We start from the raw sequence: 144,179 nt of genomic DNA, 5'->3' as shown, positions 1-144,179 counted from the left end.
ACCTGACACTGTTTGGAAGCTAGGTTATGCTTTCGGTTTTCAGCTGCTTCCTCCTCCAAAGTGGACGGCCCACCCCTTCTTTGTAGTCTGTTCTTCGTCTGGATGCTCCGCTGGCACCTGCTCACTTTGGGTGACCCTGCTGGCATTTGAAATACCAGTGACCTAGCTTCCAGCATCACAGCAACACACAGCGCACCCTAGTCCGACAAACGATCGACAAGTGGTGGGGGTCAAGTGGAGGGGCAGTGACACAGAGGAAGGTCCTCAGCAAGATGGATTAGCAGTGGCTGCAACAATGGGCTGCAGCAGCAGAACAATCGGGAGGACGGCGCAGGACCGGGCAGGGTTTTGTTCTGTTGTACACAGGGTCACTCTGAGTCGGAACCTAACAGCAACAGCCTTACTCGCTTTCCAGATTGGATTTGATATGCGCAGCCAATCAGAGGGAGGAGCGTTTCCTTTGTGGGTGTGGCCTGCCTGCAGGATATAAATGGTACTTCTGGTAAAAGGGTTCTCTCTCTCTCTCTTTAATCACTTTAGTAGGGGCTCATACAACTCTTATCACAATCCATACATACATTAATTGTATAAAGTGGTGGAGTGGGCGGGGGAAAATTGTGTAAACTACATTTGTAGATTCATTGCCCTCATCATTCTCAAAACATTTGCTTTCTGTTTGAGCCCCTGGCATCAGCTCCTCATTTTCCCCTCCCCATGCCCCCTTCCCTCATGAACTCTTGATAATTTGTAAATTATTATTTTGTCATATATTGCACTGTCTGACGTCTCCCTTCACCCACTTTTCTGTTGTCTGTCCCCCAGGGAGGAGGTTATATGTAGATCATTGTAATCGGTTCCCCTTTCCAAACCACTCTCCCTCTACCCTCCCAGTATCGCCACTCTCACCACTGGTCCTGAGGGGTTCATCTGCTCTGGATTCCCTGTGTTTCCAGTTCCTATCTGTACCAATGTACATCCTCTGGTCTAGCCAGATTGGTAAGATAGAATTGGGATCATGATAGCGAGTGGGGAGAAAACATTGAGGAACTAGAAGAAAGTTGTATGTTTCATCAATGCTACACTGCACCCTGACTGGCTCGTCTTCTTTCCACGACCCTTCTGTAAGGGGGTGGCCAATTGCTTACAAATGGGCTTTGGGTCTCCACCTCACACCCCTCCCTCATTCACAATGATATTATTTTTTTTTCTTTGATGCCTGATACCTGATCCCTTCAGCACCTCGTGATCACACATGCTGGTTTGCTTTTTTCATGTGGGCTTTGTTGCTTCTGAGCTAGATGGCCACTTGTTTACCTTTAAGCCTTTAAGACCCCAGACACTATATCTTTTGATAGCTGGGCACCATCAGCTTACTTCACCACATTTGCTTAGCACCCGCTTTGTCTTCAGCGATTGTGTCGGGAAAGTGAGCATCATGGAATGCCAGTTTAATAGAATAAAGTGTCCTTGCATTGAAGGAGTACTTGAGTGGAGGCCCAATGTCCTTCTGCTACCTTAATACTAAACCTATAAATATATGCACATAGATCTATTTCCACATCCTCATATATAAATATATTTACATATGTACATGCCTTTATTTAGACCTCTCTATATGCCCTTTGCTTGCGCAGCCAGTCAGAGGAAGGAGCGTTTCCTTTGTGGGTGTGGCCTGCCTCCAGGATAAAAATGGTGCTTCTGAATGTGGTGAAGAAAGCTGATGGTGCCCGGCTATCAAAAGAGATAGTGTCTGAGGGAGGGGGGAAAGGGGAGGGAGGGGAAAAAAAAAAGAGGACCTGATGCGAGGGGCTTAAGTGGAGAGCAAATGCCTTGAGAATGATTGGGGCAGGGAATGTATGGATGTGCTTTATACAATACAATTGATGTATGTATATGTATGGATGGTGATAAGAGTTGTATGAGTCCCTAATAAAATGTAAAAAAAAGAAAAGAGGAGAAAAAAATGATTAGGGCAAAGACTGTACAGAAGTGCTTTATACAATTGATGTATGTATATGTATGAACTATGATAAGAATTGTATGAGCCCCAATAAATTGTTAAAAATAAATTAAAAAAAAAAGAGATAGTGTCTGGGGTCTTAAAGGCTTGAAGGTGAACAAGCGGCCATCTAGCTCAGAAGCAAAAAAGCCCACATGGAAGAAGCACACCGGCCAGTGCGATCATGAGGTGCCAAAGGGACCAGGTTTAAGGCATCATGCAAAAAAGAGAAATATGTGTGTATATGTATATATATATGTTTATGTATATGTGTATATGTATGTATGTATTGGATGAAGGGGGAAGTGCAGAGTGGAGACCCAAGGCCCAAGTGTCAGCCACTGGAGATCCCCTCATAGAGGGGTTTAGGAGAGGAGATGGGTCAGTCAGGGTGTGATGTAGTACCGATGAAGAACACAGCTTTCCCCCAGATCCTGGATGCTTCCTTCCCCCAACTACCATCATCCGAATTCTACCTTGCAGGGCTGGATAGGGCAGAGGCTGTACACTGGTGCATATGGGGGCTGGAGGCACAGGGAATCCAGGGTGGATGATACCTTCAGGACCAAGGGTGTGAGGGATGATACTGGGAGAGTGGAGGGTGAGTGGGTTGGAAAGGGGGAACTGATTACAAGGATCCACATGTGACCTCCTCCCTGGGAGATGGACGGCAGGGAAGGGAGGGAAGGGAGACTCCGGATAGGGCAAGATATGACAAAATAACGATGTATAAATTACCAAGGGCACATGAGGGAGGGGGGAGCGGGGAGGGAGGGAAAAAAAAAGAGGACCTGATGCAAAGGGCTTAAGTGGAGAGCAAATGCTTTGAGAATGATTGGGGCAGGGAATGTATGGATGTGCTTTATACAATTGATGTATGTATATGTATGGATTGTGATAAGATTTGTATGAGCCCCTAATAAAATGTAAAAAAAAAAAATGGTGCTTCTGGCAAAAGGGTTCTGTATTTCAACCCTGCGCTCCTTTGTTGCAGGATGTAAGCCTGCAGAACCCCCTGGCTGCCATCTCACGTGTAGATAAAAAAACAAACAAAACATTTTATTGACAGTTCATTCACATGTTTCACCTGCAGATTTTGGATCCACCAGTCCCTGAAACCATGGGATCCAACAGAGGGCTTCATTCAGTCTGACTTATAATCTGACTTGGGAGTTGCCAGCGCCCCAAATTGTGGGCACCATTTCTCCTCACTTGTGTGAGCCTCTTCCTTCGAGTAACTGTCTCTGCTCCACTAGAGAACCCAAGCTGGTGCCAAAATTTGTGCGACCTGGGGGACTCTTCCAACGAACGTAAAACGTCCCCTGTTAAACCCTTTTCAAACCAACGAATTCAATGGCACTTAGTACACTCACAAGGTTGCATATTCGCCGCCTTTATCTACTTATAAAACTTTCTCAACCTTCAAAGGAGAGCCGGAGCCTTTAGCAGTGACTCCCAATCGCTCTTCTCCCACTCTCTGGCTACTACTACCTTTTCTGTTCCAATGGCTGTGCCTCTCTCTTTTTTCACATACATATGAGTGCAAATTGATTTGTGTGTGCGTGTGTGTGTTGATATTTATCCCATCCTCTCTGCCTTTCCCTTTTCTTCCTTGAATTTCTGCTTGTGGTTTGGGGCTTTAGGCATTCTACTTACGCATTAGGAGCAGGATGGGGGGAGAGTGAAGTCCCCCCCTTCTGCTCTCTGGGGACCTGGGAACAACCCGGAAGCTGCTAAAGATTGATAATGAGGCCCCTCTCCCTTAATGACTCTGGGGGCCACGGGGATGCCGCAGGCCATCTCTGCCCTAATTAACTACAATACTTCCCACAGAGGCTGTAGCCTGGATAGCTCTGCTCTGGCTCCTCTGATGCTCACAGGAGGCCCCACCTCACAACCAGGGCAGGTGTCTGCACAGCCTGGGGTTGCTGGGGCTGAGAGCTAGAGCCTCTGGTCGGAGTGGACCCCAGCTGTCCTAAAGCTTGAGTTCAAATCCTGGTCCCAGTCCTTGTTCAGAAGGTGGCCTGCAACTTAATCGTGTAGAGTCCTTTCTACATCTTTCAATAGGAATGAAGAGCCTTTCCTTTGTGGAATGAAAGAGAGCTTTGTGGGGCCTGGATGAGGGTGAGGTACTTGTCTCAGGAGCAAGATGTAAGCAGGAGCCAAAAAACTTGGCAAATAAATTAAGTAATATCTCAATGCCAAGGGTGTTTTTTAAAAAATCACACTAAATGCAAAAAGTCCATACTGAACAAAATTTACAGTTGGACTCCGTAACAACAGTGTTATATGTGGTCATGTGGGAGTCTGGGCAACAGGAAAAACTAGGAATTTGAGCATTTCCTTCATTTACCATTGTGATATTTGTTCACTATGGGTTTTTTACATTAATTTTTTTATTTTAAAAATATTGCTTAGGAATATTGTGTCTTCATTGCTGTGATTGTTGACGCCTCCTTCCATTGGAAAAAAAATGAGGTAAAATTAACATTACCTAAAACCAACCATTTAAAAGTATATAATGACCAGGTATTTAGTGTATTCACCATGTTGTTCAACCACTGCCTCTGTCTACTTCCAGAACATTCTTATCACTCGCCAAAGGAATCTCGGCACTTACTAGCGGAGTGTCCCACTCCTTGTCACACTCAGTCCCTGGCAGCCACTAATCTGCTTTCTAGTTCTAGGGATTTGAGTATTCTTGACACGTCCCATGAATGGAACCCTGCCCTCGGTCTGGTTTCTTTCATGGAGTATCATGTTTACGGTGTTCATCTGACTGCAGCACACATTCAAGACTGCCTCCTTCATTCCTCCCCTGACCCCAGACCTGACTTGGAAAATCCCAGCACCTAACTCTTCTTTGCTTTCTTTTCCTTTTTTCTCCATAGTGGCAAATATATACGAAACAGAACATTTTCCATGTCACCATTCTCTATCTGTAAAATTCAATGGCCTTTATTTCATGCATCAGACTGTGCAGCCATCATCACCACCTGTTTGCAAAGGTTTCCCCAGACCTCCCAACAGACACTCGGTACCTCTTAGAAAATGACTTCTTCCCGAACCCACCACCCCTGGTAATCCCTAATAAAATTAAGTCTGTGCACACGTCCCTATTCTAGATGTTGCATCCAAATGAAATCAGACAATATTTGAGAGAGAGAGAGAGAGAGAGAGAGAGAGAGAGAGAGAGAGAGAGAGAGAGAGAGAGAGAGAAAGTGTGAGTCTGACTTACATTTTGGAGGCTCACTCACATCGTAGCATGAATCAAGGATGCCCCCTGTGATCCTGAGGTGAATGCCTCACTCACCCCACCCTGGTCCTGACCCTGGAACATGAGAGCAGTGAGCTTTTATCAAGGCTTTCCTTGGCGCCTCATTTAATCCTTGCTACAACTCGATGTCCCTGCTTGCCTGTCAGTTTGTCACACCGTGGTGACTTGTGTGTTGATGTGATCCTGGAAGCCACACCACCAGCATTTCGATAGCAACAGGGTTACCCAGAGTGGATAGGTTTCAGAGGAGCTTCCGTGTGAGACCACAGAGAAAGGCCTAGAAAAGATTTTTCTGAGATCCAGCCAGGGGAAACCGTGTATCACAACAGAACCTTGTCTTGCTTACTTGTTTTGAACATGTTATTAGGAGGGATAAATTGTTAGAAGAATTTGTGTTTGGTCAAGTGGGGGGCGGGGGGGGGGTGCTCAGAGAGCAAGGGAATAAGCAAACAAATTAAAAAAAAACAAAACCTTCACTGCCATTGAATCGATGCTGCTGTCCTGTAGTCACCCTATAGGACAGGGTACAACTGCCCACTGTGAGTTTCAGACTGTCACTCTTTGCTGGAGTAGAAAGCCCAGTCTTTCTTCTTCAGAGCAGCTAGTGGTTTTGAACTGCTGGTCTTGCGGATAACCGCCCAACACATAACCACTACACCACCCGAGCTTCTCTGGGAGGACTCCTGGTCATGTATTTGGTGGGATGTCATTCTATTGGAGTTTGTTGCTTTCCTCATGGTTAGCCTGGGGTGACAGGGTCATGATTTTAAGAGTGCGAAGGGTCCTTAGGCCCAACAGTTGGAGGACCACTCACATTTTCTTTGCTTATTATTTTGCGTAGCAGAGCAAGGGGTGCTTTGCCTGTTTCCCTGCGGAACCCCTCGCAGCTATCTAAGCCTAACGCACAATGGAAGCAGGATAAATACGTGTGAAGTGACTGATTCTAAGTGCCAGGAGCTGAGCACAACTCTAGACCCAGAGCTTCATGTGCAGCTGATGACGGGTGCGGGGAGAACAGGGTGACCACAGGGTCGAGTTGCAGCGGAACATAGAGGATCCTGGCATCGCAGGTAGGAATGCTGCTCTGGTTACACAATGGAATCAAGTATTGGGGAATGTCTGCCATGTGTGATCTAGAGCTTGGCTGTTTGTACCCCGCCCCCGGGGCTTCCTGGCAGAAAGACCTTAAAAATGAATCAAGAAAGCCCTGGGGAGTATACTCTGGAACAAGTGAGTTCACCGTGGGCTGGAATCCACTTGATGGCAGTGAGTTTGATCTTGGGGGTGGGGGTAGTGTTGCCGGGGTGGGGGGGTCGGGGGAGAGAAGGGGGCGTCGAGGATGCCTGGCCCCACCCCCAGAGATGCTGCTGTGATCCATCTACATTTAACCTGCACATCCAACTTGTCACAGCTCTCCCTCTCTCCCTGCCTCCCTACCCCACCTGCAGTGATGCTAAGGTACAGGTAAGTTTGAAAACCACCTGTCTAGAGTATTCACAAGGTGCAGTGTCAGGGCTGTGTGCAGATTGGGGAAAGAGCTTGGAATTGGAATTGGGCAGCTCCCTGGCTGTGTGACCTCGGGCCAGTTAGTTAACTTCTCTGAGTACCGATCATCCGTTGTCCTCTCATTATGATCCTGCACGTTGCTGTCGCTCATTGATGTCGAGACGATTCTGACCCTGAGGGGCGTGAAGAGCCAAACTGTGCTCTGCAGGGTTTGCTCAGCGTTAGTCTTTGGGAAGCACATCACCAAGACTGTTTCCTGAAGCTCCATGGATGGGTTCCAACCACCAAGTTGCTGACGGTAGCCAACTGCCAAACCGTTTGTGTCACCCAGGGACCCTCTCTACAGCATCGGGCGAGCCGATGATAGTTGAGTAGACAAAACTCCGCGAGGTTGACATCAAAGATCGTTCACTGACAACAACATCCGTCTTTATAACAAACAGGCTAGTCAAGGCAGCCGTTCAAAAGCACCAGCTTCTCTGCCACAGGGGTAGGTGTACCCTGTCCTGGAGGCTCCCTGTGAGCTGGAGTTTTGAGTATTGAGGTTTTTAACATGTGAGGTTCGATGCTGACTCTCCAAAGACAGCGGGGTCCTGGAAGAAACCAAGTCAGTGGCATCTGAGAAGGAAAGGGGGTCCGGCTTGCATGGTGAGGCCGGCAGGCAGTACAGAATACTGTGATGGTGGCATTGCCGTCATCAGAGTTGTGATATTTGTTCAGACCCGTGGCTGTCACACGTGCGGGGTTTCTTGGTTATAATCTTCCTGGAAGCGGCTCGCCAGGGCTTGCTCTCTCTGCAGCCTTTTGGTTAGCAGCCGAGCGCTAAACCGTGTGCGCCGCGAGGGCTCCATTTAATTGCAATAGCGACAGCAATCGTTAGCTTTCACGGGCGCCGTGCTTTCAGCGGCTGCATTTTCTGGGTGCACTCAGTCGCTTGGTTCACATGCGGAGGCCGGGCTCCGGGAGGTGTCCCCCAAGGGAGCAGCTGGGCAGCGGAGCCGCTGGCCTGGGGACGCCCATGCCCAGTCCAGGCCTCCGCGGGGAACGCGGTGCCCGGGCCGGGTCCCCTGCGGCCTGGGGCTGGGGCCGCGGTGGCATAGGCGGGGGCGGAGCGGGTGAACAGGAGGCGGGGCCACGAGCTGGGGAAGGGGGCTGGATGCGAGCGAGGCCCCCCCCCCGCTCCTCCGCCCCCCTCATCCTCCCACCTAGCATTACCCCCTCCCCTCCCCTCTTCTCCCCTCCCCTCCCCACCTCTGCTGCCTGTTCCTGGGAGCCGCAGCTGGGCCCCGGGTGGGCGCGAGGGAGGAGGGGGTGGATGGGGGGGCGCAGCCCGCAGTCCAGTCCCCTCCCCGGCCCCCCTTCCCTGGCCGCCGGGCCCCCGCGCCCACGTGAGCGCCGCGTCTGCCCCGCCGCCGTTGCCTGCACAGCGCGCCCAGCTCCGCGCAGGTGCCTGCGCCCTCTGCTCCCGGCGCCAGCGCTGCGCATCCCGGGCCGTCCCTGCGGCCCCCGCCCGGCGCTTCGCCGGCAGCGGCGGCTCCTCCGCAGGCCGAGGCGCGGGCAACCGCCCCTCGCTCCGCACGCCGGTGAGTGGGGGACCGCGTCCGGGCGCCGGGGTTCGGGGCAAGCGGGTTGGGGGAGCCCGAGAGTCACGGCCCCCCGTCCACCCTCGGGGCGCCCTAGCGAGTTTCTTCTGCCCTCGATGACCCCCGGGGCCCTGGATGATGCCGGTCCTTTGCACTGGATTATCCGCGGCACGCACCTCGGCACTCTGCTGGAGGAAGACCTGCTTCCTTAAAGGCTCCAAGCCAGGAAACCCTATGGAGCAGGTCTACTCCGCAACACGTGGGGTCACCACCAGTCCCAATCCTGACTCCATGGCAACGGGCTGGCTTTCTAGAATTTTGGGGTCTCCCCGGGCAGTCCTAACCTCCCTATGCTGTCCCTCTGTCCCTGTCCTGCCGATGTTCCAGCCCCCCCCCCCCCCCCCGTGCCTGATGCCTCTCCCATGTCCAGACCCCAGAACCTTGCCTGGTGTGTGTAGTAGGGGTGTAAATGTTAGTCTCCCAATTCCGGGAAGACTTGGTCGTGGCTGCCTCTTCTGTCCCCACTGCAGGAAGTCTGAAGTTGTGTGACTTGGTGGTGATGGGTGTGTGTCCTCTGATCCCATATGTGGGATTGCCAGAGAAGTGTGGGCCGACTCTTTTAAGTGGGCAATGCATTCGAGCGCCTCGATATTTGCGTTGCATGCCCCAAGTGGTGTGTGTGTTGTGTGTGTGGTGTGTGTGTGTGTGGTGTGTGTGTGTTGTGTGTGGTGTGTGTGTGTGTGGTGTGTGTGTGTGGTGAGTGTGTGTGTGTGTTGTGTGTGTGGTGTGTGTGTGTGTGGTGTGTGTGTGTGGTGTGTGTGTGGTGTGTGTGTGTAGTGTGTGTGTGTGGTGTGTGTGTTGTGTGTGTGTAGCAATTGTATGGCCTACACTGTGTGCAGTGTCGGACTCTCCACCATTCTGGGTTTACCAATCTGTAGAACAATGTATATTGTCATCTACAGAACAGAAAATAAGCATAAGCAAACCCATGCTAATCTTGCTTACTGGGTAACCCACTGTGGCTGAGTGCGTGGAGTTGTGTTTCTGAAGGCGTGGGCTATGTGTGGGGTCTGTGTTTGAGAGTTCTCTCGGTGTGACAGTGTGCCTCTGTGTGGCTGTGTGTGACTGGGTGTCTTTGTGTGACTGTGTATTGTGGGTTGTATGTCTGTGTGGGGTTATGTACCCAAAAGTGCATACAGTTGTTCGATGTCTGCACATGCGATGTGCAGGTAGTTGTGTGCTTAGTGTGTGTAGGAGTGTCTGGTCTAGGGAATTGTCTTCTTGTCTTTGTCTACCTTAACTTCTGCTTGCAGGAGGTTGAGGTGGGAGGCCTAGAAAGCATCATTTTTGTTGTTGCTTAGCTCACTGTTGTTTTCATCATTTTAAAGAAACAACTCCGCTGCCTTGGGGTCATGCTGACTCGTGGCGACCCCAGGTGTGTCGCAGGAGGACTGGGCTTCATAGGGTTCTCCATGGCTGCTCTTAAGCCCACAGATCTCCAGGGTTTCCTCCCCTAGGTGCCTCTGGGTAGACTTGATTTCCAATCTTTGGGTGAGCAATCCAGCGTGTTCATGTTATTATTTTTTACAGTATTTATTTTACTCTTATTAGGTCTCAAGTCCTTTTGAGATGCTGATCAAAGTAGTTGAAAACACACACACACACACACACACACACACACACACACACACACACACACACTGTATTTGATATATCATTTAAAGGAGATTCGTTAGGTCAGAATCTCTGCCGGAAAAGCTCATCCTGTCTGTGGGTCTCTGTATTACTCCAGACTAGAGAGAGGCCTGATCTACAAAGGGCGGCATCAAGGATGGAGGGCGGGGAAAAAAAATATCCAGGACGCGGCTGCTCTGTGGATGTAACTGGCATGGACTGGGTGTGGTGACTGGTGAAAGTGCTGTACCCAGGCACACCTAGGTTAGAACCTGGGGCCACCAGAAGGGTCATTTTTAGAGCAGTAAGTTTAATAAATTGGCCCAAGGAATGACCCAGAACGAGGAGGGACAAGAAAAGGGAGAGCCGTATCAAGGGGAGACACCCCTGGGGTCCAAGAGACTTAAGGCCAGCCCAAGTAGGGGGTGGGGCCCTGGAAACCATTTTAGTTAAGCATCGTTTGATAAGCATTGAATACAGGTTTGAGAAAGGTTTTAAGAGACCAACACACACACACACACACACACACACACACACACACACACTTTAGCATTCTTGTCTGCCCTTGACTGTGTGAGTGCTGGGTTTCTGCTTCTTCCATTGTGTGCTCCCCGGGAGCTGATCCACATGCTTCAGGGTCTCTCTCAGGTCATAAAAGATAGTTGATTTAAAAAATATATTTACTGCCGACAATATAAGATAAGATAAAGCAATAATTTATGAATTATTAAGGGTTCATGGGGGAGGGGGGAGCGGGGATGGAGGGGGAGGTAAAAAAGGAAAACAAGCTGATTCCAGGAACCCAAGTGGAAGGCGAATTTTGAGAATGATGAGGGCAACGAATGCATAAGGGTGCTTTACTCAATTGATGTATGTATGGATTGTGATAAAAGTTGTATGAGCCCCAAATAAAATGATTTATAAAAAAGAATCGCTATATATATATATATATATATTTACTAAAAAAAAAGCACTCACAGGGCCCCTCTGGAGCAAGCCTCTCTCCAAGAATGTGGTCCCTTGCTGAAAGTTGGAGTTAGGGGCTTACCCTAGTTTCCGAGCGCTGCCGTTAATACCACAGCAGGCGATTTTAAAGAAGCGAAATTTATTTTCTCACAGTCCTGAAGTCCAAATCCAGCCCTTTACCTTATTGGTGTGTGTGTCTGGCTTGCCTTAGTTCCCTGGTGATCTTCACAGGGCATCTCTCGTCGCCCGTGTGTGTGCATGCATATGTGTGTGTACCTATACTGTTCAAAAGTGAAGATATTTACACTGGTGTGACCTCAATTGATGGACTATATACTTCTCATCCCTTATTAACGCTCTTGTTATCTGACATTTCATGTGTACGACAATACTAAAAACTCTATATCTGACTATTTTGCATATTAATGGTGTACACTGGCCATAAGAAACTGCAAGGTGCAAAGAGAGAAGAGTGCTGGCTGGGATGGGGATGCTTATGTGTCAACTTGGCTGATCCTCAGTGGTTTGGCAGTTATGAAATGATGTCATTCTCCATTTTGTGATCTGATGTACTCATCCTCCATTTCCCCACAATACCAACCTTGACATAACTTGGTCTTTGGAACCTTACCCACAGTAAGTATGATTACATGTGCTTGAATCATGGGAGGTGATGGCATAACACTTGGGCATTACATTAGCTTAGAGTTTATTCACAGGTACAAGGGTTATGATTCCAAGATACTTTTGAGGAGGGGCAGGCACAGAATCAATTATAGATATGAAATGAATCTATAAATGTTCTTTTAGGCCCAAGGGTGATTATTTATTTATTTTGTAACAGGCCAGAAAGTAAATGTTTTCAGCTTTTCAGGCCATCCATAAAAAGTCTTTCCCAAGTCAATTCTGTTGTTGTTGGGCCAAGGCATCCATAGACCATTTTAATAATGACCATGGCCACGTGCCAGTAAAACTTTATTTGTAGAACCTGGCAGTGTGCCAGATTTGGCCTATGAGCGGTGCTTTAGCCTGTACTGTGTCTTGTCATTTCGCAGTGGAAAAGAAAATTAAAAAAGGCCCTGGAAGCCAATGTGATTAGATTAGAGCTCAGTCTAACACTCCCTTGAGATCCACAGGCAACTTTGGGCCACCAAACAGGAACTACCCTACACACACATTCCTGAAGAGAGAGCGAGAGAACAGCGCTGTGTTTCCTCTGTAGTCTATGCTCCGGTGTCTAGAAGCTAACCACTTTGTGTGAAGTCCATCAAGTCTACTCAGAAGCATGGTGACCCCATGTGGGTCAGAGTAGAACTGTGCTCTTTAGGGGTTACAATTGTTAACGTTTTAGAAGTAGATCCCCTGACTTTTCTTCCAAGGTGCTTCTGGGTAGACTCGAGCGGCCAACCTTTTAGTTGAGCTTATTAACTGTTTACACCACTCAGACTGAAGATGGCTTAGGGAGAGGAACCTGGCAATTGAGTTCTGAAGGTAAGTCGGTGAAAAGTGTATGGCTCACATGCTCCAATCCACAATGGATCATGGGGGTGATGCAGGACCAGGCAGCCTGTTCTCCTGTGGTACAACTGGGTGGCCACTAGCAAGAAAGATCAACAGGTGGTGCAGCACGTGACACGGGCACCAGTGGGGAGCTATCCTCATTCCTAGGCTGAAGTGGAAGGGGAGGGAGCAAGTACTAGGACCTGGGAAGCTGGCTGTAGCCAAGGAGGGTTCTACAGGCAGGATGGGCTGAGGTGGGAGAATCAGGTCTGGGCAGTGGGAAACTGGCGTAAACACTACATTTCCCTTTCCCTCCACCAGCCATTGTCCTTCTGCTATAATCCATGCGGAAAGGGAAGACAGTGAGTAAGACAGCCCGAGCAATGCGCCAACATTGCTACCAGTGCTACCACGAGCTTATTGTGTACGCAATGCGGGTAAAGCTGGCTTATCCAGTGAGGCGCAGCCAGGAACACAGTGTTCTTAGGGACTCCAGGAAATATTTTCCTTCATTTTTTTTACTCAAAAGGAAAAACATAAATGTGTAGGTCAAAGAATGTTATTTTATAACTGTGTTGAAAATGTACACGGCAAAACATACCAACTCCACAATTTCCACATGTGTAATTCAATGACATCGATTCTGTGCTTCATGTGGAGCAACTGTTCTCGCTGCCCTTTTCCAAATTAGACTCCAACATTAGCATAAACTCAGTGCCCCTGAAGGAAACAAACAAAAAACAAACAGCAACAAACTTCCTTTTCATCTCCTCCCTTTTACTCCTGGTAACCACTATCAATTATGGGGTTCTAAATATTTGCTTCTAAGGAGCCCTGGTGAGACAAGGGTTAAGTGCCCAGCTGTTAACTGAAAGGCTGCTGGCTTGGATCCATCATCCACTCAATGGGTGGAAAGATATGGAAGTCTGTTCCCATAAAGCTTACAGCCTTGGAAACTCATGGGACATTTTCCCTGCCCTAAAGGAACCCTGTGAGTCAGAATCAAGCAACAGACACCAGTAGATTTTATGGATAGGGGCCAAGGAGTTCGTTCCAGTTCACAGAGACCATAGTACAAGCGAAACACTGCCCAGTCCTGCACCATCCTCACAATTGTCGCTCTGTTGCAGCCCATAGTTGCAGCCACTGCGACACTCCGTCTCAGAGATGGTCTTCCTATTTTTCACCAACGTTCTGTTTTACAAAACATGATCTCTTTCTCTCAGGACCGGTTTCTCCTGAAAATCTGTGCAAAATACTTGAGACTGAAATCTCGCCATCCTTGCTTCTAAGGAGAATTCTGGCTCTTACTTCTTTTAAGAAATATCTGTTTGTTCTTCTGGCAGCCCATGGGGTACTTTCAGTAGTCTTTTCCAACACCATAATTCAAAAGCATCCATTCTTTCTCAGTTTCCCTTGTTCATTGTCCAACTTTTACATGCATAGGAGGCAATTGAAGATGTCAAAGCCTGGAGCATGCACACTCGTCCTTAAAGTGGCATCTTTGCTCATTAACGCATTTTAAAGGGCATTAGGTAGTAGGGTAACATATTTGTTTGTTTCATATAAGTGATATCACGCAGTATGTGGCCTTTTGTGAGGGATGCAGATCACTCACCATGGTGTTTTCAGGGATCCACCCTTATCGTGATACGCTTCAGGACTTCATGTCTTTTCGTGGCTGAGTAGTGAAATGTGTAAAGATCTAGAATTAGAAAACCAAGAAGGAAGAACATGCATGGCATATCTTAAAATTAAAAGAACTAAAGAAAAAAAATCCAAGCCCCGAGTTGCATTAGAATCTTGGAAGATTCTTTGGTCAAAATATTGAAGAGTGCAAGAAACATCCATAGAAGATGGAAAGAATACACAGATCCACTATCCCCAAACGAACTAGATGACATTCAACCATTTCAAGAAGTAGCTTATGAGCAAACACCTTCAGGCTACTGAAGGAAGATGTTCAAGCTGCATTGAAAGCATTAGCCAACAACAAGGGCCCAGGAATCGATAGGATCCGAATGGAAATGTTTCAACAAATGGAGGCACCACTGGAAGCACCCACACATCTATGCCAGGAAATTTGGAAGACAGTTATTTGGACAACTGAAGAGATCTGTTCGTATCTGCACCCATGCCAAAGAAAGGTGACCCAACAGAATGCTCAAATTATAGAACAATATCAGTGATATCACATGCAAGTAAAATGTTGCGGAAGATCCCCCAACACTGGTTGCAGGGATGTCATTGCTGATGTGAGCTGGATCTTGGCTCAAGGCGTAGAATACCAGAAAGAGGTTTACTTGTGTTTTATTGACTCTGCTAAGGCATTCAACTGTGTGGAAAGATAACCATAACAAACTATGGATGGACTTGAGAAGAATGGGAATTTCAGAACACTACATTGTGTGCATGCAGAACCTGAACCTGCATAAAGAGGCAGATGTGTGAACAGACCAAGGGCACACTGCATGGTTTAAAATTAAGAAAGGTTTTCATCATGGTTGCACCCTCTCAGCATACTTATTCAATCTCTATGCTGAGCAAATAATCAGAGAAGCCGGATTATATGAAGAAGAATGCTGCATTGGGATTGAAAGAAAGCTTACTAACAAACTGAAATATGCAGATGACAAAATTTTTTAATTTAATTAATTTTTTTTACTGAAAGTATGGAGGGCTTGACACACTTGCTGATGAAGATCAAGGATTGCAGCCTTCAGTATAGATTACAACTCAATATTAAAAAAAAAATCCGCACAACCAGAGCAGTATGTGATAAATGGAGAAAAGAGTAAAAATATCAAGGATGTCTTTTTGCTTGGATGCACAATCAATGCTCATGGAAGCAGTAGTCAAGAGATCAATGGATTGCATTAGGTAAATCTGCTGTACAAGATCTCTTTAAGGTGTTGATGTTAGTCACTTTGAGGACTAAGGTTTGTCCCACCCAAGTCATGGTATTTTCAATCACCTCCTATGCATGTGTAAGTTGGGCATTGAATAAGGAAGACCCAAGAACAATCGATGTATTTGAATCATTGACAATGAATATTGAAAGTACCCTGCACTGCCAAAAGAACAAACCAATCTGTCTTGGAAGAAATACAGCCAGAATGCTCCTTGGAGGCAAGGATAGTGAGACTCTATCTCAAGTACTTTGGACATGTCAGGGGAGACCAGTCCCTGAAGAAGGACATCATGCTTGGTAAAGCAGAGGAGCAGCTAAGAAGAGGATAGGCCTGCAAGGGGATGGATTGACCCAGGGACTGCATCAATGGGCTCACACAGAAGAACATTTGCGAGAATGACACAGGACTGAGCAGTGTTTTGTTCTGTTGTATATAAGGTCACTATGAGTCGGAACCGACTCAATGACCACTAACAAATGTCCCAATTTGTAAGATGTACCAAACTTTTTTTTCAGCCACTTGTCATTTGTGTTCACCTCTTGTCTATTGTGTAAAGTGCTGTCACAAATACTGGTGTGAAGCCTTCTCTTTGTGCCTTTGCTTTCGCTTCTTCTGGGTCTATGTCTAGGATGGAGATTACTGGGAACGTGGTAATTCCGTGTCCAGCTTTTGGAAGCACCACTGAACAGTTTTCAGAAGTGGCTGCCAAGGAACATGTTTTCATGTAGCATTCTACTATGTTTGCCTTTATACCAACAACACTGTAATATATAGCTTAAGAAATTTTTTTTTAATGGAAAACGAGGCCATGGAAGGCAAAAGACCTTTGGGTCCATGGAAGTCACAGTGTCACTATAGAGGGACACTCAAAGCATAGTAATTTCCAAGCTACCTATAAGGGCTACTTGGAGGCATAATGATTATGCATTGGGCTGCTATCTGAAAAGGTCAGACGTTCTAAACACCAGCCGCTTCCAAACTACCAGTCTCCCCACAGTGGAAAGATGGGGCTTTCTACTCCCATAAAGAGTTACAGTCTCAGAAACTCATAGGATGGCTTTGAGTTGGTAACAATTCAATGGCAGTGACTTTGACTATAGGGGCATTTAAGGTGTTCAGTTGGTATGCAGGTGGGAAATGGGGTTTTAGTTTCTAAGTATTTTGTTATTTTTAGGGAAGAGTATAGGTTCTATTTGGAACTATAATAAGAGCAATGTCCACATTCATTCCGTAACCAAGGGCGAAGCCTCATTTTTAGCCCAAGTTTTTGTGCTTGGGAGTAACGGTTAAAATCAGTTCAAGCATTGTTCCTGCGGTTAACAGTATGACAACAATTGTAGCATCCCTAAAGAGGCTCACGACCACATATCCCAAGGAGATGCGACTCATGCATTTCCTGCCCGAGTGACACCCCGCTCATTTGGACCTTCTCACAGAGCAGCTGCTCGCACATTGGGCACCTCTGCTTGATAGGAACCTGCCAACTGTGTGTCTTTATCAACAGCTGGTGGAGCGTCCCCCTAAGCTGGACACCAAACTAATCGGTGGCTGGTCCCAAGGTGCCATGTCTAGGGTTGGCTACACAGTGGGTGGTCAGTAAAGGCCTGTTACTTTGGTTTAAGAACTGGGGCAGTTCGGGAGGGTGGAGGGAAGGTGACAGAGAAAGAGCGAACAGATTACAAGGATCTTCATATAACCTCCTCCCTGGGGAATGGACAGTGGAGAAGTGTGTGAAGGGTGACGTCGAACTGTGTAAGATATAACAAAATAATAATAATTTATAAATTATCATGGGCTCATGGAGAAGTGGGGAGTGGGAAGGGAGGGATAAAAATGAAGAGCTGATATCAAGGGCTCAAGTAGAAAGCAAATGTTTTGAGAAAGATGAGGGACACAAATGTACAAAAGTGCTTGACACAATGGATGGATGAATGGATGGATTGTGATAAGAGTTGTACGAGCCCCCAATACAATGATTGACAAACAAAACAGAACTGGGGCCGTCCTCAGTTTTCATGACGACTTCAACGAACTAGAAGACAGTTGCCCCTGGAGCTGCCCTGAGCTGGCTGTGCAGCGCGCCTACCCCAGCCCCTGTCCAGACCCCCGCCAGGCCTGGCCCCCCCTGCCATGGTCTCCCCCACAGGTAGACGATGGGCAGCCACGCCAACAGCCTGTTTCTGCGGGAGAGCGGCCAGCGGTTGGGCCGAGTGGGTTGCCTGCAGCAGCTGCACGAGAGCTTGCAGCAGAGAGCGCTCCGGACGCGCCTGCGCCTGCAGACCATGACCCTGGAGCACGTGCTGCGTTTCCTCCGCCGCAATGCCTTCATCCTGTTGACGGTCAGCGCCGTGATCATTGGTGAGTCAGCTCCCAGAGAAGGGGACCTAACCCTTTCCGGGGGCGGGGGGTTAGGGGGCAGGGACTTCCAGAAACATCCCCGCTACCCTCACACACATGCCTCTTCACCCCAACCCACCCTACTCAATCTCACCTGTGTTTTATGGGTGCTCATTTCTACACAAGTCATCAGCCACAACATCTCACCCTCTCTAATAAGTGCACGTTCACACCTATTCGTGCACACAATTTCACGCTGCCATAGATGGATGAGCCAGGAGATGGGTTGAGAAATCTCTGGGTAGCGCTAGTAGCATCTAGTTGCCTAGTGGACCGCACCTAGAGGAACCTCAGGAGACAGAGTGGCAGCCTGCTTTCAAAAGGCACACATCCCCCCCCCCCCCCCCGTGTGTGGAGACAGTAACACATATGCACACAAGTCGCTCCTAGAGCTCACCTTGAAAACCCTAGGGAGCGTTGGCGGTACACTTCACACATAGGGTGGCCGGGAATTGGTGTCACCTTGGGGCCAACTAACAACGACATAGTTCGATAATAGCTGGCTAGCTAGATGATGGATAGATGGCCTCAACCGCAACTCATGGAACGCTGCCTGGTTCTGCATCATCGTCACAAGTCACTGACATATTTGAGCCCCGGTTTCAGCTACTGTGCCAATCCTTTCACCAAAGGTCTCCCTGCCCTTGCCGACTGCCTCCGCCATCAGGCGGGATATCCTCTCTGAGTGACTGCTCCCCTCCAGTGATGTGAATGCACAATATCGGGTTTTCATTGACTGGTTCTGGGAAAGTAGATTGCCAGGCCTTTCTTGTTAGTCTGTCTTAGTCTAGAAGCTGCATCGAAACCCGCCCATCCCTGGTGATCTTGCTCTTATTTAAAATACTGCTGACTAAGGTTCCAGCTTCACAGAAACATACAAACCACCTCTCAAAAACAACAAACTTTCACTACTGCTGAGTTTATTCCAACTCAGAACGACCGAATAGGGCCGAGTGGAACTGCCTCTTTGATTTTCTGAGACTTTAAATCTTTACGTAGCAAATTGGGGTTGCTACTTGGGCTCAAACTGCTGACCTTGTGGTCAGCAGGGCTACACCAACATGGCTTCTCACAAGTCACCGCAGTACAACAAACAAGTGGTGGATACATATGTGTGCAGACACACTGGTGAGTACACTATACAAACACACGTTTTACATGTGAACTCACACTAAGATGTTTGTAATTCTTGTGCATTACTTACAGATGCAATCACATAAGCTCACACATGTACACACATATACTAGAATTTACGAGTGCATTGGTAAATTTATTTTGTGATTAAATGTGATAAATGCACATTTACCCCTTTGCACATCCCCACTCACACGCTTAAGAGCTTAAACTCACAGACACGCACTGAGACGCACGTCTGCATATGGTTGAAGACAGCTGCACATATGCAGCCAAGCCACTCCTTTAATACATATGCACACAAATCATGCCTATATCCACACAGGATACACACATGTGCATATGTGTATGGACCCACACATAAGGCACATGTAGCTGCTTGGAAACAAATGCATATTATCACTCCCACACCTACCAATTAGGTCACATGCATACAAGGGACGCACCTAGCAAGGCATGCCCAAACACATACATAGAGTGCTCCTGTCTTTCTCTCGCCCCTACTGCTTAGATTTATAGTATACCAGAAGTACAGGTGTGCGAGCTTCAAGAAAAGAACGTAGACGCGAGGCTGAAGGCCCAGTCAGGCTCTCTTCCATGTTGGCCTGTCTTTGTTGGCAGACCCTGAAATGCCTGTCTTGCTCCGTGACGTGTAGCCAATCCTCGTGTAGTTTCCTTTCCGTCTGCTCCCCACTGGGTGTGGGTATCTTAATGTCAAATGTACTGGCTCTTTCTTTTGTCATCTCTCCCATTGCTGTCAAATCGATTCTGCATCAAAGCTAGCCCACGGGACAGAGTGGAACTGTCCTATGGATTTCCAAGGCTGGAATCGCTGTAGAAGCAGGCTGCTTCACGGTCTCCCTCTGCATGTCTGCTAGGTTTGAACCGCTGGCCTTTCGGTTGGCAGCCGAACACTTTAACCACTGTATCTCCCAGGCACCATTCTCATAACCCAGAAAAGGTTACATTTAGATCTACTTGAGTATGAAACAATTGACATAACAAAGAGAGCCCTGTTTCTGGACAGGCCCCCATCTATAGGTGTACGGGTGAGGATGCCAACCTATCATTTGGGGGACAACATGTTATTCACATGAGCTAAATATCCACACAATGCCAACATGCCCGCACAGACACAATTCTTTGTTTGAAAACACCAATACAAGGGAACTTCGGAAAGTTTGTGGAAAAATTTAACTAAAAGATAAGGGAATTTTCCCACAAATGCCCTGAAGCCCCCTCATACATATACGCAAAGCTACACCTGTGCACACAGGTGAAAACAGATAGACATACGCCTGTGAACCCACAAGTAAAAGGCGCTTGTACATGTTCACAAATGAACACACACCATCGCACGTGCACCCTGTGTATACACATACATGTAGACACACATTTGGACAGATATCAATATCGTCACACATGCAGCCTTGCGGGTATCAAAGGCACACAAATACAAACATCCTAGACTGTTTCTCTTCCGCCAACTCCCACTCACCTTCACTCCCTGGGGTGGATGAACCCTACTTGGAACTGAGGGGGTGGGGTGGGGGTACAGGTTGACCCAAACTCTACCCTCCAACCCTTTTTTTGACCCTAGGGGTTGGCCTGGCCTTTGCCCTGCGTCCATATCAACTCACCTACCGCCAGATCAAATACTTCTCGTTCCCTGGAGAGTTGCTCATGAGGATGCTACAGATGTTGGTGCTGCCTCTCATCGTCTCCAGCCTGGTCACAGGTGAGAGAGTCCCCGGCTGGTGTTGGCTTCCTGGACCCCTCGCAGAGTTTAGTACTGAACGGAAACCCAGAATCACCACAAGCACGGGCTGTCCTTCCCAGCTCAGAACCTCTTCCCTAGAGGTCACACCAGGCCAGACTCCTTGACCCAAGCCTGGGCTCCAATCACTGAGGTTTCAACTCTCTATGACCTGCACCTCTTATCGTAATAGCTGCCCTGCACCTTCTTTGTAGGTAAAACAGTAAGTAGCCGGCAGAGCTGCCGTTTCATCCAGAGGTGAAAATATTTAAAATGATAAAAAAGAAAGGGTGCTGTAGCCAGGGGTGGAAGCTCAGAGTTGGTCTGAATTGTCAGTAGGGTGGGATGTGGATAGTGGTGTGGGAAGTGAGTAAGATTGAGGCGATGGCTGGTGGGTGGAGCGTGGGATGGACGTTCGGATGGATGGCAGCAAAGGCCGGCTACTACGTGTTTTCAGCTTCGAGGGCCATATGGTCTCTGATGTGACCACCCTTCTCGGCACCACAGCAGCCACTGACGGGCGATATGTAGATCATTGAGCACGGCCGTCTTCCACAGCAGCATTGTCTACAAAACCAGGACGCAGTTTGGATTGGGCCTGTCGACTGTAGCTTGCTAATTCCCCTCCTATGGGACTAGTGATGGAGGCAGGGCCGTGAAAGGATCTTTCAATAGGTTGGGTTTCCTAGAAGCAGAAATGGGCATGGGGGTATTTGCACAGGTGGTTTACTGAGGGGGTACAGGAGGGGGCCTCTCAACACAATCTGTGAAGAAGTGAGGGAAGCAGACCAGGGGAGGGAAAGAAGCTAAGTGAAGATGCAGGTTGACAAGGGGGCTAGTCTGTTGGCTTGATCCCATGGGGAGCCCGTGGGAGGGGGGCCTCCAGCCTGAACCAAGAGGGGCTCAGGCATGTGAACAGCACCAAAGAGGAGGAGGACTTTCCAGCTGAGCTAATGGGGGGCTCTGGATATAAACAAAACCATAAAACTGTACCGCCACGAGCCGGTCTTTTGTCACCCTTTTGTATAAGTCAGTCACTGGCCACAGGCCTGCTCTGAGAGGAAGGAAGAGTCTCCCAGCCATTCCTGGTGTAACAGCTCCTGCCTTGCTGAGGACAAGTCTCTGGAAAAGGGGGCAGCACGAGCCATTTACAACCAACACTACCAGCGGCGGGAGGACACATGTGTGGGTCCAAGGCAGCCCGCTGGACATCAGTGAGCTGGGGAGATGGACGTGCGGTGCTCGGGTGGACAGAGGGAAGAAGAGTGGAAGGGAACTGAGGCTGTAGTTTAAAGGGAGTACGTGGAAGACGGGCTTGGTTAATAAGGTTCACTTTGTGTGGTCGGAAAGGAGTGTGGCTAGCGGAATAGGGCTTGGGGTCCAGATAAGGCAAAAGATGGAATGGGATGTGCTGGGACACTCGGCAAACAGACGGGAGTGGAGGATGCCGCTATACATAGACGATGGTGGATCACGGTGGGTACATGCGTCCTGGTTTGGTGCTTAGGTGGGCCTGTTGACGCGGGCGCTTGCTGTCAGACCCTTGAGCTGGCGGTGTGGGGGAAAGAAGCAGGTGGTTTGTTCAATGGGGACTGGGGTGTGGAGCGATTGTGCAGGGCCCCACTCTCTGTGCCCTAGGCATGGCGTCTCTGGACAACAAAGCAACGGGGCGAATGGGGATGCGAGCAGCCGTGTACTACATGGTAACCACAGTCATCGCTGTCTTCATTGGCATCCTGATGGTCACCATTATTCACCCTGGCAAGGGCTCCAAGGAAGGGCTGCACCGAGAAGGCCGGGTTGAGCCTGTCCCCACAGCGGATGCCTTCATGGACCTGGTCAGGTGATGTTCTTTCGGTTTCTGTTGGGATGCCCAGCCCTGTGTGCAATCACCCCTAGAGATTCGGGGACTGGTGACCCAGGGTGAGAATGGCAACACCCAAGCGGAGCCTAGTTGTACAAACTAGCCAGCCTTCTACCCTAGCCCCTAACTTGTGAGCTGCTAGAGCTGAAGGAGTTCTGGGTCATCCTGAGGCCTTTTGAGGGGTCTCTCTGATGGTATAAGGTCCCGGTAAGGTGCTCAGATAGCTCCACCCTTTAGCAATTGTGTGGCTTTAATGATAGAATGTCTCTGTGTTTGTATATATATGTAAAATAGGGGTGGTGGTGTTCACCTATGTATGTAAGATGGGGGTGTGGCACTCACCTTTCTCAAATTCACTATCATTGAGTCCATTCCAACTCACCTTAAGGGTTGTTGACGTCGATAATATAGAGAAGACACTGAGCTGAGTGGCTGACCTACCGTAAGCTTCAAGTGTTGTCTGCCATTAATATGATTACCATCGATGTCATTATTGTAATGGTGACACTCTCTTCCAACGTCTAACAATTTTCCCTTATTGATATTTTTCTACAGAAATATGTTTCCACCCAACCTTGTGGAAGCCTGCTTCAAACAGGTCAGGGGGAGATGTAGTTCCATCAAGGAGATCTGGAGGGTGGGGGGAGCTTGCCATGACACGGCCGAACCCATGCAGGGTGGAAGGGAGGAGGAAGGGCCTGGCAGAGCCATGGAGAAGAGTCGCTGAATGGGTCTGGGAGAAAGGCAGATATTTCTCTTGTGTTTGATGATCTAGGGAAGGTTCCAGAGAAGGGCTCAGGCTGAGGGGACCTGGAGCAGGCACCAAACTGGGGTTAAGAGTCCAGGCCTTATGATCGTGGGACACCCACACATGAGTTCACAGAGAGGCCCCTAAATTGGGACTGGGCATCACCTAGGACCAGGGGAGAATGCAGATTCTGGGGCCCCATGGGCTTTATTCTGGGGACCAGGAATTCTTGTTCCAAACACATTTCTCCAGGTGATTCTGGCACATCCGAAGAACCAAGTGTGGGGCCAATGTTTCTTTCTTTCAGTTCAAGACACAATACAGCACAAGAACAGTAACCAGGACCATTGTGAGGACAGAGAATGGATCTGAGCTGAGTGCCTCCATGTCTCCTCCATCCTCAGAGGAGAATGGAACCAGCCTCCTAGAAAATGTCACACGGGCTCTGGGCACCCTGCACCAGGTGCTGAGCTTCGAGGAGACTGTGCCAGTGCCTGGCTCAGCCAACGGCATCAACGCACTGGGTCTCGTGGTCTTCTCTGTGGCCTTTGGGCTGGTCATTGGTGGCATGAAGCATAAAGGCCGAGTCCTGCGGGACTTCTTCGACAGCCTCAATGAGGCTATTATGCGGCTGGTGGGAATCATTATCTGGTGAGTGTCGGGCTGTGCCAGGGAAGACAGGGACAGCACCTAGCAAGGGTGAAGTCAGGGCTGGGAGGTAGGCTTCTTGGGGCAGGCGGACACAGATACTCATTACACATTCACCCACTCACTCATTCATCCCCTTCCTTATTCCGTGCAGTGTTCTATTTACCCCCGTCTTCCCTGACGCATCTGTTTAGTCACTCATCCATGTACGCACTCATAAATAGACATGTTTATTCCTCCGTGCATCGATTCACTCTCTCTCTCTCTCTTTTATGCATCGGCTAATTTGCTCATTCAGATATTCGTCCTTCCCTAAGTTTCTTCACGAACAAAAAAGTGTATCCGTGAATTCACCTATGTTGTAACTGAAGTATTGATTGAGTCATTTATTTATCGACTCATTCACTGACCTACTTGTTCGGCTTTCATTCACTCACTCAAAAGTTCACCCACTCACTCATTTATTCATCTATACATTCAATTAGGCACTCATTCATTCCCATGTCTCCTTTGCGTGCGCGTGTATCACTCTTTATTCTTAAATGGATACACTCATTTGCTTCTTTAAATGCATTCACTGCCTCACCAATTTCTCTCTTTTCAAAAATCATTTTATTGGGGGCTTGTACAACTCTTATCACAATCCATCCATCCACCCACCCACTGTATCAAGCACATTTGTACATTTGTTGCCATCATCATTTTCAAAATGTTTTCGTTCTACTCGAGCCCTTGGTGTCAGCTTGCCTCACCAATTTCTTCCCACATTCAGCAGATCTACCCTCAAACTGTGTCTCTAATCGTGGAATATAGATTTCATTGAGTTCTGGTCCTCGGGCAGCTTGTAAAGTTTTGCAGGAGACAGACAGATACAGACTAGATAAATATAATATAAGATGGTAGAATACAAGACAGAGGCAGACTAGATAAATATAATATAAGACGGTAGAATATAAGACAGAGGCAGACTAGATAAATATAATATAAGATGGTAGAATATAAGACAGAGGCAGACTAGATAAATATAATATAAGATGGTAGAATACAAGACAGAGGCAGACTAGATAAATAAAATATAAGATGGTAGAATATAAGACAGAGGCAGACTAGATAAATAGAATATAAGATGTTAGGTTATATAGTAAAGGGGAGTCAAAAAAGTATTCTGTGACCCATGCTTGCAATTTAAGGAGGAAATGGTTAAAGAAGGAGATCCCTTAATTGGGGCATAAAAGGTGAGTAGGACTCCAACAGGACCATCAGAGGAGAAACAAACTTTAAGCAGACGAAAGAAAAGATGCAAATCTTGAAAGAAGCGGAGTTATTTGCAAAGTGGTGGGGTGTTGGGGAGACAGGAGCCTAGGATAAGTTGGGGGTTGATGTGGGAAGCAAGCAAGGATGGCTGGTCCCCAATTAGGGAAAAGTATGTATAATATCCAAAATGGTTTGCAAATTATTTAAGGGCCTGGAGGCTAAAATGAGAGCTTAGAAAAGCACACGAGGAGAATGAAAGGGGGAGGTTATCAGAGGCAAGGGAAAGACGAGGAGCTATCGAAAGCTCCACTGAAGTAGGAAACGATAAATGTATAGTGGCCATCAGCATAGTTGGGTAAATCTCGAGATGTGCTAAGAAGTCGTCGAAAATGGATCCAGGGCTGAGGACTTGTGCAGAGAAGGGAGTGGAAGGATGAAGGCAAGGGAGTTGAGCGCAGATCCACAGAGGGACATAAAGGCCAGTCTAGACATGTTGACTTGGAGATGCCTAACATGTCAACCAATCCTTAGGGATTACTCTGAGCCCAGCTTAAGGTACTCAGTTGTGTCTAGAGCAGTCTTCCTCATGATTATTCCCACCACCTTATATTGAGTCTTATCATTTCTGAACCAAGCTAGCACACCAGCTCCCCCAAACCTCCCCACCACAAACATAACTGAGCTTAGATTTCAGTTTCTAAAAGGGACAGGGAAACAATGAAAGTCTGAGTGGTGAGAGAATTGGGGAGCTGCTTATTGAAACTCACAAGACCAAGGGACAGACTGGTTTGTGGGAACACAGGTGAACCTCATGTAACTAGCTTCTTTCATTCCCGCAACTCTCTTTTCCTCGCACGACTCCAACTTTCCAAGTTTACACTCATCCCTTGTCTACTTTGCCTGCAATGCTTTCTCCCACATAGACATGGTTTCTTCCCATCATTCCTGTCTAAGCTCCTGCGTCTCCTCTTCCAGGAAGTTTAGCCATTCTAAAACCCTACCATCCGCTCCCACTACCTTTACCACAGTTAACACCAGATGAAATTCTTGACGATGTGTTTCTTCGTGCTCTGTCTGTGTCTTCTATTAGAATGTAAGCTCCATGAGAGCAGGGACCAAATGCCTGGAACATAGTAGCGACTCAATAAATATCTGTTGAATGAATGAATAAGTGATTCTGATTTAGGACAGGTTGTTTGAGAAGCTAGTGAGACATGCAAATAAAATAGGTCGGGGGTGGTGTCTACGAGGGGCATATGAGTTTATAGGAGAGAAGAGGGGCATAGAGGTTACAATTGTGGGGCAAAGTGTGTAAGGGAAATTAGAATGCCAGAGATGAATGTCTGGGAAGAATCTAGCAAGGGCAATGTATAAAAGAGCGGTTTGTGTGTGTGAGGGCGGGCAGGGGTGGGGGTTTGAGTGGAGGAGGAAAGCGGGGAGAGACCCACAACCCATCAGCGCTCCAGGAACTTTCCTGCTCTCTAGGGGGAGCTGTGGTTGGAGGGAGATGGTATTCATTTGTGAATTCCAGCCCCAGTGTGTTAATTTGTTGGAATGGCCGGGGTGAAGTAAGTAGAAGTCTGGTTTCTGGGACACTGCCTGACTCTAGAGCGCCATGTGGGCAAGGGTGCTGCACAACGTTGGGGCTGGCACCTCCTCCTGTGGGAGGAGAGTGTCATGCAGGATCGCTAATCGGTGTCTGGCTTGGTCCAGGTATGCACCTGTGGGCATCCTCTTCCTGATTGCTGGGAAGATCCTGGAGATGGAAGACATGGCCGTCCTGGGGGGTCAACTGGGCATGTACACCCTGACAGTCATCGTAGGCTTGTTCCTCCATGCTGGTGGTGTGCTCCCCCTCATCTACTTCCTCATCACCCACCGGAATCCTTTCCCCTTCATCGGGGGCTTGCTGCAGGCCCTCATCACCGCCATGGGCACGTCATCCAGGTATGGTCCTGTTCACCACCAGTGGTGGGTGACCTCCATGGGTTACTTCTGGTCTTTCCCAGGTTCTCCTGGGAGTCCCACCGTATCCCCACCAGAGACACCTCCTCTGAGATGTGTGATAATGCCAGGGGCTCTTGACAGTCTACAAATGGCTGGCCTGGAGCTGGTTCTCCGGGGCCTGCTTTTTCTTCCTTTTTTCCTGTTTTATATGGAGAATGAGGTACAGGATTTGAGAGTAGAACAAGATTCCGCAACATCCGATGTTCTCAATTTCTAGTCCCTTAGTCCTCCTTTTTCTTTGAGATGATGTCTGGAGTATCCCTGTCTTTCTCTCCCCGCCACCCCCCTCCCTCTTTCCTCTTTACTGTTGTTGCAATGCTATGCAGTAAATAAAGACATGCATTTCTCCTTCCAAATTAAAAACTGATGGAGAGGATCACAATGGTTAATCATATGGAAAACTATATATATATATATCCTCTACCTATCATGCTGCTTGGAGAACTTGCCTTTTGATCTGTGACCATGTGAGCTTGCTCGCTCTGCACCCCAGAATCAAAGGTGCCTGGTTCCTGCCGAGCTGGGTGCACCAAGATCTCCTCCGTGGGTCTGGTCATCTTACTGCATGACCAGAACAAAAGTCTGGTGGAACAGCTGGCTCAGAAGGAGATGTCTTCTCCTTGGACTGAACTCATAGATCAATTAGGTCCCTCCACTTCCCCAGGAAAGTAGTGGGGTTGGAGGCCAAGAGGGTTAATGTAGCAAAGGGTGCCCTTAGGACAACATCAGAAATGGTGAGTAGGGATATTCCATATCACGCTTCTTTTAGCCCCCAAAGGTGAGAGATTAGGAGACTCTTGGTCTTCTTTTTCTGGGAGCAGAGTGTCAGAGTGAAATACTGGCCCAAACTAGTTTCTAGTCATTGGATCAAGAGACCTCCAACCTAAGGGCGCCCCCCCATTATTGCGTGTGCCATCTCATGAAGAATCCCTCTTCCTTACAACCCTCCCCAATCACAGAACATGATCCCCTTGCCCGCCTTGCCTTGTCTTAGCTCCCACCAGCCCCTGTGTGTCAGATAAAGCACTTCTTTAACCCATGACTGCCCTAGCCATTCCTAGGCATCCTTGGTCTGACTCCTGGGGCTCTCTCCCCCAGCTCTGCAACCCTGCCTATCACTTTCCGCTGTCTGGAGGAGGGCTTGGGTGTGGACCGGCGCATCACCAGATTTGTGTTGCCTGTGGGGGCCACAGTGAACATGGACGGCACGGCCCTCTACGAGGCCTTGGCTGCTATCTTCATTGCCCAGGTCAACAACTACGAGCTCAACCTTGGCCAGATCACAACCATCAGGTAAGGCGGCTATAGGTGGGGAACAGCCTTGCGGGCAGGTGAGGGAGGGAGAAGCTCAGCTGGAGGGAGGAGGGAGTCACTGCTAAAGGCCAAGGGAAGTGCTAGTTGTTGAAGAGAAATCCATGTTGGAAGAGTGCCCGATGCCAGATTTGTCCAGGGCTTTCCAAAGCACGGTGCTTACGAAAAGAATCTCCTTCGAACATGTGACCCCCGGGCCCCATCAACTAGACCTTCAGATTTAAGCATTAAAATAATAGCAAGCATTTCAGGCCCTTCCGGTCTTTTCCTCAACACACATCTTCCCGGATTTTTACGCACACGGCATTCCCTTGTTCTGTTTGAATGAATGCCTCTTGGTCCTGCAGTTCCATAAGGGCACAGTGAAGTCTTGGAGAAGTACCATTCCTGGCAGTATCATCAGGCGTTTCTTAGGATCCACGTTGCCTTTGCTCCGTCAGTAAAACACAAGTAAACGTCTTTCTGGTATTCTCCGCTTTCAGCCAAGATCTGTCCGACACCAGCAATGCTGTCCCTCGTGTCCCTCCTCTTGTAAATCTGGTTGAATTTCTGGCATTGCCTATCAATGTTTGGCTGCAGCCATGTTTGAATTATCTTTAGCAAAAGTTTACTTGCATGTGACATTAAAAATGTTTTTCGGTAATTTCCACATTCTTCTGGGTCCCCTTTCCTTGGCATGAGCAAAAACATGAATCTCTTCTAGTCGGTCAGCAGGCAGCTGCCTTCTAATCCTTGGAATAGACTAATGTATGCTTCCAGCGCATCCTGAGCTTGTGGGAATATTTCATTTGGTGTCCCATCAGTTCCTGGGTCCTTGGTTTGGCTAATGCCTTCAGTGCAGTTTAGAAGTCCTCCTTCGCCATTATTAGTTCTTGGTCACATGCCACCTCTTGAAATGGTTGAATGTCAACTCATTCTGCTCGTGACAGTGACTGTGCATTCATTTTGTCTTCTTCTCATGCTTCCCGCCTAAGTCGATGCAGTATCTCACCCACAGTGTCCTTCCTATTTCAACTTGAGGCTTGACTTCTTTCTTCAATTTGTCCAGCTTGAGATACGCTTAGTGTGTTCTCTCTTTTGGGCTTTTAACTCTAGGTTTCTGCACATTTTGTTATAATATTATGCTTTGTCTTTTCTAACTGCCTGTTACATTTTTCTGTTCAGCTCTTACTTCAATATGTCTTCCATTCGATTTAGCTCTCCTATATTCAAGAGTGAGTTTCAGAATCTCTTCTGACATCTAGTTTGATCTTTTCTTGTCTTTTAAACGACATTTTGCTTTCTTGAAATATGTTTTGTTTTTTAAAATAGTTTTATTGGCATATACTTCATATATTATACAATTTAATCACTCAAACATCTTAGGAAGATATGTGCAGTCATCACCACAATGCGAGCACATTTTTTCCCCCTATTACTCAGTGTTAGCTCCTCATTTCCCCATTCTCCTTCCCTGTTTTACCCAGAGGCAATTATCAGACCAGTTACATTTTCTACAGATCTAGCTATCCTGAATTTCATACATTAAAACATCATACAAAATACAAACAGCAAGCATACAAACATAAACCAACAACCATGATTAGATAAAACATTGAAAAAACCTCAATCAAAAAGAAAGCATAAAATACTAAAAACGAAAACGATGTTTTTTTCCTAACAGCTTTAATGGCATACGGTTCACAGAGCATACAATTCAATAGTTCAATCACATCAAGAAGAGTTGTACAGTCACCACTACACTCAGTTTTAGAACATTTTCTTCAGTCTTGTCCTCATCGTTATTACTCCCGATTCCCCCAAACCGCCCCTGACATTCCTCTAAGGAACCAGTAATCTAGCTACTGTCTCGATAGACTTACCTACCCTGGGCTTCATACACAGAAAAACATTAAGAACCAAATAAACAGCAGCAAAAAGCTAACAAGAATAACAAAGTAAAAATAGATTAAAACTTCAATTGAAAAGAAAGCAGAAATATTAACAAGTAGAACAAACTTAAGTGGAACTTTAGGATATCAAATAACAGGCTGCTAGGTTTTTACTGCGCCTGCAGCAATCTACTTTCCAATACATTATGTGTGATAGCCAGGATATTCACATCCCTGGGCCATGGTCAGAGGGAATTTACTAGGTGCTTAATCCACATGTATTTCCTCTTGGTTTTGTTGTTGTTGTTTGTTTGTTTTTAAACTGAGACAGTGTTAAATTGGGTCAACGGGGAGATCAAATGATAAAGTATTACATTTTGACCTATCTACACCTGCTATAATTGACTTTACAAAGCTCTCTGCCTGGTAAGAGTTATTCATAGTCCTCAACTGTGACTGGAGGGGATTCCCCAGAGAGTTAATCCATGCATGGACCCTGCTCATGGATTTTGGGCTTCCACTGTGGTCCACAACCTTCTGTAAACCACGTGTTCACAATTTAAGTTCTGATGCAAAATCTTCTTTAGATTTGGAATATATATATTTATTTATTTACAATTCTTGGATCATACAGGTTGGTGTTCCTCTTCCATGTGAATTTAGATGACACCTCACTTAGATAGATGCTTGTTTGAAAACAAACTTTTTAAGATTCCAGATATTATTATTTCTAATAGCCAAGACCATCTGGTTTTTTCACCACACTTTGCTATAGCACCCATGTGTTCAGTGATCTCTTCATGAGGGTGAGCATCCACCAGGGCCATGTTATAAGAACTAATTGTTTTTCAATAAGGGCTAGAATTAAATGCATGCCCAAAATCTATTCATGCTTCTATAGTTTATAGACGTCCCTAGTTCACCGTAGAGACATCATTGTCATTGAATGTTAGAGAACATCATCAATCATCCGTCTGGGACATTATTTCCACCGCCATCAAGTCAATGCTGACATACAGCGACCCTGTAGGACAGGGTAGAACTGCCCCTGTGAGTCTCTGAGCCTGCAAATCTTCAAAGAAGTCAAAAGCCTCATCCTTCCCTGGAGGGGAAACAACTTTAAATAGGTTCAAAGGGATATCAGACGTTAAGATATTACATTTTAACCTACCCATATCTGCCAGAGGAGCCCTGGTAATGTAATGATTATGAGTTGGGCTGCAATCCACATGGTTGGCAGTTTGAAACCACCAGCAGCTCCGAGGGAGAAAGACTGGTCTTTCTACTCCCATAAACAGTTATGATCTCAGAAACTGACTGGAGGTGGTGGTGGTGATGATGGTTACTGTGAGTCATCACTGACTCGATGGCAGTGAGTTAAGTTTTGGTTTGGATATCTGCCATAATTGACTTTACAATAGCAAGGCTATCCACACCCCTCAGTTATGGCCAAAGAGGATTCAAAAGAGGCTTAATCCATGTGGGAACCCTCCAAATGTATTTGGGGTTCCACTCTCATCCATAGCTGGTGTTCACAATTTAAGCTCTGATACCATTCCCTCTTTCAAATTTGGATTTTATTATTTACAATCATTGGATCACATAGGTTGGTGTGCTTCTTCCATGTGAACTTAGTTGACACCTCACTTAGGTCGCTGCTGTTTTAAAGCAAGTCTTTAAGACCCCAGATGTTATCCATTCTTATAACCAGGCACCATCTGGTTTCTTCACCATATTTTGCTATAGGACCATATCTTCATCGATCTCTGAATGAGGGTGAGCACGGAGCAGGGATATGTATATATGCTGCTTTTAATGTTATCTCACAACCCACCAGGTCATTAGTGTTCAAGGCATCAAATCTTTCTTGACATATTCTATAGTTCAGGTGGAATATACCCAAGATTGTATTTGAACTCTCCTAGACTTGTTTAAATTTTCTTTAGTTTCAACCTGAACTTGCATATGCCCAATTGAGTCTGTTTCACATTTCCCTCCGGCTTGAATTTGGTTGGTGATACTGATCGTTTCCATCATCTCTTTCCACAAATACAGCAAACTTGATTCCTGTATATTCCATCTGGTTAGGTTCACGTGTACAGTTACCACTTGCATTGTGAAAGAAAGGTGTCAACAACAAAATCGCTATTCTTGCTAAATTTCATCATGCAGTCTCCATGATGTTTCTGAGGCTGTGTTTTCCAACTATGGGTTCTTCTTTATTTCCATTTTTCATATTTCAACTGCCAATGAAACTTGGTCGCGTGCTTGTTCAATTTAAGACGGAAACAGTTTGCAGAATTCTTCAATTTTTTCATTAGCATTAGTGGTTGATGCATAGATTTGAATAATAATTATATTAACTGGAATTCTTTGTAGCTATATTGTTTCATCCTATTGTATTTCAAAATGATTTTGAAACATTCCTTTTGACCTTGAAAGAAACCCCATTCATTTTGGACATGTCGTTCCAGGCACAGTCCACCATAATTGTCTGACCCAAAATGGTCAGAACCAGTCCATTTCAGCTCACCCATGGCCAGGGCAGCAATCTTTTTGCATTCCGTTTCATTGTAATGACTTCTAACCTTCCTAGATTCATGATCTGTACAAAGTTTCCAGGGGGAACTTTGACATTATTAAAAGGAGCCTTGGTGGAGCAGTGGGTTAAGCATTAGGTTGCTAACCACTAGACTGCAAGTTCATTTACGTCATTGGCTTCAGAATGAGGGGCTGTGAGTGATAGTCTACCCCACCCTGATCCTATCTAACGCTCTACATAATCGTGGCCATCTTTTTCCCTCCGACCATATTTTCTGACATTTCAGTTTTCAAAACCAGTATTATTTCATTCTCTCAGCACCCTAGGTAGTTTATCTTTTTGACTCTAAACTTAATCTACCTTTTAGAGTGCCATAAGTGGGCTTGATTTGTACCAACCTACCTCCTAGTAGCTTAGTCACACAGGGGAGGCTCATTCTCCTGGTTCGCAAGTGATATTTTTCCACGTGTCCCTAGAAGCAGCTGATTAAACACCTACCATGTAACTAGGAGTTGTGCACACCTATTATTTATTTACCAAAAAATATTAAAAGATCATTTTATTGGGAGCTCCCTCGCTGATGACCCCTTGAAAAATTATGAATTATTATTTTATTATCTTACACCGACTACTGTCTCCCTTCCCTCGTGGTTTCTGTTATTCATCCCCCTGGGGTGGTGGTGGTGATGTGTTGATCATTGTAATCAGTTCCCATTTCCTCCCCATGCCACTCCCCTCTTTCCCCTACCATGCTGGTATCGCTACTCCCATTCATGTTCCTGGATTCGCTGTGTTGTGAGCTGTTGTCTGTACCAGTGCAGATGCTCTGGTCTAGCCAGAACTGAAAGGCAGGCCTGGGGTCATGATAGTGGGGGGGGGGGTGAGGAAGCCTCAAAAAACCAGACAAATATTGTTTCATTGGTGCTATAATGTGCCCGTTTTGACTCATCTCTTCCTTGTGCCTCTTCTGGGATGGGACGTTCCATTGTCTGCAGATGGGGTTTGGATCTCTGCTCCGACCTCCCTCGTTCTCAGCAATATGGTTTTTGTTTGTTTGTTCTGGGTCTTCTGATGCCTGTTACCCCATCCCGTTGGCACCTCATGAGTGCGCAGGCTGGTGTGCTTCTTTCATGTGGGCTTGTTGCTTTTCTGCTAGATGGCCGCTTGTTTTTCTTAAAGCTTTTAAGACTCCAGATGTTGGCGCCATCTGCTTTCTTCGCCACATTTGCTCATGCACCCATTTGGTCTTCAGCGATCGTGCTGGGAGGGTGAGCATCACAGAACGCCAGGTTGTTAGAACGAAGTGTTCTTGTGTAAACCTATTGTAGAAAATACTTACAACCACATCCCAGTGAAGTATGAGAGGTTCTACCTGCATTGACCTTTAATGAGAGTTGTTTGGGGCTAGATTTTTATTGGGGGGAATTAATAGGACTGATCCTTCCCCGTTATCCTTTTCCCACTCATTTTCCCTTCCTTCCCTTCCTCCGTCTCCCCATGTCCTGTCTCCTCCTGCAGTATCACAGCTACAGCTGCCAGTGTTGGGGCTGCTGGCATCCCACAGGCTGGCCTAGTCACCATGGTGATTGTGCTGACATCAGTTGGCCTGCCCACTGAAGACATCACTCTTATCATAGCTGTGGACTGGTTTCTGTAAGTGCTGTCTCCCCTCCCCCTTCAGCCTTCACACTCCCCCTGAGGAGCCCCAAAGTGTGAGTTCTCAACAAGGAAAGTCCTTGAATTTTAAAGCAAAAAGGGGCCTAGGAGGATATTCAAAGCCATGTCCTTTAGATAGGTGTCCAGGTGGCACAGTGGGTTATACACTGGGCTGCCAACCACAAGGTCAGTAGTTCAAAACCACTAGCTACTCCATGGGAGAAAGATGAGGCTTTCTGATCCCATAAAGACTGACAGCCTCTGAAACCTACAGGGAAGTTCTACCCTGTCTTATGGGGTCCCCATGAATCCAAATCAACTTGATGGCAACCTTAACTGGCTATGGCTGCCAGGAACTAGTGGTGATCCACGGGAGAGATGTGCCCTGCAATGAAAAAAACCCATACTTCTCAACCCTTAAAAGCATGATACCTTACAAAACAACAGAAACTGGATTTCTTTATTCTGGGAAGTAGAACCCTAGTTCCCACATAACAGTTCGCTAGTAGGACCAAAGTTCCACGGGGGCACAATATTTGGAGGGGCTTCCGCATGTACAGGTGAATAACTCTCTTGGCCTGGTCTACTTATGGGGGTACCTCCCTGGATCTTACATGCCTTTCATTTTATAATCCCCAACTGACTGCATCAGATGTCCATGTAAGATGTCTCATAAAAATGTGCAGAACTCAGAACAAGTGTGAATATCTGAGCACCAATCTTACCTTCTTATATTGGAGGAAGAGAAACCTGTTTGCAATCATGTGGTTATGGACTGGGCTGGAACCCAGACAGCAAGTTCAAGCACAGGGAGTCCCCTCTGCCTCTCCCCCGTCCTCCACCAGTTTTCCACAAGCCCCTGTTAATAGCAGCTCTCCTCTTCTCTTCCTCCCTACCAGTGACCGGCTGCGGACAATGACCAACGTCTTAGGGGACTCGATTGGAGCAGCTGTTATTGAGCATTTGTCTCAGCAGGAGCTGGAGCTTCAGGAAGCAGAGCTCACACTCCCCAGTCTGGGGAAGCCCTACAAGTCCCTACAGGAGAAGGGGGTGTCCAGGAGCCGGGGAGGCAACGAGAGTGCCATGTGAAAAGTCCCCAGTTCTGCTGCCAGGAGCAAAGGGAGGGTGGCTGGGGGTGGCATCCTGGGGACTATCCACTGCCTGGTGAACCATGCACTGAGCGCACAGGTTCAGTACAACTTTTTTTTGGGGGGTGGGAAATAGATAAAAGAGCAGGAATGAAAGTTGTTCATGTTCTCCATTTCTTTTTGAACATACTGAGGACTTGAGGGAGAGCAGTGAGCCAGGAAGGCAAGGAAATGCTTCCCGGAACTGGGGGATCAAGAGCAGGTCTTCATGTTCCTTATTTTCTCAGGGGGGATGAGTCTGAGGGTAAAGAAAAACCACCATTGCTCACAATAAAGTCATACCCTGTGTGGACAGTTCCCAAGATGATTTGCTATGGACTCAACAGAACTCTGAAAGCAGCTAGACTCATCATGAGGTTTATTGCAGTGAAAAGATACAGATTAAAATCAGAAAAAGCCGAAGGCTCCGAAAGCAGAGTTCAGGAGTAAATGGGCATTAGGGGAACCCAGGTGTCCTCTTGCAGTGATGCTGGACACCACACCTGATTCTTTCAGCAACCATGTGTGACCACAGACAATACTGCCAACCAGGAAAACTCATGCAGGTCATGGCATCTATGGATTTTATTGAGGATTAATGTTACTGACGTTATTCAGTCACCGACCACTTCAGAGGTCAGAGTGATACAGTGTGGCCCAGAGCTTCAGGTCAACAGCAGATGTTCACGATCCATCACATGATTAACATAAGCTAGCAGCTATTCAGAAGGCTCCATTTATACAAAGTTACTCTTATTAGGCAGGGTGTTCCAAAGGCTTAGAGGTACCCCCCAAGAGTAGGTGTGTTATGCTGGGTTGTCGAAAGAAACAAAGCCTGTGGCTCTCATGTGTGTGTCAGAAAGAACTTTATATCAACTAGGCATCCCAGCCCATCGCACCTCAAAGCTATGGGGCTGATGCTAGTTGGAGCCCTCTTCAGGCTCAGGTAGCCCAAGGCCAATGATGCAAAAAGGTGAAGCGGGGTGCAGGAAGGTCACAGGTTGGTAGATACGGAGTTGTATGGACCCAAGGTTGGTGGAAACATGGCAGGGCGCCGGAAGCTCCCAGGTTGGCTTCTGCAGTCAACAGCCCACATGGGAGTGCCCCTAGAAATAGGTACAGAATTCTATCAAGCATGGAGGGGAAAGGGGCAGAGACCTACTTATAGAAACCCCCAAGGAGGCATCATCAGAATGTGATCTGATTGATAGGTTGGACTCCACTCCGACCTCCACACAGGTGCCACAAGCAACGCCTTGTCAACTTTTCACCTGTCCACAACTCTAACCATACGTGAGCTCCAAGCAAAGCCAATACAATCCTATTTCGCTGAACAGGAAACAACTCAAATGCCTGGGGGTGGGGTGGTGTTGTCCAAAAGCCGATTTTCTTCCCTGAGCTTCACTCTTAACATCCATTAAGTCCTTACATGCCATTTCTGGCAGGGATAATGAAAGACGGTTTTGTTTGTTTGATTGTTTATTTGTTTTGGACAGTTTCTAAGAATCAAGTTTCACTTCTCATGCCCTTTCCAGAAACCATGTGAGCAAACTGCTTGGCCATATCTGTCCTCCTCTGGCCATCCAAAGGAGAAGGAAAATCCAACTCCACCCAATTGCCATAACACAGAGGTTAGACTAGCTTCCACTCTCCATCATCATGATGGGTTTCTACCAAGGCACCAACTTGTGTTAGGCTGGGTTATCTAGAGAAACAAAACCAGTTATACTCATATATGTACAAGAACAAACTGTACACTAAGAAGTAATTTTATATCAAGACATCCCAGCCCAATTCATCTCATGTCTATGGGGGCAATGCTAGTCGGAGCCCTCTTGAGACTCACATAGCTAAAGCTGATGACACAGGAAGGTGAAGACCAGTGGGTGCAGAGTCACATGGATCCAAGGTCGGTGGTAACATCGTAGGGTGCCGACAGCTCCCAAGTTGGCTTCTACAGTAGCAACCCACATAGAGCCACCCCTGAAGCAGGCACCCAGAAAGCAGGGAGGGTGGAGGGACAGAAAAAGAAGTTCTCAGTGTCTCTCTTATTGAAAGACCACATCCCAGGGAGGGATCATCAGGATGTGAGCTGATTGATAGGTTGGACACCACTCCTACCACCACATAGGTGCATGCTGACATAAAATCTAACCACCACAATAGATCAAGGGCCAGTCTTTTATTTGGGATGGGTGGGTGTTAGGAACCACAAGCCCCCTGAGTTAGAATGCTCCCAGGATACTGGTGGCTAGATATTATAAACCTAGATATTACTCTGGAGGACAACTGATTCTGCGACCCCTGTGATGACCTCAGGGGCCACTGCATGTCTTTATTACACAAGGTGTGTATAGACCTCCGCACTTTGTAAAGCAGTGGTTCTCAACCTGTGAATCATGACCCCTTTCAGTGTCGAACGATCCTTTCACAGGGGTCACCTGATTCATAACAGTAGCAAATTAGTTATGAAGTAGCAACGAAAATAATGTTATGGTTGGGGGCGGGGGGTTACCATACATGAGGAACTGTATTTAAGGGTCACAGCATTAGGAAGGTTGAGAACCACTGGTTTAAAGCCTAATAAACCAGGTAGAATACATATGAAGACTATCAAAATGTTGGGGGAAATAAAGCAAAGAGTAATTGTACCCTCCATATCATGGATAGAACCCAACTCCCTTTGGTCCAAGAAACATGACACTGCGATTCCAAATCAAATTAAACATCAGTTGAGCACCTGTCATCAAGATGAAAGAGAAATCCCAGTTCAGGTATGATTTTAGGACCCATACCCATGTACTTCCGGATCCTGAGAACTCTGGGAGATAAGCAATGGAGGGAAACGGGGGAAAAGGCCCAAGGCAATTTTGAATCTTCTTGTTGTCAGCACTCGAACATTAATGATCAGAACTTGAAACTGTCTATGGAAGGCAGGAGACTCTTCTGCTAATAAAACCTACTCCACACATGACCACAGTGACTGTACAGAAGCCTGTTCTCTAACTAGTCTCATTCCACATCAGCAGAGGTCTGCATCAAAGACCCCTTGGTCCATGACTGCATGGCTTCCAACTCTTGGAATCCACCTCCAGGTCTCATTGTAAGTCAGGATTTGAAAGCATAAGGGATTTTATTCTCTGGGAGCAAAGACAAAATGAATCATTTGGGGAAACTTGTGGATTGGATTAGATAATGCTCTTTCATTATTTTAAATCCCCTTCTAGAGTCAGACCAGCACAGAAATTAATCCTTATCTATGGACTCTCTGGCCACACAGGTCTTCTCCCATAAAACAAAAGACTTAGTTTTGGGGTTCATTATGAAACAGAAGATGAATGTAAAATGAAGGAGAATAAAGACAGGCAGGAAGACAGAGCAAAAAAAGTGGAATGTTAGTCCATTAGCCTAAAACCCATGTGTAATTGTGCTGCTGCAACTATGGGATCCAGAACAAGAGCAACTGTGAGGGCGGCACGGGACCAGGCAGTGCTTCATTCTGTTGCACAGGCTTGCTATGAGTCAGAGCCAATTCATGGCACCGAACATTTCCGTTGCCTCTAACCTTGGCGAGGAAGATATCCTGCAGAGTCCAAAGGCCATTGTCATTGAGCTAAACACACACACACACCGGGCCCAGGAATGAAGAGGCTGATAATGATACAGGGGAGAGTAGAACAGTGGCGGGTCCAACGACTTCTGCTTAACATGGTGGATCAGCAGATCAACAGGAAGAACATGAGTAACCAACTGGCTCCTGCTCCATGTCCATCTGGAAACCTCTCAAGTATTTTCTGCATGGCCTACGTTAATTTTTTAGGGCTGTTATAACAAATGGGTGCAAACTTAGTGACTTACAACAGGATATTCTGAGGTCAAACGTCCAAGATCAAGGCGACAGCAGGACTGTGCTCACTCCAGAGGCTCTAGGAAAGGATCTTTCCTTGTCTCTTCCAGCTCCTGGTTGCGTTAGGTGTTCCTGAGCCCCAATCTTCCTGTTTCCACTTGGCTTTCTCTTTTGCTACCCTTTGCAAACACTTGCCATTAGATTTAGGGACTAATGAAAGATACATAATCTCATCTTGCGATTCTTAGATCTATAAATGCCCTTTCCCCCCTAAATTAGGCCACATTAATAAACTCCAGGTGCACTAAGTTTGAGGAGATACCAATCAACTCCACTCTAACCTGAAACACAACAAGAAAGTGAATGTTGGGAATGTATTTCAGCCTAACGTAGGGAAACATTTTAAAGGTCTCAGGAAACATGGTTGGATAGTGGGGGTGGGATACAAGGATGGGCAGGCAGTCGATAAAAGGTGTGTCATCAAGCCTGTCACCACCATGGACAAATACGGTGCCTACTGGGAAATGATGGAAGCCAGTGCAATAGATGCTTCAGTTATCTCACTCAGTGAGCAAGGGAGCCGGGGTATTCATACACCAACTTGTGTGAGTTTTTGGTTAAAGTATTATTCTTGGGACATCAACTCTCTGTGCCTGCAGAGCAGAATGCCAGCCCAGAAAAATCTTTCTGATAAAATAATACAGATACAACAACCTAAAGCCAGTCGGCATGTACTAAAAAGGAGTTACCCCCCAAAAGATCTCATTTACCTTGTTCCATCCGACCTTTCAAGAATGTAGCTGTGTTGTCCTCACTGGCCTTCTCCTTTTCTGTTTTAATATCCATTGCAATGGCTACACAGAACTCACATGCAAGTTTCATGGTTAAAGGACTTATTAAGGGAGTTGACATGTTGTAATGAAAGTGGAAAACAGGACAGAGTTGTTCATCAGGACACATAATAAAATTCTTTGTGGGCTGCCAATAGATGCCCACAGGGCATACCACTCCACAGTGAGCCTCAACGCAAAGCCATTCAACTCAAGTTCTGTGGGGTGGTCAACACAGCTTCCTGAATTAAGTACCCAGAGGCACCCCACTCTAGCAAGTCTCAGCCCAAAGGCACGCAGCTCCACTTCTGTGGGTCAGCAACCCCGGGTTTACCCCCAATTAAGTGCCCAGGGACACCCCACTGTACAAGTCAGCCTCCTAAACAAAAACACTCAGCTTGACTTGCCCCGAGGGCTGGGAAATCGACCACTGTTTCATGCTGTGGTTCCTCATTCCACTGATGCTCCAATGTCACAGCTCTCTTCTGGATCCAGGAGGCCCACTGTGCAGGGATCTTGGGTTCAGAGGAAGTGCTCCACTCCTGGATCTCGCTGGTAGTGAAATTCCCCTTTCCGGCTCCTCAGAGGGCTCCTTTCACACGCAGCAAGATGGCATTCCAGTGAACCCAGTTTACAATTACTAACAGGTGAATCCTCTAAGGACCTTCCCTCACCGTCTTAGCGGACCCATGCAGGAAAAAGTCATTGGGTTGGCGTTAGAGACTTTGACTAGAGGAGGTACACTAACTAATTTACTGCCCGTGCAGGAGTAATAATGTCAGGGGGAAAAGACGCCATTTTGTGCCTATAAGGGCAATAGCCACAGGCTAATTTGGTAAAGCAGAAAAGTACAGCTATCCTATGTCCTGAGCTGCATAGTTCTACACTTCGTGTTTCATGAAAAGGTGCGGGGGGGGGGGGAGTGGAGTGTGTGTGTGTGGGGAGATTTGTTTGTTTAACAACTATAGTTTGTTTTTCATTGTGTGCAGCCAATTGCAAGTTTTAATCGATATAGAAGAAATTTGCCGGCTACTTTACTTAACTGAGGGTCTCCACAGGACTTCCCTGAGGAGTAGACTTGATAAGAGGCAGCATTCTTCCAAGGCTGTGCTGTCTGGGAGGACTTTAGGAAGTGTTTCATTACTAAATGTCAAAAATCACAAACACTTGAATTGAGGTTCTTGTGGCAGGAACTAAGTATAATTTAAATACTTTCAAATGGAAGTAGCTCCATCTGTTGTGATTTCAATTATGCCCCTCAAAAAGATATGTGAATTCAACCCCTACACCTGTGAAAGGGAAGAGAAAGATTTTTCTACTCCCCTAAAATTGCCAGTCTTAGAAACCCGCAGGGTCCCTGACTTGAAATGGGCTCAATAGCAGTGAGTTGGGTTTTGGTTTCTGGTACCTGTGAATGGAATGTGGTTTGGAAATCGTTTTTAATTTTTATGTTACACAGTGTCCTAGTAGAGTAGGGTGGGTCCTAAACCAAGTCTCCTCGGAGCAGTGTCTTACAAAATGGAAGAACAGACATGGGGAAATGCCATGAACAGATTCTCCTCCGAGCAGTAAAGGAATACCAGGAATTACTGGCAGACACCAGAACATTAAACAGTGACTCTCTCAGAATCCTCTGAATGAGCACAGCAGTGGCCCACCTCCCAACTGTGAGACAGTAAAACTTGGTTATTGAGACCCTTTGTTAGAGGAGCATCATGGATAAGAATCAATATAAATAAGATCCCAGGAATGTGAGGAGTAATCAAATCCTCACTTTCTCATTTCTTCATTATCTGCCTACAAGACACTTTTTCTCCTGGCTTGCAGCCCACGCAGACCTTAAGCAGCTCTAGAAAATGAAAGAAAATCACTCATCAGATACCAACTAGACAGAAGCTAGACAAATGTTTGGGGAGTCCACATAATATCCCCGGTTCTGACCTGCTGGCCACATTTTAGGGATGCCAGCCTGTACTCCCTTGCATTCACCAGCCGGCTTCATTGTGTTTGAATTGAGCTATTCCTTCACTGGAAGAACTCACAGAAAGGATAATACTCATTATTACAGGTTTGTTATAGCAAAAATATACAAATCAGGACCATCATATGGGAGAGATGCATGGGCAGAGTCTGGAAGGCTTCCAATGCAGAACTTCCAAAGAAGGGGTATCACTCGCCCTTCTCCAACCAGGAAGTTCTATTAGCATCGGTGTCCAGGGGTTCTGTCACATTTCTTTGATTGAGTCTTGACTGCATAAGCTTAGTTGATATCAGCTACCAGATGAATCTTCCCTGGCTTGGGAAGCCCCTACTTATTAGCACACAGCTTCGGGTATTATCAAGAGGTTTCATATAAACACACTTCAATTACTACAAGAGTCACTTCACAAAAAAACAAGGACAAGACCCCACACTGTTTTCTATTACCACATAGATGACCCTCTGGTCTTTGGATATGGTTTTCCTTAAATGCCTAACATTTGGAGAACGCTTAACCTCATCTCACACATTGCACTATCAACACTAGTATTCAACAACGTCAGTGTTGTATACCATAGACGAAAAAAGACAGCAACATACTACTACACTCTTCAATACACAATTAACTATTTATATTAATCCATCATATCATATGGCCCCCAAATCTTTCCATTCTGCTTGCTTGCAAGTCTTCGATATGATCTTATCGAATTCCAAAAGCAGCTCTCTCACACGACGCCCCTCACTAAACCATAGCGCTGTGCTGGACAACACTGGAGACACAGTGCAGAAATAGTGCACAGTCTGACCCGATCATGCTGGGGTGAAACACTAAGGGCATGAAACAGCAGTAAGAGGAGCAAAGTGATGAGATCCCTGGGGAGTACCAAAAATAGACTGGAGACAGAGCGTGGCACCCCATCAGACTTGACTGGAAAACACTCCTAATGGCCAACAAACAGACCTTGAACTATTTTATAGACTTTTCCATTTTTGTCGGTGGCTTTCTGTTGTTGTTTTGTTACTGTTTTGTTGGTCTTGATTTCCTTTGTTATTTTGCTTGGCTTTGCCTGGTTGGGCACTTACTAATGTTTCTGCATGTCTATCTAGATAAGATAGGTGGGATAAACAATTAGGAGATGAAAAGAACAGGACCTGTGGTTCCAGGAGGATATGGGAGGAGGGGAGGTGGAAGAGAGGAAGGGGGGTGGGGAAAAACTAACCCAAGGACAAGGGAACAACAAGTGAACTAAAGTCAATGGAGAGGAGGGTGTAGGATGCCTAGTGGGACTTAATCAAGGGCAATGTAGCAGCGAGGAATTACTAAACCCAAATGAAGGCTAAGCATAATGGTGGAACAAGAGGAAAATAAAAGGAAAAAGAGGAAAGAACCAGGAGGCAAAGGAAATTTATAGAGATCTAAATACGGGAATGTACATATGTAAATATATTTATACATAACGAGAGAATAGAATCATGTACTTTAAAAAAACATTTTATTAGGGGCTCATGCAACTCTTATCACAATCCATCCATACATCAATTGTGTATATGTAAGAATTAAGGTTGCAGATGGACATTGGGCCTCTACTCATGTACTCTCTCAACACAAGAACACTTTGTTCTAATAATCTGGCATCCTGTAATGCTCACCTTCCGGACATGATCACTGAAGACAAATGGGTGCATAAGCAAATGTGGTGAAGAAAGCTAATGGTGTCCTTACCAAAGACATGGTGTCTGGCATCTTAAAGGCTCAAAAGATAAACAAGCGGCTATCTAGCTGAGGAGCAACCAAGCACACATGGAAGGACCACACCAGCCTGTGTGATCCTGAGGTGTTATCAGGCATTTAAGACCCAAAACAAAATCATACCCAATGTGAATGGCAGGGGCAGAGGAGGGGTGGGATGTGGTGGAGACCCAATGCCCAACAGTAGACAATTGGACATCCCCTCAGAGGGGTCATAGGGAAGAGGTAAGCCAGTCAGGGTGCAGTATAGCACTGATGAAACACACAACTTTCCTCTAGTTCTTTGGTGCTTCCTTCACCCCACTATCATGACCTCAATTCTACCTTACAAATTGGATTAGACCAGAACATGTACACTGCTACAGACAAGAGCCCGAAACACAGGGAATCCAGGATAGATAAACCCCTTAGGGTCAGCAATGAGAATAGAGATACCAGGAGGATTATTGAAGGGTGGGGGGAGAAAGGGGAATCAAACACAAGAGTCAACCTATAACCCCTCCCAGGGGGATGAACAGCGGAAAAGGGGCAACAGAGGAGCATGTAAGATATGAAAATAGTAATCTATAACTTATCAAGGTCTCATGAGGGAGGGTGGGTGGGGGAGGGATGGGGAAGAAATGGGGAACTATCAGTGGTTCAAGTGGGAAGAGAATGCTTTGAAAATGATGATGGCGGCATATGTGCAAAAATGCTTGACACAATGGATGAATGTATGGATTGTGATACAAGATGTAAGAGCACCCAATAAAAGTAATAATAAAAAATAAAAAGCAGTTCTCTCGACTTCACTTTCAGGCATCTTATGTAATTGATCAGAAAGACTATATTTTTCTTGCTCTGAATCTCTGTATAGGTTATAACATATTAGACTTCCCTCACTGAATAACTCATTTATTTATTTATTTATTTATTCCAGTACCCAACTAATCACTACACTAGTCTAGTAAGCACCTTTCCCTCTATTGACTCATACAGTTTTTGGTTTGTTTTTGGCCTTGGAATATCATTCCTGCTTTCATTACACACAGCTGCAACCTTGGTCCTGGGGACCATCACAGCATTCAGCAGGGAAAAGGAAACATTGGGACGTTGTAAGGAAAAGAATAAACTTAAAACCCTGGGAAGAACTGAGCTGCAGTCTTCCATGTTCTCTTACCAGACTCACCAGAAAGCAAAAGAACTGATCCAAGCGAGATCCTCCTTCTTCTCCACTGTCATGTGAGCAAACCTTGTGAAGGTGTTAAAGCCAGCCCTACAAGCTTGTACTGCCTTCTGTTTCAGACAACCAACATTTCAATTGCCTGCTTCAATTCTTTATCAGATCAGTACTCTGAAAATGCTTCTGAGTTGAAGAAATGTGACTCAACAGTACAGATTGTTTAAGAATCTTCTCTTCTGGTTATTAAAAAACTTGTTTAAATTGTAAATTATGTGTGGGTCTACACTTCGGACCATCAAGGCTTCAATCAACAGTTAAAATCACTCATCAAACCCCACTCTATCCCATTCCCCTTCCCTGATTTTTCTTCTCCCTCTATGGATTTCCAATCGCCCTTTCACTCAAGTCAGTACCTGACAATATTCTAGTCTGTTGCTTCATCTTCCCATCTTTGCCCTCCCTCCCTTGGGAATCTTCAAAGTCTGTTCCCTTTGATAGCCAAGTTCTTGTCTTGGCTTTTATCCTCATAGTGTGGTCTCATATATTTGTCCCTTTGTAATTGACTAACTTCACTCAGCATGATGTTCCCCAGGTCCATTCATGTCATAAGGAGCGTGTGGTTTCATCGTGGTTTTTTAGTGGTGTGTAGTATTCCATTGTCAACAAACTCAAATTCAATGCTATGGAACCAATGCCCCTATAAGACAGGGTAGAACTGTCCCTGTGGTTTCCAAGACTGAAATTGTTTATAGGAGTATAACGTTTCCTCTTTCCCTCATGGAGCTGCTGGTGGTTTTGAACAGATGACCTTGAGGTTATCAGACCAATGCATAACCAATATGAAGATAGGCCTGGCAAAACTGGACTTCTGTAAGCAGAAGAATGAAACAGAGCCTATATCTCATTCTATAAACAAAAAATGAACTCAAAATGGATTAGAAACATAAATGTAAACTGTGTAACTAAAGTTCATTAATTTAAAAAGGACATATTTAGGGGTCCTAATACATGGCATACCCACACTATCAAACAGAATGCAAAGTAGACGCACAACAGAAAACAAAATAGGGAATTTGGACCTCTTAAACATCAGGTGCTCATATACGTTAAGAGATCCCACCAAAAGAGTAAAGCAACACTCACCAACAGGAAAAAAATTTGATAATCTCATAACACAGAAGACTATAGAAAACTTCAACACTTCAATAAGAACATGAAAAATGGACAAATTGAAAAATGGACATGAACAGATAGTTTACGAAAGAAGACATCGAGGCAGCCAACAAATACATGAAGAAACGCCTGCATGATCACTAGGCATCCTGGCGATGTAACTTAAAACAATGCGGAATTACTACTTCACCCAAGCATCAATAACAAAGTTTAAAAATAAATAAATAGAATACTGGAGGCAATGTGGATATTTGAACCCTCAAATACTGCTGATGTGACTATAAAGTAGTACAACCACTGTGAAAAAAAGGTGTATGGTGTGTCCTCAACAATTGGGACTAGAAATATCACATGCCCCAGCAATTGCACTATTTGGTATATACCCTACAGAAATGAAGAACACAGCACAAACAGATATGAGCACACCAATGCATAATATGCAGCACTATGCATCATAACACGATAGGCACAAGCTATCTTGGGGGTGGGGTGGAGTGGAGGGAGAAAATGGGAAAAATAAAATGCCCACGCATTACTCAGAATAAGGACCATGTGTGAAACACTCCATGACATGGATGGATTTGGAGAACATTATGTTGTGTGGTTAGTCCGTTCCAAAAGGACAAATATGTCATGAGAGCAGTTATTGTAAAATTAAGTAAAGGTTTCTATAACATAGGGATCAAACTTTATGGTTACTGGGCGTAAGACACGGAGTATGGAAGAGGAGAAGGGGTAATAGTAGACTAGAGGGTAGATAGATACTAACTGGGTGCAAAGGAAGACAATATGCTAAAGAGGAAGATGAACAAAAAGGTGGTGGGTCCTGGAAGATACTGGGATGTTTGACAAGGTATTTAGGTTGTTTAAAGCAAAGATGATGATCTAATCCTGCATATTCCTAACAAGGAATAAAAATTAAAAATGGTGGAAAGGGGGCAAAAGAAAAAAAAATTTTCATTCCTTTTTTCCATGAAGTTTTTGATGCCCCTTCACATGATTAGTAATTCACGGGGGGGGGGGGATGCCAACAAAACTTTCTTTAAAAAAAAGACTAAGTGCTTTCAGTGCAGGAACAGTGAATTATTTGATGTAGCGCTTCTAGAGAAAGTCTAATTCCCACCAAATGACCTTTCCCTTCAAGGGTCTGGTAAAATGGGGGAACACACTGATAGGAGTCACCTATGAATAATTGTAAACAGGATTCCCTGAAGTGGCAGCCCAAGTGTAAGATACACCCTCTGAGAAGCAGGAGAAAGGATCTCATTATGAACAAGAGCCAGGAGAGAGCATCCTCTGGACCTGAGATCCCTGTGCAGTGAACCTCCTTGACTCAGATGATACCATCAGCAGCTGAAGCAGGAATGAGAGCACAGAACTGAGTGATGGATTTCCTAACCCATGGAGCAAGTGAAGTGCAGGCTTGAAGAATGGGGTGCCCCTGGGCACTTAATTAGGGAAGTTAGACTTGCAGACCCACAGAAGTGGCGCTGAGTGCCTCTGAGCTGAGATTTACTACAGTGGGGTTCCTCTGGACAATTAACTGGGGAAGCTGGACTTGGTAACCCACAGAAGTGGAGGTGCCTTCAGGCTGAGGCTTACTATAGTGGGGTACCTGTTGGCAATTAAGGAAGTTGAGCTTGCTGCCCCACAGAGCTTGAGCTGAATGCCTTTGAGTTGAGGCTGACAGCAGAGAGGCATGCCCCTTGGGGCATTTATTAGTAGACCTGGAACTTTGTAGCATGTTCTGGTAAACAACTACCCTGAGTATTTCTCACTGCCATTACAATTTGTTACCATTTAGTTGTTGATTCTTACTTGTTACCATTTATTTACTAGTTCCCATTACGTGGTTAGGCATTAATTTTGTCCATAAGTTTCTGTGTAGCCATCATTAGAATGCATATAAGAACCTAGAAATAAATTACAGAACATTAATTAAGGCAACACATACAGCTTTTTACTTTGCTTCTCCAGAAAAACAGCTAGAGAGATTTTTTTTCACCCAATCCCTGAAAAGCTACTTTGACCCTAGTTTTTTTTTAAACCCCCTGATAAAATATTATAGGTTTATTTAAAACTTAATTCTCACCTTAGTATGAAAAATACAAACTCCACAATATATATTACATTATAGCTTACAAATATGCAAAACAGAAGTTTTCTTAAATTTATACTACATATTTATTAAGACAAGGAGCTATATAGAAAACTCATTTTCTCTGCTTACGGTATACATGGGAATAAACCATTGTACAAATTAGTGCACATCTGAATATCGCATATAAGACTGTCCACATAAAAAATATTAACCTAGGCGTATTTACCTGACTTCAGTCATAAATGCAGATCAGAAAGCAACAGTAATAGGCTTTCCTTGTCAACGTAGGCAGCAGTTTTGAGAGCTCTGGCTTCCTCATTGAGTATCTTCAGAACCAAGATTCACAAAGAATCATCATTAAGACACATCCCACACCCGAATCTCCCTTTTTCATCTAGTAATGGCTTTTAGAAGGCAAATACAAGGTGATCTTTATGTTTACGTTGCATGGAACACAAACACAATTTAAAGGGAGTGCTTCCATTCTCCCTACCAATTCACAGATCTAATTTATACCTAGATAGTGACAGTGCTTGGCATTTTTCTAAGTCTAGGAATATCCAACTTGGATTCAGATCAGAACGATAGATCTGCCACAGATCACAGATTGGTTTTTATCTTTTTGTCTTTTTGTTTCCCTTCACACTTCCACACTATCCAGTGGTTGAGTCTGCTGGGACTTCGCCATGATTATAGTGCTTTGCAGGATTTCTTTCCCTCGTTGGGAAGACAACGTAAAAGGTAAAAATACTGAATTGTCCTCTGGCCGTGAGGGCCATATCCACTGTTTGGGATTTGAAAGTGTTTCTTCATGTGTAAGGTGAGGTCCAACCTGGAAAAGGCCCAGCACACTCTGGCACTGGAAAGGGTGGTGCCTGATGTGTGTGCAGTAGTGCCACGTCAGTTCAGCTGAGGGGGCAAATTTCCACATGCAGTCGTCCCAGGCACGGTGGCAAGGTTTCTCTTCTGTATGGATTTGTAGATGTGCCTTGATATTATTTTACTGGGGCCATGACCTTCTTCCTCTCTTTGGCTTGGGCTCCTCTGGCATGCAGGAGCCTGGTGGTACAAGCTCTTAGTAATAGAGTGTGGGACCGGTGTCTGCAGTGGATCTGGCAGAAGAGTGGGTAGTTCGGCTCAGGGTGGTGATAGAAGCTACCAGGGAGCATCCTGGCAAAGCAGCAGTCCCTGCTGCTCAGCAGTCACTTGGCACTCAGGGTCAGGAAAGTCCTGTTGGAGAGCTGCCACTTTGGGGCAAGTTGTGTGGGGGTGGCCAATTGCCATCACTGAGCAGGGGTCAACGCCCAGGTGAATCTGCAGGGGCCAGTTGACAGGGGCACATGAATGGAGAGGTCTACTGTAGAGTGACAACACCACTAAGTTGCTGCAACACCACTAAGTTGCTGCCATCTTGACTGCCTTTAACACTGATAACTGACTGTGTTGCTACCAGGGGCCCTGAGCCATGACTTCAACACGAACCTGTCCAACAGCCTGCTGGCAGGATTGTTGCAGTAGCAAGTACACCAGGTCCAATTCAGGTCTTAGGAGCTCAGCCACAAAGCTGCCCAAACAGCTTACATGTCAGATGTCTCTGGGAGGATACAGAGACTCCTGGCCATAGGAAACTAACACTCTCCTTACCTGATGCCACTCACTGATATATATCCCCAGGTGGCAGCTAAAGCTGCAGGTAGAAAGTGCACTGGCTGGCCCATGGCTTAGCTTGAAGGACAAGGATAAGGCTCAAGCTAAACAGGATACGCTGGCAGTCAGACTCAATAGTCAGGGCACCTCCGAGAGTGCTTTCTCCCTACCCACTGGGCCATATGTGAATGTGGAGAGCGACAGAAGTAAAGTGTTGCTGATAGTCTTGTCAGAGACACGTCATTAATGTAGAGGCTCAGAAGGTCCTCAGGAGCCTGAACTCCAAAGTCAACAAAGAGGAAAAACAGGCTTAGAACTCCAAGCTGCCCCATAGCCTTCTTCTTTGAATTAAAACAGAGACCTTTTTAAAGATGTTCTTTTGTATACCAAAATTCTTAGAAAACATGTAAATTCATAAAAATAATAAGGTAAGTCTGTCTGGTGGCTAGGCTACACACTTCTTGGCTCAGTAGTGTTCTCCTTGGCCGTCTCAGTCACCGCATCTATCACTGTGGGCCCAGGGGCCATGGCCAGTGTTGGCAAGGAGGCAGTACCACCAGGTATGACTCCAGTGGCAGAGAGCTGAAAACTGGGTGGTAGTATAGGACAAAAGTCCAGGGCTCTGCTCAGGTGAGAGTGGTCACAGGCATTGGCTGAGAGCATGTGAATAGGTAGGAATAGGATGAGGTGGGGAGGGGCACTCAGCGACTCCCTGTGACTGCCACTCTCCACCACCTCTGCTAACTACACCAGCAGCCATGCTCATTCTCTTGGGCTAGGGGACTGCACATCCCTAGTTTTGTATCACAGTTTGTTGCTTTTATCCATGTTGACTGGTAGCAGTGAGAGGGAGGGTGAACAGTGGAGAGCTGAAAGGCAGAGGAATCTATAAGGATGAGAGGAGGTAAGTATGACCGTAGGATGACTGTTGCAAAGACACTAAGAGGAGGCCTGCACAGCAAGAGGGGCCAGGCACAACAGGGAGAAGGGCTTGGCTGCTTGCATGATCAAGAGAAAATGAGACAGCTGCGCTGAACTGAATAATGAACACATGTGGTCTCTACTTCAGGTACACCTTCCAGATCTTGTCTGCTTGTTTCCTGATTCTGGGTTGTGCCCCATTACTTCCATAATAAAAGATTTAACAATAAATATGGACTGTGTGTTTGTGTATATGTTGCAATGATATATATATAGATATAGATATATCTGAGTGGGAGGAAGGTCTGGAGTCAGAATTAGTTAAAAGTTTGGAGAGTGGGTGTTGCCTTGATGCCCTACCTTATGGGAATCAGTATTGTGCAGATGGAGGTATTCTCTCCTTTTGTAGTTAGAAGATTTTAGACACTATAAGAATCGTATCACTGGGAACAAGACAAGACAACTACTCTAATCTCAATGGAAGTCCTATGTAGAGAAATAAGGCAAGGAGCAGAAGTTAAAAGATACTCTAATTGAGAAGGAAGTATAACCAAATATATTTCCCATACACCATTTCAAAGAATCCTCAGGAATCTTCTGGAGCTGATAGAAAAAAATCAGTAAAAGTTGGTGTACAAGGTCAACATGTAAAAATTGCCCAGGTTTGTATGTATATGTGTGTGTGTGTGTATATATGTATAATTTGAAAAGATAATTAAATAACTTATAATACTATGTAAAATAAGTCTTTAATAATGGAATTGGGTCTTCTAGCTATTCTGAGTCAGTAACCAGTGTATGGACAATGGTAGAGAAAGAAGGAATGCTCCCTTTTGTTCCTATATTCTCCACATTTGTTCTCCAGTACTGGGGTCATGCATGGCGTGCTACCTGGAAATTACAATCTATCTCCAGGTATTAGTTTGAGCAGTAGTGACATAGGCTGGAAACCACTGGATATTGAGGCTATTGCCTAATCCAAATGCTATAACCTATATGCTCTCTTCAGCAAATAAGATGAGCTAAACATCTAAATGTATCCCCTGAAACCAGTGATAGAAGTGTACTAACTCCAAAGGGAAGCCTCTGCATATCCAAGCAACAAATGTTATTACTGGTTGACCTATGAAACGGCCTGCATCTTTTGAAAACTGATTTATAGTCTTTTAATAGTAAAACTACAACTACCACATGACATAGATATCTAACGCCTATATACAAGAAAATTGAAATATGTTCACATAAAAAACTGTTTTATACATTGAAAAAAGAAATAACAGAAATAGCCTTCTAGTGTGCTTACACAAAGTGCGATGTGTATGCAATGAAATACTATGCAGCTATCAAAAGAGATAAGTAACATATTCATTAATACAGATCAATTTGAAACCCATAATGCAAAATGAAAGAAACTAGAATCTAAATCCACATGCTGAATGAATAGTGTTGAAGCAATTGCCAATGAATACTGGTGAGAAATTTAATGAACACATAAAAAGGAGGGAACAATACTTTGGAGGCAAAAACGATTTTGTACGTCTCCAGTGGTAATAGTTGCATAATTTTGTGTCCTTCAATGAATCTCTTTCTACTGTAAGATCTTTGATGTAAGCTCTTTAGTGAGTTGTTAAAAACTCACTAAAAAGACTTTCTTGTATTCATAAGGACTCATTACACTAAGTTCTTAGATATCTAATGAGGGTTAATTAGTCACTAAAGCCTTTATCACATTCATTGTGTTCACAAGGCCTCTCTGTTATGTGTTCTTAAATGTCTACTGAAACTTGAGATGCAGCTTAAGTGTTTCTCTTTATTCTTTACATTCACAATACCTCTATTTGAGGTCCTATTATGAATCTTGAGTTGAAGACCAACTAAAACCTTTTCTACATTCCTTAAATTCACAAGGCCTCTGTCCGCCATGAGTTCTAATATGGAGCTTAAGGTGTGAAGACCGACTAAAGGCTTTCCCACATCCCGTACATTCATAGGGCCTCTCTCCACTGTGAGTTCTAATATGGATCTTGAGGTGTGAAGAGCGACTAAAGGCTTTCCCACATTCTTTACATTCATAAGGCCTCTCTCCACTGTGCGTTCTTAAATGTTTAGTGAGGGTTGAGGAATCATAAAAGGCTTTCCCACATTCCTTACATTCATAAGGCCTCTCTCCACTGTGAGTTCTTAGATGTGTAGTGAGGCATGAGGAATTAATAAAGGCTTTCCCACACTGCTTACATTCATAAGGCCTCTCTCCATTGTGAGTTCTTAAATGTCTAGTCAGCCTAGAAATGTGACTGAAGACTTTGCCACATTCTTTACATTCATAAGGCCTCTCTTCAATGTGAGTTCTAATATGGATTATGAGGTGTGAGGACTGACTAAAGGCTTTCCCACATTCCTTACATTCATAAGGCCTCTCTCCACTGTGAGTTCTAATGTGGATCTTAAGGTTTGAAAACCGACTAAAGGCTTTTCCACATTCCTGACAATTATAAGGCCTCTCTCCACTGTGAGTTTTAATGTGACCTCTAAGGTATGAAGAACGACTGAAAGCTTTCCCACATTCTTTACATTCATAAGGTCTTTCTCCGCTGTGAGTTCGTAGATGGTTAGTGAGGGTTGAGGATTCACAAAATGATTTCCCACATTCCTTACATTCATAAGGCTTTTCTCCACTGTGAACTCTAAGATGCCTAGTGAGAGTTGATGAATCAATAAAGGCTTTCCCACATTCCTTACAGTCATAAGGCCTCTCGCCACTGTGCGTTCTTAAATGTGTGCTGAGCTCTGAAACATACCTAAAGTCTTTCCCACATTCCTTACATTCAAAGGGCTTCTCTCTTCTGTGAGTTCTTAGATGTCTACTGACGGCTGATGAATCATTAAAGGCTCTCCCACATTTCTTACTGTTGAACAGCCTCTCCGCACTGTGATTTCTCAACTGTGTATTAAACTTTGAAACATACCTACATTTTTTACATTCACAACATTTCTTTCTGCTGTGAGTTTTTAAATGTTTTGTGAGGGATGAGGAGCAACTACAGAGTTCCCCACAATTCTTACATTCCCAAAGTTGCTCACCAGTAAGCGTTCTTGAATGAAGTTTTATGTAAGAGGGACAATGACCAGTTTTTCCACATTTCTTATATCGGTCAGGTTTGCATCCATTATGAGATGTGCATTGATTCTTAAATGATGAATGGTCCATGAAGGCTTTTCCAGACTCCTTGCACTCAGAAGGAGTTACTCCAATAGAAGTTCTTTTGAGTCTAGTAAATTCTGCAATCCAACTGAGAGTTTTGCCACACTGATTATGTTCTTTATATGCCTTTTCTCTATCTTCTTCAGTTGCATTGAGGCTCTCTAACGTATTTTTTCTGTTAAAAATAGCATATTGTCAGGATTCTGTGTTACCATTTCAAAACTATAATTACATTGAATATGCCTTCTTTGCTGTGAGTTATCTCATGTTGCACACATTCAGTCATCTCAGAGAAGGTTTATCATTACCGTCTTTCTAAATAATGGGGCTATCTGATAACTATATACAAGTGCAATATATTTAAAATACTCAAAATATTATTTAAATTTATAGAAACATTGTATTATGAAAATTATGTGATCATATCATTTTAGTACTAGTTGTACACACATTCATACACCCACACACAAACTTAATACTTGAATACACTTTCTTGAGGCATTGCTTGCTTTCATGTAAATAATAGCCTCATCACAAACCTTTCCTGTTTGTTCTGGTGATAGTCACTGTCATGTATTTCGCATATTATTCCCAACATGGAGAACCAGGAGTCATTCTTCAGAGACAAATTTTGCCCATTATTATCCTGTTGAAAAACTAATCCAACAATTTTAAACAGTGTTTCAGGACAAGAAAAAAAAGAATGAAAGACATTTTATAAGGGATAGAGCATATATGAAGAAAAATATATTAGGGTTTTAGAATAGTCACCAACATATGAAATGATGATTTAGAGAGATGATGATATGAGTAGATTGAAACTAGCAGACCAACATGTAAAGATAATATAAACAATGAATGTGATCAAAGGTACTATTAAGAGAGCAAAAGTAAAAAAAAAAGAGAGCAAAAGTAATTTTTTAAATGATAAGAGGCTTTTTCTTTCATAAACATAAAAATCATGAAAAAATTAATGAAAAATTAAAGTCAGCAAAAGTATCTGCAGAGGTTTAGCCTACATAACCAGAGACATTTACAATTTGATTCCTCTAAATATAATTCAATTCCAGCAGGGCTGATCTCAATTGTGCAGCTCTCAAGGACAGCAGCTCGACTTTCCTAAATATCTCTCTCTGGCAGATTAGGTACAAAAGTTAGCACGTTGAACATGAGGTGTTCATGAGGAAGAGCAGATCAGGTTGGGAAGAAAGAGAATCACATTTTCCTGAAATTGTGATAATACTTTGCTATCTGTGATTTCTAAGGATGGACGCGTATAAGTTCATTTACATCAATATGATTACACCACATTTATAATGAACACAGTAAAGCTTAACTATACCCTAAACTACAAATCCCTCTTTAACTTAAAGTGACCCATGAAATCAATACTTACACAACACTTCAAGAGCATCAAGTCCTTTAACATCAACAGAAATAAAGTGTTGATTTAATAACAGATTTTCCCTTTGATGGGAATGCCACTAGACTCAAAGGTCAATGAGGGTAGTGATAATGCCTGTTATGTTCACCAATTTATATCAATTCCTCAACCTAAATATTGTAAGATGTGAACGAATACAACATGTTGACCCACACAAGAAATAGATGAGAAAAATGAAGCTATTCTTACCTGAGCACAGGTTCTGAAAGGTTTCCATCATCACATCTGTGTACAGTTTCTTCTGAGAAAAATCCAACAAAGCCCACTCATCCTGGCTAAAATCCAGAGCCACATCCTCAAATAATATTGTGTTCTAAAACATCACAAATGCCTGAATTAGCAAAGTACCTTATTCTCAAACACATTCGAAAGGAGTGAAGAAGATAACCGAGTAACTGTGACTTTATCAATTACTGTGAATTCCTAAGACGATCAGATCATTCCCTTCACTGTTTGCATGGGTATATGTACTAGGCAAGGGTGAGGAATAGCTCCCAACATTTGGCATCATATTTCACAAATTTAACAACAGTACTGAGATTAAAAAAAATTGGCTATGATTAATCCCAGTCTTATTCCTCTTGATACTTATGGTCCCTAAAAGCCAGATCATTTATTAAAAGGTTGTTAACTGAATTTTGCGCCCCACCCCCAAATGCACTGTAAATCCTAATCACTATTACCTATAGTTATCCTATTTGGGAAATGGTTTTCCTTGGTATGATATTGAGGCAGTAATAATCTAATGATGTAGGGTGAGTATTAACTCACTGTTATAAGTCATAAAAGAAAAAATTATGAAAGCAAGTACAAATGAAGAGGAAGATACATGTGACATGATCCATGAGAAATATAAATGAAAAATTATAAGTATGTTTCCCCAGAGCAGAAAAATTAACTGAAAAACAGAGAAACTTCCCCTTGACCCAGCATCCTGAATTCAGACTTCTAGCCTCCTAAACTATGAAGGAAAAAAAAATCTGTTCACTAAAGCTACCCATTTATGGTATTTTTAGTATAGCAACACTATAGAACTAAAAAATTCTACGAATGAAAAATCTATTTCAAATTCATACCATAATTTCTTCATGGTAAAAAAACAATTTCACCTTCTTCCATAAGACTCTTAGTAATATTCGACAAAACAAAAAATACATGGCAAAAGCAGAAGAGAGTCATGACATGAAGACAATGAAAGACTGGCTATTTGTTCCTTTGCTTGAAAAGGTAAAGCAGCATGAGAAATAATTGGAGGTCGGCAGTTCAAACCCACCAGCTGCTTCCCCAGAAAGAAGAGTGGAATGTCTGCTCCCATAAAGATTTAGCCTCAGAAACATTATATAGGGTCACTGTGAGTCAGAATTGACTCAATGGAAGTAGGTTATAATTTGCACAATAATGTTACTGATAGGAAATTTAAGCCACATGTAAGAACAGATGCATAACATGAGCAAGACAAGATTATAAGTAAAAGCTAAAGAAAATAAATAAAACACTGACAATAATGAATAATGTCTTTAATGGGATCAGGAATAGATTTGTCATGGCCAAGGAAATAAACAGAGCTTTAAGATAAGTCAATAACAACACCCAAAATTGAAAATTAAAACAGAAGAAAGGCACAAAACTGGGTAGTAAAACAGAATAACCAAAAAATTGTGTAACAAAAGATCTACTATATGTGTAATAAGAATAACAAAGAAGGAAAAAGAAACTTTGAAATCCTGGAAGCAATAACAAATGAGAATATTATAAAACTAGTGACAAAGAACCACAGATCCAAAAGTTTAGATAACACCTACCAGGATAAGCACAATCTACTCACACCAAAATGTATCACATTTAAGAGACAAAGAAAGAAAACCCTCAAAAAAGTCAAAATAGAAAATCCATCAAGTAAAATAGACTTGATTTCAAATGTTATGAAATAAAACAGAGTGGAATATTCATAAGTATGGAAAGAGATTCCAGCAAGATCGTGTCCTAGGCAAACTAACAGCACAAACCCTCTACAAAAAAGACATGAAAAAAAGGCTAATGAAGAAAAATTTGGGACTCTGAATCTCAGAAAGAAAAAAAATTAAGTGAAGCAAAACCCAACTGAATAAAGTGAGGAACCTCAAAACAGATTGCAAACAAACTAGGAAATTTCCCCCTAGCCAGCTGAACAATTCCTCCGACAGCATCAAGAAATCTGTAGAGCCTTGAGGTGGGCAAGGAGGGACCCCCTCAACCTCTCAATAGCCTCCTGGTGAGCAGAGGTGTGACAGAGGTAGGCTCTGGTGAACACAGTGGACATCAGTGCCACGGCTGCACATGCCTGAGCTACAGGTTCTGCCTCACGGAGCAGGTGGCAATTGTATGGGAAACTGAACAATCTTCAGTTCCCAGTGGATCCCAAGTGCAGAGAAAGATTAGCGGTCCATAGTTAATGTGTTTGGCATAGACTGTTGATGCCTTGGTTTGCTTTGTTATTATTATTACTACTTTTTAAACCAGTGCCAGAAGAATGGGAAGCACACAAATTCTCATATTCTGTCATGATGGTCAGTGATAGGGTATGCAAGAATCTAGGTGGGTGTTTAATTTTTGCTAATGGGGGGGTGCTCCATAGGGGAGCATACCACACAGTCTCACAATCTGCAGCAGTTACCAGGGCCGAGGTCTGCAAGAATTAATGTAGAGATTAAAAAAAAAATTATGTCAATAGGGGAGCAGAATCAGAGTGGTGGGGCCCACACACACCTGTGCACTAAATGTAGTGACTTTTTTAAAAAAATCAGTAGAGCAGCATTAGACATAACTACCTAGTGTCAAAAAAAAAAAAAATCATCCACCCTCATCCTTACACACCAGTGGTTGAACTCCCCCGGTGTGCACAACAAGATCTTAATATGCACACAATGTTGTTGTTGCTGGGTATGGTCTAGTTGCTTCCAACTCATTTTGGCACTATGTACAACAGAACAAAATACTGCTGATCCCATGCCATTCTCACAATTGTTATGTTTAGTATTTTCTGTTCTTCTCCAGTATAATTCAAATTCATCAATTTTTCTTCTGTCTTCCTTATTTAATATGTAACTTTCACATGGATATGAGGCAAATGAAAATGCCGTGGCTTAGGTCAGATGTACCGTATATACTCGAGTATAAACTATTTTTAAGCACATTTTGAATGCAGTTTTTATGGTAAAAGTAGGTGCCTCGGTGGATATTCGGGTTGCCTTCCACTCGAGTATATAAGTTACCTTAATCCTTAATGTAACTCCCTTGCTTTTCAACACTTTAAAGCAGTCTTGTGCAGCATATTTACCCAATACAATGCACAGTTCTTCAACTAATGCAGCTTCTCTGATTATTTGCTAAGCATACAGATTAAATAAGTATGATGAGAGGATGCAATCTTGACACACACCTTTCCTGATTTTAAAACAAGCAACATGTTCTTGTTCCACGTCCTTTTCTGAATCCATCCAGAACCCCTGGTTGTGCTTTATATACTGCTGCAATGGTTGTTGGAGGGTATTAAGCAAAATTTACATGCATGTGATATCAATGACACTAGAATTTGAGCATTCTGCTGGGTCACCTTACTTTACAATGGGTACAAATATGGATCTCACCTAGACAGTTGGCCAACTTTAGCTGTCTTCCAAATTTCCTAGCATAGATGAGTGAGTGCTTCCAGTACTTCATCAGTCTATGGAAACATTTCAATTGCTTCTCTGGAGCATTGTTTTTGGCTAATGCTGTCAGTGCAGTCAGCTTGAACTTCTTCCTTCAGCACCATTGGTTCTTGCTCATATACTACCTCCCGAAATGGTGGAAGGTCAAGTAGTTCATTTTGGTGCAGTTATTCTGTGTATTCTATCTTGTTTTTTATCCTTCCTGCATCATTCAATATGCTGCCCATGTTGTTATCTTGTTAAGTATTGTCCAGTCATTTCTGACTCATGGGAACCCTGTGTGCAACAGAGCAAAGCATAGTTAGGCTCTGTGCCATCTTCACAATTGTTCTTATGTTTGAATCCATTTATGTACCTTACTCCTCGAAGTAACATGCTTGCCTTTTTAACACTCTAAAGAGGTCTTGTGCAGCAGTTAACCTAATGCAATTCATCTTTTGATCTCTTGACTGCTGCTTCCATGAGCATTAGTTGTGGCTCCAAATAAGATAAAACTCTGGACAACTTCAACCATTTCCCCACTAATCAGGCTGTTACCTATTCATCCAGTTGTGAGAATTTTGGTCTTCTTTACATTTAGTCATAAGCCATACTTAAGGTTATACTCCTTGATTTTAATTAGCAAGTGTTTCAAGTTCTCTTCATATTCAGTAAGCAAGGTTGTGTCATCTACATAACGCAACGTTGTTAATAAGCCTTCATCCAATCCTAATGCAGCTTTCTTCTTCATATAAGCAGCTTCTCTGATGATTTGCTCAGCATACAGATTGAATAAGTATGGGGATAGGATAGAACCCTGAGGCACACCTTTCCTGATTAAAAAAATCATTTTATTACAACGCTTATAACAATCCATACATACATCAATTGTGTAAAGCACATTTGTACATTCATTTCCCTCATCATTCTCAAAACATTTGCTCTCCACCTAAGCTCCTGGCATCAGCTCATTTCCCCCCTCCATCTCCACTCCTCCCTACCTCATGAACCCTTGATAATTTATAAGTTATTATTTTGTCATATCTTGCACTGTCCGACATCTCCCTTCACCCACTTTTCTGTTATCCATCTCCCAGGGAAGAAGTTATATGTAGATCCTTGTAATTGGTTCCTCCTTTCCACCCCACCTTCCCTCCAACATCCCAGTATCACCACTCGTACCACTGGTCCTGAAAGGATCATCCTCCCTGGATTTCCTGTGCTTCCAGTTCCTATTTGTTTTTTGTTTTTTGCATCACTCCCAGTCTTTTAATTTATTAAGCCAGGTACATTTAAAATATTTTCTGCATATAAATCCAGTTCCTATTTGTACCACTATACATCCTCTGGTCTAGCCAGATTTGTAAGGTAGAATTGGGATCATGATAGTGGGGGGAGGAAGCATTTAGGAACAAGAGCAAAGTTGTATGTTTCATTGTTGCTACATTGCACCCTGACTGGCTCGTCCCCTCCCCATGACCCTTCCATAAGGGGATGTCCAGTTGCCTACAGATGGGCTTTGCACTCTGCACACCCCCTCATTCACAATCATATGATTTTTTATTCTGATGATGCCTGATACCTGATCCCTTCAGCACTTCTTGTTCGCACAGACTGGTGTACTTCTTCCATATGGGCTTTGTTGCTTCTGAGCTAGATGGCCGCTTGTTTACCTTCAAGTTTTTATATCTTTATATCTTTTGATAGCTGGGCACCATCAGCTTTCTTTACCACACTTGCTTATTCGTCCGCTTTGTCTTCAGCAATTGTGTCGGGAAGGTGAGCATCGTAGAATGCCACTTTAATAAAACAAAGTGTTCTTGCATTGAGGGAGTACTTGAGTGGAGGCCCAATGTCCATCGGCTACCTTAGTACTAAACCTATAAATATATGCACATAGATCTATTTCCCCATCCTCCAATATAAATATATTTACCTATGTACATGCCTTTAGCTAAAACTCTATAAATGCCCTTTGTCTTTCCTCTTGTTCCACTATCATGCTCAGTCTTCATTTGGGTTTTAGTAGTTCCTCTTGGTTACATCACCCTTGATCCTGCTCTACCAGGCCTCTTACACACTCCTCACCACCAATTTGGATTACTTGTTGTTCCCTTTTCTCTGGGTTTAACACCACTACCTTTTCCCACACCTTCTCCTCTCCCACGTCCCCCCAGAACTGTCAGTCCCATTTTTTTCTCCTCCAGATTGTTCAGCCAGCCTATCTTATTTAGACAGACCTGCGGAGATAGTAACATGCACACAAACAAGACAGAGCAAAACCAAGCAACAAAATAAAACAAAACACCACCACCAACAAACCAATGACAAAAAAACACAAAAGAAAAACTTGTAGTTAGTTCAAGGACTTTTTGTTGGCCTTCAGGAGTGTCTTCCAGTGCAGTCTGTTGGGGCACCACGCTTTGGCCCCACAGTCTCTACCTTTCCTGATTTTAAAGCATACGGTATTCCCTTATTCTGTTCACACAATTGCGTCTTGATCTACATACAAGTTGCACATGAGCACAATGAAGTGTTATGGGGTTCCCATTCTTCTCAACGCCATTTGTAGTTTATCATGGTCCATACAGTGGATGGCTTTGCAGAGTTAGCGGAACACAAGTGCACATCCCTTTGGTCTTCACAGCTTTGAGCCACATGTCTGCTGATACCTCTAATAGCAGCAATATCACTTTCCCATGTCCTCTTCTGAATCCAGGCTGAACCTGTGGCAGTTCCCTATTAACATACTGCTGCAGCCATTGTTGGATGATCTTCAGCAATACCACACCTGCATATGACATCAATAATATTATACATACCTAGCAAGCATTCTAGAGGTGACAGTGGTTATTCAGTGGGCTGTGACCCACAAAGGCAGCAGCTTAAAACTACCAAATACTCCAAAGGAGAAAGATGGGGCTTTCTACTTCCATTACCAGTTAGTCTTGGAAACTCACAGGGGGTAATTCTACCCTGTCGCTATAAGGGGTATGTTGCTATGTTCACTATGAAGCAGCATCCACCACAGTGAGTTTGTTTTTATGTATCTAGCAGAGGGTTTATTGGTTTCGTTGTTTGAGAAAGTGCTACCATTTTCCATAATGGTCATTGTTTTAGAGTCTTAACAACTGTGTATGAGAGTTTGAATCTCTCTGCACCCTCCCCAGCATTTGTTACATTTTAATTTTGTTTTCTTTTTAACTGCTATCAATGTCGATGTAATCTGGTCTCTCATCTTTGTTTTGATTTGAATTTCTCAATTGGCTACTGATTGCCAGCATTTCTTCCTATTTCTTGGCCACCTGAATATCTTCTTTGGAGAACTGTCCATAGTCTCTGCCCAGTTTTGAACTGGATTATTGTTTTTGTTTTGATGAGGTGTTGCAGCTTTCAGTAGATTTTAGAGATCAGTCCCTTGTGCATTATTTCACTGCCAAGATATTTCCCCCAGCTTGTGGGACTCTTTTACTCTTTAGATGAAGTCTTCTGATGCACACAAGTGTCATATTTTGTGACACAAGTGTCCCAGCATTCTATTTCTTCTTCTGCTGTTTGTTATGATCCACACAGGTCACTGCTTTTGCCTAGTCAATGAAATACAAGCAAACATCTTGCTAGTATTCTGGTTTTAGCTGTTTGAGATAGTTTATTGTTCCAGCCTGGCTGATAAACACAAGTGGGATTAATTGAAGGGCGGAGAGATAAGTGGCTCGTGAGCCTCACCTTTCTTGTCTCTCGCTCTTTAATCATCAGACCAGTGTGCAGCTGCCTTGCTTGTTCTGTGCCTCACTTTAAAGGGCACACTACCTGTGGGAGGCCTAGCCTGTGGACTGTGTCGCTGTAAGTTGAGGTCCCTTTAAGACCACATGAATGAAATTTACGTCTCCGGAGCTGAGGACTGACATTTGGTGACCTGGCTGACAGTTGGTGACCTGCCTTGCTGTTTGCTGCCTGTGCTGGGATAGCCTAGCTCTCTCTCTCTACAGAGGACTACCTGGTGGCCCTCAAGACTTGAAGGACTGCCAGTGTCTCACAACTGTCACAGGAGTGAGTCGCACTGAGCCATTTGTACTGCTTTATAACTTAACTGTTCATTTCTTGTATTATATATATATATCGATCTGTTTATAACTTAACTGTTCATTTCTTGTGTTATATATCTATCTTTATAAGTATATATATATATATATAAAATTATCAGCAACCTAATTTTAACTCTCTAGAGAACCCCATCTAACACACGGTTGATAATAAGTTTCTTCAACAACTCTTCCCACAGATATAATCAATTTGATTTCTGTGCATTCCATCCACGTGTGTAGTCGGCCTTTGGTGTTTTTGGAAAAAGGTATTTGTGGGGGGGGGGAGGGAAAGTCGTTTGTCTTGCAAAACTCAGTCGTGTGATCTCCAACTTCATTTCTATCACCCTTTCCAATTACTATTCCTTTCTCTTTGTTTCCAACTTTTCATTCCAATTGCCCAGCAATTTCAATGCACCTTGACTGCATGTTTGATAAATTTCAGACTGAAGGTGTTGGTAGAATTCATTTTCTGCATAAGTAGTTTTAGTGATTGGTATGTAAATTTGAATGTTTTTGAATAACAGCTGAATTGGTTGGATTTCCTTGTACGCAGATAGTTATTATCCTGTCACAAACAGCTTTGTACTTCAAGCTAGAGCTTGAAATGTGCTTTTGATGATGACTGTAATGCCATTCCTCCTGAATCTGTCATTCCCGGCATATTAAATCATATGATTTTTTCTGATTCAAAATGCCAATACCGGTTCATTTCAGCTCACTAATGTCTAGAATCTTTATGTGTTCCATTTCATATTTGACAATTTCCCACTTTTCAAGATGCATACGCTGTATATTCTAAGTTAAATTATTAATTAACGTTTGCAGCTGTTTCTTCTAATTTTGAGTCTTGCCCATCAAGAAATGAAGGTCCTCATGGCTTTGCTACATCTATGACATGATAATTCACTCTACTTTGAGAAGGTAGCTCTTCCTCAGGCATATTTTGACTGTTAGTTAAAGCCGCATACTTGTGGTATTTCTATTACCACTGTGCTAGATAACTAAGGCAGAGATTGGTACTGAGTAGTGAGTGAAAAAACACCAATTGTGGAAGTTTAGGCATGGTGTAATGAGTGGAGGTGGAAGTAGTAGTAAAAGCCTAGATATAGTCTTCAAAAGACTGTTTGTAGAATTATGATCTTGAAAGGCAATTCTAGTGTTGTTGGAAATATGGGCGTGGAATGTGTTTCGGGTGAAACTTTAGAAGAAAATTATACACATGTGATGGACAATGGAGGAAGATGAGGTATTTTTATGTCGAGGCAAAGATCTTGTATGTTTGGTAGAAGGTAGGACATGAAATAATGAACTGGGATATTTGGTTGAGCAGATACCTAATGGAGAACTTACAGGGGCGTGTAGTTTCTCCTGGTAGCTTATAGTAAATATATGTTGAAGGCCATGGACTTGGAACATAAAAATTTAAACATTAGCACTGTTCTACCGCACAAACTACGACTGCTAGAACTCCCAAGGATGTGGCTACACAATCTCTTGTGAAACAGATTAGAAATGTGACTGATTAATCTAATGAACCACCACGATAGCACAAACCCAGAAGCTTTGCCTGATCCCAAAGCCAAACCAAATGCCTTCCAGTTGGTTCTGAATCATAGAGTCCATATTGTATAGAGCAGACGTGCTCCCCAGGGTTTCTGAAATGAAATCTTTTTGGAGAAAAAGAAAATCTCATCTTTCTTGGATAGAGTAGCTGGTTGGTTTGAACCAGTGACATTTTGGTCATCAGCCCAAAGCCTAACTCACTGTGTCACCGGGGCTCATTGGATTAGATTGAAGGGGTGAGAAAAAGAACAAAAGGCAGATTGCTGTCTGCCTCTTAGAATTCTGCAAGCAATACACAAGTTCCATCTCTTGTCCTCCAAATAAAGAAAAAATGGACAATCCTTGGAGCAACTTCAAGAATCAGAAGAACGTTTGGGATCACAGGAAGAAGGAGTAACTCAATTTTAGAGGATGGAACAAAGGGCCACAGCTATCTAGTCCCGCTGAAACCTACATCCCACATGTAGATGGACTGAGCAGAAATTTATTCTTGGTTGCAAACCACGATGAGCATAATCAATGATACTGAAGTTTACAAGCAGAAGTCGTGGAAGTGGAGAACGTTCTGTTGTGTATATGTTTGCCACAATTAGAAAAAAATTACTGTATATAATCATGTATCAGGCGAGTTTTCCAGCACATTATTAATGCAGTTTTGTGGTAAAATCAGGATCCTTGGCTGATATTCGGGTTGGCTATCCTCGAGTATATACGGTACATGAGTAACAAGGACTACAAGGAAGAAGAAAATGTCAGTGAATCCAGTATGGTGACAATTATATAATCTTCTTGATATGCTAAATTATTGAATTGTATGAGCTGTGGATGAAGTGCTAGTAAAACTGTCAAAAGTTAAATTAAATTTAAAAATAATAATAAGATAAAATATAAAAAGGAAAAAAAATTCCTCTCACAGTTTAGAAGAAAAGAAATCCAAATTCAGAGTACTAGAACTATGGGAAGGTTTAATCTCTATCTCAGAGGTAGTTGTTGGGCAGAAACAGGAAAGACTGAATGATTTCAAATAAGTTGTGGCTGGGGATGCATCTTTTCACCATCAGTATTCAATCTGTATGCTGAGCAAATATGCCAAGAAGCTTGGCTACATGAAGAAAACCCTGGTATCAGAATTAAAGGAAGATTCATTAACCAAATATCATATAGCGATGACACTATCTGACACGCTGAACATAAAGGACTTGAAGAACTTACTGCAAAAACAAAACAAAAACTATGGCCTTCAATGTGGATCACACCTCAACCAAAGGAAACAAAAATCCGTACCCAAGGGCCAGTAAGCAACACAATCAATGGCCAAAAAGACTGAAATTGTCAAGAATTTTATTTCACTTGGATTCACAGTCCATGGAAGCAACAGTTAGGAAATCAAACAACATATTGTATTAGACAAATCTGCTGGGAAAAGATGTCTTTAAAGTGTTAAAAAAGCAAAACTGCCACTCTGATGAGTAAGGTGTACCTGACCCAAGCCATTGTATTCTAAATTACTTTATATGCATGGGAAAGCTGGAGAATGACTAGGGAAGGTCAAAAAGACCTGATGAATTTAGTTGATGGCAAAGAATATTGAATAAACCATGGACTTCCAGAAGAACCAACCAATTTCTGTTGAAATGATCATGCCAGAATGTTCCTTAGAACCAAGGGTGACAGGACTTCGTCTTGCGTACTTTGGGAATGTCATCAGGAGAGACCAGCCCCTGGAAAAGACAGTCTGCTTGGTAAAACGTAATAGAGGGCCAGTGAAAAAGGGAAAGATCCTGAACTAGATGACTGACTAACAAGAGGAGCAGAAATGGGCTCAAATATGGGAATCACTGCGAAAGCGGCAGAGGACCAGACAGTGTTCTTTCCTGCTGCACACAGGTTCACTAGGAGGAGCCAACAATGGTACCTAACATTAATGACACCACAGCAAGCTATGCCACGGCACATAGCTGGAAACTCTCCAAGTGCCATTCATGGTGATGAGTTTGCAAATAGAAACAAAACGAAGACAAGCCACCAAGTACAGTATTATGGAATATTCTATAACTTTAAACTCAACACTATCTATGAAGAGGTCTGTGGGTCATTTTTTAACTGAAAAAAAGTATGAATTCCAAATTTTTTTAGTAACAAAGGAGAAAATAAACATGTCAAATTCTATTCTCTTGAATTTGTATCAAGAAATTCTGACAAGAAGCTTATGAAAGATTACAACGAAGCTCATTATCTAAAGGTAACAGTTGGAAGAAGTTTAGATCATAGGTTTCTAAACTGATTTTAGAAAAATTATTACTCAGTGTCCTCCTGGCAGTGAACACTTCATATGATAGCCCATAATCCAGGATAAAGTGAAGGTATCTGCTTTTTCAGTGCCCCCCCACATCTTTCTATCACCCCCAGGGTGATGTTGTCCCTGGGGAAACATTGTTCTACATGAAAACAAGAGTAGGAATAAGTCTTCATAAAATATTTATTTTAAATTGACACTGAATTTTTAAATGTGAAGGGATTATTTACTGGATAAACAAATTGATTTTAAAACTATTATAAAGCAATAGTGATATTTAATATGTGTTCTAAAAATTTCCCAGTCATAAATATATAACCATTTGAAATTCAATCACATAAGATCTCTTTTTTTAATTATGAAATATATTTGCACAAATCAAAGAAAACCAAACCAGACCTCTCTGTTTAAGGTAGAGACATCAGTCTATGCCATCTACTATATCTCAGTCAGGAGTGTTTCCAAAATGGCTAGAAGATTTAGCACATTAGGAATTTTGACACAATTTAATAGTCAATTTAATAATAGTCAAGATTCTTCTAAATACTTAAGTAAGCTTTAGAATATAGATTCCCAAACTTATTTGGCCTACTGCCCTCTTTTCAGGGGTGGTGGTGGTGGGAATTACCCAGCACTGCCCTGACAAAGAAGACCTGCTGTACTATAGCCACTTACATAAGTTAAAATGGTCATTTTCCAGCACTTGAAAAGTTTACATACAATAAAACATTAAATTCTCAGTACAAATGTAACAAATGCATCCTGAAATTTGCTTCCTGTGATCCTGATACCTTAAATACACCCACATCATAGGCTATGTTTCTCTGCTTAAATAAATAAATAGATAGATAGATTAATTAATTAATCTAAGACTGTGGGAAGCAGTCAGAAATGTTAGACATGTGATAACAGCTAGAGGTCCAGACACACTCTGAACACAGTTAACGTGGAGCGGTTCTCATACACCTGAAAGTCTCAAGCACATTTTACTGGGGGAAAAAATGCTCTTCGGATCTATCCGTTATCTAGCTAGACGCACTCTCCTGCCCCATTCCTTCACGAGGCTGAGAGTATGACCCAGCCCGCTAAGTACTCAATAGAGTCAACAGTCTTTTGATAACTCTCTCTTGCTTTCTTTGCCGCATCACACCACCACGAAAGGTGGAGCTGTGGTTTTATAACAGCACTGAAAAGACTCCCGTAGTAACAAGCCAAGGGCAGGCCAAGAAGACTGAAGTGATATGACAAGGGAGCAGCCGGCAAGGACTAGGGTTCAGCCTCCTCAAGCAAAGATTCAGGCTATGGACAAGAGTCTCTCAAGGAACACAGAAAACCAAGGCTCAGGGTGTTGGAAAACCGTTCACTGTGACTACCTTGGGTCTCATGTGCCAGCTCGGACAGTCACCTAAGAAAATGACACCAGCATTCAAGATGCCAAAAACGGCATATATTTACAAAGGGCTCAGTGACGGCGGAGCAATGATTTAGGGTGCCTCTAAGGATTTCACCCCATGGCTTCAATGCCACCTTTTCCATCAAAGGAAAAAAACCAGAAACAGAGTGCACGCTGGTACCCAACAATTTATATCTAGCCTCATCCTGTTATAATAAGAATTGACCATTTCTCTGTGGTACTCACCATTTCCTGGCTCCAGTTACTTCAAGCCTATGTGAAATGTCCTTTCTGAGCCCAAGAAGCCGCTTAGGTATGTGGGATCGGAGTGGACACAGGAGCACTGGGCAGTCTGGAAGGAGAGTAATGTTTGGTCCAAGCAGCCAGTCAAAGTATTTGAAATGCTTCTTTGTGATTGCATGAGTGTGCAAATGGGTCATTGACGGGCCCCAGCAGCCTCCTCTGGGTTCGTTTTCTCTGTTGGATGCTTGAGGCCTGAGATGGGAGAAGGAAGATGGAGGAGACTTTAATGAATGAAGAGTGATAGGCCTTCCCCTTCAGCTCTTGCCCTAGGCAGGGAGGGCTTCCTATTTAGCAGGGGGTTGGGTCACCCGCACCCATTCTCACCCAGTTCCTTGCTGTGGGAATCTTTGAGATCTCAGAAACACTGGCGGTGTGACCTCTATCAACTGCACAGATTAAAATGGGTCAGCTATATCACACTGAGGAACTAGGGTTACCCACATGATTTCCCACACAATCCTGATGAGAATATCTGTCTCGCAGTAAAAAAAAAAATCCTCAAATGTGCCTCTTACTAAATACTTTATTATACCCGTATTCGTTTCATCTCACGAGCCTTAATTCTTCATCTGGGTTGCAGGTCTCTAGCAATTAAACAAATAAACTCCGGGCCACCAAGTGGATTCAGAATCCGGGCGAGTCTACAGATGGGTCCCTAGGCTGTCCTCTTTAAGGGAGTACCACATCAGCAGGGCGCCCTGTCACAATTCACAGCTCAAGGCAAGGGGGTCTATTCCTGAGCAGTCTGTCTACGTCTCTGACCTGCACGATTTAGGAAGCACAGAAAACAAGGGGGCGCTGCGGATGGACGGACGGAGGAGGTGGGCGCAGGGCGCCAAGCATCAGGCTCCAGGCCAGGGGCTCAGTCGGGCCCGGGGCGGCACGTCTCCCAAGCCCGCAGGTGAAGTGGGCGCTGCAGGTCTGAGAAACACACTTATGCTTAAAGAAGATCCACACGAGCTTGCACGTGAATGCGCCGAGCCACCCCTGCGGGGTCTCTCCCGCCCCCCCCCACAAATGCCGGACCCCCACCGGGCACGGGCAAGGGCGGGAGACCGGGGACCCCGCGGCTGCGGGAAGCGGCGCGGCTCGGGAGCGGCCGGGAGGGCGGGGAAGCCAGGATCGCCGGGCGGGGGCGAGGGTGGGGGGGGAGGCCAGGGCCGCGCGGGAGCGGGGGCGGGGGCGGGGGCGGGGCGGCACCGGAGCCCCCAGCGCAGCTCCTGCAAGACGGTCAAGGAAAACCCACCTGGCGCCGCAGTAGGGACGGACCAGACCGGGCTGCCAATCCAGGGAAGGAACACTTCCGCTTCCGGTTTCTGGGCCTGTCAGTCAAACGAAAAGGGCGGGGTTCCGGGCACTGACTTACAGGTCCAGAGCCTTCCCCTGAAATTTGGCATCTGTCCGGAGTCGTGGCAACAGAACAAGAGAAGGCTGCATGGTTTGAAATAGGGAAAAGTGTGTGTCCGGGCTGGATCCTCCCACCATCCTTATTTAATCGGTGCATGCTAAGCAAATATTCAGAGAAACTGAATGAAGAAGATTCTGGCATCAGGATTGGATGAAGGCCTATTGACAACCCGAGGTGTGCAGGTGACACAACCTTGCTAGGTGGACAAGGGAGGGGGACTGGAAGGGCATGCTGATGAAGATCTGGAATTGCAGCCGTCAGGATGGACTACAACTCAGTGCAAACAATACCAATGCCTCGCAACTGGACTAATAGATAAATGGTGGGAAAAATTCAAGGTGTCAAGGATTTCATCTTGCGTGGATCCACAATCAATGCTCATGGAAGCAGTAGTCAAGAGATCAGACAACGCATTGCATTCGGTTAATCTGCTGCACAAGACCTCTTCAGTGTATCGAAGAGCAAAGATGTTACTTTGTGGACTAAGGTGTACCTGCCACAAACCATGGTATTTTCAATTGCCTCATCTGGATGTGCAACTTGGACATTGAAGATGGTAGACTGAAGAAAAATGGATGCATTTGCATAATGGTCCTTGTGAAGAATATTGAAAGTACCAACTCTGTCTGGAAAAAGTGCTCCCAGGATGCTCTTTGGAGGCAGAGATAACAAGATTTGGTCTCATATATTTGCTTGCTTGACTTGTCAGGAGAGGCAGTCCCCAGAGCACATAATGCTTGTCAAATGTAGGGGCAGTGAAACAGAGGACGGCTCTCAGGAGATGGATTGACATGGTTGATGCAGCAATGGGCTCGGGTGATAGGAAAAAGTGAACAGTTGGGACGATGGCGTGGGACCGGCAGTGTTTTGTTCTGTTGTGTGTAGGGTTGCTACGGGTCTGAACTGGGTTATCCATGGCACCTTTCCTCTATAGAAAAGTCACTGTCTTTAAAGTAGCATCCTTGCTCTTTCAGCACTTTGGAGAAGTCTTGTGCAGCAGATTTTAACTCAATGTAAAGAAGACCCAAATCCTTACAATAGGTAACATCATGATAAAGGTAGGAGAGGTTGAAGCTGTGAAGGACTTCGGCTTGCTTGGATTCACAATTAATGTTCAAGAAAGCAGCACTCCGGAGATCAAAAGACCTGTTGCATTAAGTAAATCATAGAGCAGATGTGTGTGAAACAATAATAGAGGGCATTCACGGATATAATAATGAGGCATCCGATCTGACCCCAACACACTGAGGCAAAACACTAAGGGCGTGCAACAGAACAGCAAGGGGAAGAGAGCAAGGAAGTCCCCAGGGAACACCAAAAATAGACTTTGGGGCCAGAGCTTGGCATCCTATCAGACTCGATGGGAAAACACTCCTAAAGGGCAAAAACAGTTCTTGAACTAACTACAAACTTTTCTTTTTTGGTTGTTATTGTGTTGTGGGTTTTTGTTTTGTCATTGGCTTTTTGTTGTGGTTGTTGTATTTTTGTTTCCTTTACTTGCTTGGTTTTGTTCTGTCTTGTTTTTGTGTGTGTAATTATCTCCGCAGACTGGATGAACAATTTGGAGGAGAAATCAACAGGGCCAACAGTTCAGGGGGGCACGGGAGAGGGGAAGGTGGGGCGAAAGGAAGTGGTGTTAACATACCCAGGGACAAGGGAACAACAAGTGATCCAAATCAGTGGTGAGGAGGGTGTGGGAGGCCTGTTAGGGCATGATCAAGCGTAATGTAACTGAGAGGAATTACTGTAAGCCAAATGAAGGCTGAGCATGATAGTGGGACAAGAGAAAAGTCAAATGAAATAGAGGAAAGAGCTAGGAGGCAAAGGGCATTTATAGAGGTTTAAATAAGGGCATGAACATATGTAAATATATTTATATATGAGGATGGAGAAATAGATTTATGTGCATATATTTATAGGTTTAGTATTAAGGTAGTAGATGGACATTGGGGCTCCACTCAAGGACTCCCTCAATATAAGAATACTTTGTTCTATTAAACTGGATTTCCATGATGCTCACCTTCCCGACACAATCGCTGAAGACAAAGCGGGTGCATAAGCAGATGTGGTGAAGAAAGCTGATGGAGCCCAGCTATCAAAAGATATAGCATCAAGGGTCTTAAAGACTTGAAGATAAAGAAAGGGCATCTAGCTCAGAAGCAACAAAACCCACATGGAAGAAGCACACCAGCCTGTGTGATCATGCGGTGTCGAAGGGATGAGGTACCAGGCATCAAAGAACAAAAAAAACCATATCATTGTGAATGAGGGGGAGTGTGGAGTGGGGACCCAAAGCCCATCTGTAGGCAACTGAAAATCCCCTTATAGTAGGGTCGCGGGGAGGAGACGAGCCAGTCAGGGTGCAGTGTAGCAACGATGAAACATACATTTTTCCTCTAGTTCCTAAATGCTTCCTCCCACCCACTATCATGATTCCAATTCTACCTTACAAATCTGGCTAGACCAGAGGATGTACAATGGTACATATAGAAACTGGAAACACAGGGAATCCAGGACAGATGATCCTTTCAGGACCAGTGGTGACAGTGGAGATACTGGTAGGGTGGAGGGAGGGTCGGGTAGAGAGGGCGAACTGATTCCAAGGATATACATATAACCTCCTCCCTGGGGGGCATACAACAGAAAAGTGGGTGAACGGAGACATCAGACAGTGTAAGCTATGACAAAATAATAATTTATAAATTATCAAGGGTTTATGAGGGAAGTGGGAGAGGGCAGGGAGAAGGAAAAATGAGGAGCTGATGCCAGGGGCTTAGGTGGAGAGCAAATGTTTTGAGAATGATGAGGGTAATGCATGTATAAATGTGCTTTATACAATTGATGTATGTATGGTTTGTGATAAGAGTTGTATGAGCCCCCAATAAAATGATTAAAAAAAAGAATGAGGTATCTTAGAAGAAATAATGGAGAATTCACAGGACTATCAAGGAAGAAGAGTGACCTGTAGGCATTTTCAAAATCACTGCTTGAAGTAGAGGCAGGATAGGCCATGTTACACGGAGACCAGAGGCAGAAGCAAGGAGTCTGTGAGGCAGCATGAGGAGTATGAATCTGTAAGGCAACAAAGAAAGAAGCCAAGAGGTCATGTGAGTGATAGATCAAGGACCAGAGAGAGTATGAGCTACTTGATAAGGAAAGGGACTGTTGTGGCCCAATGACTGGTTTGTAGTAACTTAACTTCTCTAGTAAGCACTGATAATTGGGAGTGCATCTGTGGGTTCTCTATGGCTATTGAAACAAATTATTGAAACTAGTAGAAAAGCCATGAGGTGCAGGCATGTCTGGTGCCTTCCTTTGGAGTAATCTCACCTCAACTTAGGGAGTACATGGAGTTGAATTGCCCTCTTCTCTCTCTTTATTGTTTGTTTGAAATGTGTGTTGCTGAAGACTCTAGTCCACTTCAGTTTTATTTTTCCTCCTTTTTGGCCTCCTAGATCAATATTTAGATCTGAGCGGTAAGGAATCTGGAGGGTCCTCTCCCCTATGCAGCAATATTTTAGTTTTCTGTTAAAACCTCCATTGTTTTGTTCCCCCTCTCCTGATCCTCCCCTTTCCCTGTCCCCACTCCTCCATCGCTGGCCTCCTGTGGTCAACCACCTCTTGCCTTTTGGTGTAAATCTGTTTTGAATGTCTTTCTAACAAAATTGTTATGATTTCATAAAACAAGTAACTTCTGTGAGAAACAAATTAGGTTTTAGCACTATATTATGCATGTTCCACCTTGTTCCAAAAGATATTTAATGTTATTTTTCCATTTCCAAATTTTATTTATTTTATTGTCGAGAATATACACAGCAAAACATGTATCAATTTAACAGTTTTGGTTTTGAATGTCTTGTACCCACAACAAACAATGTTTTGAAGTTACCCCCTTACTACTTCACTGATACCTTTATCATTCCTGGGACAGTCTGCTGATTAAAAAAAATAGCATTCCATTTGTGTTTATTTCCCTTGCCAAAAAGATTTTTTTTAACACTGCTTGTGGCAGCCAGGGAAATGCTCCAAAACACTATCAAATCCCTTGAAGCATTGAGGACCCCTCTAGACACCCCTGCCCCTGAGTGACTCCTGGCTTCCTTCCATCAGCCAAACATCCCTGGTGTGGTTTGGAGCTGTCGCTAATTCTGTGTTGGTTGTAAAGGATTTCTATTGAGATGGTTTTTGATACTCAGCAGATTGTCTTCCACTTATTGTATCTTTTTATGTTGCATGTTGCTTTTGGTATCAGCCTCTTTGCCCAGTATAATAATTCTGCTGATGTTTTATTATTAGTGAACATATCTTCATTATGAGATTTTGGAAAGCTCATCCAACCTAATGAGTAAGTTTCTTCATAACCCATTTGGAATTATTCCTAATAAAATGATAAACTATGTGATTGTGTGCGTTATTTTTGAGTCTTGCAGATACTTGAAATGGATTTTTTAACAAAGTTGGTTTGCATATTTTACATACTGTGAACAATACAGATCCCAGTGGGTTTACTAACTGTTTAAATTAGACGTAAATTATGGGTTGTTATGTGTATAACAGTGGGGAGCAACTTCAAAATTTTCTTTTTTGATAAAATACAATTTTGATGCTGTAAATTTCTAAAGTCAAATCAAGAAAAGCTGTAATAAAATAAATTGCCCAAAAAGCATTGCTTATAACAATGGTGATAGTAAATATTTATCTTTGTAAGACTGACTGAGTTTGCTAAGTACAATGATCTCTAATTTTATCTATGTCTTGCAGTGTTTAAGAGAATTATCACTGTTTTTTCTGTATGTATAAAATGCTATAATATGAATGCACTACAGCTTGTTTATCCATTCCTCTCTAGTTGGGGTTTTTGGTTGTTTCCATGGATTTGCTATTGTGGAAATTGCTGCGATGCAAGATATAGAAAGCATTAATTATTTATTTAAAACATGTTCATTTCTGATAGTGAATTATTATTGATCAGCTAAAAACAGTTTACTAGTTAGGTTGAGAAGCAAAACCAGTGATGCTTATATATGTATGTAAAGCGAGAAATTTAAGTTCAAAAAAATGGCTCACACAGTTGTAGAAATAGGAAAGTCCAGTCTGGTCCAAGTAAGGCTGAAGGCTCTAGTGACTTGTGTACCTGTGAGGGTTGATGAATCAGGAAGTGCGAATATGAAAGTAGGAAGATGAATCCCAAAGATCACTGGCTGGTGGATGTACAGGTGGTTGAATCCAAGTCAGCAGGTAATGTGGGAGGCTGCTGACAGTTTCCAGGGTTGGAAATATGGTGGCCATATGGTGGGCCACTGACCAAGCAGGCAATATGGTGGACACTGACCCAAGTTCAAGGAACCAAAGACTGAGCCAGACGCAGTGTCTACTTATGTGAAGTAGGCCATATGCATCAGTGCTATAGCATGAATAAGGATTCGCCTCACACCCTAATCTTCCCACAACTGCTCGGCTGCTCACAGTCGATCCCATAATGGAATCAATTATATTGTTAGGTCACATCTTGGAGGCCTCAGCTACAAAACTACTGAGAATCTTGATCCAATAAATTTGATACACATAAAAAAAACCCCAATTAACACACTTCAAGTAAGCCATGAGTATAGGGGACCCCCCCCCAAACCTCACTGCTATTGAATTGATGCTGACCCTATAGGACAAGGTAGAACTATCTCCATGAGTTTCTAACACTGTCACTCTTTACAGGAATAGCAAGCCCCATATTGCTCCTGTGGAGAAGCTAGTGGTTTTGAGTTTCTGAACTTGTGCTAAGCAGTCCAATGTGTAGCCACTACACCACCAGGGCTCCATGAGTACAGGAAAATGGTATATCAAGTAGAACAAAATCAGTGTCTCCTCTCTAGGAGAGAAGCCCTGACATTTGTAGGCTTCTCTAGTTTGGTTTATCTGAATAATTAATGATTTATAACACTGTCATCATAAAGTTATACACTATTTTGGACCTTGTATTTCATTCAATTATGCACAATTCCCTCTCCTATTGTAGACTAAAGCAGCCCTGGTGGCATAGTGGTTATTTGCCAATAGCTCTGAGGTAGAAAGATGAGGCTTTCTGTGCCTGCAAAGATTTGTAGTCTCAAAAATAAACAGGGGCAGTTCTACTCTGCACTATCGAGTCACTATGAGTCAGTACTGACTCAATGGCATGAGACTGTTCACTAAAGTTTTCCTTGGCAAATTCATTTATTGACAGATATTGTGGTGAGTTTCTGAATTATCTTTCTTCTATAGCTATTCTTAATGCATACAATTAAGGTACCCAATTATTTCCATATGATGATTATGAGATAATTGCATGAACATTGGGAATTCTGTGGGAAATATTCTGGGCCACAGGCACATTTTCCTAGGCCATTTACTTGGGTGATGAAGGAAGCTATCAATTTAACATGAAATGGCTGCTCTGAATAAGCCTCCAGGACCTTTTGAAAATACATGCCCCATTGGAGCAGCATCCACCAATGCAGCCCAGGCAAGGAGTTGAATCTTCAACTCCTGATGAAAACATAGAAACACCAAAAGTGAGCCATGTCTCAAAACACAAGCTTTGGGTCTTGGAAAAATAGAAGCTACATTCTCATAAGATAGGCTGTTGATATTAGTGAGCCCCCAAGTGACATTTTCCCTTGAAACCCCCTTTTTAAAGGGGCACCTATTTTCTTCAATAAATGGGAATCATAATAGTTTTGGAGGATAAATGAAAGAAACAAAGCACACACAAAAAAGTCTGAAGAGCCCCACCTATAAATAATCCAGATCCTTTAAGAAAATCCTGCTTTGCATACAAAGAAGACTAAAAGCAAAAAAAAAAAAAAAAGTTTAAGGAATACTGATAGGATTTTCCTCATAATCGTTTATTAAAATAAAATTTTCTCTAACAAGCACACCCTATATTAGAATGTGTAGTATAAAATCTTTTTTAAAACACACACTTCAAGATACTCATGGATCGATGCGCTTTTGACATAACTTGTCTATGACAGAAGCAAAGTAACACCTTGACATTTATCCATAGCCATGGGCTGCAACTGAATTGGTACCCTGACTATAAAGAATCTCTGTGAGGTTTCACAGGGATTGTGAGAAGGGACACTAAAGGTTTTCCTCATCTTTTACATCCATAGATCTATACTGTAATGTATGACATGCTCTGTAAGAATTCCATAAAGTTTGTACATATTTACATGCTCTTCATTATTATATAATTTTAATCATATCTGGCTCCTCACAGTTCAGTGGAGGTAATCTGTGAAGACTTTCCAATACCTGTGAGTCCTCACAACTCCAAAAGTTTGGAGGGAAAAGAAAAAACTTTCTTGTACCATCATCTTTCTACTACATGCTGATGTCCCATATACTTTCTTTGTATTTTTTTAAAAGATGAGGCGTGTCTAATACTTTTCTGTATCATTTATTACACATAAATTATTTTTCTTCACTAAAATTTCTCAAATGTTTTCAAAAGCCTGAGAACTATCTAAGGAGTTTCCCAGATTCCTTACACTCAGCAGTCCTCTCTCCCCTGGGAGTTTTTCCATGTCCAATGAGGCATGAGGAACAACTAACAATTTTCTTCCAGTCCTTAGATTTCACCAAGACTTTTTATGTGTTCCTCAAGGTAATAACAAATATTAGTCTTTCCCATACATTTTAATATGATCTCTCTCCTCTGTGAGTTTTTATGTGTCTGTTGAGGGCTGAAACCTGACTAAAGGCTTTCTCACATTGTTTACATCCATAAGGCTTCTCTCCACTGTGAATTCTTAAATGTTTAATGAGAGTTGATGGGTCACTAAAGGCTTTTCCACATTCCTTACAGGCATAAGGCCTCTCTCCACTGTGAATTCTTAGATGTCTAGTGAGAGTTGAAAAATAACTAAAGGCTTTCCCACATTCGCTGCATTCATAAGGCCTCTCTCCACTGTGAGTCCTGAAATGTGTAGTGAGGGATGAAACATGACTAAAGGCTTTCCCACATTTGTTACACACATAAATCTTGTCTCCTCTGTGGGTTCTTAAATGTTTAATGAGTGTTGATGAATCACCAAAGGCTTTCTCACATTCCTTACACTGGTAAGGCCTCTCTCCACTGTGAGTTCTTAGATGTGTAGTGAGGTTTGAGGAATGGCAAAAGGCTTTTCCACATTCCTTACATTCATAAGGCCTCTCTCCACTGTGAATTCTTATATGTCTACTGAGGGCTGAAACATGACTAAAGGCTTTCTGACATTCCTTACACTCATATGGCTTCTCTCCACTGTGAGTCCTAATATGGATCTTGAGGTATGAGGAACGACTAAAGGTTTTCCCACATTGCTTACATTCATAAGGCCTCTCTCCACTATGAATCTTTAGGTGTTTATTAAGGGCAGAAACATGACTAAAAGCTTTCCCACATTGTTTACATTCAAAAGGCCTCTCTGTACTATGAACACTTAGGTGTTTGTCGAGGGCAGAAACCTGACTAAAAGCTTTCCCACATTGCTTACATTCATAAGGCCTCTCTCCACTGTGAGGTTTTTGTTTAGTGAGGGATGAGGAAAAATTACAGAGTTCTCCATATTCCTTACAGTCACCAAGTTTTTCTCCAGTAACTATAGTTGAATGAAGTTTTATGTAAGCGAGGCAATTACAGGCTTTTGCACAATCCATATAATCATAAGGTTTGTATGCAGTGTGAGATATGAAGCGATCCTTAAATGATGTGTGATTCATGAAGACTTTTCCGGACTCAGGATACACAGAAGGGTTTACTCCAGTAAAATCTGCAGTCCAACTGAGTGTTTTTCCACACTGATTATGTACTTTACATTTCTTGATTCTATCTTCTTTACTTGCGAGGAGGCTCTCTAATGTATTTCTTCTGTTAAAAAAAGATAGCAATTTGTGAGGGTTAAATTTGTTACCACTTCAAAATTATACTTCACAGTGAATACATATTTTCTTCCATGAGTTATCTCATGTTGAATGCCATGAACACTTTACAAAGGGTGCTACCATTACTGTCGATCTTCAAATCGTTTTATGTTAAACAGGTGTCAACAGTCAACACGTGATTCACATTTATGGAAAATATATGCTGTGAAGATCAAGTGAACATGCTATTTTTAAATCCGTTTTACAAACACAAACATCTTGACATCTAAATATTCTTTTTGAGTGACTACCCACTGTCATATGAATCATACTAACCTCATCAGCCTTCTGCATTTGCTGTGCTCATCTTCAGTACTATGGAATTCACAGATTACTCCTAATTCGGAGGACCAGGAGTTGTTCTTCATACACACATTTTGTCTATTATTATCCTGTTGAAAAACTGACCAATAATTTTAAGTGGTATGTTTAGATTAGTAATACATTAGTAGTACAATCTAATGAGGAACAAGGCTTATATTGACAACAACAAAAAAAATACCAGGGCTCTGGCAATGGTTAAGAGTAATATACTTAGTAAATAATGATGTTGGAGAGTGAAGGTGATATCGTTACAGTATAAATACCACCACAAAATAGTAAGTGTATTAGTCTAAGTACATTAGAGAAACAAATCCACAGCAACTCATGTATAAGAGAGTTTCATATAAAACATAAGTGTGCATCAAAAACATACCAACCCAGTGCTGCCCAAGCCCACAAGTCCAAAATTAACCCATTAACCCATATGTCCTCCATCTCATGAAACTGACACAATGATGCTGACAGCAGGAAACAAGCAGAGTCAGTGAATGTGTAAGCATTGCAGCTCTGGCAGGGGTCTCCACATGGCTGCTCCAGCACCCAGGGCTGCATAGGGTAGGTCCAGCTGGCTTCTCCTAGGGGATGTCTTATAGGGAGTCACTCTTACAAGTTGAAGCAGGGAACTGCTAAGGCAGCTACACCCTGGTGTAACCATCAGAAAGCAAGAGACCTGAGAACTAGAAAGGTGAGGCTCACCGAGCCATTTATCCCTCCGCCCTTCAATTAACCCCACATGTGTTTATTAGTCAGGTTGGCACAATAAACTAACTAATTCAGTAAGGTATTGTGAATAAAGTTAATATCAATAACTCTTAACTCACTGAGTCAATTCTGATCCTATAGGCCAAGGTAGAACTGCTCCTCTGGGCTTCTCAGATTGTAATTTTTTAATTAATATTTACAGCTTTTTATTTTGTAATTGTAGACATACAGGAAGTTGTAAAAATAGTTCAATGAGTGTCATGTACTTTTCACTCAGTTTTCCCAATAGGAAAGATCTTACATAATTAAAGTGCAACTTCAAAATTTAAAAACTGACGATGGTATAATTGTTAACTAGATTATAGACCTTATTCAGTTTCAGCAGATCTTACATGCATTCATTACTGTGTGTATACATGTTACTCTGTGCAATTTTAACACAGGCATAGGTTTGTTTAATTATATCAAGATACAGAGTTGTTCAGTTAATTCTCTTTAATACCTGTGCCCCTACCAATGTGAGTCCTTGAACTTTATACATCTTCAAAATTAATTTAGTGTAATTAATTTTTATATCTGGGTATTTTGTCTTTCCCCATTTTGTCTCCTGCCTTATACCAGGAAAGAAAGTTCTTGCATAAGCTCTTCTTTTTCTTGTTGCAACTCCTGCAAATGCTGTTGGTTTTGCTCCAGTCTGTCCTCCAACCACTGCAGGAGAAGCGCGCTGACTGCTGATGTCCGCCTACACAGGTTCTTGGTAAACACAGAACCATTATGGATCTTGGTTACCGAGTTCAGATGTGTAAGGCTGTGGATCCTCTTATGTGCTTCCTGCTCCTCCTGGTAGAGGATCTTGGGTAACTCTACTGCTGATTCAAGGCACCCTTTCCCAGTGGTGACATGAGGCACAATATGGATTGAGATTTCAATTCTCTCATATTCTGACTCTTCTAGGTCTGTATGGATTGGAAGCAAGTGTAAACCACCTAACCAGTCTTGGTGTTTTTATCTTCACTGAAACAGGAAAAAAAAAATCAATCCTAAAAAGCCTTGGTCCATCATCTGGTACCTGGCTTGTATGCGAACCTCAATACGAGAAAGTTTTATAAGGATGAGAATGGTACTAGTCCGCCATTCTCATGGGGCAACCTGTGAGTTCAACTCATCTCTCTGTGTCTGTTGAAGCCACAGACAACGTCTCTGGAGAAATCTCCACTGGGTCCTTCCTTTTATCAGGATGTCTCATGTTGACGACAGAATCAATGTGAATAATCTTCAGTGTCAACATTTTTACCAACTCTTCGCTACTCAACTCCAGTGTGTGCAAATTTTGAGTCACTCCTTGTGCCGTCATTCAATTCCCCAATGCACAGCCCCATCACCTCCTCCTTGGTGCCCAGGGCGTGGTCGAGGCAGACGAGGAATGTGTCCGATTCCAGATGCACAGCCTGCACCACCTGCCCTGCCATCTTGGTCCTGCCATCTCACATCTGCCCGGGGCCACTCGGCCTGGCCAATCATGAATTCTTTGAAGAAGCTCCTTCTTGCCCCAGTGCATTGCAAATCCAAGCTTCCGTGCCCAAGTTATGGCCCCATGAGGCAGTGAGTGTCTTTGCCTCTCTGCAGTTGTGGTACAATGAACAGCAAAACCATCCATGCAGTCATCTATCAGGCGGAACTGCTGACCTGTCTTCTCAATGCTGATGATGTCCACGAGTCCAGCAGGGTATGTGATGTCATTTCAAATCTTGCCATCAATTCTGATGAAGCAATGCATACATATTCTCTTTACCTCATCTCCAATTAAGGCATACTTAAGCCTGTTCCTGAGGAAAATTATGAGAGGGAGACACTCAGCTTATGGGGACCCATCAATGGATGAGGTGCAATAATGCCCATTAGTTTGTTGAGCATCCAAAGCTTAGGTGCTACAACATGCTTTAAGTGTTTCTTGGGACCCTGAGCCATGGCAAAACACTAAGAGACTGTAATTCTTTATTTTTTTTTGGGGGGGGGAAGTGCGCTTGGCTTTTTATTTATTGTTAGAAATTGTTCAATTAATGACTAGTGGTTTAATTCCACCAAAACTCAGAGGGAAAAGATGATTCTCTCTGCGTGGAAATGCTATGTTAGAATAACTTTATTGACTGCCTTAATAGTTTCTTTGTTGAAGTTTTGTTCATGTTCTCTGGTTTGTCTGTATGTATGAATTAAGTAGGGGGTTCAACATATTAGGTCATCATTTTATTTTCAACAACTTCAACAACTTATCTCCCTATGCAGAGACTGTAATCTTGACAGGATTAGAAAACCTCATTTGTCTCCCAGAGAGCAGCTATGGTTTTGACCTCCTGACCTTGGGGATAGCAGTCCAACTTATAACCAGCACACCACCAAGAGTTAGCTGGCTGTCAATCAAAATACTAAAAATATAATTTAAGATTTGGTTTTTGCTAAAATTCCAAAAATGTAACAGCCCCTGCCCTTGCAGTCAAAGTTCATTTTAAGCTTAATCAATAGGGATATCTAGTTCACGGAGGAGATACTAAGGCCATTTAGATAAGCAGCCAGGCATGAAGCATCCCCCATCAGAGAACTTAGGGATAGTGATTGGGTGAGGCCAGGCACAGGAGCATTCCCCAATTCAGATGAAGCTTCAGGAGTGGTTGTCTAGTGACCTCTGGGGAGATGCAGGTATAGATAATTTCCCATGATCAGTGAAGTACCTGTCTGTTTGTCACATTGTTCAGAGTATCAATTGTGTCCCGTGATCACTGCAAATTCTCTTAAGTGCTTCCTGTGATCATTATAAAACCAGTTTGGGTTGTTGTGTTTTCTGGAACATGGTTTAAGGTATAAAAATTGCTTGATTTTCACTGAACCTTTGAAGCAGTCATTCTGTCTAGTACTTGTAAAAATAAACTTAAGAATTTCTCTAATTACCCTGGTCTCTGTCTTTGTCCGAAACAATGACAGGCAATCCTGGATCCTTGAATTCTGCCAACAATATTAAAAAATGAAAATGGTGGAGGACTTTTCCCCCTCCAAATAAACACAGAAAGGTCAGAGAAATTATTGAAGATAAAACAAAAAGCCATCGCTTCTTGGCCTTTTGGCTAAGATCAAGTGTAGTAAAACAAAAAGCCAACCATGGTATGGGCAAAAGTTCAGTCTTCTCACCCAAGAGACTTTTATAACCCGATTTCTTTCAATATACTTCAATCACAGAAAGGATGGTCTCGCAAAAGATTCTTGCCATTCGGGCACTCTCAGGAACACAGCTCCCCTCTCCTAAGAGCCTTCCCTTGCGCTTCAGGAAGACAAAGGAGTGTGTTTAACACCGTGGCCATAAGCAAAGGAAGATCATGAGGGAAGGCAGAGAAGCACATTTCTCCAACAGTAAAACTGAGGATGGGCAGGTATAAGTTTATTCACATCAAAATAATTATGACAAATTTGTAATAGCCACCTTCAAGCACTAACTCACAAACCCCTCTTCTCCAAAGTTATCCTCGAAGGCAATGCCTACACGCACACTTAAAGAGCGTCAAGTCTTTTAACATCAAGAGTATTAATCTATCAGTGTAATCCAAATGTATTTATTTTGATTGTAAATATCCGTACCTGAGTCCAGGTTCCAAAAGGTTTCCATCATCACATCTCTGTAGAGTTTCCTTTGAGATAAATCCAGCAAAGACCACTCTTCCTGGGTAAATTCTACAGCCACATCCTCAAATAACACCAGGTCCTAAAATATCACAAATACTCTGGATCAGCAAGGTACCATATTCTCTAATGAGTGAAAAAGGATGGGAGGAGCCACCAGGTCTGAGGAACTGAGAATTCGAAGGAGATAACACACAGTTATGTGCTCTATCTACGGTTTGGCCATCAGAGCTGTCCCTTTTGTTTCCAATGCTTGGCACCTTATTTTTTTTCCCACAGCATTAAAAATATTTTTAAAAACACTTTATTAGGGACTCATACAACTCCCATCACAATCCACACACACATCAACCTTGCAAAACACATCCGCACATTCCCTGCCCTTATCATCCTCAAAGCACCTGCTCTCCACCTAAGCCTTTTGCATCAGGTCCTTTAACAATGGGAGTGGCTTCACAAAATCTGTGGCAAAATGGAATGAAAAGATATGGAACCTTCAAACTTTTCGAAGCCCCAAGCTATTTCTGAGGTACTGGGCTTATATCCCTCATCTTGACGACAACTACTTCCAGGCTTATTCTTCTAGATACTTATGTCTACAGCAGAACACAGAGCAGAAGGGAAAGAAATCCTCTTTGTTAAGAAGTCACTTGTGTCACAGAAAAATATGTGTTGTAAATCTTAATCTCTATACTTGTAGTCACAATCCCATCTGGAAATGAGTTATCTCTGATGTTACTGACCCAGCAGTTATGTAAGGTGTGTCCTAAGTCAATCTCTTAAAAATTATAAAAGAATAAATTAAGACCCCAATAAAATGATTTTTAAAAAATCTATCCAGGATAACAATATTCTTCAGTACTGTCCATAATCTTGATGGAAAAACCTACTGATTACCATTTTATGAACTCTAGAACAAATAAAACAATGTTATTGTGAATTAAAAAAAGAATAAATTAAGAAGACAAAGACAAATGAAGAGGAAGATACACATAACATGATTAGCAGGGAAACGAGTATGACAAAATTCTTGACAATGCAAACCTTTTCTCCACTTATTGTCATGCTACCCACTGGTCCAGTTATGAGGATTCTGCCCACCTTTACGTTCAGTTGCCCTTCATACTGAAGGCTGCCATCCTTGACCTTTACCAGTGAGTGCTTCAGGTCCTTTTCACTTTCTTAAGAAGGGTTGTGTCACTGTACAGTGTAGGTTGTCAATAAGCTTTCCTTCAAGCCTGATGCCCCGGTCTTCATATGAGCCACCTTCTCGGATGACTTGCTCAACATAAATTTTGAAAAGTATGAGGAGAAGATGTAACCATGTTGCACACCTTTCCTGATTTCAAGCCAGGTAGCATTCCCTCTGCACAAATGTCTCTTGATCCATGTACAAGTTCTGCGAGAGCACAACAAAGTGTTCTAGAATTCCCATTCTTTTCAAGGTTATCCATAGTTTGCTTGGATCCATAGTTGAATGCCTTGGCATAGTCAATAAAACACAAGTAAACATCTTCCTGGTGTTCTTTGCTTTCAGTTCAGATCTATCGGACATCAGCAATGATATCCTCTGGCAGTTCCTTGTCAATGTACTGCTGCAACCATTGTTAGATGATCTTTAGCATTCTGTTGGTTCACCTTTTTTGGGAATGGGTACAAATATGGATCTCTCCTAGTCAGTGGGCCTAGTAGCTTTCTTCCAAATTTCCTGGTATATATGAGGAAGTGTATTCTGAGTGCTTACAGCTTTAGGGACTAATTTGCCAGCACTATATCAGACAATATTTTATTGGTATCCATAAAGTTTTTAGTAGCTCATCCTTCTAGCTAGCTTGTTTTCAGTCCAAAGGCTCCACTAGAACCTGTTCACCATGGACAACCTTGCTGGCAGGTGAAGTACAGGTGGCACTGCTGTCAGCATCACAGCAATATGCATGTCACCACAGTATGACAAACTGATAAGTGGGGATGATCCACATAGTAGCTTGAACATTCACTCAGTGGCAAATGACTCATGGTCCTCCAATGGAATGGGTTAGTTCGTGACCTTGCTGACAAAGTCATGGTTTGAAAATGACAAAGCTCACTATGAACTACACTAATCAAACAAGTGCCTAAGTGGTATAAGGGCAGTTATAGAATCCTATGCATTAGAAAGTGATGATCCATCATCACTTCCAATATATTGTCAATTGAAGGAGTCTAAGTGGAAGTGTGTGGTGAAGCACTTACATGACTGTCAACTGATAGGTCAGCAGTTAGAACCACCAGTGTGAGATATTAGTTCTTTCAAAAAGGTAGAAGGAGGTTTTGATTAAAAAAAAATGAAACTACTGATGGGTGAGTAATAGTTAAATCCATTACATGAAATGTCCATCGTACATATTACACTCAATGCTACATTTAAGAAGGAAACCTGTAGGTGCCATGTTGAAGGTACTGTGATTGTTAGAACAAACACACTGCTCCACAGGAGAGAGAGGTGGCGGTCTGCTTCTTGGAAGATGTCTACTCTTGGCAAGCCCATGGGACGCTTCTTCTCTGTGCTACAGGCTCGCTGGGAATCATCATCAAGTCAATGGCAAAAGGTTTGGGATATTTAGTGTAAGTTTTTCTATATATACACGCAGAAAACTCATCATACTCAGAAACACCCCTACTTGAAAATTAGCACATAGAATGTACGCAAGGAAATACACCTAATAAAAAGCTCAACATTGGTGCAGAAAGGCAGATGAAAACCAAGGCTACCTCGTGTCCCATTCCAATGGAAGCTTCTCTTGGAGCTATTAACTATCACCTTCCACTCAAAACAAACTGTGAAATAGTAGCCGTGACAGGCTGCTTTAGCTTCAGCAGGTGTTAAGGATTAAAATGTAATCCCCCCAATATTTGTGAATATTGACTTCTATGCCTGTGTTTATATTTCTTTAGGGAATGTGTTGTCTTTGTTATGCTAATGAGTGGATGGATGACAGGTGTGTCGTAAATCAATCATTTTTGAGTTTTACAAAGTGATGAAACAAGCAAGCCGGAGGGTTTCTTTTTTCCACGAAAGTCAATAGAGTCAGAAAACCTTCCCTAGAGCCAGTAGTACCCTGAATTCACAGACTCATAGCCTCCTAAACTGTGAGAAAATAAATTTGCTGATGACAGCCACCCACTTGTGCTATTTCTGTTACCACGTAACTAGGAACCTGGTACTGACAGTGGGGGTGCTAGCCTCACAAATACCTACAACGTGGAAGTTTTGGGATTGGGGGATGGGTGGAGACTGAAGACGTTTTAAGGTGGCAAAAGTCTAAATTGCCTCGAAGACACCGTTGGAAGCATTATGCACATCAGAGGCAATTCTGACCGGGCCTTAGGACACACATATGACGCCAGCAGCAGGCTGTTGGCAGAAAGGTGGGTGCTAAATACGCTTCTGCTGAGGCTGTAAAAGAAAATGATCAGCATTTGATGAAACAGTGGAGGAAGGCGAAGCTTTTTATGCAGTGGCAAGGCACTTGTCCGAATTATGTTAAAATGTGTGGTGGAAAATAGAATGCATAAGTGATGGACTTCGAAAAGCTGACTGTGCAGATTTCTCAATAAGACCTGGAAGGAGCTGTGGGGTTTCTCCTTTCAGCGCAACGTAAAATCCAAAATAAAGGAGATGGCCTTAAACTGGGCAAAACGAAAAGAAAACTTAAACATCTGGAAAATTCTACTGCACAAACTAAGAATTATCCTAGAGTTTTCACCAAGGACTCATAGTCTATATGGTGGCTGCTGACTCTTTTGTAAAACAGAGTAGGTTTGTGAGTGATGGGTAAAATGAGCACCAAACACAGGAGAAAGCTTGTCAGCTTAGACGGACCCCCAAACCAAATGAGCTTCTTTTGAGCTGACCTGATTCATAGAGAGCCTCTGGGGCAGAGTAGAACAGCTTCCTAGGGGTAACTGAGGCTGTAATTCTTTATGGGAGCAGAAAGTCTCATTTTTGTCCTGTAGATCAGCTGGTGGGCTTGAAACACCAACCTTCCAGTTAGAAGCCCACTGAACAACTCACAGCACCACCAGGGCTTGCCAAACCAGATGGAAAGAAACATTGAAAGAACACAAGAAAGAATGCTCTCTGTCTCTTGGAATTCTACAGGCAGTAAACCAGCCAAAACATTTCCATCGTTCGCCCTCCAAGAAAAGAAGGATCATCGTTGGGGCCTTTCAAAGATGATCAGAAAGGTTGGACGGAGCACAGACAGCAGGGCTACCTGATGTCAAAGGCAGGCACCATGGTGTCTTAGTCGACCAGGTCTGCTTAAAGTGAAATACCACAAGGGGAAGGCGTTAACAAGCAGTTTATTCCCTTCAGTCTCCTTGGCTAGAAGCCCGGTGTTTGTGTCAGCAATAGGGAAAGGCTTTCTCTCTCAGGTGCTCTGCAGAAAGGTCCTGGTTTCCTTTCAGCCATCTGTAGGCTCCTTGTTCCCTGGAGCTGTCAATCTTCCTCCGGATCTCAGAGTTTCTCAGTACAGGGGCCACAGGTCTGAAAGGAGGCACTCAAGGCCTGACTCTTCTTTCTTGGTGGTAGTAGATCCCTGCTAGCTGCTTGCTTCTTTCTCATTCCTGCCTCAGAGGGACTGGTGGGCTCAATGCTTAACAATCACTAGAGTTTCTTCTCTGGCTTTTGATCTCTGGTCTGATTAAAAGTTTGGGCAGACCCCCAACCAGGGAGACCAGCTTAACTTACTTTGGGGCTGTGACCAAATTAAAAAACTCACTGCCATTTAGTTGTTTCTGACTCAAAGACCTTATAGGACAGAGTAGAGCTGTCTGTCCCTTTAGGTTTCTGAGACTTAAATCTTTAAGGGTGTAAATAGACTCATTTTCCCACCGAGTGACTAGGGACTCAAACAGCTAACCTTGCAGTTAGCAGCTCTATAGCCCATTAACCGCCAGGGCTCCTTCAGGGCTGTGACAGTAACTCAGAATGTGACTGTTGTCAGTGCTGGGTGCTATTAAGCTGGCTCCTACTCATAGCAGCCCTATAGACAACAGAAGGAAACCCTGCGCCACCCTCACGCTCGTTCTTATGTTCAACACCCGCAGACACAGTCACTGTATCAACCCATCTTGTCATAGGTTGCCCCCTTTTTCCATGTCCAGCCACTTTACCAAGCTGCATCGCAGCCTTAATTCTCTTACTGGTTTACTGTATCAGATCTCATCCGGGGATCATTACGTAACGTCCACTAAATAGCTATCAAACCACTCAGAATCGTGACTTAGCCATTTGACACAAACTTTAGGGGGAGCCAATTCAATCCAGGCACACAGGTTTTCAAAGGGTTAGGCCATGGACTTCTAGGATTCCAATAGTTTTATCTTTACTAACTCAGTTCCAGGTGTGGGGCTGCCATGGGAAAGAACTGCTACCCAATCATGAGAGGAGAGTGTTGCCACGCCCCAGGAGAACACTGCTGCGCAGGCTGCCTGACTGAGCTATTCACTGGAGCACCAGGACAACGGGGCCTCCCAAAGCCATGGGAGCTGAGGTGCAAGCTCAGCGGGTATAGACAATGGAGCCGAAGTGCAGGGCAAAGGGAATTCCACCCAGGATTCAATGATCTTGGCCAAAATCCAGAGTCTGGAGGGTGGGCCATTACCTATAGGGTCTCAAAATGCCCTACCCCCACCACACCACCACCCCTCCAAAAAAAAAAAAAGGTTATTTGTAAGCTAATGTAAATTGTTCTGTTTGATTTTGGACTTGCTTGATATCCACGAACCCTTTGCTCCCTCCAATTTCTCTCATTTATAAAGAAAATGTCTAGCATATTCCTGCTCTATCATTGTACACTGGAAGCACATAAATTGGGTTCTAGATTTTATATGTTCAAAGATGAGAGGTGTTTTGCCTCATCTAAAGTCTTTTAGATAATTCAGAAAATCAGATTTTGAATTATGAATGGATATAACATTTTCAGGTTGATGTGAATGGGTTAATGTGCTTTGCATTTGGGAGGGACATTAATTTGCGGGGGAAAAGGGTAGAATGTTAAGGATTAAACTGTGTCCCCTATGCTTATCAATCTCATTTGAGGATAGTCATTATTATAAAGTTACTAAGACTGTATTGCTATAGGGTGTGCCTTAAATCAACCTCTTTTGAGACAATTATATATACATTCAACAAGCATGCAAGACAAACAGATGGGAGAAGACTGATGTCAAACCACATAGAGTTCTGAAAAGAACCAAATAACAAGCTGAGCAGACAAGGACCTTGCACCAGCAGACAGAGAAAGAAGGCCTTTCCGTATGTCCCTCCACACAGTAAAAAAAAACAACAACAAAAGTTGTTTGTAAAAGCCACACACTTGTATTTCTGTTACAGACGACTAAGACAGTAGGGAGGATAACTGCCATCAACACAGTCAATTCCTAGGATCTGGCTGAAGTCTGACAAGCATTTCGCCCATTCTGACACCAGCTGTCATCCCCAGGGCACTCTCTTTCTCTACTGGGTTCCATAACCTGTTGCAATGGAAAACAAACAAAGAAACAAAACCCAGCCATACATATCTGGAAAGCAGTCCTGGTGGCACAGTTGGTTACACTGTGAGCTACTAATCCCCCAGGGTCAGTAGGTCAAACCCATCGCCCACTCCAGGAAGACAGATGCGATCTTCTGCAGAGACCTGGACTCTTGAGAACCCACTACAGGGTCTCTATGAGTAGGCTATTCCTCGGTGGCGCTGGAGTGGGGACCCAGATGGAAAGTGACTCATAATGAAGGCTGAGTCTGCTTTGAGGAAGCACCTCCTCCCTAAACCTACTTTGAGTGCCTTCCCACCTAAGGGTCTCACTGTATGTTCCTATACCAGACAATGCTCATCTGCTCTTCAGTAGTCAGTTCTCTCACAAGCGGATCACCGGATCGTAGTCTGGAAGCACCTCTGCAGCCTTTCCACCATCAGCGGCTCTGCTGCATTTGAAAACCAGCCTCACAGCAACACACAATGACATGACATTAAAGCAAGTCCATTGGAGCCCAAATACAACCCTGGGCATATCCTGTCTGAAATGACAGGCCAATTTAAGAACAGATTTGATGCACTACCCACGAAGGACTGAAGACAAGACACCTTGTGCAAGCAAGGATATCAAACATGAAGAAAACCAATGATCATTAAAAGAAAGAAACGGATGTCAGAGGCTGAAACTTGTTCTTGAATGTGGAGAAGCTAGTCACGCACTTCTGGCCACGCTTCTTTTCAACCCTTGGTGAGCAGGCCGTGTGCTGTAGGATCTTAGATTTTGTCTTTCCGAGATGTACGGCATTCTTTGTAGACCACATCAGAAGGATTTGACTTGGAAGTCTCACTATTTCTAAATCAGTAAAGGGAACTGGACTTTACCTTTAAACACCCCTGTTGTGAATTAAAGGAACTGAAATACTCCTTTGGACTTAAACGTGGAATGCTGTAGTGTGAGAAGCAAATGACTGCTATCCCAAGGTTGTAGATTTAGAAGTCATTGGAGTTTGCTTCAAATCTCTTCCTTGTAAAGTTGCCCAATAACTGACAACCTAAGACTATCACATATTTGCTATTTTGATACTTTCATTGCTTTTTGTGACATGTCTTAGTCCTGCATACATAGTTTTGCCTTAGTGAATGAGGGCTATTGAGATTTTTGCCTTTTGTATAATGCTCATTGTTTTCTTAAACAATGGTCAGCCACTTAAGGTTTTAATCGATGTAAGTGAACATTTCATGAATTTTAATCTAAAAAGCTTTCCTGTGTATGTATATTTTTCTCTTCTCAATAGTATTTAAAATTCTATACCATGGATTAGACTAATGATATTATTAGAACTACCAAATGTCTTCTTATATTAGAAGCTGAAAACGCTATCTCTAATGTGGACGAGGGATATATATGAACCTTAGATATAGAAATGGACTTTGAGCTTACATTTAATCATAAGCCCTCATCTAAGAACAACTCATTCTTATCATGTGGCCCTGCTTACTACCTCTCCTCATGAAATGATTACTAAAATATCAGTGCTATAGCAAAATGTAGTAAAGAAGTCAGATGGTGTCTGATTACCAGAAATAATAGCGTTGAGGTCTTAAAAGCTAATATTAAGATGCCAGCCTTCTAAGTGAGGTGGCAGCTAAGCCTGCACAGAAGGAGCATACCACCCCATGTGATCCAAGTGCTAGAAATAAAAAAAATTCAAGCCAGAGGAGGGAATTCTAATAAAGCTTATATTTTGAGCACTCAGTCTGCAGAAAGCTATGGGTGATGGTGAGAACCCATAATCAATTTTCAGAGTGCCTACTGTACTCCCTCAGATCATTGGCCAGGGATGTGAATAGTCTTACCCTCAGACAGAATCTAGGGGAGTGGATTACTGCAGATATCAAACCCAAACTCACTTACTGAGTGGATTCTGACCTTGATGACCGACCCTGTAGGGCAGGGTTGAGCTTCCCTGGGGGCCTCTGAGGTTGTAAATCTCTGCAATGAGTAGATGGCCTGGTCTTTTTTCTGTAAAGTGGCTGCTGAGTTTGGATTACACTTTAACATAAAGAAAACAAAAAATTCACAATTGGGCCAATAAGCAAATTATGATAAATGGAAAAAAGACTGAAGTTGTCTTAGATTTCATTTTACTTGGAATCATAATCCACACTCATGGAAGTAGTCAGTAAGCCAAATAATCTATTACACTGGGTGAATTTGCTATAAAAGATTTCTTACAGTTTTATAAAGCAAAGGTGTCGCTTAGAAGGTAAGGTGGATCTGACCCAAGTCACGGCATTTTCAGTCATGTCATCTGCTGGACAATGAATAGAAAGATTAAACAAGAATTGATGCCATTGAATTTCAGTGTTGGCAAAGAGTACCAAATATACTATGGACTGCCAGAGACTCAACAAATCCGTGTTGCTAAAAACATAGCGAGAATGCGCCTTGGCAAGAAGGATGAAAGGACAGTCTCTTGCACATTCAGCCACGTCACCAGGAAGTCGAAGTCCCAGTCCCAGACGAAGGCCATCATGCTTGGTAAATCAGAGAGTCAGCCAAACAGAGACCTGTAATGAGGACAGACACACTGCTGGCAACCATCGGCTCAAATATAGGAATGACTGTGAAAGTGAGGCAGGACCAGGAACTGATTCTTTCTGTGGCACACGGAGTCACTTTAAATAGAAACCAACAAGGGAATATAACAACTAAAATAACAAATAGTGAGATAGTTAAAGCTTATTGTGCCAACCTGGCTGATAAACACATGTGGGGTTAATTGAAGGGTGAAGGGTTAAATGGCTTGGTGAGCCTCGATGTTCTATTTCTCTGTTTCTTGCTCTCTGATGGTCGGACCAGGGTGCCTTAGCCAGTTCCCTGCTTTAGCTGGCAAGGCTCACTTCCTGAAAGACATCCCTGCAGAGAAGCCACATGGACCTATCCTGAAGCAGCCCTGGGTGCTGGAGCAGCTGTGTGGAGACGCTGCCAGTGCTGAGATGCTTACACGTTTACTGACTTGGCTTTTCTCCTGCAGTCGGCATCATTGCATGTGTTTTGTGTGATTGAGAAGAACTTTGTGGATTGGTGTCAAAACATATGGGCTAATGTTGGACTTTTGGGTTTGGGCAGCACTGGGTTGGCATGCTTTCTCAATGAACACTTATCCTTTATATAAAACTCTCTCTTATACATATGAGTTTCTATGGATTTGTTTCCTTAGTTTACCCAGACTAACACAAACAGCAACCCATACAAAACCAAAATGTTGGGAACTAGCCAAGCGCCATTCAAGATGAGGTTGTAAAAGAAGAAAACAAACAAACTAATGTGGACCTACCAAAAGTAGTATTATTAACTTCAAACTTAAGCTACCTATGGCAGCAGGATTGGAGGAAAGTTTATCAGCAACCTTTAATATGCAGATAACACAACCTTCTCAGCTCAAAGTGAGGACTATGTGAAACACTTGCTGATAAAGATCAAGGGTTGTAGCTTTTAGTATGGATTACAACTCAGTGTAAAGAAGACCAAAATCCTCACAACTAGATCCATAGTTTTCTCGCAATAAATGGAAAAAAGATGTCAAGGATTTTCTCTTGCTTGAATCCACAATCAATGCTCATGGAAGCAGCAGTCAAGAGATCAAAAGATGCACTGCATGGGGAAATCTGGTGCACAAGACCTCTTTAGAGTACAGAAAAGCAAGGATGTTACTTTGAGGACTAAGATCCACTGTGTTAGTCTGGGTACTTTAGAGAAACAAATCCACAGAAACTCATGTATAAGAGAAAGTTTTATATAAAAGGTAAGTGCACATCAAGAAAACACCCCAACCTCGCACTGCCCAAGTCCACAAGTCCATTAACAACCCATAAACCCAAATGTCCAACACCAATCCACAAAGTCCTCCACCATCTCACAAAACAGACACAATGATGCCGACTGCAGGAGAAAAGCCAAGTCAGTAAACGTGTAAGCATCTCAGCACTGGCAGGGGTCTCCACACGGCTGCTCCAGCACCCAGGGCTGCATTGGGGTAGGTTCATGTGGCTTCTCCTCAGGGATGTCTTGCAGGAAGTGAGCCTTGCCAGCTAAAGCAGGGAACTGGCTAAGGCAGCTTCACCCTGGTCCAACCATCAGAAAGCAGGAGACCCGAGAACTAGAAAGATGGGGTCACTGAGCCATTTATCCCTCTACCCTTCAATTAACCCCACATGTGTTTATCAGCTAGGTTGGCACAATAAACTAACTCATGCAGCACCTACCCCAAGTCATGGTATTTTCCATTGCCTCATAGGCATGTGAAAGTTGGATATTGAAAAATAAAGACCATAAAAGAGCTGATTCATTTGAACTGCGGTGCTGGTAAAGAATAGTGAAAGTCCCACGGACTGCGAAAAGGACAAATTAAATCTGTCTTGGAACAAGTATGACCAGAGAGCTCCTTAGACGCAAGGACGGCGAGACTTTGTCTTACATACTTAGGACATGTCAGGAGAGACCACCAGTCCTGCAGAAGGATAGCAGGCTTGGCTGATGGATTGGCAGAGTGTCTACAATGGGCTCAAGCAGAGGAACAATGGTGAGAATGGAACAGGAAGGGGCAGTGTTTTGTTCTGTTGTACATAGGATCACAATGGGTCGGAACTGACCAGATGGCACCTAACAACAACATCTATTATAATGAACAGATCTCCAGGATATTTTCATTGACAAACAAACAAACAAACATGTAAACTCCAAGAAGGGACCTGGAAGCCCTGGAGCTCAGCCTCCTTGGCCAGAGGTTCTATGTCTTCAGACTCTGGAGAGTCTGTCGTTCAACACAGAAGACCAAGGTCCAGAGTGGGGGTGGTAATGTCCCAAGGGGGGCATAGTAAAACCTCTCACTGTGACTCTCCTGGGCCTCATGCGCCAACTCTGAGAGTCGTGTAAGGAAGGTGACACCAGCACCCCAGGTCTAGAAAACTATACGTAGTTATGTAAGGCCGAATGACTCTGGAGCGGGAGCTTCGGACGCCTCTTAAGGTTTAATCCCTTGGTCTTTTCTATCACGTTGTTCCTCATAGCGGGGTAAAAAAAAACCAACCACAGCTGGTTCCTAACAAGTTACATCTAGTTTCAGCCTCTTGCAGCAAAAACTACTCAGGGGTACTCACCATTTTGTGGCTCTAGTTATGCGGATGTTCTCGCTGAGCCTAAGGAACCACGGAAGTATGAGGGATGGAGTGGAAACAGAGCCACTAGTCTGTCTGGAAGCAGGTGAATGTTTGGTCCAAGCAGTCCGCCAAAGTATTGGAGATGCTCCTTTGTGGCTGCATGAGTGTGTCAGATGGCCGCCTCAGGTCCCCATTTGCAAAGACTGGATTTGTGCTCTCTGTGCCATGCTTGGGACCTGAAATGAGAGATCAGTGCGGGGAGAGACTGTTAACTAAGGAGAGGGTGGTAGGCTATTAGGCGTCCTGGCTAAGTGGTTATGTATTGGACCATGATCTGTGTGGTCAGCAGGTGGAAACCCCAGCAGTTCCGCGGGAGAAAGACTGGGCTTTCTACTTCTGTGAACAGTTACAGTCTCGGAAACTCACAGGGGGTCACTATGAATCAATATCGACTCAACTGCAGGGACATAGGTTACTGGCCTTCAGCTCTTGCCCTGGGCAGGGCTTCTTATTAAGCTGGGTAGCTCTTAGGTGGCAGACATGTGGTTGAATCACCAGCAGCCAACCCCAGTCAGTTCCTGGCTCAGGGGACCCTTCCGATTTGGCGTAACACTGGGTGTGTGCGCTCTATCGACTGCACATCACCTCTAGTAAGATCGTTCAGTCACATCCTACCCGGTGAATTGGGATTACTCTTATGATTTCTCACCCAATCATGATGAATACATCTGCCTTCCAGCCAAAGAAATTCCTTGAAAGTGCATGTGATTATTTATTTCCTGCCATTGAGATAAATACGGTCCTAAATGCATATAGCAGTTCCAACGCATGTTTCTTAATTCGTCATCTGTTTTAAAGGCACGTAACAATGAAACAAAAATAAGAACAAACTCCGGGTCACCAAGTGGATTCAGAATCCGGGCGAGTCTACAGAGGGGTCCCTAGGCTGTCCTCTTTAAGGGAGTACCACATCAGCAGGGCGCCCTGTAACAATTCACAGCTCAAGGCAAGGGGATCTGTTCCTGAGCTGTCTGTCTACGTCTCTGACCTGCTCGGTCTTGAGGAAGCACTGCAAACAAGGGGGTGCGGAGGGCGCTGCGGACGGACGGGAGGAGGTGGGCGCAGGGCGCCGAGCATCAGGCTCCAGGCCAGGGGCTCAGTCCGGCCCGGGGCGGCACGTCTCCCAAGCCCGCAGGTGAAGTGGGCGCTGCAGGTCTGGGAAACACACTTATGCTTAAAGAAGATCCACACGAGCTTGCACGTGAATGCGCCGAGCCACCCCTGCAGGGTCTCCCCCCACCCGCCAATGCAGGACCCCCGCCGGGCACCGGCAATAGTGGGAGGCCAGGGACCCCGTGGCTGCGGGAAGCGGCGCAGCATGGGAGCGGCCGGGAGGGCGGGGAGGCCAGGACCGAGAGAGCGGGAACGGGGGCGGGGGAGGGGGGCGTCGCCCCTCGGGTCGAGGCTCCTGCAAGACGGTCAAGGAAAACCCACCTGGCGCCGCAGTAGGGACGTACCAGACCGGGCTGCCAATCCAGGGAAGGAACACTTCCGCTTCCGGGCGGCGAGACGCCTGGTGAAAGGGGAAGGGAGGCGGTCCAGCCGCTAACCGTGTTGTTCAATGCCGCCTTCTTCGGGGAGTTGGGATCTACCCCCTGCTGATTTAGGAGTAGCTCCTCTGGAGAAGAGCTGAAGGTGCCTAGACAGGAATGGTATTCGCGCTTTTCTTCTGCGCACTAGTTCTGCGGAAGGCTGCAGTTTGACCAAAGGGACCCCTAAATCTATACTGAGGTCTGCACTCAAAATGCAGCCTCCACGGAGTTATTTCTGACCATTCGCTGTCAAAAGTGAAAAGGTTTGCAGTGTTTTAGCAAATGCATCTCTGCACTACCCTCGCTAGCCCCAGGAGGGCAGCCTCACCCTCAGGGACTTGCTTCAGGGTGCTTTAATGGAAACCGGGATACTAGAGTTACCTAGTCCCGAGTCATACCCTACTACCCCGAGGGCCCACAAGCCATCTTCTCGGACTTCCCAATCTGTAATAGGGAGTGTGTCCCCATCACAGCTCTTCTTTCCAGCTTGTAGATGTACCGGTCAGGGGCAGTGATGGATATAAGGCAAGGAGAACAGGCATTACAACATAGTCCTGGGAACTGTCCCAAGACTTCCTGTTCACTGACATTGTCAACAGATACAAAACAACCCTAGCACAGGCCTGGGAAACATCAGCCAAACTTTCCCTCACCACCAACACCAGCAAAGAGCACACCAACTGGTTCCAGGAGCAGACACTGGTACCGGGACCAAGCACAAGAGCAGCTTCGCAGCAGCCTTCAGCCCACTTCCATTCTTCAGCTCCTGAAACAAACCCCCCTCCCAGCTTGAGTTCGTAAATCACAACTCTGAATTTGTAAAGCACTGGGGAGACACAGGGAAGCATGGCCTCTGGTTCCTATGTGTCTCCACTCTGCAAAGTTCTTTCCTGAACAGCTTCTTTTCCCCAGTCACATCACAGGCTTCATACTCTTTATTTACAGGAGAACCTGGTGACCCTGTTTTAGGGTGCCCAAGAGACACCCGCCAAAGTCTCAAAATACTTTATGGAGAATATTTATTAAATTTTAAAGGGGAGAAGACAAGACAGAGATAAAGACATCATCTGGATAAAGGAGACCATGAAAACAAGGTTGTAACTGTGTCCGAGAGTTTGCGGAGATTTCAGGGACGGAAAAAGGAAACTGTCACAAAACCATGGATGACGAGGCCAGCAGGGAAAGCAGTGCCGATGTCCTGTGATTGTCTGTAGTTGGACAGGAGCCAGGAGTGGAGCTGGATGGCTCCTGGGGCAGAGAGCGAGCGCCTGGCCTCATCCCTGTCCCGTGGCAGCCTCCACTGCTGCCCAATCAGAGGGCTGGCATTACTGCATTCGAGAGGTTCAAGGAAGCCTGGCTGTGGCTTTTATTTCTTGCCTGCTGCACTCAGTGCACTGGGCTCTCAAAGTCAAACACCAGAGCACCCTAGAAAGTTCAACCAGAAGTATGCTAATATCAAGAAAGAGCCCGTGGTCCCAATCTCAGTGTCCTACATGTCTAATTACACAAAGCCCAACAAGTATGGTGTCTACCTGGCACCTTTGCCTGGTTAAACTCTTCCAGACCTCAGAAGGCCTATCCCATGCACAGATGGAGCCCGTGGGCCTCACCGGGAACAAACGGGGCTCGCCTCCTTCCACTGGGGACACTCCTTCCTCCTTAAATCTCCAGCTGGCGCTCCACTGCGCCTTGCTGAGCATGCCTTCTTCGAGCCCCCCACTGATGAACTGGCTGGTGTGCAGCTCCGCAGTGTATCCATGCCCCCGTCATGAGCACTAAATCTGCAGCTGGGGGAATCCTGCTGGTCATCCAGCCTGTCCAGAGAGTAGAAAATAGGCCATACACACCTTCTTCCAGGTCCTCGGTTTCCCACAAATTACAATAATTTTTTTTCCACTATGGCTTTTGTAATACAAGTTTCTCTCCCTATGTATCCAATGGTTACCTCCTATGTTAGGCCAGGTTGACTAGAGAAACAAATGCAGTGACACTCATGTACATTTAAGAAAGAGCTTTATATCAAGAAGTAGTTATATATCAGGAAAACATCCCAGCGAAGTCTGACTCAGGGCCGTAAGTCTGATACTGTTAGGCAGCCAGAATAGGTACATGGGGTTGTCCCTCCCATGCCTGCAAAAGCCCCCTAGAGGAGGCTGAGAAGGAAATCAGGCGAGCATTAACCACCTATGAAGACCCCTTTAACTGAGCATGCTCCAATTCAAGCCCCCAGCCAGCTAAGAGGTACACCTGGGCAAGCCAAACTAGGCCCATGCTCTTGACCGCCCCCGCCCACCCCCCACCTCATGACCATTGGCTCAAGAGAGCCAATGGGGCCAACTAATATCAACCACACATCCCTAGCCAGAGGTTTGAAATACTTCCCCCCTCCCCCACTATGCTCGTGCCTCGCCATCTCGATGGCCTGAGTTCTATTCATGTGCGCACGCTGTTCCCCAAGGTTGCTCTTGTCAGGTTGTGAACCCAGCGCAGCTTCAGCGCAGCCTGGTGCACCGCCATGAAATAGCATGTACTCTTTTGAGACTGTGAAACCTGAAACTTTTGTCCTTCATAAAAACCCACTTGGATTATAAATGGACTTCAGCATGAATTCTTTCTAATGGGAAGTCAAGAACCGAGGTATTACCCACAAGAAACTTCATTCTGGTGCCAGTGACTCAGAGATAACCTTTGGACTACACTAAGGTAAGCCTGACTTGGGATACTTCCCTGGAGCAGCCCCCCTCCCCCCCCTGCCTCAGGGACGCTTTCAGTGCTTTTAGACGTTCACCACCCTTGAGAGACTGAGAAACTAACTGGTGGCTCTAGCTTTCGAAGTGTTGGACTTAAACCACAAGGCTCGCAGTGTGGAAGACACTGCCTCTTTAAGGGACACTGTATCTTCTCTTCCTCCTGCTCTGAGACTGCTCTGCGGAATTTATAGGAGTCAACCCTGGCTTTTGCTTGTTTACAAAGATCATTTTATTGGGGGCTCTCACACTCTTATTGCAATCCAACATCAATTGTATCAGGCATATTTGTGCGTACTTTGCCATCATTCTTTTCTAGATAATTACTTTCTATTGAGCCCTTGGTGTCAGCTCCTCTTTTGTCCCCCTCCCCCATCACTCTCGTGACCCCTTGATCGATGATGATTATTTTCATATCTCATTATGACTGCTGTCTCCATTCCCCCATGGTTTCTGTCGTTCTTCTCCCTGGAGGGTGTGTGTGTGTGTGTGTGTGTCAATCATTGTGATCAGTTCCCCCTCCTCCCCTACCCCCCTTCTCCCTTCCCCTCTGGCATCACTATTCCCACTCCTGCTCCTAGATTGCATGTGTCATGAGCTCTTATCTCATATCTATACCTGTGTACATGCTCTGGTCTAGTCCGAAGTGAGAGGCATCACTGGGATCATGAGAGTGGGGGGAGAGGAAGCCTCAAGGAACCAGAGGAATATTGTGTTTCATCAGTGCTTTACTGCGCCTGGTTGACTCATCCCTTCCCTGTGACCCCTATGAGATGGGATGTCCCATTGTCTATAGATTGGCTTTGGGTCTCTGCTCCAACCCCTTTCATTCTCAACAATGTTTTTGTTTGTTTTGGGTCTTCTGGTGACTGTTATCTGATCTTGTCAACACCTCATGATCGCACAGGCTGGTACGCTTCCTCCATTTGGACTTCGTTGCTTCTCTACTAGATGGCCACTTGTTTAACTTCAAGCCTTTAAGCACCAGATGCTATATCTTTTGATAGCCAGGCACCATCAGCCTTCTTTACCACATTTGCTTATACACCCATTTTGTTTTCAGCAACTGTACTGGGAGGGTGGGCATCACAGAATGAAAGTTTGTTAGAACAAAGTGTTCTTATATTGAGGGAGCGTATGAGCAGAGGCTCGAAGTCCATCCACTACCTCAGTGTATTGCCATATAAATATATGTACATAGGCTAATACCTCCATTTTTATGGATTAATGTATTTACATATGGACATACCTATGCTTACACCGCTATCCATATCTTTACTTCCTAGATTGTTCCTGTTTCCTTTTACCTTCCTTCTGCCCCACCATCACGCTCGCTCTACTTCTGCCTCATAGTACTTCCTCTCAGCTTGACTGCTGTTACTTCAACACCCCCAGGGTCTCTGTATCCTTTGTTGATTTTAATTCCCTAGTTGTTACCCTCACTATGGCGTTGTTTGCTCAATGCACCTTTCCCCAGCCCCCTTCTACCCTCAAGTCTTCTGCTTGCGCCCCATGCCTGTCTTAAGTAAGTAGGCATACCAAGAATGGCATAGACCAAACAAAGAGCAAACAAACGATTGACTAAAAGGAAAGGAAAAAAGAAAAAACACACATAATTCCAGTTCTGTCCACTGACCTTTATGACGATCTCCCCACTGGTCCTGCAGGAATTCCAGGAGCAGCCCCTCCTAGCCTGAAGTCTATTTGCTCTTTAGGGACTTTGTGGCTTGGTTTTACTCCCGTTGCTGATCTGTTATGCTCCTTTCCTGATTTGCTTTGCTGTGGGGGTGTGGTTCTTCATACCCTACTACCTCCCTGTTGTGTGTCCCCATTCACCCTGTCTTTTGAAGCTGTTGGTATCCAAGAGCCAACTCTGTGGCAGTTACCCTGGGGCCATGTGTAATGTATGGGGGGAGCCCCTTTTCCCCTTCCCCCAGTATGTCTGCCCTCCTATCCTCCCATGTGTTTCCTGCTACCATGTGTGGCCACATCTGCTTTCCGGTGCAGTCCTCTCAGGTTTCCCCCAGCCTTGCTTCTGGTGATGCAGTTAGGACTGTAGCCTGTGAATGTTGGAAACTCCGAACCTAAAAGTGCTTTGTTTTTCAGTGTTTTGCTCTGTGTTCCTGCCAGTAAAATGGTCCCACACCTGTAAACCCTACTGGTCTGCAGGATTCTGATTCCTGTTGCTTGCACCCCGCTGACCCCCAACCCACCGCATGCTCCAGTGGGCATTTTTCTTGCAGGATAGCCAAACACGTCGACTACTGACCCCTACCAAGATTATGGCACCCACTGTCTGCCTGCCATTTTGTTGCCGGGCAACTGAGCCCATGGTCTACCGACCTCAGCAAAACGGCTATGCGCATGTGTGTGTGTATGTGTGTTGGGGGTTGGGGGGGTAGGGGTAGGATAGGCTCGGTATTTAGTGGACTGGCTCCACCCCGTTCACACAGTTGACCAGGGTTTTCCCATGGATGCACCCCCACCCTCATTTTCTCCTGGTTTACAAATAAGCAGCTTGGTCCTGTTTGGTGTCTGCCTTGACTTTCTGTTCATTTTGGGCAGATTTTCCTTTTGCCAAGCCTTAGCAAAAGTCATTTGGAAGACAGGCCACTGAGTAAGTGCTAACCCTCCTGTTATGAAGGGCTTTTCAGCATCATTACTTTCAGCCCCTTGGCCATGCACGTTTCAGGTACAGTTCTTCTATGACAGTATGTGTCCAGCCAAGGATCCCAATCTCCCTAGAATGCACCCTGAGCCAATTGACAGGTCTCTCATCCCCACCAAAGGTTGCAGAAAGACCGCTTATGCCAGTGGTCTCCTTTGAGAGCTACTGGAAGGCCACTCCAAGCAGTGGTCACACCTTTAGAGGCACAGGTGAATTACTCATGCCAGTAATTCCCTCCATTGGCCATGTAAAGTTACCCCAAGATGATGACTCCCACCCCACCCCCAATCCCTTGCTTGCTGTTGAGAAAATGGCTGGGACCTAGTTTGCTGGCAGAGACTGGGTTCCCCAACATCTCCTTCAATCAGGGGCACCTGCATGTGGTTCTAGTTTCACCACACCTAAGGGCACACTGGAACTTCAGTTATTACCCCAAGGCATTGGGCTCTCTTCTGGTGTTTTCAACATGGGTAATAAAGGGTCTGTCCCCAATGAATCCTGTCTAAATGGAATAGATTTGACCTGCAGATGCTGGAGGAACAGAGGTTAATCTCATTCTACAACACCATCTGGCCTCAGTATATTCTAGGTGATGGGTAATCTTGGCCAAAGAACGGCACTTTCTCTAGAACGTTTCTGCAAAGGGATGGGGAAGTGGGAGGAGTTGCCTTATGTCAAAGCATTTTTCCTCTTGAGAAGCAGTAAAGTCCTTCCTTTCAAGTGTACTACGGACCCTCTAAGGCAGTGGTTCTCAACCTTCCTAATGCCACGACTCTAATACAGTTCTTCATGTTGTGGTGACCCCTAACCATAAAATTACTTTCACTGCTACTTCATAACTGTAATTCTGCTACTGTTATGAATTGTAATGTAATTATCTGATATGGAGGATGTATTAGGTGACCCCTGTGAAAAGGTTGTTTGAGCCCCAAGGGGTCATGACCCACAGGTTGAGAACAGCTACTCTAAGGGTCCTGAATCTGAAGACTACTCTACCCCCAGACCCACCACATCATCCTCAATCCCTGGACCTGTAGAAGCTGGGGGACAAGTGGCCCCGCCAAAGTTCTACCCTTAAATAGAGTTGGAGAGTTTGGAACCTGGGAAATTCACAAGCCTTTCGCCCTAATTGAACTCTGGAAGATTAAGAGTGACTTAGGAAGTTACTCAGACAACCCAGAAGAGTACATAGAGACCTTTCAGCACCTCACCTTAGCCTATGACTTGACTTTGAAGGATGTAAAGATTATACTGGGACAGACTGTGATAGACATAATGAGTGCTGAAAGGAGTGAGGAAGTTTGCAGAAGGTTTCCATGTGATGATAAGTCTCCAGTAGAAGAACGAGCTGTGCCTTCAACTGACCCCACTTGGGATTATACTGATCCCAATGACAAGTGGGCATGGGAACATTTTCTGGTGTATATCACAAATGGACTAAAGTCAGGATGGCAAAAGACCATCAATTACACCAAAGTGACAGCTATTAACCAAGGGCCTGATGAAAGCCCTATAAGCTTCTTAGAGTTTCTGAAAGAAGCCCCGAGGAATCACACCACTCAAGACAGAGACTCATATGAAGGGCAAGTCTAATTCAGGGACAAATTTCTTACACAGACAGCACCAACATTCAGAAAAAACCTCCAGAAGGAAGAACTGATTACAAGGATCTACATATAACCTCCTCCCTGGGGGATGGACAACAGAAAAGTGGGTGAAGGGCGATGCCAGACAGTGTAAGATATGACAAAATAATTCATTAATTATCAAGGGTTCATGTGGGAAGGGGGAGCAGGGAGGGAGGGGAAAATGAGCTAAGAATGATGATGGCACAAATGTACAAATGTGCTTGACACAATGGATGGATGCATGGATTGTGATGAGTTGTATGAACCCCCAATAAAATGATTAAAAAAACAAAAAACCTCCAGAAGTCGGTATGGAAATCTGAAGGAGCTATGTTAGAAGAGATGGTCACTAGTGCTTAAGCTACCTTTTACAACCGGGACAAAGAATGCGAAGTCCAGGCTCAGGAGGAGAGAAGAATAGTAGGCATGCACAGCAATGACTGCCACTGCTAAGCAATGCCCATCGACAGCCTCCCAGGTTTCCAAGACCCCTGAACAAGGCATCAGGTGTCATGTGTGTTGGGGCCCAGGTCACTGGGCAAGGAATTGCCCTAAATGGAATAGCCACCCACCCACCCCCAAGGCCATGCTATTACTGCCAACAAACTGGCCACTGGGCAGAACTATGTCCTATGAGAATCAACCAGGAGAGCAGGTGCCCTCAAGCTAGTGTGCAGTTGCTGAGGATTGAAATAGGCTGGCCGGGTTGTTCAAGCAGCAGGAGATAGCTGTTACTGGTATGGAGCCTTGGGTGAATGTTGATGTGGCAGGTAGGTCGGTAAACTTCCCCCTAGATACTGGGGCTTCCTGTTCTGTGCTTACCTCCTTCCCTGGACCCCCACACTTGCACCATCATGGGAATGCCAGGAAAACCTGTAGCCAAACACTTTATGGAAAACTTAAGGTGCGTATGGCAAAACTTTTATTTCTCTCATAACTCCCTAGTAGTCCCTGAATGTCCAGCTGCTCCTCTAGGCTGAGATGTATTGTCTAAGCTACACACCTACATAGTAATAGGGCCTCATCCTAGTCCCCCTATAGCTTTCCAAATGTTCCTTATTGCAGAGGAGCTGCAAAGTCTTCCACAGGAACAGTGGGAAGTGCCATGAAGCCCGAAGACTGGGACATGGGAGTCCTGGCAGAGCTAAAAATGCAACCCCTGTAAAGATTTTCTTAAAAGACTCCACCCAGGTCCCCTGCCAGTGGCAGTACCCTTTGAAACTGTGGAAGCCATCACAACCAGGCCTGAGGCGGAGCAAACAGACAAGTACTCCTGTGAACCATCAGATGGTTCTTAGATGGTTTTTCATCACCACCTTGAGATAGTTAAGTGCTCCTCAGAAAATCCTAACTCAGACCCACAACAGTCTTTAAGCTAGTAAATGCTTTCACACAATTCTTGTGTTTAAAGTAAACTGACACCCATGCCTGTCAATCCAAAGATTTCTTTTTCCAGGTGGAGACTAGCTTGGGGACTATGGAAATACCCATTAGAGATGTCTTTACTACTGGCCAGATACCCTTAGTGCCTGTCCCTTTAGGATGACATGAAGGGACAAAGCCCATAGAGTGGAGCCAGAAGAAGGTGCAGAATAGGGCTTAGGCTCAGAGTAACTTTTCCTGAGTGTGAGCTGGCCAAGGTACACCAAGATGGCCACTGGCAGATCCTAGAGGTCGAAGGGGAACTGTGCCTGTGCATGGGTGTACAATGGGTGATTGCCAGAGTTTTATGACCAGACATTGATGTCTGTGTCACCCACCACACATTTCCTCAGAGGTGGTAGCATTGAGGAGATGGACCAGACTATCTGCCCTCTGGTAGGGCTGTGCCAGGGAGCTCAGAACTATGGACAGGATGACTAAGGTAGAGAGGGCAACCCAGAAAGGGACTGGGGAGGCAGAGGTGTCACCTGGGCCAGCCTTGGGACAGAAGAGAGGCAGGTGGAGAAGGGGTGATTCCTGGTCTATGGAAGAGGGCAGGATGGGGAACCAGGATACATAGGTCAAGTGCAGCATCTCTAACTCATTCCGGAGTATTCCTAGACTCACTTACTTGGAGGTCCTAAGCGCACAGGGCTTTAATGCAGGAGGAGAAATGTCCTTATATCCCAGAACAATTACTGCTGGGCTGAGCATGTGCTGCAGTGCCCTGACTGCTGTGCTTCCCATGATGGTACTACAACTCTGATAGGCAGCGCTCCATGTGACAAAACTTCAGTTTCCAGACTGCCGTACATAGGAGACTTGGGAGTCCTGCTTACATGCTGACATTGCAGGTGCCCTATCAGACCTGGAGAATGCTCAGATCGGTGAGGCACTACCCTGCTCAGGCACCTGCAGATGTCCCTCACCTCTTCCCAAAGCTTCCCATGACTTTGGTCTTCCTAAGACCTTGGTGTTCAGACTGCCTGACACCAGGACATTCACATTTAAATGGAGTTTCTGTATGGTGTGGGGGGAAGAGGGGAGGGCTCCAGGTTCACACTCAATGTAGGTGAGAATGATCACTTTATGAATTCATGCATACACAGACTCATAATTATCTGGAAAAGGACTGGGCTAAAATGGATGTTTCATTGTGATGAAAAGAAGTCAGTAAATTCATTTTCAATAAGCATTTTACACAAGTAGTGTGGGAGGCTTTAGCAGTCCCCAGTAGACACATTGATGTGTCATGAAGTGCCCTGCTGTATCTGCGTAGAAGAAACACTTACTGCTTGTTAACATTTCAGCTTGATTTCTCGAAAGGCCATGGTGGCTTTTCTGTCGAGCCCCCCAGCTTGGAGGTGGTGGCTCCCTGGGGATTCTGTGGGTTTTACCACCACCGTGGTAGATTAAAAATAAAATCTGCAACATAACCATGACATGTGGGTTGTTACACCAGTTAGTTCCAATTCAGCAACTCTGTGCGCAAAAATGATTCTGTGTGTGATTCTGCAGCACCCTCACAATCGCTGCTGTGAGCCCATTGTTGCAGGCCATGTCAATATATTTCATTGAAAGACCCCCCTGAAAAATGGTAAGAGCACAGGCTTGGACCTTAGAAAGCTCATGACAACCTCCCTGGACCTGTTTCTTCATCCATAAAATAGATACGTGCATCCCAGCTTCATAGCATTGTGTCCAAATATGTGAGATTTTCCAAGCATTTACCTTCAGGAAGAGGTGCACCCTTGCCTTTTCCCTGCTCTGCTCCAGGAAGTCCAAGCCTCACACTTACAGATGAAACTTGGAACGAAGTCCGGTGCTATGTCATACTAAGTGGCAACTGGGTCTGTCCCTAGCTGATATCAGTGCCCTTGGGAGATTGTTTTCTTTGGAGGATTTAAGAAAGAACCATATTTCTTACTAGAGACAAGTACTGTGTTAACATCAGGTTTAGATTTTGAGTCAAATATACTCTGGGAGTGGAACAAACCTTGTATGCAAATACAATGGAAATCCCCTCAGGGAAGAGGTTCAGAGACATGGTGCAGGCCGTACTCCTATGGGGAATGGGTGATCTTGCTCCTTGGAAAGTGGTGGCAGTGGGCTATAGCTCCAATGCAATGCTCATCCTCAGGAATTTGATGGCTTTTCTAAGGAGTGTCCAGTGAGAACAGTGCAGAGCTGGCCTCCAGATACAGCTGTCAGCAGCCAGCCTTGAGGGTCCTCTGATGATCTAGACCCAAGACCACGGGTCCCTTCCTGTCCTGGCAGACACTGGAGAGGAGGTCTGGCAGAAACACTGCTCCTGGCCAATGCTTTTTTTCTCCCCATCTCTCACTAACCTTTTTGTAAAGCCAGATGTGTGTAACTTTCTTGGGCCATTCCACTTGGCTATATACCAGAAGCGTCTTTTCTTCTTCCAAAGCTACACTGCTGACTGTGCCATCACCAGGGTTAATCCATGACCCTCCCCCCTCCCCCTCACCCTGTCTCAACTGGAAAAAAACTGAATGCATGCCTATCCCTATAGCTCCAGCCCCATAACTGACACCCTGGCTGGAGGCTGACTGGTCCCTGGTGGGACCCACAAACCAGACTCACTCACCTGCCATCTGTCAATGTAAGGAGACCATGGACAACACAAGATGGAACCTGGGGTAGAAAAGGGTACTTATTGAACAGCGACCCGGGCCAGGGAAAAACAGACCAAATTTCTAACTTCATGGTATTTCCCAACCAAACATTCAAATTATAAGCCAATATCATTAATGTCACATGTAAGTAAAATTTTGCTGAAGACAGGCCAACAATTTATTGACAGGGAGCCACCAGAGATTCAGGTTAGATTCAATAGAGGATGTGGAACAAGGGATACCATTGCTGATGTCAGATGAATCTTGTCTGAAAGCAGAAAATACTGGAAAGATGTGTACTTGTGTTTCATTGACTATACTAAAGAATTTGATTGTGTGAACTATAACAAACTATGGCTAGCCTTGAGAAGAATGGGAATCCTAGAGCACTACATTGTACTTATGAGGAGTGTGTACATGCATGGATCAAGAGACAGTTGTGCGATCAGACGAAGGACACACTACATGGTTTAGAGTTCAAGAAGGGTGCACCAGAGTTGTATCCTCTCATCATACTTATGCAATCTGTATGCTGAACAGATCATCAGAGAAGCTGGATTATATGAAGAAGAGTGCAGTATCAGCGTTGGAGGAGGGCTTATTAACAACCCTTGATATGCAGATGACACACTGCTAGCTGAAAGTGAGGACTTGAAGCACTTGCTGATGAAGATCAAGGATTGCAGCCCTCAGAATGGATTACAACTCAATGTCAAAAAATTCACAATCCTTATAACTGGACCAGTAGGTAACATCATGATGGAGAAAAAAATTGAAGTTGTCAAGGGTTTCATCTTGCTTGGATCCATAACTATCCATGTCCATAACCTATGCTCATGAGATTAAATGACACATTACACTGGGTAAAGCTGTTGTACAGCCCTCTTTAAAATGTTGAAAAGCAAGCCTGTTACTTTGAGGACCAAGATCCACCTGACCCAACCATCGTATTTTCTATGGCTTCATCTGCACGTGAAAGTTGGACACTGAAGAATGTTTGAATTATGTTGCTGATGAAGAATATTGAAAGTATCATCGACTGCCAAAAGAAAATGATGACAGCAACATATGTACAAATATGCTTGATACAATGGATGGATGGATGGATTGTGATAAGAGCTCTATAAGCCCCAAATAAAATGATTTTTTTAAAAGAAAGAAGTACAGCTAGAATGCTCCTTGGAGGCAAGAATGGCAAGAGTTGGTCTCATGGACTTTCAACATGTCAGGAGAGACCAGTCCCTGGTGAAGGCCATCATGCTTGGTAAAGTAGTGGGGGAGCCAGAAAGAGGAAGACCTTCAACAAGATGGATTAACACAGTGGCTGCATCTATGGGTTCAAACATAAGAACATTTGTGAGGCTGGCACAGGTCTGGGCAGTGTTCCATTCTGTTGTACAGAGGGTCACTGAGTCAACTCTCGATGGCATCTAAACAACTTCATGGCATTACCAACTGCGACCTCTTAATTAGTAGAGACACCCTACCTATCACAGATTAGACATGCCCCACCCGCCTTGTATGTATAAAAATATACTCTTCACTATATTGTATGTAAACCTTTACCTGGGTGGCATTCAATACTTTGTTGTCAAAAGAATCTCTGTGTTAATATCAGCATGTCCCTTAGAAATGTAAGTTCTTTAATACTCATCTAATCAACTCTCTTTTTAGAATCTGAACGCTGTCGCTTAGACCCACAGTGAAATGTCTTCACACTCCATCTGGCAACCAGCATGGTCTCCCTGTGGCACAGTTTGCCTCCTCACCATCCTCACTGTTATGAATTATTTCTCCCTGACTTACCCTAAAACCTTCTACTTGTCTGATCCTCTATTCATACTGATCTTAGAAGTTATGCTGCCTTTGGTTCCATACCTCTGCTCACGCTGGTTCTGGTACCTATAGCCCCTTTCTCACCACCATCCACGGGCTTGCCACCTCACTTAGGCAAACGCCATCCTGGCACTGTCCCTCAGAATACCTTCTCTGACATCTTGACTTGTGTTTTGTATCCAATTTCTTCATCAATTGTCATGAGCAAATACTGCTCTTCTGTCCACTCAGTTGCAGCACAGCCTCCTGGGCACAGGGCGGCTGCTCATACATTTCCCAGCTGGACCCTCCGTCTCTCCGCTCCTGTGTGGTGCGTGACGCAGTCTGTAGTGTTACCACCTGGCTATTAGTCATATCTGGGTTTTCCCTGGCAGACCCTGTCAAATTTTGAACAAATACACACTGGGAGCCCATGGACAGAACAGGACAGGTCAGCACAGGAAGGCTCTATGTGAGGCTACCACAGTGGGAAGAGCACACTGAGTGGTATCCAGGGGACGGGGGATACCAGGGGATCCTGGGGAAAACTCCACTGAAGGCTGGTCACATGCCTGGCTCATGCTGGGCGCTTCAGTAACTCTACTCTCATGCACTGCCCTGACGCACCTCCATATGAGCTGGGGTTCCAGTCTCTTGGTGTGGGGTCCAGGAGACAGGTATACATCTTGAATCAGATCAACAAGTGTCAGGGACAGATTATGCAGAGACAATCCCACCTCACCCTTGTTTTACAGATGAAGACACCATTCCAGAGAGGAGTCGTTCAATGCCTCAAATGAAATGAGAAAGGCTGCTCAGGTAGGTGAGGGGCATGTAGCACAGCTTCTGGAATGTAGAGACTGAAGACCTTTCTTATTACAGGTCACGATTACATTTAAGCCATGACTTTGTTGAAAGGTTGAAGAATAAAAATATTAAAAGTGGTGATATCTCAAATAATTTTTCTTTCATATACAAGGCTAAGTAAAAGAGTATTCCTAAAAAATCATAGACACTTTGATTAAACAAAACGATCAAAATGTGAAGCTAAAGTTTCTTAGCACATCTGCTATATAGGTCCATTTAATTCTCAAGATGTTGTTTCTATCTCTCTAAGCTATTCCTGAAGAATAATGAAATACCATGACTGCTAGAACAACAAACAAATCTGTCCTGGAAGAAGTACAAACAGAATGCTCCTTTGAAGCAAGGATGAAGAGACTTTGTCTCATGTCTTTGGATCTGTTATTAGAAGAGACTAGTCCCTAGAAAAGGACATCACTCATGGTAAAGTGGAGAGTTGGTGCAAGAGGAAAACCATCAAGAAGATAAATTGCAATAGTGGCTGTAAGGATGGGCTCAAACATAACGATTGTAAGGATGGTGTAGGACAGGGCAGTGTTTCGTTAAGTTGTGCACTGGGTCACTATGAGTCACAACCAACTTGATAGCACCTAACAATTAACATAACCCTTCCCTAAAGAATTCTGCACCTTTTGATTTATACCACATCTAAACAGCAGTTTTGGCATATTCTCGGGGAATCAACCCATGTTTCTTTGTGATGTGGTGCTTTGAGAACAAAAAGAAGTCTGAAGGAGCAAGATTAAGGATATAGGGGCATGGGGTAATGTTTCCAAAACCAAATTAATACAGACATTCCTTGCTATTCTTGGTGAATGAGAAGGTGTACTGTCATGATGGGGAGGAAACACCTAAACCCCAAAATCTTAGCATAGCTTTCCTGGTCTTTTTCATTTTTCTTAAAACTCGTCAATTATAAACCCATGTAATTGTCCCATGTCCTTCAAGAAAACATATCAAGGTTATACCTCTGGAATCTAGGTGTGTGTGGGGGTGGGGTGGGGGTTTGCCATAACCTTCTGAGGTGACTTGTCTTAAATTTAAACTGCCCAAAAGATCCCCTTAGAAGTCCCTGTTTTGATTGGACTTAGAGGCAAACAAATGAGACTAAGGTATATGTATTATTGGGAGATACTGTCTGCAGTTGTCGACTGACTGTAGATACATTTAAAAAATGGGTTAGTTTAGAAGAAACCCATGCATATATGAACTGAAACATGAGTAGCAGTGCTTTTAGATTTACCTTTATATACATTTATCAGGTAAAATAATTTTTTCTACAATGAGCATATGCTGCTTCGTATTCAAAGTAACAAAAAAGGTTAAAATTTGACTTATTTGAAGAAAACACACACACACCTCAAAACACCCATGTATCAATGAACCTTTCTATTGAAGAATATTATTATATACATGAACCAAATGGGAAGAGTATGTATCAAAATTCATATCCTAAAATTCAAAAGGAACTTAAAAGGATATATATCAACTTAGTGTAGTTAACAAAAAATTAAAAAATAGAAATTAATGCAAATGGAGATATAGCAATGGTGATGTCCTCATTTGCAAGATTTTCTAGAATATTTTTGTACACCAAAGGAAAATTAGAAGATCGAAGACTTTCTCAATGCTTATAGTTACAGGGTTTCTCCATTGTGCAAAATGTCACAGGAATCCTTAAGGAAAAGGGGAACTAAAGGCTCCCATCACCTTTTACATCCCATAGGATGAATCCACGCGATGTTCCCAGGACCTTTACATTTACATGATGCTTCTCTGGTAGAGTTCTCACATGTTTCAGTAGTAAATACAGAAGGCTTTTCCATACACATGAGTGTCATTGAAGGTAGGAAAGAAAAATTTTCTAACATTAATTACATTTATATGGTTCCTTGGACATATATAATTTTTTCAGGTTTTAGAAAAGAAAAAGGATGAAAGATTTCCAACATTACTTACACACATATTTCTCTCTAGTATTCCTACTAAGATCTGTTGCAAAGGATGAAAGAAATCTGAAGACATTTCAACATTTTTCACATCAGTAAGTCCTCTCGCCACAGTGATGCCTTTTGTGTCTAGTGAGGTGTGAGGAACAAGTGAAGGTTTTCCCACATTCCTTACATTCATAAGGTCTCTCTCCAGTATGAGACCTTATATGTGTAGTGAGGTGTGAGGACCGACTAAAGCCTTTTCCACATTCCTTACATTCATAAGGCCTCTCCCCACTGTGAGCCCTAATATGTGTAGTGAGGGATGAGAAACGACTAAAGGCTTTCCCACATTCCTTACATTCATAAGGCCTCTCTCCACTGTGAGCTTTTATATGTGTAGTGAGAGATGAGAAACGACGAAAGGCTTTCCCACATTCCTTACATTCATAAGGTTTCTCTCCACTGTGAGAACTTATATGTCTGGTGAGGTAGGAGGAATAGCGAAAGGCTTTTCCACATTCCTTACACTCATAGGACCTCACTGCACTCTGAGTTCTTGCCTTAGTGAGGCGTGAGGAAGGACTAAAGTTTTTCCCACATTCCTTACACTCATAAGCCCTCTTTTCACACAGGGTTATTATATGCTTAGTGAGAGGTGAGGAACCACTAGAGGGTTTTCCAGAATTCTCACATTTATGAAGTCTCTCTCCAGGAAGAGTTCTCACAAAAGGTTTCAGATAAGAGGGACAATTGCATTCTTCTCCACATTCTTTATGTTGATAGGGTTGGTATCCAATATGCGATCTCACTTGAGGCACAGATGTATGAACCAGGAAGACTTTTCCACACTCACGACATTTAGAAGGATTTACTTCAGCATGAGTTCGCTTAGGCCTAGGACGATCTGCAATCCAGTCGAAAGTTTTCTCATACTGGTGACCTTCCTTATTTTTCTTTCCTATATATTCTTTACTCTCATGGAGGCCCTCTACCATATATCTTCTGTTAAAAATAGCAATAGATTGTTAGAATAAAATGTGACACCATCTCAATTACCATACACAGTGGTCTTATGTTTTCTGCACTGAGTTGTCTCATGTTGCATTGTTTGAATTAGGTCTATTATCATTGTAACAGTCTTTCTAAATAGTTTTCACAGTCTTTCTAAATAGTAGGACTTTATGATAGTTGTGTAGAAGTGAAATAAGTCTCAAATACTGAATATATGATTCCACTTATGGAAATATTGTTTTTGAAATTATGTGAACACACTGTTTTCCAGCTAGTTTTATGTACACAGAGATGCCATAACATCTGAATACTCACTTCGGAGGCATTACTCACAGAAACAGGAAGGGTACTTACCTTGTCAAGTTTTCCTGGTGGTAGAGCTAGTTTTCCAGCTAGTTTTATGTACACAGAGATGCCATAACATCTGAATACTCACTTCGGAGGCATTACTCACAGAAACAGGAAGGGTACTTACCTTGTCAAGTTTTCCTGGTGGTAGAGCTGCTCTGTGAGGTCATGGAATCTATACAGTCCTCCTATGATGGAGGACCAGGAGCCATTCTTCAAGGACAACCTTTGTTTATTATTATTCTGTTGAAAAACTGACCCAATAATTTTAAGTGGAGTTTCACAATATGAAATAAAACAGTAAAGACATTATTTGTGGAACAAGGGAAGTATTAAGGAAGATTTTGTGATATTTGGCTGTTCCAGGATTTTAAAAAGGATTAAAGTGGTGAAGGACCTATTTAGGAGGAATTCCAAACAATTGAAAGTGGTGGTGATGTGAGTAGGGTGTAAGTAGGAGACTAAAGTAGGAAAGCATTGCAAATAATGGGAATGGGCAAAGGTACTATTAAAATAGAAAAAGTGGGGAGTAGGTTTCTTACAGGCAGAAAAGCCATAAAGATTGATTTTTTTTAAAACAGCTCAAGTATGAGCAGAAATTTCGTATACTCAAAGCAAGAGTGAATTTTTTTAGCTGATCTATTAAAACGTGATTCGGTTCCAACAGGTCTGGTCCTTCAAATTCTTGCTTTCCTTGTGCTCTCTGATAATGCAGGTCAAAGTGAATCCTTTTTCCTGTTTCCATTCCCCTAAAATCATTCTTTAGGTTCTCAGGAAGAAAAATTAGTGTGGTTCACATGGTGCTGATGGAGAAAGGCAGTTTAGGAGGGATATTTTCTTGACATTAAGTCAATATTGCAGTCTCCAGGTATGCACAGGTGTATCCCATATAATTTGAAATAAACACAGTAAAACCTTAATGTGAGTTCCCAACCACAAATATTTTTACCTCAAACTAATTCCTAAAGCCAAAAAGTACCTCAAGGTTTTAAAGCATAAAATAAATATTCAATATAATACATTGCTTTTTGGTTTCATGAAACAGCCACTAAATTCTAAGCTCCATGAGGAAAATGAAAATGCCTTTCTCATTCTTCAACCCAAATACTATCGGAAGATCAATGAGTACAACATGTATACACCATAAAGAGTGAGTCAGAAACATGAAACCATTCTTACCTGAGTCCAGGTTCCTGAAGGTTTCCATCATCACATCTCTATAGAGTTTCCTCTGAGAAAAATCCAGCAAAGCCCATTCTTCCTGGGTAAAGCTGACAGCCACATCATCAACAAGCACGGAGTCCTACAACATTACACAGAATCTGAATCAGCAATATACCATCTCCCCAAATGTGCAAAAAGGAGAGGAGAGGCTAACAGTCCCTGGGCAATGAAGACATCATAGGGAGGTGACACAAGGTTCAGTGTTCTCCTCTTGAACGTGCCCATTAGCCTCATCCCTTTGTTGTCCTCATGTATTGCCAGACTGTAAGCATCTTATTGGATAGACTTCACAATATATCTGACATTCTGAAGTTTTCTCCGCACTTTGACAATGAGCAATTCTAATGTCGGTTCTCTATAGACCATAACAGCCAGAACATTTAAAAGGATGAGAGAAAAATCCTCTACAATCAGAATCCTAGTATCACACTGCATTAATCATTTCTTTTTGGAGAAGAATTAATTTCACTTCCTTTGATAAGATACACCAGAACATAAAGCAGGTTTAAAGCAGCATGCATGCTATACTGGCAATAAAGAAACACTAAAAGACTAGCAGCTTTATCCATGCTTGAGTAGACAAGCATCAGAATTGAATATATATTATTAAACCAGTCATTTAAAATAATTATGATTCATACTTAAAATTGTACAACATCAAACTTGTACATCTGGTGTATGTATACACCAGAGCACACAGACATGTCAGCAACATTCCATCCAATAACGGCATATGCATTATTCTCTAGTGCAAATGGATCACTCTAAGATAGACCATATGTCAGATCACAAAATAAGTCATAATACAGACTGAAACCATAAACCATGGCCTCTCTAACTTTGCTGCTGGCTTCAAGTCACCCCCATGACTAACTTGGAAGAGGGTAAGGAACCTAGCATCCTTTCCTCTCACCCTGGGAGCACAGGCTCCAAGTTTGGGGGTGATAAGATATTTTCCCTCAAGAAGAAAGTGGTGGCAATGTGGACGTGGGGTGTGGAGTACAATATGTGCACCATGCGTTGGGTCTAGATTCCTGACTCTGATGTCAAGCTGAAAGCAAACAAGTGGATTGTGTTGTGTTCTGGGAAGGACGTGCTCATTCCTTCCCCAACTGCTACACGTCACCGTGGGTGAAACACAACAATTGTTCTTTCTGCCAGCAGGAGGGGGCGGTCCAAAGGACTGGCGAATGAGAGTAGAGGGAGGTGTTCTTTGGGAGGTTATCTAGAGCCCTGGTGGACCCTGTTATCAAGAACCCTAACAAGGGCTTCAGCACTCCTGGGGAACGGTTCCTTAAACAGGACGTGATTCTGTGGCCCTCATAAAAAGCATGGTGGTCAGTCCTATTCTCTGAAATCGCTACAATTGAGAAGATAATTTATTAAAGATGATCTTTCCTACCTTCTGGTATCTCTCTCTCTCTCACACACACACTCACATACACACACACACACATAAACACACAGGTTAGAAGTGCTATGAAAAAGGAGAGAACTACAAATTGAATGTCCTTTGTAGTTTACCTGTTGACATTCCAAGGGGCTGTGGAGCAGTGGCATTCAGGAGTATTTTTTTTGCATACTTAGAGTAGATCAGTTAAGAAAAGTGAGAAAATGCTAACAGCAACAAAGTCTGGTTTGAAATCCAACTCTTATCCTTCATTTGTTCCTGGTATTTATTTTTGTGTGAAGAAGAAGAGGTATAATTCATGAATCTTTGCTATAATTTTAAGTTGGACATATACAAATGTAAAGAAAACAATATTCTTATAACTTGGCCGAGATGTGACATCATGATAAACAGAGAAAAGATAGAAGTTGTCAAAGATTTCATCTCGCTTGGATCTACAATCAATGCTCATGGAAGCAGCAGCAGCGAAGAAAACAAACAATGTATTCTATTGAGCAGATCTGCTTCACAAGCTCTCTTTAAAGGGCTTAAGAGCAAAGATGTCTAGCTCAGGCCATGATATTTCCAATCCCTTTTATGCATGTGGAAGTGGAACAATGAATAAGGAAGACGGAAGAACTGATGCCCTTACATTACAGTGCTGGTAAAGAATATTAAAAGTACCATGGGCTGCCAGAACCACAAATGCATCTGTCTTAAAAGAAGTACAGTCAGAAAGTTACTTAGATATGAGGATGGCAAGACTTAGTCTCTCATACTTTGGACATGTTATTGGGAGAGACCAGTCCCTGGAAAAAGACATCAGAGAAGGACCCTTGGCAAGATGGATTGACAGTGGCTGCAATAATGGGCTCAAACACAATTGTGAGGATGGTGCAGAACTGGTTAACATTTTGTTCCATTGTACGTAGTGTCATTAAAAGTCAGAACCAACTGAATATTACTGCATTCAGACTGATTAAAAATGGCAAAAGGATACAACCCTGACATTTGAAACCATGCCTTAGCCTCTTGTTCTGTTCTAATAACTGTCTCGTGGTTGATGTACCTGTTCTGCATGAGCACAATTAATTGCTTTGGGATTTTCCTTCTTCACAACTTTATGATTTGGCATGACTCACATAGTCAAATGCCTTTGTATAGTCAAAACACCCGAGACACACCTCATTCTGGTGTTCACCGCTTTCAGTCAAGTTCTATCTCACATCAGCAATGATATCCCTGTTCCACAGTCCAACTTAAATTGTGGTTGCCTCTTACCAATAAAGCACTGAAACCATTTCTGAATGATCTTCAGCAAAATTCTGTGTCTGATATTAATGGTATTGTCTAATAGTTTCTTCATTCCAGTGTTGAATTCATTTGTTGAAATAGCTCAGTTGGTATTCCGCAATCCCTGGACTTTGTTTTCTGCAAAGGCCATTGGTGTGGCTTGGACTTCTTCTTTCAGTATTATTGGTTCCTGACCATACATTACCTCCTGAAATGGTTCAACAAAATTTCTAAAAACCCACAAGTTACCTATATTACCTCAAGGCACAGAAAATTTAAACTGAAGTATAACAAGTAAAGAGACAAAATCAGTTATCAATCTCCTCCCAACAATGAATAGACCAAAATCTGATGGCTTTACCATTTAATGTTAACTCAATTCAACTCACTGCCATCCAGTGGATCCTGCCTCATGGCGACCCTATAGAGCAAGGTAGAACTGCCCCTTTTTAGAAGGAAGCCCCATCCTTTTCCTGAGGAGCAGCTGGTACTTTTCAACTATGAGCCTTTCAAATCAAAGCCCAGTAAGTAAACATTATACCACCAGGGCTCCATTTAATTTTAACAAAGATTTAAACCAGAAATCACTGCAATTCTTCTCTAACTCTTCTAAGAATAAAATACTTCTTAATTCATTCTATGAAGTGAGGATTACTCTGATTCTAAAAATAAACACAAGTACACCAGTGGGGGAATAAAATGATCCAAGGACTACAGATGCAAAAATACATAACAAAGTCCAAGAAAACCAATAGCACAGTTTAAAAACTTTGCACCATAATCCACTGAGACTTATTTCAGTATGTAAGAATATTTAAATACTCACAAGATGTTCCTTTACATGATTATAGGCTGTGGTAGTTACATAATCTGGTACCAACTTGAGACTATTAAGAGTGAAGGGGTGGAGTTTAGCCTGTCCATCAGGTCACAGCTTGATGACCTCATTTGGATGTGCTCCAGGGATAAACAGCTCACTGGAGGCAGGACACATCCTCTCACTGCTTCATCTCCCTGTGCGACATTCCTGTTGACAAGTCACATGGAACTATGTTGAGGGCAACCAGAGCCTTGGACCTGGAGGAGCCACATGGAGACCTGTGCCAGTGCTAAGATGCTTCTACTGCCACTCGATCCAAAGACTTTCCACCCACTGGCCTGTGATCTTCCTGCATATGGTGTCATTACATGTGTTTCATGAGTCTAAAGAGGAATTTATACACTGGTTTCAAGCAAATGGACTAGTATCGGACCTATGGACTTGATCTGGGCTGGGCTGGGCTGTTTTCTTAATGTACAATTGTTCTTTGACATAAAGTTCTCTCTTAAACACATAAGTCTCCCTCGATTTGTTTCTCTGGTCTACCTGGACTAACACTTAGGCATTCATGAAAAATCCCACAGCTAACATCTGTGTTCAGAAATTTGAAAGTTCATTAGTCCATGCCAAGGAATTCAAAAGACGGTTGGTTGAGTGGAAGAGATCCATGTTTGTGATCCTACCAAAAAAAGGTGATCCAACTGAATTGATGCCTTTGAATTATGTTGTCATAGAATTTTGAATAGACCAGAGGCTTCCAGAAAAATGAACACATATCTCTCAGGAAAAGTACAGCCATAAGGCTTCTTGGAAACGTGCATGGATTTTATTTTGAGTGAAATGCAGAGAAATTTGAAGCTTTTGAGCAGAGGAAAAACTGATCTGACAACTCCTAAAAACACTTTATGTAGTGGCAAATATAAAAATTGTAACATATGCTAGAAGGTTATGGTCATACATATAAACGTAGGAACTGGAGTGGTGGCAAGGCTGAGACCAAGATTTTTGTCCAAGAAAAGAGAAATCATTTAACCTGCTATTCCACCAGCAGGGCTCCTTATTCACAATAATAGAACTGCTAAATAATTGCACCTACTCCATCTAGAGCATACTGTAGACTAAATATAGTGAATGAGCAACTCACGGAACTCCTCTTAATGTACATTTGAACTAATGCAACTGACATAAGTACTACATGTACACTTATACATAGGTTTCCACACGCATCCCCCTGGCAATTAAAAACTTTTATATTATTGGCCATAAGTGGGTGTGATAAGTAGGTTTATTGTGCCTACAAAAAGTGCAGCCTCATGTTCCCATATCCAGTTTTAATAATTACCAACATTTTGTCGGTTGTGTTTCATCTATCCTATGAACCTGGCCAATGAACACATGTGGGATTAATTGAAGGGCAGTTTAATTGAAGGGCAGAGAGATAAATGGCTCGGTGAGCCTCGCCTTTCTTGTCTCTGACTCTTTGATGATCGGACCAGTGTGCGGCTGCCTTAGCTGGTTTTCTGCCTCAACTTACAAGCTACGCTACCTGTTGGATACCGAACCCATGGTCTGTGTCACTGTAGTTTGAAGTTCCTTCAAGACCTGCTTTACCATGCTGCTGGTATATACATCGCTTGAGCTGGAGACTGTCAGACTCTCTCATCTGGATGACTGTTGTTGACCTTCCTTGTTTGCTGCCTGTGGCCAGGTTGCTTGAATTGCTCTACAGAGGACTCAGCTCTCTGCTTCTTTGACTTGTACCCAGTAGTCCTTGTGACTTGAAGGACTGCTAGTTTATTACCTATCTCACGGAAGTGAGTAGCACTGAGCCATTTGTACTGCTTTATAGACTAATTAGCTGTTTATTTCTTATGTTGTATATATCTATATATAAAATCATAAGTGTCCTATCTTGTTTCTCTAGAGAACCCTATCTAAAACAGTAGGTATCTGCTGTTGCAACCCCCCTGGATTTTCCCAGCACCTCCCAGGAAGAAGTATCACTCATTTTGGATAAATGCCATTAAAAAAAACAATGAATATATCATAATGCACACACAATAAAATATAAAGAAAAGGTCCCCATAAATATAGATATATTGGTTACATCAAGAGGGCATTAAGTATTGTGATAAAAAATTAAGTCATGGGAGGATATCAAGGTTGAAGGTATAACCATTGAATGGATGCTCTTTGTTCTTTCTGTTGCATATACTTTTACATTAAGTATACATTTTTGTGTTTTATGTAAAAATTCTAACCACATTTCAAAATGGAAAAATCATGCAAAATATGATAATAGGCCTACACAAAAAATATATATCAATGATCATACAGAGAGGAAATGTCAACATATTCCAAGGATATTCATCATTCCATTTCTATTACATCTCCTTCCAAATACATATTTCCCTCAATGGTGCAGGGCGGAAGTGAGGTGGGAGAGTGGGGAAGAGAGGAAAGAGGTCAGAAAGGCTAAAGTAAGCACTTTAAAGGTAAAAACCACAGCTTATTCTATTTTATTTATAGGTTAAATAACTATGCATGCTCATCATACAGATGATGAGAACTCGGAGAAATTTTAGTATGTTTTGCAGGTTGCAAAATATCAAAATAAGTTGTATGTCATTCAAGCAGTACCAGAATTTTAAATAACTGTCTGACTGAATGTCTGATCTATGGACAACTCCTACTTAAATTTGTCCTCACTGAAATGCAGGAACATCTCCTGCTTGTAAGAAATCAAGAATCACAACTCCTATTTACGCTTTAACATTAGGTAAACCTGCCCTCACATTGAAATGAATGAACCAAATCCTAACTTGCAACAAATCCTTAATCACAATCATCTTCATTTGCTGCACGTGTAGCATTTAAATTATTAAAAAGATTTCAAGCCTTTTCTTGCATTAAAGGCTAAATAAGAACCACATGAATTTGTTCCAATTCACCTACAAATTTCACTTAGAGACACTTAAGAACTGAACTTGCTTGAATGCACTAGTACCAACATTTGGAAAATTAGCTTTAAGAAGATGATATGCCTGGGTGGAGGGAGGGTGGGGTGGAAAGGGGGAATCAATTACAAGAATCTACATATAACCTCCTCCCTGGGGATTGGACAACAGAAAAGTGGGTGAAAGGAGTGGGTAAGCTATGACAAAATAATAATTTATAAATTATCAAGGGTTCATGAGGGAGAGGAGAGTGGGAAGGGAAGGGAAAATTGAGGAGTTGATACCAAGGGCTCAAGCAGAAAGCAAGTGTTTAGAGAATGATGATGGCAACAAGTGTCCAGGTGTGCTTAACACAATAGATGGACGTATGGATTGTGATAAGAGTTGTACGAACCCCCAGTAAAATGATTAAAAAAAAAGAAGATAATATGCATCTTAGTGGGAAAGGGGGGGGGGCTAGGAGTCTAAATACATAATCCTGATATAAAATTATAAATTATTATTAAACAACATCCAGACTGAATGAAAGTGTTCTAGCTTAAATAGATCTTACTTCCATAGAACTTGCAAAAACTTCAAAAAATTTATGTGAAGGTTTATATGTCCACAGATAGGCAAGACCTTCTTAAGAATAACGCATGCGGACTTGTCCAGCTACATATACATGCATGTATAAAACTCGGTGAGAGAGGAGAGTTAGTGTGTGTCGCTATAACAAATTAGCATATATCAGTATAATAACACATACAGATGAAGGAAATAAATAAATGGCCTATAAACAGGCCCATCTTCCAAGGGAATGCTGACCTATGACAGAGGAAACATTTTAATATGTGAAGTTTAGTCAATTAGTTATCTAATTGGATTAATTAATGTATTCCTACCTACTCAATGAGCTAAAACCAACTCCAAGTAAATGAATTTTAATTGTGAAAATGTAAAATTATAACACTTTCAGAAGTTCAGAACAAATGATTTTAGGGCACCAACGGAGAGGGAAAATGTTATATACGATTAAAACATAGGGAAGAGACCAAAATATCTTTTCAATCACCTCGTGTGCCTGTGAAAACAAGGACGAGCAAAGAGGAATGGTGCATGTGAATGATGGTGCTGGCGAGGGCAGCTAAAAGTACCCACTTGATCCCCTTCGTAATGGAGAAGAGCCCTAATAGTAACAGTAAATTTACCGGCAGGTTAATAAGATCAGAGCATGGCACACCGAGACGCTAAGAACTTCCCAAGCCCTATTTATAATCAGTTGTTTAGATTGGGGTTACTAACACTTTACTTGAAAAGTTCCACACATTCTTTGTTAATAATATGCTTTATAATAGAAAGTTCAAGGTATTACTCAAAACTTGGAAGGAAACGTAATGTCTCTATATTAATTTTACCAAGTGCTTTGAGAACCCCTTCATGCTGATCTAGCTTATATAAGAACGTTTATGTAAGAAAGGGTTATTTGGCCAAATTTTTGATAACCTGTCTTAGAAGTTCACATTCACTAGAGCAAACTTTGTAAGAGCAAAATGTTACGGAACTTTCAAAATGTCCAATCATGGCGATGAGTTAAAAGAGAGAGAAAGAAAGCTAATGTAGATCCACCAAATGCAGTATTCTGCATTTTATACAACTTTATATTTTAACTGTTTCAAGGACTTGCAGTATCAAGGGGTAAGGAGGGTAAAACTCACCCTTATCTTTCCATCATCAGCCACTTCCATGGCATTTGCTGTTCTGAGTCTAAACACCCAGAATTAGGTCAGACTTCATTCCTGTCCAGGCTGAGCCAGATTAAAACACCATAGGCCACCTAGGGTCAGTTTCCTGGGAACCAGCCAGAGCCTCTGAGTCATAGCCTCTGAGGTACAATTCCCTGTACCTCAGTCCAGTGAGCTCCCTTAATGTTTGCTCTAGCCCATGGAGCAAGGTCACAAGTGGAAAGACTGGCATTCTTCATCAACTGCTCCTGAGGTCTTCCCGTTCCTTCAGCCACCCACAGCTGTGTCTTCACCTTTTCTGTGTAGCCCTTTTAGTAAGCTACTTCAGTCTCTTGTCCCTGCGATCTGTTCATTTTTGACAATGGGTCACAAAATTCATAGAAGCTGCCACTTACTTTGTTACAATTGCCCATTTATTATAAACAGAATATAAGTAAAGAGATGCATCGTGAACTTCCGGAAAAGGTCCTGGTGGGAGCCTTTTGCCGTTCCTTGGGGCACGTCAGTTCTCTCCCGTGCCTGGAGTTCTCACGTGTCCCTCACGCTCCAACAAGTGTCTCCAAGGGACCTTTCTGAAGGCTCTTCGCATGTCAAATGCAGCAAGAGTCTCGCAGAAGCTTCTCAAATCTCAAGTAAGCTTTAGAAAAAAATGTTTTCATCACTTAAAACAGACATTCTTGTATCAGAAGAGTTTAATATTAACTCAATGAAAATATTCTCAGTAAGAATGTAACAAACTGACCTGAAATGTGTTTCCAGAGAACACTGTGACCCTGAGAATTCAAATACACCCATCTCACATCCTTTAGCTGCTTTAGCAAATAACATTGCAATTCTTGATTAGAATCTAAAGACTGTGAGAGCAGTCCGCATGCTTGAAAATCAGTCCCAGCACTAGGCACAGATAGGTGGAAGGACAGGGCTCTCCACTGGCTTTCATGCTTCTTGCTAACTTGAAAACCAAGCAAAATGATTCCCCACTAGAAACAAACAAACAAAAAACCACATTTTGGACGTCCCTACCTGATCACCGAGTCAGAGTCAACTAAGGGGCTGTGAATTTGAAAAATGTTTAACATGATTTAGCTAGTTTCTCGCTTGTCTAATTTGTTTGGTGAGAAAATGAGAAATCTCTGGTCCCATGCAGAGCCCCATAAAGAGCCAGGGTTCTGTCCCTAACTCTTGCCTCCACCTCATTACCCCAGGACACATGTGGGGGACAGTTTGGAACCACACAAAAAAGGCAGAGTGCTTCGGAAAAGGGAAGACGAGTGTCGCAGTGATGTCTCATGTCCGGGCCCCGAGGGCCAGACCTGCTCTGTTTTCAGGTTCTGGTCAGAGATTCTATCCTTCAATATCGAGCACTCAGGACCAGAATCAGAATAGTCAGGCCCCATGGTGCCAGCTCTGGAAGTCCCGTGAGGAAGGTAACCTCAGGCATTCACTCCTTGAAAACCCACATCCTCAAATGTATGCGAGAAGGGCCCAGTGACAGTGCAACAGGGCCTTTGGACGCTTCTTTAGGCCCAGGCCCTCTGTCTCCTCTGCCACTTTGTTCCTTCAGTGAGAAACACACGAGGGCCAGGAGCACAGATCTGGTCTCCTCGTAATTCTTATCGCTCCTTATGGTAAGAATTACCCAGTTTTTATGTGGCACTCACCATTTCCTTGCTCTGGCTTCTGCAATTCTAAGTGAACGTCCTCTCTGAGTCCAGAAAGCCACTTCAGGAAGAGAGATGGGCGTGGAAGCACAGCCTCCAGGCAATTCTGAGGCAGATGGTAACCGTCTGGTCGACACAGCCAGCCAGAGCAGCTGAAACCCTTCTTTGTGGGTGCGTGGATGGGCAAGGGAGTCGTCGCTCTAAGGGTATGTGTAGACTGGATCCTTTCTCTCAGAGGCAAGCTGGGACCTGCAATGGGACAGGGAGAAAGAGTGTGGAGTAAGGAGGGAGGGACACATTCTCTTTCCCTGGGCAGGGCTTCCTCCCAGGCTCAATAGTTCTCTACCCTCACAGCACTTGCACTGAAAGTGGAAAAAGGTCCAGCCTGCCAGGCACACACAGCTCCTTGGGCCTTTTCCTTCTGGCCAGATCACAGAGGGAGAAATGGATGCATCTCAGGGTAAGGGAAGAATATCGAGGCCTGGCAAAGTTGGTATACTTGAGTGTGATTTCCCTTAGGAAGGGCCCCAAATCTAAGTTGTTCATTCATCTACATAATTTTGTACCTGATAAATCAACGCACCTAAGACCTCCAAACCAAACTTACTGCCATCGAATCAATTCTGACTCATAGTTCTCTATTTCTGCGGCTGTAGATCTTTGCAGAAGCAAACAGTTCTCATGATCTGCTACAGAGTGGCTGGTGGGTTGGAGTGCTGACCTTGTGGTTAGCAGCCTTAAGTGTAACCAACTACATGAGCAAAGGTTCCTTGCAATGATGTTACGAGCCTGGAAAAGTACAAGATTCCCCCAACATGTGCATTCCAGGGTGGAACTACACAAACTGTAAGGAGCCCTTGTGATGTCCAGTAAGCGTTGGACTGCTCATGGCAAGGTTGGTGGTTCATATACATCAGCCCCTCTGCAGGACAATGAGGCTGTTTCCATAGAGACTTACAACCCTGGCAATCCTATAGAAGGTCACTGTGAGCTGGATTCAAGAGACCTGAATTTTGGCATAATGGGTTCCACCTTGGGTTGCAATCCGAAAGGTCAGCAGTTTGAAACCTCCAGCAGCTTTCTGCTCCTGTAAAGAGGCCCAGACACTCACAGGGCAGTTCCACCCTGTCCTATAGGATCGCTATGAGTCAGCCTCGATTCGATGGCAGGGAGTTGGGTTTGGGGTATGAGTTGGAAGGCAGCGGGTTTTTTGGTCATTCTGCTAACACGGGGCACAATTAAGGCAGCCTGCGTTGCTGTCGGAATCCCGGCTGCTGTCATCTTTTCTCTCTAACTGGGAGCCAATGAAGTTGGCCACATTGCGCCAGGGCACAGACTCTTATTAGGAGTAACAGTAACAACAGGGGTGAAATTACGTGTAACAGTATCAACAGGGGTAAAATTTTGATCATTTCTAACCTTGGCTAATGAACTCACCATGCTTCACTGGTCTTTAACAAATGGTCTGCGCAGCTCAGAAGAGCCCTGACAGTGTAAAGGGTGACTGACACGCTGATGACCACAAGGTCAGCAGCTGGAAACCACCAGCTGCTCTGCGCAAGAAAGACGAGGCTTTTTACTCGCAGAGAGAGTTAGTCAGGAAACCCACAGGGGCAGTTCTACTCTGTCCTATAGGGTTGCTATGAGTTGGAACTGAACAATAGCAATGAGTTTTTGTGCAATCATAACCATTTTGTTTAATTTTCATCTCAGATATACCACTGTCATGTATGATCAGTGTTTTTCCCATCTACAATGAGTATTTCTCTCTTCACAGATTTACACTGAGAGCTACATTAGAAGTGAGGATGGTGAGGCTTGGTCCCATGTACTTTGGGCATGTTATCAGGAGAGACCAGTCCCTGGAGAAGGACATCATGCTTGGTAAAGTAGAAGGGCAGTGAAACAGACAAAGGCCATCAATGAGAGGGACGGACACAGAGGCTGCAACAATGGGCTCGAACATAAGAGCAACGATGAGCTGGTGCAGAACTGGGCCATGTTTCCTTCTGCTGACCCAAGGTTCTACCAGCCGTACCAGTCGGAACCAACTTGATGGCACCTAATAACAACAGCTTCCTCTGGAGTTTTTTCTCTTCACCCAGGACACGGAACGAGTCCTCAAGGTTTCCAGAATTCTGGGAACGTGTCTAAACATTTTCCCTTTTAACCTTTCTATAAACCGATGAAGCAGTAAGGCAGAAAATCACTAAGTTCTAAAGATCAGTCTTCTACATCTGCCCCTGTATCCTCTTATCCCTAAGCTGACTGCAACCCTTATTTCTTATTTCAGTGTAAATCAATCTATTTGCCAGGAACTTCCTTGAAGCATTATCCTTTTACTCTTTCTAATGAACTCTCTCATTTTAATTCACATATTTTCCATAATATTTTTAGCATAAATTATGAAATTGTCAGAGATACAGAATCTTCTGCCCACACCAAAAAACAAAAACGAAAACCACAAAACCTAATTGTCATCAAGTAAGTTATGACTCGTGGCGACCTTATAGGACATAACAGCACTGTCTCCTTGTGGATTTCTGAGACTGTCACTCTTGATTGGAGTAGAAAGCCTTGTCTTTCTCCCACGCAATGGCTGATGGCTTTGAAATGCTAACTTTGTGGTTACCAGCTGAATTTGTAAACCCTGAGCCACAGGGCTTCAAGTAGCACACTGGACTGCTAAATCAAAGTCTGCGTTTTAAAAAGCTCCTCAGGTTAACCACTTCTACATTCAAGTTTGAGAAGCACTCACTGCTATCTAGCTTGTAAGTCAAGGAATGGACATTCTATCAACTGATGTCTTTGAATATCTTTACTTACATCATGTCATTCCACTATCTTCCTTATCCTTAATCACCCTTCATGTCCAGGCCATCTTATATACTTCTTTTATTTGTTCATAACAATTCCTGCTTCAGAGAGGACCATAGGGCCGACCTCACCATGAGACACGAGGTCCCTCACTGACCCATAGCATCACAGGGGTCAACACTGGAGACACAGTGTGGGAATTGTGCCCAATTTGATCTTACCACACTGGGGCAAAACACTAAGGGTGAGCAACAGAGCAACTCGACTGGAAAACTCATAAAGGTCAACAAACAGACCTGAAACTGTTTATAGGCTCTAATTTGTTGTTTTTTTAGTTGTTTTGTTTTTGTGTTTATTATTGCTTTTGCATGTCTATCTAGAGAAGATAGGCAGGATAAACAATCTGGAGGAGAAAACATCTGTACTGATGATTCTGGGGAGACACTGAAGAGGAGGAAGTAGGGGAAAGGAAGAGAGAAGCCAACAAACCAGGGATAAGGAAACAATAAGTGATCTAAAATCTATGGTGAGGAGGGCATAGGATGCCCGGTGGACCTTGATCAAATGCAATGTAGCCAAAGGAATTAATGAAAGCTGAATGAAGGTTGAACATGATAGTGAGACAAGAGGAAAGTAAAAGGAAATGGAGGAAAGAAATAGGAGGGAAAGGACATTTATAGAGGTCTAAATACAGACATGTACATATGTGAATATATTTATATATAATGATAGGGAAATAGATCTATGTACATATATTTCTGTTAAGTATTAAGGAAGTAGAGGGACATTGGCCTTCTACTCAAGTACTCCCTCAACATAAGAACAATTTGTTCTAATAATCTGGCATTCTGTGATGCTCACTTTCTTGACACAATCGCTGAAGACAAAATAGGTGCATAAGCAAAGGTGGTGAAGAAAGCTGATGGCTCTGCGGTCTTAAAGGCTTGAAGATAAACAAGCAGTCATCCCAGCTGAGTAGCAACAAAACCCACATGGAAGAAGCACACCAGCCTGTGTGCTCACGAGATGTCGATGGGATCAGATGTCAGGTATTAAAGAGAACAAAAAAATCATAACGATGTGAATGAGGGGGAGGGCAGAGTGGAGACCCAAAGCCCATCTGTAGACAACTGGACATCCCCTCACAGAAGGTTCACAAGGAAGAGACAAGGCAGTCAGAGTGCAGTATACTACCAATGAAACATACAACTCTCCTCTAGTTCTTTAATGCTTCCCCCCTGCCCCATCATGACCCCAATTTTACCTTACAAATTCAGCTAGACCAGAGCATGTATACTTGTGGGGTTTAGAAAGGTTATTCCCCCACATTATATACCAAACCTAAGATGCTGCTTGCTAACACATGGTCAATGGCTATACACTTGGAGGTCAACTGCTTAGCAGTGGTTCTCAATATTCCTAATGCCATGACCCTTTAAAATAGCTCCTCATGTTGTGGTGAACCCCGCCCCAACCATAAAATTATTTTCACTGCTATTTCATAACTGCAATTTTGCTATTACGAATGAAGTGACCCCTGTGAAAGGGTAGTTTGACCCCCAAGCGGGGGGGGGGGGGGGGGGGCGGGGGGGGGCGTGACCTATAGGTTGAAAACAGCTGGCTTAGAGGTTATCTCCCTGAGGGTTATTACACATCTAGAGCAATCAGACCCTATAATCTGTCCCACCCTAGGTGGGGCCCACTCCCTGATGATAAGGATAGTGGATTGTTCCCCTGAAGGAGAGCCCCCAAACTAAGGTCAAGCCAACTCAAGGACGATCAAGATTAGGCTGCCATCTTGAGTCTAGAATCTGCCCATCTTGTCACATGTATACCTCTAGTGTCTCCCCTTCCTATTGTGTGTATACCCTTAGCTCATCCCCTTCCTGTCGCACGTATGCCTATTGTACACCCCCTTCCTGTTATGATGTAATTAGTGGGGCTTGCACATACCCTAAGTGCATAAAAGCCTTGGTAAGAAATATATTCTGTGTGTGGAGTTGGCTGCTGAGATCATGGCTATCCTGGAGGTGAGCATTTGTATGCTTTATCTTGTCTGATGTCTCTTTAATTTTACCCCTCCATTACACAACCACTCCTTGGACCTGTTCGATTGTGGGGGCTGGTACCCCACACACACTGGTACAGATAAGTGCTTGCAACACAGGGAATCCAAGACAGATAAACCCCTCAGGACCAATCATGAGAGTAGTGATAACTGGAGGGTAGGGGAAGGTGGGAGGAGAAAGAGGGAACTGATCACAATGATAACACATAACCCCTGCGCCCAGGGGGATGAACAGCAGAAAAGTGGATGATGAGAAATAGCGGGTGATTTAAGATATGAAAATAATAACATAATTTATCAAGGGTTTATGAGAGGGGGGAGGGGAAAATGAGGAGCTGACACCAAGGGTTCAAGCAGAAAGAAAATATTTTGAAAGTGATGATGGCAACATATGTATAAAAATGCCTGACACAATGGATGGATGGATTGTGATAAGAGCTGTAAGAGTCCCCACTAAATCATTTTTAAAAGAAGACAAACAAATTCCTGCTTGACTTTTCATTCATTCATGCATGTCCTTTCCAAAATCTATTTCCAGTATAGTAACTGGTGTGTTCTGTTTTGAATCACAAATATTCTCATATCCATCCCCAACAAATCCCCTATCACTGAGCTTGTAAGGACCTATTGTAATTGTTTCCTGAATGTGGCCCCACTAGCTTCCTCTTTTCTGTCTGAACCTTCGCTGACTTTCATCAAGGAATGGCTGATAGGGCGCTCTCTGCCGACTCAAGAATTTACACACTACATTTTCTAAATAAAATATGCTTTCAACTCCCACCCACCTCACATGCTATCAACCAGGTATGTAAGTAAAATAAAAATTTTGAATCTTCATTTAAATAATTTTCCTTTTCAAGCAGTCTAGCCTATCAGATTAGGTTCTATAATTATGTTATCAATGTTCCTGTTTCTCATTATTTAGTTAAAATAGTCTCCCATTATATACTCTAAATATATGGGCCCCCCAAAATCAAGCTCCTTCCTGTCATGTCAATTCTGACTCATAGTTACCCTATATAGGGCAAAACCACCAGCCACTCCATGCCAGGAAGATGAGACTTTTCACTCCAGTAGAGTTATAGCCTTGGAACCAACAGGGGCAGTTTTATCCTGTCCGATCCAGTCGCTGTGGGCTGGAATGGACTCAGGTAGTGAGTCGGGGATTTTATCATATTGCTGGTAGGACTGTAAAACAGTATGGTCTCAGTTGAAACACTTTGCTATATATTGTTCTAAGAATTTTATGTTTTAGTTCTTAACCTTTTGGTTCTTCAAAAACTTAAACATAGAATTATTATTAAAAAACCCACCCACTCATAATCACTGAGTTGTTTCCAATCCATAGAGAAACTGTAGGGTTTCTGAGGCTGTAAAACCTGACAGGAGCACAGTCTCACCTTTCTTCTGCGCAACAGCTGGAGAACTTGAACCTTTAACCTTGCGGTTAGCAGTCCAACATTTACCTGATCCAGACATTCCATTCCTAGGTATGTGCCCAAAGACTTTAAAGTGGGGACGCATATGTACTTGTGCACCAGTGACCTTTACAATATCCCAAAGGTGAAAATAACATAATAATAATCAACAGATAAATGGATATAGTACAGCTACATAACGGAATATTTCTCATTAAATGAAATAAAATCCTAATAAAAGCAAGCTAGTACTATATGAATGAACTTTTAAAACACTTACTAGAAAGAAAAAGAAAACTATCATATAATCCCCAATACAGGTAGTCCCTAACCTAAAATGTATTAGAGTTTCTACGAATAACATTTAGAACAGTCAGTTGTCTATTTTGGGGGTAAATGATATTTTATGATGTGTGCATGTGTGGAAAACGGAAATAAAAGATAACGAAATTCTTCCATGATTTTTTTTGAAGCCTCCTTGTATGTACTACCTACAATATTGCAGGGCATTAAAGAGGCATACAGAAAACTCTTATTAATTTTCTGACCATTGAAGCCATCCACATTCCCAGAGATAATCCAGAACTTTCTACAAATGGAGTCCTAATCACCACTGATAAAATGTCAACACCATTTTCTATTATTTATGGATGTTTGCATTTTTCATGTATACATAATTATGTTTATATATGATTTTATATGTAATGTTGCAAGCTCCTAAGGACACAAAGAGGGTGAATTTATAAAGGTATAGATATTAAAAGGCAATGATAATGAAAACTTAAAACATATAGACGAGGTCGTCAACTGGAGTCAGAACCAACTTACGAACAAGCCATCAGAATGGAGCCATGTTGGAAACTGGGTGGGGATTACCTGTATATAAAATGCTAAGGCACAAAAACAGTGAAGGTAACTGTTCCTGAATGATACCTGTAAGAATGGTGGAAGGAAAAAAAAAAGAATGGTGGAAGGAGCAAATGTTTTGTTATACATAGCTGGCTCATCTCCAACACGCACATGCACACATCATAAAATATCATAAAACAAAAAATGAAATGCAGATTCTTGGTCTGAGTGGGTCAAAAGTCTAAACTTGGATATTATGGAGCTACCTGGGGGTACATGTTTATTTTAACGTTTGTTAACCATTAGCCATAGTCACCTAGAGGAAGAACAACACATTTTAAGAACTGCAGTATGGAAAGAATGGACTTCCGGAAATAAAGCAATCTCGATGAACCAGTTATCACGAATAACACAACAGACCACTTCTACAACAATTCTGGTGAGTTCAAGTTCTAAACAGAAAGGGCCACGAGATGATGCTGGTGACACTGGCATGAGCCATTATTTCTCATGATCACACAAACAAGACATTTTAAAGTTTATACATCTTTACATTTTTAAAATAGCGTATGCAACAGTTGTTTGACATGTTGGTTCAAAAGCTACCCTATAGGACAGGGTAGAACTGCCCCTGTGGGTTTCTGAGGCTTTAAAGCCTTAAAGGGCAGAAATTTCCTCTTTTTCCGCAGAGCTTCTGCAGGGGTTCCAACCACTGACCTTGTGGTTAAGCCGCCCAATATCTCATCAACTACCTCACCAGGGCTCCTTGGCTGAGCAATTAATGCCTGGCTATTTTTCCTAGGCTCTATGGTATCTTTTTGCTGTTCTGATATTTAATAGGCTCGATAGATATTCTCCATGAACGCATTTGGCTTTAAAAGAAACATACTGTAGAATCGCATTACAGATGCCACACATTACTCACCAAATGGATCTTCATTCTCAAAATCATCCAATATAAAGCATAGCTTTCTCCTTGCTGTGCATTTAGTTAAGGAACAGGACTTCCTAAACCGATCCTACAAGGAATGGGGCAATTTTTCAAATTGATACAAGCCTATCGTTCGGTTGACCCTCGAGCATTGTAAGGATTCTGACTCATTCTGCCTTCCCATTTTGACCTCATTTCCAATATTTCCTGCACAGGCGCTGGAAATACAAGGCTTTGCGTCCCAGATGTTATCGACCTAGTCGGAAGGATGGCTCTTTGGGGAGCTGACATCAGCGATGAATCGCCCAGTCCCCGCAGAGATCGTGACTCAGTGACGCCTTCAGTAAGATCTGGAGACATACTGGGTGTGTGTGATCCTTATAAAGAACTCAGCTTGTTCCGCCACCGCACATCTGAGATCAGAGCTGGCTGTGTGTTGGTTTCTTACAAGACCGTGACGAAGAACTCGGCTCGCAGCCCAAGAAACCCCACGAAACGTGCCTCTTACGAAACAGTTTCTGCCTAAACGCGGCCTAAAGACAGGCGCTCGGGTCCCATCCGCCGCCGGGCCTGCCGCGCCGAGAGCGCCCAGCCCGGCGCCCTGGGCTGGTCCGGTCCCCGCGCGAAGCCGCCGGCCGTGGGCCCGGCACGCGCCCGGGAGGCGCCCGGAGGTGGGAGCGGCGCCCTTACACCCGGGGGCCGGAGACGGGGCGCGCGCCAGCCGCAGAGCCGCGCCACTCGGCGACGAAGGCAGAACCCACCTCACACCGCCACAAGAACGCGCGCGGACGTGGGGGCCGCGACCGCGGACACGCACTTCCGCTTCCGGTTCCTGGGAAGGGGCGGGGTCCGGCGCGCAAGCGCGAGGGCGCCATCTAGTGACCAGAGGGGAACCTTCATCCCGCCTATCCTGAAAGGCCTAGGATGGACGGCTAGTGCATTTGTCTATAAAGTGGGTTTCTGACGCACTTGCACAATAAGGAAATCATAGTTCATATTTTATCATTAAAATTTTTGCCATATATTGCATATAGATCCCAGAGAAATGAGAGCCGTGGTATGAATAGGTCCATCACCCACTGACTTGACGGTTGTGGAGTCGATTCTGACTCAGAGATAATATAGATCCTATAGCATAGGACAAGGTAGAAATACCCCTGTGGGTTTCCGACATGGTAACTTTTCCTGGGAGTAGAAAGCCTTCCTTTTACCCTCGGAGTGGCTGTTGGTTTCGAACTGCTGACCTCGCAGTTAGCAGCCAACAGGAAACCCCCTACAACCAGGAGGGCGCCTATACCTAGATGAGACACACTCATATTCGCTATCTTAATAGGAGAGGCCCAATAACACGATGTTTGCAGTACTATTCCCAATCGGAAAAGGATGCGCGCTAAGAGATGATATGATACGGCCCATGAGCTCTTCAGCGCTCCTCTTTCACCATAACAAAAGCGTAGAAACCACCTCAACGTCCAAAGTGGGAATAACTAAAGAGGGATAACTAAACTTTGGTACGTACCCGCAATGGAAGTCTATGGGATGTTAAAGAATAACTCTGTGAGCCTTTGAAACACCTCAAAAAATAGGGCATAGGATCCTATGCCGAGTGAAAGAAATGAACCACAAAAGGACAACTGTAGGAGGAAATCACTATCACACAAAGTTAAGAAAACGTTTTCACATGAAAACAAATGCTGAGCAGGTCATCCGAGAAGCTGGCTCCTCTGAAGAGAAAGGTGGCGTCAGGACCGGAAGAAGGAGTATTAACAAACTGCCACCTGAAGGGGACCCAACCTTGCTTGCTGAACAGGAGGAGCGGAAGCACTTGCTGCTGAGATCAAGGATGGCAGCCTTCAGTGTGGATTACAACTCAAAGTAAGGAAGACCAAACTCCTCCCCACTGGACCAGTAGGTAATGGGGAAAAGGGGGAAGTTGTCAAGGATGTTGTCTTGCTTGAATCCACAATCGAGATGCTGGTGGAAGCAGTCGTGAAGAGATGAAAAGACGGCTCCTCTACAGAGTATTGAAATCAAGGACATTACTTTGAGGACTAAGGTGCATCTGACCGGAGCCATGGTATTTTCCATGACCCCATCTGCATGTGAAAGTTGAACAATGAATAAGGAAGACCATAGAAGAATTGATGCATTTGAATTGTGGCGCTGGCAAAGGTTGTTGAAAATATCATGGACTGCTAAAAGGATAAATAAATCTATCTTGGAAGAGTACAACCAGAATCCTCCTTAGAGGCAAGGATGGCAAGATTTTGCCTTACATACTTTGGACATATTGCCAGGAGAGACCAGCCCCTGGAGAAGGACATCATGCTTGGGAAAGTGGAGGGGCAGAAAAAGAGAAAGCCCCTGTAAGGGATAGGGAGACATAATGGGCAACAGTGCGTTCAGGCAAAGGAACAATTGTGAGGATGTCGCAGGACCAAGCAGTGTTTCATTCCGTTGTACGTAGAGTCGCTATGGGGCAGAACTAACAACAACAAAGTGGACCGTAGTCCTCAAAATGCCATGCTTGCTTTTCAATACCTTTTTTGGCCAGCAGATTAACTCAATACAACGTGTCTTTGGATCTTTGACTGCTGCTTCCATGAGCACTGATGGTGGATCCAAGCCAAAAATATCCTCAACAATATCAATGTTTTCTCTTTTTTCAAGGTATTACCTATTGTCCAGTATTGAGGATTTTGGTTTTCTTTACACTGAGTTGTAATCCATACTGAAGACTTCAATACTCTTCTGAATTTTGCCTGAACCTCTAGCAGCAACCTGTTAATGGACTGCTACAAGAATGGTGGGATGATCTTCAGTAAAATTCCACTTGCATGTGATATTAACGATATTGGTTTATAATTGTAAATCCTACTGGCTCACCTTTCTTTGAAATGGGTACAAATATGAACCTCTCCCAGCCAGTTGGCCCAGTAGCTGTCTTCCGTATTTCCTGGCCTAGATGAGTGCTTCCAGTGCTGCATCAGCTTGTTGAAACATTTCGATTGGTATCCCGCCAATTGCTGGGCCCTTGTATTTTGCTACTGCTGCCAGGGCAGCTTGAACGTCTTCCTTCAACACTATTGGTTCTTGCTCAGTTTCTACCTCCTGAAATGGTGGAATGGGATAGTGACTCTGTGTATTATTTCCATTTTCCCTTGATGCTTCCTGTATCATTCAATATTTTGCCCGAAGAATCTCTCAATATTACAACTCGTGCCTTGAATTTTCTCTTTTAGTCTCATTAAGATGTCTTTATCAAATTAGTTGCCTCCTAGTGGAGCTACTAGATTTTAAAAATTCAATACACCTCCCAGCCCCTGAAAAAAAAACATTTTTTTCAGAACTAGTACAGATATCATATTATTCCTTAGTTCACTCACACCACTCCCCACACTGTACCCGCCCCCCCCCCCCCGAAACCCTTATTCTACTTGCTGTCTCTATAGGCTCATCAAGCCTGGCTTTCATAGACTGAAAAACAGAAAAAGATATAATGGAAATTGAAGACGGTCACCCTTAATGACAAACTACATCTGAGGTAAACCTCAATAAGAACAAACAGAAAATGTTGAAAACCAGATCAGGTCCAAAATGCATGACAGGGGGATCAGCTGACAAGGTTGTCAGCATTCAAGTCAGGTATATGGTGATGAGCATTATTGAGGATTCCAAAGTTATAATGTTCACATATTTCATTAAAGGGCACGGGGAAACCAAGGGTTCTTATTGAAAAGAAATTTTAAGAAAATTGAAAACTGTGTTGGTGGAAAATGGCACTGAGGAATATTTTTCCATCATGACAATGCACTTTACCATGCTTAACATTTTGTAAAGGATGTCATATGCTAATTTTGTTGAGAAATTTCACTCCATATATCTACATGCCTGATATCCATCATGGCTTCTTTCTGTTCCCCCAAACTCACAGATCATCGAAAAGGAGCATAAATTAGGCCCTGAGAATGCCAATATATTTTTGACTTGGAGCATATTTGAATAGTACAGACTTCTAGGGATTTCTTGATAGAGCTTTTCAAAATAATGACCTCTTTATTGCAAGTGCCTTTATTCCCCCCACAACGTTGATCCTGCCAGATGGAACATACAGGAATCAAACTGTGTACGTGTGTGAAAAGAGATGATGGAGCACTTCAGTATCAACAGGTGGGGGGGAAAAGAGGCCAGGATAGACTGTGGAACTACCTGTCAATTGTTTACATGCCAAATCAAGTTGAAGAAGATAATTAAAACAAGTTCATGAGATCCAAAGTACAGCCATGTGTATATCTCACATGAATTTAAAGAACATCTTAAGAACATATTTCATGTATCAAACACAAATGACTGAAAATCATCAAGAATATCATACATGATACTCACCTTCCCGACACGATCCCTGAAGCCAAAATGGATGCATAAGCAAACATGGTGAAGAAAGTGGATGGTGCCTGACCATTTGGGGTCTTGAAGGCTTGAAGTTAAACAAGCAGCCATCTAGCAGGGAAGCAAATAAGCCCACATGGAGAAAGCACACTAGCTTATATGATTCTGAGGTGTCAACGGGAGCAGATATCAGGTATCAAAAGATCCAAAACAATCAATTATGTTCATGCAAAAGAGGGGGGTTGGAGTGGAGACCCAAAGCCCATCTGTAGATGATTGGAAGGCCCCCTTCCCTCACAGAGGGATTATAAGGAAGGGACGATTCAACCAGGGTGCAGTATAGCACTGATAAAACACACATCATTCCTCCAGTTCCTGAATGTTTCCTCCCCCTTCCCCCCCACTACCATGACTCATTCTACCTTACAAATCTGGCTAGACCGGAGTATACACAATGGTAAAGAACTCTCAACACATGGAATTCAGGACAGATCAAACTCTCAGGAACAGTAGTGGGAGTAGCGATATCATGAGGGTAGAGGAACTGTAAGGGGGTGTGAAGAAAGGGGGAACCCATCACAAGGTTGGATATGTAGCGCCCCCCCCCAAGGAGGACAAAAAATAGAAAGGTGGGTGAAGGGAGACAACGAACGTGTAAGACCCGAAATAACGATAATAATATATAATTATTATTGTTATGATTAAAATAACAATAATAAAATATAATCAAGGATTCACGAGGGTGGGGGTGGGACAGGGTTAAAAAGAGGAACCGGTACCAAGGGCTCAAGTAGAAAAAAAAATGTTTTGGAAATGTTGATTGATGGCAACACATGTGCAAGTGTGCTCAATGTTGTTATAAGACTTGTAAGAGCCCCCCAATAAAATGATAAATTAAGGATACAAAAAGAATATCATCCATGAGATTTGTAACAAGGTGGCAAAGTAGCCACATTTGCCACACACAAGCCAGCTACAACCAAGACCCAAGTGACCAAATAAAATAGATATGCACGACCTCCCTGGCTGGCTTTGAGGAAGGTATTCGTCTCCCTTGTCCTCCACACTCTCCTCGTGACAAGATGCATGGCTAACCCCCCTTCTCATCCAACAAGCAGCGGTCAGTGATAGCGATCCGCTCCTCAACAGGGAAGTCCCTGTTCTGTCTGAGGTTGAAGCCTCATCCTTGCAGAGCAGCTGCTGGGTGCGATACCCCTGAGTCTGGACCACATGAGCTCCCCCTCATCAGACTAGGCAAGTATGCAGTACCAGGCCCCTGGACACCCCTGGACAAATGGCACTTTCTTACTTGTGTTAGTTACATAATATTTTTGTGAACTTGAGGATGTTAAGAATGAAGTGGTGGAGTCTAGCCTGTTAATTAATCAGGTCACAGCTTGATGATGCTTCCTATGGGCATGGCCTTCTCATGAGGATTCTGGGAACTTCCCCTCGCTCTTCCTGGAGGCAGGCCACACTCTTTCTTTGCTTCACCTTCCTGTGGAGGGGACACAGAGAGCTGAAGGAGCCCGCGCTGAGATGCTTCCACTGGCATTGGATCCACAAGACTTTCCACCCACCACTCTGTGATCTTTCTGCATTTGGCATCATTGCATGTGTTCTGTGACTCTGAAGAGGAATTTATGGACTGGTATCAGTCATGGGGGCTAATATCAGACTTATGAACCTGATCTGGACTGGGTTGGGATGTTTTCTTAATATACAATTACTCTTATATAAAGCTATGTCCTACACACATATGAGTGTCTCTAGATTTGTTTCTCTAGTCCACCCAGACTAGCACATTATTTAAGCAGCCACACTGCCCACTGTTACAACCTGAGCCTGAAAGAATTCCATCTGAGAGAAAGCACCTTGACTTCAGCTACCATCTGTGCTGGCACAAACTGCTTCCCAATCAGGTAGCCCAACCCCAGACAAATACAGGCCAGCAGGAACTCAATTTAGGACTTCCCAACTCACCAGGTGAAAACTCACCAGGTGGTAGAGGTTGCCAACCCATACTCCACGCCTTACACAGTATTCTTTTTTCTTTGCTTTACATTTTCTCCCCTCTCCTTGCCCTTATCTTTTGTTTTTTCATTCTCTGCTTTTTCATTTTCTCTTTTTCTGCTTCTTTTCCCCTTTGTCCCTCCCCTCTGTTGTTTTCCTTTATTTTTTTTCTCCCTTCTTGCTTTTACTATTGCATTTTTCTTCTTTTTTCTACTGCTGTTGTTTTTACTTTCCTATGCATTTCTTCTTCCATTGTAATAATTATTTTCTTGCTATTGTTTATCTGCATTCCCTTGCTTGTTTTATCTCGTTTTTAATTATTTGTCTTCTGGCTGTTATATGTGTTTGTTTCTTTTGTGCTACCTGAGGGGAGACAGAAACCCAACAGTGCTCACATGGCCTAACCACTTCCATACCTTATGCAGCTAAACCTACCAGACAAAGGCCACTACCCACTCATGGACTACCTTATCATTCATAGACAGCAAAAGTACTAAAAAAAATCTGCCCTCTGATGTGCCATACAAATAGTAAACAAAGAACTGCACACATCCTCACATTTTCTAGTATATTCACCAGTAGAGTGGTTAAGTCTCATCAACACAAGCACAAATACAATTGTACTGCCATGTCTCTGAGACACCACACTATTTCACTTACACAAAGAAACAAAGCAGTGGCTCAAGACAAGCGGTCAAAATGCAGTCAGAAGGGATTTTTGAGAAAAAAATTATATTGGAACTAGCTGATATACCTGATGAGTATTTCAAAAGAATGGGATTTACACTCCTTAAAGGAGTTGCAAGAAATATTGATGAAAGTGAGGCAATCATGGAGAAGGAATGGCTTTTGAAAAACAGTACACAAAGTAAATGAAAAAAATCATAAACCACAAAAACAGAAACCTAAAAGATTAAGTCTAAGATTTCAGAAATAGGTAATGCGTTGAGAAAGCAGAGCTGAAGAGGTGAATCAGTGGAAGGCCACATTCGTAAGCTTGAAGACATTCTCAGTGCTGATCTTCCAGAGGAGCAATAGCAACAAGAACAGCAACAGCAATTAATTCAAAGAAAGCCTAAGGCTTCCGTGAAGCCTTCTCAACAGGAATAATTTACATGTGACTGGAATTCCAGAAGAGGGAGAAACAAAGAGCACAGAGGACGTTGTGGAAGAGTTGTTGGAAGACAAGTTCTCTGACAACTTGAAAGGGAAGAAGATATACATTCAAGTAACTAAACCAACCCCAAACGGAATATATTCCCCGCTAAACCACCATTTCATAAGTAAACGTTCCAAAACCAAACACAAGAAAAATAAAATCCTGAGAGCAGTTCAGGCAAAATGAAAAGTTCTCTATAAAAGGGAACAGATTAGAATAAGCTCTGATTTCGCAGCAGAAAGCACGAGGGAAAGGAGGCAATGAGAAGACATACATAAAACCCCGATAGAAACAAAAAATGTCATCCAAGAATTATATATGCAGGGGAAAAAAGGTCTAAATTTGATGGTGATTAGGACACTTCTAGATAAGCAGAAATGAAAAGAATTTTTGAAAACCAGAGCAGCCCTACAAGAAATACAAAAGGTAGTTCTCTGGGCAGAGAACTAACCATAGCAGACTGCAACCTGAGATTAACATGCACGATCATACTCCCCAGATGTCAACCCAGACATGCTGTTACTGTTGGTGCCACTGAATTGGTCGGTTTTCATTCATGGTGAGTGGCCCTATGCATAACAGAATGACCCATAGCCTGGCTGCATCTTCTCTCTTTCAGCTCTATGTCTGACAATGCTCTGCTGTTGTTCATAAGGTTTTCCGGGAACAATAATCCCTCAGAAGTGGACAGCCTAGTCTTCCTTTGTCCTCTGTTCATGGTCTGGGAGTTCCACTGAAACCTGTTCACCTCGGGTATTTGACATATTGGTGATAGAGTGTGGTAGTTATATTTGACATATTGGTGATAGAGTGTGGTAGTTATATAATCGTTTGTCAATTTGAAAGGATTAAGAGTGAAGGGGTGGAGTCTAGCCTGTCAATTAGGTCATAGCCAATGAGACCTCTGTGAGGGCATGGACTTCCCCTGAGGATTCTGGGAAGTCCTGTATTCCTCCTTGAAAGTGGGAGACACACTCTCTGTCTGCTCACTCCCTTGGAGACTCTCGGCTCACAAGACTCACTCCCTGGGAGGCATTGTAGCTGACAAGACACATGAAACCACACTAGCAATATTCAATTGTTCTTGTATATAAAGCTCTTTCCTATACACATATGACTGTCTATGAGTTTGTTTCTCTAGTCTACCCAGGCTAACACACAAAGCTTCCAGAATCACAGCAACATTCAAGCCACCACAATAGGACAAATTGACAGAGAAGAAAGGCAAACACAGAAGTATCTCTCTGGAGTAAACAAAGTGACAAGACGAAAAATAGGAGCCAGAGATATGGACTTGTCATGAAGACAATTACAAAGTCAGTAGAAGGAATAGTGTAGCTACGGAACTTTCAAACAAAGAGGAAGTCCAGAAGATTTCAAGATGGAACAGATTGTGTTAAACTTTGGGGAAAATAATAAATTTTAGGACAACCTCAAATAAAATTAATGTCCATAAGAGGAAAGACCTAAAGATGTGCTGTTAGGTGCCACTGAGCGACCCTATGTGCAACAGAGTGAAACATCGCCTGGTTCTGTGCCTTCGACACAACGGTCCTTGTATTTGAGCCCATTGTGCAGCCATGATAGTCACCCATCTCATCCAGGCCCTTCTGTGATGCTGCCCCTCCACTTCACCAAACATGACAACAGCAATGAAGAGAATGGCATGAAAATCGCAAATAAAATGAACTCAACCTAGAAAAATATTTTTTAAGGTTTTTTAGCGTGATTCAAGGTGTAGGTTTACAGAGCAGAATGCCAGTTTTACATTTAACAATTTGTATGCATCTTGTTTCAGCTCATCATGCTCAAACTCCTCAATGCCCCACCATTTATCCCAGTTTCCCCCAGTGTATTCTGTTTCCAGTGCTTTTTCCCCCCGAACCCTTTGTCTTTGGGTAAATGCTGCCCTTTTGACCCTAAATGGTTGATTATTCTAACACTGGGAGAATTTATTTCCAGACCTGAAGGGTCTTAGTGGTCCCACCAGTCTATCCAACCAATAAACCCAGTCTGTTTCATGATTTTCAGTCTGTTCCACATTTTTCTAACATTCTATCCAGGAATTTATCATGTAATCCTTTTCAGAGCAGTTGTTAGTGAAAGCCAGGCACCAGCTGGTTTTTCTGGTCTCCTGATTGCTGAGACTGATGTTTGCATGGACCATTAATTCATTCTTTCTATGTGTCTTTCTGGTTTCATCACTTTTCTTTCCTCCACGTGGAGAGAGGCCAATAGTTACATCTGACAAGCTGCTCAGGAGCTTGTAAGGATGTAGAACATTGTCTTCATGAACTGTTATGCCAAGTGACCTTCGTGTCCCCGAGATTATGGGCCTGGAGCCCCTACACCTAGTGACATCCCTCCGTGTGTTTGATTATGTCTAAGGTCTTATGTGCAAGCCAGCCCAAAGCTGAGCGATTAGAAGTAACTAAGAATGGAGGTCGTGTTAAGCAATTGGGTTTGTCCTGTGAGGTTCAGTCAAGGTTATTTTCACATTCCTGAATGAAAATCTGAGGGAGTCAATAAATCTCCTTCAACCCTTTTGCTCCAAGCCTTTAGGCACACTTAAAGAGGTCTTTCCTTATGCACTACTCCCCGGAGACTACACCGAGGGAAAGGAGTCTGCTGGATCTGAGCCAAAAGGAGGCACCCATTTGGCTCCAAAGCTATCCCGAAGGGTTGCAATTGGCAAAAGGGATTCTCCTTGTTTAAGCTACTTAGCTTCTAGGGACGAAAAATCCTCAGATAATTTATTTAATGAGGCACAGTAATAATCAGTCCTGAAAGCCTCAGATGTTGTAAGGGCTTCCTTTTATTGCATAGCTAGTCCAGTTTGGTTTAGCCAATGACAGGTAAGGAGACACCTGCAGAGACCTCATGAAGGACTTTGTCTCTTTGCCTTACCTGGATGTAGATCTTTCATCTTTCCTGATTGTTCAGGGGAGAACCAGAACTAGTGGAAGCCCAA

General features: G+C 43.6%; 3 protein-coding genes, 1 long non-coding RNA gene and 1 pseudogene across 4 annotated transcripts; 1 reads left to right on the top strand and 4 right to left on the bottom strand.

Annotated features, from left to right (window-relative positions):
• The first annotated feature begins 17,570 nt into the window (after positions 1–17,570).
• Positions 17,571–35,694, top strand: SLC1A6 (solute carrier family 1 member 6). Its single transcript, XM_075548302.1, has 9 exons — positions 17,571–17,775; positions 20,549–20,686; positions 22,343–22,547; positions 23,124–23,166; positions 23,624–23,967; positions 26,932–27,165; positions 28,324–28,518; positions 34,468–34,602; positions 35,505–35,694. Exons 1-9 carry the CDS (start codon positions 17,571–17,573, stop codon positions 35,692–35,694), a joined length of 1,689 nt encoding a protein of 562 aa, XP_075404417.1.
• Positions 35,695–40,310: 4,616 nt separating this feature from the next.
• Positions 40,311–70,417, bottom strand: LOC142446538 (uncharacterized). Its single transcript, XM_075548289.1, has 5 exons — positions 70,347–70,417; positions 69,044–69,292; positions 55,982–56,105; positions 54,888–55,005; positions 40,311–54,523 (listed from the first exon to the last, which is right to left on the bottom strand). Exons 2-5 carry the CDS (start codon positions 69,044–69,046, stop codon positions 52,996–52,998), a joined length of 1,773 nt encoding a protein of 590 aa, XP_075404404.1. The 5' UTR covers positions 69,047–69,292; positions 70,347–70,417; the 3' UTR covers positions 40,311–52,995.
• A 6,966-nt stretch (positions 70,418–77,383) lies between these two features.
• LOC142446568 (uncharacterized) lies at positions 77,384–134,483 on the bottom strand. Its single transcript, XM_075548319.1, is given in 8 exon segments — positions 77,384–79,150; positions 88,358–88,399; positions 113,234–114,138; positions 114,623–114,749; positions 115,675–115,798; positions 124,299–124,540; positions 125,565–125,813; positions 134,409–134,483. Coding segments are annotated over 6 exon segments (2,181 nt in total). The 5' UTR covers positions 124,317–124,540; positions 125,565–125,813; positions 134,409–134,483; the 3' UTR covers positions 77,384–78,185.
• Positions 79,875–82,282, bottom strand: LOC142446557 (lys-63-specific deubiquitinase BRCC36 pseudogene; annotated as a pseudogene).
• Positions 92,795–97,703, bottom strand: LOC142446577 (uncharacterized). Its single transcript, XR_012784043.1, has 3 exons — positions 97,322–97,703; positions 95,828–96,063; positions 92,795–93,235 (listed from the first exon to the last, which is right to left on the bottom strand). It is a non-coding gene; the product is annotated as an uncharacterized LOC142446577 (long non-coding RNA).
• Positions 134,484–144,179: the final 9,696 nt, after the last annotated feature.

The sequence above is a fragment of the Tenrec ecaudatus genome, chromosome 1 (genome assembly GCF_050624435.1).
Source record: "Tenrec ecaudatus isolate mTenEca1 chromosome 1, mTenEca1.hap1, whole genome shotgun sequence".
NCBI classification, from domain to species: Eukaryota; Metazoa; Chordata; class Mammalia; order Afrosoricida; family Tenrecidae; genus Tenrec; species Tenrec ecaudatus.
Note: the sequence above shows the minus strand (reverse complement) of the source record. Positions and strands in the feature narration are given on the sequence as shown.

What these genes read in the sequence shown, in the direction of transcription:
- SLC1A6 (XM_075548302.1), top strand. Translation starts at nt 17,571, where the DNA reads ATGGGCAGCCACGCCAACAGCCTGTTTCTGCGGGAGAGCGGCCAGCGG. An exon ending in GCCATGGGCACGTCATCCAG is followed by an intron (nt 27,166 to 28,323) that starts GTATGGTCCTGT and finishes TCTCTCCCCCAG; the next exon opens with CTCTGCAACCCTGCCTATCA. An exon ending in GGCCAGATCACAACCATCAG is followed by an intron (nt 28,519 to 34,467) that starts GTAAGGCGGCTA and finishes CTCCTCCTGCAG; the next exon opens with TATCACAGCTACAGCTGCCA.
- LOC142446538 (XM_075548289.1), bottom strand. An exon ending in CTTTCAGAACCTGTGCTCAG is followed by an intron (nt 55,006 to 55,981) that starts GTAAGAATAGCT and finishes TTGTTGGATTAG; the next exon opens with TTTTTCAACAGGATAATAAT. An exon ending in CACCAGAACAAACAGGAAAG is followed by an intron (nt 54,524 to 54,887) that starts GTTTGTGATGAG and finishes TATTTTTAACAG; the next exon opens with AAAAAATACGTTAGAGAGCC.